This window comes from Thamnophis sirtalis, unplaced genomic scaffold, assembly GCF_051295495.1.
Source record: "Thamnophis sirtalis isolate CommonGarterSnake01/CBP01778 unplaced genomic scaffold, rThaSir2_p1.2 scaffold_3, whole genome shotgun sequence".
Lineage (NCBI taxonomy): Eukaryota > Metazoa > Chordata > Lepidosauria > Squamata > Natricidae > Thamnophis > Thamnophis sirtalis.
Window position 1 is genome coordinate 142,529,017 of NW_028261383.1, and position 114,099 is coordinate 142,643,115.

The following is a 114,099-nucleotide window of genomic DNA, read 5'->3' on the forward strand; positions in this document are numbered from 1 at the left end:
AGCAATAATAAAGCAGTCTTTAAAAAAATAAGTCTAATAATTTTAACATTTATAGGCATTTATAGTTATTGACTTACCTCCTTGTAGCAAACAGCATGTTTCAGTTTAGCCTGATTAGAAGAAGAAAAAAATCTGCCTCTGCCTCCCAGCAATTTGCCTCATTGCAGCAAACAGCAAGTTTCACTTTCAATTTCAGTTTCAGCTGTTTCAAGCTGCAGGGATTGCCATAACCTCTGCCATTTTCTCAGTTTGCTGCAAGGAGGCAGAGGCCAAAGTGTGGGGGCCGGTGGATGAGTCGGTGTGCAGGGCTACATTTGGTGTATAAGTTGCACCAAATTTTCACCCTCTTTTAGGGGGAAAAGGTGCGTCTTATACTCCAAAAAATACAGTATATAAAGTTTGGTACATAATGTATCTGAAATAAAAGAATATGAATGTTACTGAAATCATAAGAGCTGGAAGGAGATTCTTAAGTGTAAAATTCTCATAGCAATTAACACCGGTCAATATGTGGGCTACTGTATTTTGAACCAGTTTCTTTTTTAAAATATATACTGTTATTTTTAGTTTCATGAAATTCAAAGGAAAAAGAAAGTCTACATTAGTGTCAGTAGAATAAAACAAACAATAGATTTTTTAAAAAATGTTTTAACTGGCTGAGCTTTATACTTTTAAGTGATTTTATGTGATTTTTCATTAAGAGCTGCCCAGAATTGGTTACAAGATGGGCTTCTGTATAAATGGTTTAAAAAGATGATGATGATGATGATGATGATGATGATGATGATGATGATGATGATGATGATGATATAGATAGAAGAGAGAGGGGGGGGGGAGAGAGAGAATGGAAAATTTTCTAATGACTTATTCTCCCCTTCCATTTGTTTTGCCAACAACTGATGGCATCTAGATAATTATTCTTTATGATGAACCATAAATTTGGGGATATTGCAACAGTCATCAGTGTTAAAAGCAGTCAGAGGTCACTTTTCTCAGGGATGTTGTAACTTCAAATGGTCATTAAATGAACTGTTGTAAGTCGAGGGCTACCTAGAACATGTTTATATTAGTATAACAACCAATTTCATTGTATTTAAGTACAATGACAGTAAAGATTATACTTATACTTTTTGCAATGCTTAATATTCTTTATTATTGGTTATGTTATCCGATGGTGTTGGGTTGTTAATAAAAAAAAATCATACCTGCAAATAATGCAGTACTTTACACTGATTTTGAATATGTTTCTTGTCACTCTCCCTACAGTGGCAAGCTTCAGCAGCCACTAGGATTTACATGTCATTTCCCATGTCACTCATATTTTGTTCCCTCATCAAACAGATTGGTGTATGCTGTGTAGTACTACAGGTACTATCCATGCTGAGTCTTTGGTTGGACTGCAGGCAGCTGGCCTCCCAAGGACAATGGGAATTCATCCAACTCAGCTTGTGTCCAAAACTGGGCTATATTTAGCCACGAAACACCTCCACAGACACACTGACAAACACACAGCACAGACATAGTGATCCGAAAGATCACTACCTAATGTTGGGTCACAGCCTCTGGCCTTCAAATTCTTATGTGGTTGTACCAGGCCCAGATGACTCAGCCACAGTCAGTCTCAAGAGTTTGATTAAGAAATTTTGATCCGATGGATATGCATCTGAGTGGTTTTAGAATTGGTGGGGGGGGAGTTAAGCCTGGTGGTAGTACTTAATAAAGTAAATGCATTTCCTGGAAGACAGCAATGGCAATTTACTTGTGTGTTGACAAGAAAACCTAGAGAAATGTGTCCTTCAGGGAGCAGCTAAACTTTTGCTTTATTTTATATGGCTGTTCCTATTAGCAGGGTTTAAGGTTTAAGGTTTAAGGTTTATTATTTATAGGCCGCCCTTTTCCCTGAGGGGACTCAGGGCGGCTTACAATTTATAGGGAGGAGAATACAAAACAATAAGACATAAACAATACATAAATTAAAATAGAACACAACATTCATTCATCATTCGGGTGGGGACGGATTACAATCTTTATCCCCAGGCCTGACGGGATAGCCAGGTCTTGAGGGCTGTGCGAAAGGTCTGGATGGTGGTGAGGGTACGAATCTCCACGGGGAGATCGTTCCAAAGGGTCGGAGCTACTACTGAAAAGGCTCTCCTCCGCGTAGTTGCCAGTCGACACTGACTGGCGGATGGAACTCGGAGGAGGCCTAATCTGTGTGATCTAATAGGTCGTGAGGAGGTAATTGGCAGGAGGCGGTCTCTCAAGTACTCAGATCCACTACCATGGAGGGCTTTATAGGTGGTAAGTAGCACCTTGGGTTGTCATTACAAAGTTGGACTCTCTAAATATTATTTATTATTCTGGGTTTATGACCAGAATAGAGTCTGCAATTGCAGTCATAAGTTGTGGTAGTTGTTAAGTGGGTCATTGCACCCAGTTTTACAACATTTGTTTTGTGGCAGTCATTCAGAGAATGCTGTGGTTGTTACCAGTAACAAACCCATTGTTCATTATGGGTGTTCTTTGCATGGAAAGTGGAAGAAAGTGCCAGTTTCCAGCAAAAACATTGTAAATTGCAGTCACACGACTGCAGGGCACTGCAAATGGCTGTAAATGCAGGCTGGTTGCCAAGTGCCCAAAATGCAGTCATCTAGGTTGTAACTTTTTCATGGTCCAATGGTCCATCATAACTTCAAATGGTCATTGAGTGACTAGTTGGACATCCAGGACTACTTGTACTTTAGCCCTATTCTGTTCAGTGAGACTGACTTCTTGATTTAATGGATCAGATTAAGGTAACAACAATTTAAGCCATGTAGTCACAAGCAACAAGAAACAAATTTGACTTAACAAGTTCCCTCAAAATGGTCCTCAGTATTTTACAGATATGAAAAATTAGAACCACCTAAAAATTATGTCTGAACAAGCCAGTTTATGAGAACTTAAAACTGGTCAAAGAGATCCCCATAGGATTCTTGACTGAGCTCTAGTCGCATCTTGGCCCACAAAAGTATTGTGTTCCAGAAAGTTTATCTGTTGTGCATAAGTCTGGATTGCTATTCAAGTTTCACAATATAGAATTACAGCATACAGATAGTCCTTGACTTAGAACCATTCACATAGAGACCAACAGCATTGAAAAAAGTGACTTATGACTGTTTTTCACACTTACAACCATTGCAGCATTTCCATGGTCACATAATCAAAATTCTGATGCTTGGCAACTGGTTTCCTATTTATGACCGTTGCGGTATCCCGGGATCTAAGCAAAGTTAGTGGGAAGCCAGTCCACTTAATAACTGTGTTACTGATTTAACAACTGCAATGATTCACTTAGCAGCTGTGGCAAGAAAGTTCGTAAAATGGGACAAAACTCACTTAACCACTGCCTTGCTTAGCAACAGAAGTTTTGCGCTCAATTATTGTGGTTGCAAATCAAGGACTATCTGTATGTGTTTATATCATTGAAGCAGCAATGGATGTTATTTGGGGAGAGAGAGAGTCAATTTTTTCAGCTCACACCTACATATAATGAGTTTCCTTATACTATCCTAAGCAACAAATCTTAAAAATAGGCACCAGCAAATCTCCGACAGTATATTGGACATGGTTCTGAAGATTCAAGAAAAATGTTTTCCACCTTCTGAGAATATCCCAGTGTCTGAGCAAGCCGATTTCAGGTTTGCATATTCAACAATAACCCAGTGTATAATTCTACACCATTTAGTAGAGAAATGCTGTACAGTAGCATACCTAGCATATTTGACACCCAGAATGGGATCATTTTTAACACCCTCTCCTATGGTGTTGCTGTGCCACAGCGCCAACTGTCAAACAGCTGATCAACATGCTGGCAGAAGCGGCCCATCTCCATCCGCACCATCAATCCTCCAGATAGTCTCCTTGTAATCCCTAAGTTGCAGACAATACAGCCCCTTGTTGCCTGCACCTGGGGTGAACCACCTCCCACTGCCCATCCTTGCTCTGCCACCAATAATCTCCCAATTTATATCCTTTATAGCCCTTTATATCACCTTGCTAGAACTCAAGGTGGCATTTGATTCCATATCCCCAGAGAAACTCATGACAAAATGAACAGCCTCAACAATTGGATCGCCATCTACTTGCATTGATTATACAATTCCACAAAGACCATAAAGCACCATAAAGCTCAATGGTAATACCAATGGGGATCTGACAGAACCTACTGTTACCTGTCAAAAGGCCAAGCAAGGATGCAATCTTGCAGTCTTCCTCTTCAATCTTTATATGAACATTGTTGAGGCTTGTTTTTGACAACCCAAGCTTTACTCCTCCTCTTACCCCATGGCTACATACTGATGATGATGCCATTCTCTATATATCAAAAGTGGGGCTGCGTATGCGTCATAGAGCCTTAACCACCTATTGCAATGGGGGAGAGTCAAAGGGAGGGAAGGAAGGGGCACTTTCAGACTTGCAAGATTCTCTTAATGTAACCTTGCAATAAAGACAGAAGTACCGTATTTTTCAGAGTATAAGCCGTACCTTTTTCTCTCTCAAAAAAAAAGGGTGAAAAACTGGGTGCATCTTATACACTGAATACCGCATTTTTGGCCTCCTGAAAACCTGCCCCTTCACCAAAATGGCTGTGTATAACCTTTAGGAGTCTTGCAGAGTGCTCCTGTGGGCTGGGGAAGGCAAAAATGAGCAGAAAATGGGCTATTTTTTTCCTCGTTTTTGTCTCCCCAGCACCCAGGAGCACACTATAAGCCTCCTAAGAGCTATGCGTGGCCTTTTTTTTTTTTTTTACAAAAAAATGGCCCATTTTCACGAAAGACGGCTTGTTTTTGGGAGGTCTGCAGAGTGCAAAAACTTTTTTTTAATTTGCCTCTTCAAAATCTTGGTGGGACTTATACTCCGAAAAATACGGTAGTAGTCCTGAATATGCATCTTATCTGGACTACCTCACAAGATTGACAGGTAGGGACAGAGTCTCCCATCTCTATTATAAAATTGCTCTTTCATCCTGGGCTGTTCCTTGCTATATATATATATTTTTTAAAGATGATGCATGCTCCTCATAGGAGCCTTTTTCTGTGGCCTGAATTGATAGATTATCCATCTGGGCTATAACTGGAAAGCGTTTTAAACCTCTGTTATATCTGTTCAAAAATGGAGGTTGAACCAGCATCCCTTGTCCGGTTAAAATGTCCACTCTATATACACTATCAATTAAAACGTTTAACTTCAGTTAATTCAATATTTAATTCCTTCTCATGATGAGCAGGTCACTGCTTTCCTTTTAAGTGACCAATTTTTAAATGTATCAAGGGCAATAGCAATTTATTTTTATCCGAAGCTGTAGCTTACAAAAAGCAGTTGATACCTTCCTCACAGCTTTGTCGCTTTTCTGTAATTTATACTATATGACCTTTTAAAACGATTATATGTTTTAGTGTTTACTGGTTTGGTCTTGGCCCATAACATAAGTAATGGCCAGGGGAGCAGTTAATGCAACTTCTACAACAGAAATCTTGTGTATGTATTTATAAACACACCCAAACACATACACGGAGCTTTTTGTTGTATAACCCCATTGATCTAAGCTTTTACTAAAATCTTTTGGGTTTTTTTTTTGTTTTGTTTTTTGCTTTGTTGTTTTATCTGAAGATGCTGTTTGTATTTTGTGGCTGGATTATTTGTTTTATTGGTGTTTTCTATTTATTATTTGCCATTGTGCTGTGTTTGGAAGCCATTTTACCTTTAAAGCGGTCTTTGAAGTATTTTGAATAAATACATCAAAGTCTAAAACCATACATTGATTCCTACTAAAAGAGAGCTTCCATAAGAACAACAAGAATTTGATTGTATTTCTGTCTCTTAAGATTCATGCTGCTGATGGTTGAGTTAAATAGTCCAATTTGCATTAATATCACGGCTGTAATCTTCTCCTTGCTGGGTGAGTTCCAAGGCCCGTCGTGAGAACTGTTGGTTTGGAAGTCCATAGGGTGTAACTTACCTGGGCTACTGGGTGTAATTTGCTAACTCTAAGGAAGTTGAGCAGGAAGGCCAGTGTATTAAAAGGAGACACATTTCTGCTGCTCAAAACGTACATGCAGAAAGGACATCCATGGAACTATTCTGCTCAATAGGTCAACAGACAAACAGTAGGATTAGCAAATGGGATGAGTTTCCTCGGCCCTCTCAGTGGAAAAAGATTAGCAAGCCCCACATCTGCTGTTCTCCCAGATCTCCTGTTTAAATATTAATACATGGATTATTTCAAGATCCAAACACCACTAAGCACCTCTGGCCCAGAGCTTTTTCAGAAAGGACGAGGCTGATTTAGGCAGTTGAATTCTGGAACCAAAACTAATCAGAAATCTGTCTTGCAACAGCAGCAAATAATTGCTAAATTGTATAGGTCTTTTTTTTTTAATGCAGGGAGCAACTAGGAATAGGGGGGAAAAGATTTTTTAATGGGGCAGATGTTTAGAGTATCAAAAAGGCCATAACTGCTCCTGATACCTATTTGCTATGAAATAATCAACTATATTTGACAGCTTATCCACTGCAGATAAGCATAGTATGCACGTCTCTGTCACAGTACCCTAATGTGGGTCTTGCAAATTTGATTGCATTTGTTGATCTGATGAGACAGAGGCTTTAGCTAGAAAATGAAATGAGCATGTCTTTCAATGCTGCTTTCACATGGCCTTTCCAACTCAAATCATCCTAATAAATGACTTACCCAACACAGAAGAAGCAAATGATTAGAAAAGTCCAAAGTTGCCCTAGTTATAATGAACAGACATTTCGGCTGTCTAATTGTAGAACGTGTGTGTGTGTGAGAGAGAGAGAGAGAGAGAGACAGACAGAGAACGACACAGAGACAGAGAGAGAGACATAGACAGACAGAGACAAGGAGACAGAGAGGGGGAGAGAGAGAGAGAGGTCTTTTTTTCTATATCTGTTTTACCCTTTTCCCACTACATCAATGGAGAGATGAGAGAAGGGGGGAAAACTACAGGTAATCCTCAACTTACGACAGTTCACTTAGTGACTGCTCAGCTACAACAGCACCGAAAAAAGTGACTTATGACTATTTTTCACGACCATAGCAGCATCCTCATGGTTACGTGACCACCCTTTGCGACTTTCTGAAAAGCGAAGTCAAAGGGGAAGCCAGATTCACTTAACAACCATTTTACTAATTTAATAACTGCAGTGATTCACTTAACACATGCGGCAACAAAATGAGAAAACTCATTTAACAATTTTCTCACTTAGTAAAATAAATTCTGGGCTCAGTTGTCATGAATCAGTGACTAGCTGTATGAGGCAGAAACCTCCAAAACCTTTAAGTGCCTAGAATTTTGGTACTATTCTGGATTTGCATGTGAGCAAAGTTAAAGAAAGTAAACATGGCTAGTTTGGGTTAAATTGGAAGCTGACCCTGTCTAGACCTGGCATGCATGTGGAAGTGCTATTGTGCTTATTTTATTACTTCTATAACAATGTGTTGCTTAAACTCATCAGTTTCCAGTCAGTAAGGTTAATTTACTAGATTGAAAGGATCAGATTAAAGAAAGCGGAACTAGGTTTATATCTGAAGTGATGGTCATTTATTCAAGACGAACACACAGTTTCCACAGGACTGATTTGCAAGTGCCTGAAAAGGCTACAGGTCTGTCAAAACCTGAAAGAATTTAGCTTGTAAGAATAGATTTCAGAGTAAGATGAAAGAAAGTCAGTCTTCCTCAATCTGATTCCCCCACCCCCATTCCCAAATGATCGGACTTTATTAAACTCAACGAAGGTGAACACCTTGTATGGGAAGACTAAGACTAAACTGAATTTTTAGACACTAGAGGGCACTGTGTAACTTTCAGATGTGAAACCTCTGCCTAAATCTGTTTTAAGACAAGCTTTCTCCTTAGAAGGGGAATCTTTCTTCATTGGTTGCCAAAAGACCAAATTCCCTTGCAGTTTTTGCTTGGGATTAGCAGCTTTCTAGATCGAATTGATACTTGACTAGTATTAAGGTAAAGGTTCCCCTCGCACATATGTGCTAGTTGTTTCCGACTCTAGGGGGCGGTGCTCATCTCCCATTTCAAAGCCGAAGAGCCAACGCTGTCCAAAGATGTCTCTGTGGTTATGTGGCTGGAATGACTAAACGCCAAAGGAGCACAGAACGCTGTTACCTTCCCACCAAAGGTGGTTCCTATTTTTCTACTTGCATTTTTATGTGCTTTTGAACTGCTGGGTTGGCAGAAGCTGGGACAAGTAATGGGACCTCACTCCGCTACACACCGCTAGAGATTCAAACTGCCGACCTTTCTGATCAACAAGCTCAGCATCTTAGCCACTGAGCCACCGTGTCCCTGACTAGTGTTAGAATACCATAAATCTGAAGGTTTTTTTTAAATAAAAAAAATGAAGTCATAAAAAAGGCTGTGATGTGCATAATTAGAGATTATGTACAACTTTTTATTCTGCAGAGAAAAGGCAACATATTGCTCTCCAGATATTTTGGAGTGAATGTCTCTTTTGCTGTCGATGCCAATAGCCTATACCTGGAGATAATGGAAGCTAAATGCTCAAACCCCTGGACAGGGTGATATTTTTCTCCATGACTATCAGCAAGCACTTCTTATAAAGCATATTTGGGCCGAGATGCAGATTACACCAGTTAGAAAAGTATTTCTGGAACATCTATATTATAGGGCAACAATATACCATTTCCATTGGATCAAGTGCACATCAGGTTTTGTGCAGTGTGGTAAGGCTTATACTCCAAATATGGGGAGGGCTAAAAGCCTGGGAGATTATTGCTAAGAAATGTATTTGAAGTTGTTAAGTATATCTAATGCTATTTAATTGCCTACTGAAGATAGAATGCAGTGGCTATTCAAATAGTCAGGAAAGCACTTATTTACTGAGGAATGTCATGATCTGAAAACAGCCCGTTTTTACAAATCCAGGAGAAAGGAATTTGGTTTTACTTCGGTGAAATCCAAATGTAATTTTTAATCCCCAATGATTTAAAAAAAACCACAACACCTTCTCACGTTTCTTGTTTTATTTACAGGATACAACAATACAGCAGAGCAACAAATACTGATGTGGAGCAAGATACCACGGATCATTTCAATGTGAAAATCATGAGAAGCATAATTTGACTGCAAAAACTTGTAGAAGCAAAAAAAAAAAAAAGTACCCTTGTTGGACACCTATAAAGCTTCACATCAGAAGTTTGGCTTCCACACTGTATTCAACCAAATGTTATTTGGTTTTGGCTCAATCTGTTCCTTTTCATGGCACCTTTCCAGTAATGAAAACTTCCACATTCTTGTTCCATTTTAGTATTAACATGTTAATAGTCAAAATTATAAGATGGGAGGAAATGAAGCTACTTCATCTGTTCCCTTGGTTGCCAGTTGGTTGCCTATCAGCAAACAGGGAGTACTTTAGAACCCATGTCTGCACAGTAGACATATAGGTTTACCATAAAATGAAAACCTGAAACTATTAAGAAGTCGGTTCCAATGTTTAATGTTATATATATGTACCCCAAAACAAAAATGTTTGGATGTACCTATTTATAACACACAGGTTGTCCTCACTTAACAGCCTTTCAAAGTTATGATTGTAGTGAACAAATGGTGTTTATGATTGTTCTCAAAGTTATGGCTGTTGCAGTGCCCCAAGGGTCACATGATCAAATTCTGGGTGATTCACCCACCCTTGCAACTGCAGTGAAAATTTTTAAGAATGGTTTCAAATAATGGGGGTTCATGGCTCTCTGTTTGTTTCCGGAAGCACTTAATTTTACATTCCCAAGTATAAAGTTTGCAGACTTGTCCTCTAAAAAGCTGTACACTTGTTGCCAACAGATCAGTCCCCTATCCTTGCAAAAGAATATTAGTACAATAAAAGTATTTGTCTATTATGGAAAGCAGAGTGGATTCTAAGCAAACAACGAGGCTGGCCAGAATGATAGAAGAGCATCACGGTTCCAGGAAGTAAAGGTCCAGTAGAGTTAGTAGACTGAAGTAATTTCTCCATTTGCAAACACAGGTTTGATATTGAAAACTCCCATACAAGGAAAGTATCCTCCAGCCCTTAATGACAGAGAAAGGTACATGACATGCCTTGCTCTGTCTTGTATCATCCCAAAGCCCCCTTTCCCTACTTTACTATGGCTGCTATCTCTCTAGAACAGGGGTGTCAAACTCGCAGCCCAGATGCGTCACGCGCTGGCCACGCCCACCCCCATTTTAGCAAAGGGGGAAAGTCATGATATGTCACGTGATCACGTGAGTTTGACAACCCTGCTCTAGAATGAAACAATCCCTATTTTGCATCCCTGTGCCCTAAGCTCTAGTTCTTGGCATGATGGTAGACCACCGTAGCCCTTGAGAAATATCCAATTCCAAACAGGGCAAGACCTGGGGACCTCCAGATGCTAAAGTACAACTCCCAGCAGGGCCAATGGAGAGGAATGCTGGCAATTATAATTCAGCCATCTGGAGGGTTACCAGTTGCCGTCTCTTGACCCAGAAGAATAGCTGTCAGCATTGGTGGTCTGATTTATGGGAGAGCGCAAGCCACCCCCTGACTTAGCACGGAGTGGAGCAAGCGTAGCCTAATGCATAAGGAAGATGTCAGGGAAAGAGGGGGGAGCTCACCATCCCTGAAATGAATGGCTGTAATCAACTCTCCCATAGCTCTTTAGGTCAGATGTGAGAAAGAGGAAGCAATAAAGGTCGGTTCAGGCTGGTTCCCAGGGAATTCTTTAAGACTGTTGATGCTACCTCAAAGCAAGTCAAAACCAGGATAGCAGTGGCTCAATACTAATAATGTAATTGATGCAATTGGCACCAAATTAGTTTTATCCTTGGCAACAGGAAAAAGCATAGCAAGTACCAAAGATGCCTGGAATCCAAAGCTACTTCAATTTTGAGTGCTCAGCAAGGCAGATCATTGCCAAGTTCCCAACACAGCTGGTAAAAAGGTAGAGGTGCATTTGTGTTTGCGTTTTCCACTAGACATAGGCCTGGTGTGCTATGGCTAAAATACGGCAGGCAGTCATTGATCATATAGGTCAGGGGTATCCAAACTTGGCAACTTTAAAGACTTGTGGACTTCAGCTCCCAGGATGGCTGAGGAATTCTGGGTGGGAGCTGAAGTCCATAGGTCTTAAAAGTTGCCAAGTCTGGATACCTCTATATGGGCCATGCTCATATTAACCATGAGATTAACCATCAAAACAAGACATTTAGCTGGACCTCCACAGAAATCATCAAGCTCAAGTTGCTTCTTCCAGTTCTCACGATGGTAAAGGAAACCTCCTTTGCAATGTCCAACAAATTCAGGTAGCATCAATGACCTGGCCCACATACTGTGCTAGCCCCATAGTGTGTGTCTCTTGTTAAATTGTGGGGCTTGTTAAACCCATAAAACCTTATGGTGAGTCTTAAAACCTGGTTACATGCACATGTTACACATATATAATGTGCAAATTTAATTCTTGCAACCTTAAACCGTTTTGAAAGTCTTTCCTCCTCCTTTTATATACATAAATCAGAATGTACAGGCAGCCTTAATTAGGAGGCTGAAGTCATAAGGGAAAACAAGAGTTTAATTACAGAAACAAAGCAAAACATGGAAACTCCCTCCCAGTCCTTGTTCTATTGTCTACTGCCATCCCAACCCACCACCCACCCAAATCATATTCTTGATTTCAATACAGAAATCTCATTTAAAATCTTGATTTGTTTTAATAGAATATTTACACTGAAAGTGGGACAAGGTAAAATGGAAAGCTGAGACGGTGTAAAGCAAGACACAAACTCTGGTATCATCTTTATTTCCAGAATGTTTCTTACAATGCAACCGAAGCCTCCTAATGATTTGCAAAACAAAATTATAGACCCACCTTTACAGAAAGAGATGCTACACCACATCCTACCATAACACCAATTGGGCCAGGGAATTGAGCGGGCCTGTATGACAAGCCCTTTGAAGAGGCAAGATCTATCTTACCAGTCATAAGAATACCTACAAGACCGCCCTTCACAGACACCAAACAGACTAGATTCAAAATGAAACACATGGATTTATCAAATTCAATCTTATTAATCACGAGTATCCAGGGCATGGCAGTAAGAGAGATATAGATACCCATGTGACACAGCCTTTCCCAACTGTGTAGTCTCTGTAATGCTGCAATTCACAGCTAGCATTAACAGTTATTTCATAGGAAGCATGCTCTACATTTTCATCATTAAAACAGCCCCAAGGGAACTGGCATTCAAAAGGAAGACAGCTTTGTAACACTAGTTTCTAGGGCAGATAAAGAGGCTGAAGTTCACCCCATTCGGGGCTTCCTCCAAAGAATGCAAGCAACCATGTAACTTGTGTAACAGAGTACAGCTCTTCGAACGGCAAGGGGAACACTCCACAACTAAGTGAGCTTATAGAGGCAGCCTGCACTATTTTAAACATCTCCTCTGGCTCCCGGACTAGACTTTCCAAGCAGGTGATATTGCTGGAAAGAAGCCCTCAGCATCCAAATCCTTGAGAGAGATGCTGGCCAGCAAAGCCAGCCAACATTCTGAATGGCAGAACCTGGATTTGCTAACACCCCTGGATTTCCCCCCTCCCACCCTGCTTATTGCTTACCTCCCATCCCTCTCCTTAACTGACCCACGGTTTGAAAGCAAGGCGTCATGGATGCAAGGACAATTAAGTTCAAAACTCCTGGAAAGCCTCATTTGGAAAGTTCACTTTTAATTAGAAATCCTAAATCTGGCCAAGAAAATGCCATCTATCCGCTTCCATGAAGAGAATTTGCCAATTTATTTTAGTTTATTGCAATGCAATTTGAGATATTTTGGCATGGAAAGCCACGACTCTCTTCCTACTTAAACTGACAGCCAGATTGCAAGCTGCTACTTTTCTATCCAATAATATGTATAATACAACAATACAGGGGTTTGTTGAGATACTACATCACCATCTGGTTTAATGGGGGAAACGCTGCAGGATCCAGAGAATAGGACAAGTGAGATATTTCAGCCCTGGCTGTAGTCTATCGAAAAAGAATCAGATGACAAAAGATGTGGATCAAGGTATACACGTTTCCCTCTAAGCTAGCAATAATAGTCACATTTATTCCTAACGGGAAGGGAAGAAATCTGGAGTGAAGGTTTTTAGAGTTCAAAACAAGATCTGGGGAAAATAGTCAGCACTCTAAGAAATGGAGCAACAACACAAAGAAACAGGAATTCCTGGAAGTCCCAATAAAATACAAAAGAAATTCCTTATGAAATGGCCAAGTACAGGGATCAGGTGGACTCATTCTGAGAGCCATAAATCTATTGGCTCAAAACACTCATTAAAAAAAAGCAATTTTTTACAACTGAAGATAATGTACAAGGAGACTATTCCTCCCAAACCAGGATTTTCAACAATAATCTTGTATCCATCCATTCCTTTCCTTATCCATGCATCCAATTTCATATATTCTGAATACATAAAAGCATTCCTAATGGGCTTGCAAAAAGCATTCTGGGAACATATTTAAAAGAAAGAAGATTTTCCAAAAAAATACCATCACTGAAACGAACATATGCACTGGCACAACAAATCCAAAAGAAAAATATTTCATCTGGAAAATAGTTTTGTAGGGACTGCAGAAAAAGGTGAGGATGGGCCCAAGGTTCAGGTCCCCTCAGCACAGAGTGCCAGCTTTTGCCAGGAAGAACTATGAAAATAAAGGATGTGCTTTTGATCAGTCTATGGCTGCTGAGATGCACATAACGTTCCGCAACATCAAAGCAATTCTCTCCCCACTTTTTCTAGATTAAAGTTTATTGTGCTTCACTGGAGAACTCATTTCCAAAGGCTCACTACCCTGCAGTCCACAAAGCTTAGGCACCCTCATTCCCTTCAGTGTTCAGAGCTCAGTTTCAGCCTGGAATCCCATTCCCAGCATTCAATGCAATGCTTGTGTGTGCCCAGTCAAGTCAACCAAAGACGCCAAAGGAAAATCACAGGGATGCTGTTTAGGCTCAGACTAAGCATGTGATCAACAGAGAGACTGGCCATTCCCTAGACCAGGGACCTCCAACCTTGGCAACTTTGCTGGCTGGGGAATTCTGAGAGTTGAAGTCCGCCAGGCTTAAAGTCGCCAAGGTTGGAGACCCCTGTGCTAGACACGTCCTAGACAACAAGAAACCATTTTAAAAAGCTTCATTTTTTTCATTTTTATATATATACATCTATCTACACAAACACAGGCACCTGTGTATGTATGTCACACTATTAAGCTAACATGCCTAATTCAAGGCAAAAGGCAGCTTCGTAAAAGGGAAGTCGAAAGCTGTAAGTTTCAGCTCAAATTGCTCCTTCTTAGCTTTGCTTATGCACCTTAGCATGGTCATGCAGCGTTTCACAGGATTTTATAGAAAAATATTCACAAAAGCTACCTCCCTTTCCAGTTTTCCCCACCATCAAAGAACAATGAAATATATAATTTTATCCTGTCACCCAGCGTTTCTCAAACATGCCAATTTTAAGATTTGTTTGATTTCAACTGCAAAACTACCCAATGGGGAATTCTGGGAGTTGGAATCCACACAACATAATGTTGCCAAGTTTTGAGAAACACTGCAGCCACTTTTACAGTCCCTTTTACAGCTACCGCCTTACAAACTCCTTTGCAGCATTTCAAAAAGCCTCCAAAAAGAGGCCACAATCATAGGCAAGACATGGAAACATTTGTTAAGCTTGGGTGCATCCATTTTATCTTGCTTTTTTTTAAAAATATACTATTAAGCCAAGCTAGATAGCTGCTATACAAAGAGGCTCAATGCAATTAGGACAGAGTTTAACGCACTGAAATGTAATGAAAGGTTCTCTCCTCCTCCACAAAAAATATCATTCTTAAAAGAAGTTTATATTTATTTGCATATAACCAAAGAAAAGTTGACTAAGCATCGCTAAGACCTCAACCACATTGATTTCTATCAAAGAAAAAAATGACTTTGGATCCAGGCTGCAGCATGAAATTTCACCCTGATAAAAAAAATAAGGCCACGTGTTGCAAGAGCTACAAACTGAAAACTGACTTACGCATCTGGGTCCAAGGCTCAGCTATCACCAAAACAAAACTATCAAAACAAAAGTACTGGTCTTTAGCGGATCCCACTCAGGAAACATTACATTCAGTTGCCTCTGTTATGTTGAGTTGTGAACAGTTCCTTTTGTAAACGGGTAAGCTGATTGTAATTTTTGTTATAAATACACAGATGAGTCCCTATATGACAAATCATAACTAGATCCTATTGTGGCTCCCACTTCTGTAAACATTTGGCAATACGTTACACATACACACATACATACATATATGTACAGGAAATACATACATGGATTGCTTCCAGCAAACTAATGTGCAAAATATGGCTGCCTCCCATGGAGGACCAGTGATGAGGTATGATTGTATCTTTGTGTGAGTTACCCGTAAGTTGGTTCAGGCCTGTTGATCAGGATTCTAGGTAGCCACACCTGCCCTGATTTGGCCTGGGTCTGTGCTTTACCCCCATCCACCCGCTGGCCGAGCAGCATCAGATGGGGGAAAGCAACATCACATTATGGTGCAATTGCGCTGTTCGCCATAGGAATTGTCCACACGATCAATTTCTTCAATGACCTTTGTGAAGATACCTTGAGTCATCTGCAGGGAAGAAAGATGGCGTCAGAGTCACTCCAAGAGAAAAGTTTACAACTGTGTTTAAGAAGCAACAGAGAACTTTTTATTTATTTGTATCCTGTTGTTGTTTTTATCCATAACTTAAGATGGCTAACATATCCAGCATACCTCCCTCCTCCTGTCTGTGGAGATTCTCAGTCATCCAGGTCATGGTTGTCCCGAAGGTGCTTTTTTCAAGAGGCAACTGGATTTTCTAGTTTTTCTTTGAAGACCTTTCGCTTCTCATCCAAAAAGCTTCTTCAGTTCTGAATGGGTGGTGGGGAATGCAAGGATTTATACTGCTTGCAGACAGCTGGTCATTTGCATTCTTTTAGAGAGTCTTTGAGGCTATCTGTGTCCTCATCTGAGTAATGCAAATGGGTGTGAAGGTGTGGCGCCTTCTTGGAACTGTTGAAAGGACTGTGTTGTAGACTGGAGATAGATGATGTTGTATCCCTCCCTCTCTGTTGAGAAAGGGCTGTTCAATTTTGACCCCTCTTTCAAACCAGCAGTCCTCTCTGTTCAAAATGTGGACTTTGTTGTCTTCAAAAGTATGGCCTTTGTCCTTTAAATGCAGATGGACTGCTGAATCTAGTTCTGATGGGTTTGTTCTCCTATGTTGTGCCATGCATTTATCAAGTGGTCCAATCCAAACAAGGAAGTCCCATTGCCTCTTGAAAAAAGCACTTTTGGGACTCCCTCCTCCTGTTTTCCCCACAACAACAACTTTGTGAGGTAAGTTGGGTTGAGAGAGTGTGACCGGCCCAAAGTCACCCAACTGGCTTTCATAGCTAAGGCAGGATTAGAACTCCCCATCTCCCAGTTTCTAGCTTGGTGCCTTAACCCACAATATTCCTAACATTACTGACCCCTTGTCACATTGGCTGGTACTCTATTGCTATACTATTTTGGTGGTTTCCCTCCTATTTTGAGGCGACAAGTGAAGAGCAACCTCACTCCTTTCTCCATTAGAGGGCCTTGGATTGGTGAAATAATTACTAAGAAATATAACAAAAGAACACAATTATCTGCTTATAGTTAGACATTGGGGAAAAGACTCTTAGCTACATTTTTCTTCAAGGCGGAATTCAACCCATGCACTCATTCAGTTCAAAATTAAACTTGTGAAAAAATCCTTAGTTTGTTGCAGAAAGCACAATGGATTTAAGTGGGCATTTGAAGTGGTATTTTTATGGCTTTTAGATATTATTCCCCACCCCACCCCCTTTAATTTAGGTGAAATCAGAGTAATACCTGGTTTTCTTTTGCTGAGGATTCCAAAAACACAGCACCCCATGAATCAGCAAGTTTCCGGCCTTCATCCGTCTTTACCTGACGACTAAAAATAAATAAATTTAAATAAAACAAAACCTCATCAACACTGTCATATTGCAATCAACTTCGGGAATGGGTGGGTGTTCTATTTATTTATCAAACTTGTATGATGCCCATCTCAGACAAGTCTATAACTTTTATGGACGCAAATATTATAACCTCAACAGCAGTAGGCTATAATCTGAAATACTGATTCACACATGTGCCCGATTTCGGCATGTGAAGAGAAAAAGGTTAGCCATCACTGGTATATAGGAAAGATTTCTTTTGTATTTTCTGTATTTTTTCTTGCTTGTTTTCTTCTCTATATGTATCCTGGATTTATGTTAATATCCGTGCCCCTAGGTGTACTGTCATGTCGGCAACCTGATCATGGAAGTGTCTTCAGACAATGCTGGCTCCCTCGGCTAAGAAACGGAGATGAGCGCAAACACCTAAAGTCGGCCATGACTGGGCAGAGGAAACCTTTACTTTTAATTACCTAATTTTCTTTGTTAAAATTTAATTAAAAAAGAATCACGGCATAAAGATCATAACAGATCAACACTATAGCAGGACTTCCCTACACTATTTTCCACTCCGCATAAGGGAGTTTGTAAACACCCAAATCCTATTCTTTCACTCAATGCTAATTTTCAAAAACCTTACATCCATAAGAATTGAGTTAAAAGCAATGCAGAGATAACGATTGTGGTGATTTATGGTAGATAAGAAGCCACTGAGAGTTAAATGCAATAATAGATTGTTAACAGAGGGCTTTGAAGTTTAACTTTGCTGTTGGTTCACTTGTTAAACAGTTTGCTTTTATACATAGCAGATAGATGACAGGTCAAATTGGTTGCAAACAAATGTAGAGGTTTATACATTTTGGGCCTGCTTCCCAAGGGATGGGGGGAACTAATATCGTTGGAATATATTTATCAGTATTCTACTAGAGTGGATAATATACATATGTGTGTGTTTCTGCCTTTTGCCTTTTTAATGCATATTTTCCTTTTTAATATTTTGATTATTTTTGTTTTTGTAAAATTTATTTTCTTTTTTTTTAAAGTTTGTACTTTATCTTAACTCTCTGAATTAAAAAAAAAACCAATGTACCTATTTTTCTCTCTCTAAAGATTTGATGTAGATAAACATTTCAGAAACACACTGCCCTATCCCTAGAGTTTATTATTATTTACAAAAGGGGCCAATTAAGATAAAATTCTCTTCTTTGGAATGGCAGGAATGTGGATGCAGCCATTGGTGCATACAGTGTGCTATTCATAAAAGCAGAGAGAAAAAGTGGCTGCCCAGGAATGTCAGTGGAAAGAAAGTATGTGAAAACTAATTTGAGAAAAGTTTTTCAGGATTATAGGGAAATCAAAGCACACCCTGAGAGAAGGCAGTGACAACCTTTGTTCTAAGCTTGCTTTAAAAAAAATGCCAGGAGAGATTAGAACTTATGGTGAGAGAATGTAAGAAGGAAGCCCGTTTAGGAATAAGTAACTAAAACTAAACCACCACCAGCCCCATTCCTGTACATTGCAATTATTCTGCAAACATGCTCCAAAACTTCCAAAATTCTTCCAGCCAGACAGGCTGTCTGCTCTGATTCTATAGTTCAGACTCCTTTATAGAAAGGAAAATGACTCAGTTTACAGCCAATCTTCTAAAGAGACTGAAGCTATTTCTATTCTTATTCCCCGGCTATCATTTCTTAAACAATAGAGAAAAGTTCTTACCTTTCTAATGACAGATCAGCTTTATTGCCAACAAGCACTACAGGCATCCTGCCAAACAAAGGAGGAACATTTCTAAAAGTTGCTTCTTGTAATGCTAAACAGAAAAGTCATCCCGCTTCACTCACAACTTCCATAGTCCTATCTAAGGGGGTCACTTGCTTGTAACTTAACGCAACAATTCTGCCTATGGCTGGGATAGTTCTGAATTTCTGGTCACAGGTGCACCTGCCCTTGCATGGAGCTGCAATTGAAGGTATAGGTAGTCCTGGGCTTACAATCACAATTGGGGCTCAAATTTCTGTTGTTAACCAAGGCTGTTGTTAACTGAGTTGTATCAGATTTTGCGATCTTTTTTTTTGCCACAGTGGTTAAATGAATTACTCCAATTGTTAATCACACGGTCATTTAGCAAATCTGGTTCCCCCCAAATCCCCTATGATTATCAGAAGCAGATTGAGAAAGTCGCAAATGGGGATTGAATGAACCCAGGACATTGCAACCATCTTAAAATATATATATGCAGGCTGCCAAGCGCTCAAATTCTGATCATGTGGGGATGCTACAACAGGTGTGAGAACAGACTGTAAGTCCCTGGTTCCAGTCCTGTTGTAACATCAAAGTGTCACTAAATGAATGATTATCCCAAAGGTGCTTTTTTCAAGAGGCTACTGGACTTTTTGGTTTTTCTTTGAAGATGTTTTGCTTCTCATTCAAGAAGCTTCTTCAGCTCTTAGATGAGAAGCGAAATGTCTTCAAAGAAAACCAGAAAGTCCAGTTGCCTCTTGAAAAAAAGCACCTTTGGCACAACCATGACCTGGAGGACTGAGGATCTCCTTAGACATTTAAAGGAATGATTGTAAATTGAGGACAATCTGCATTTCCCAATAAATCCTTTCCTATGCCTTAAATGAAAATACTTTTAAAAATACACCTGTCATTTTACATGTTCTAAGCTTACTCCCTGGTTTAATGTTTCACAACCTCTGCATGTTTTAAGGCATGCAGATTTTAGCTCCCAGAATTCCCCAGCTAGCAGGCTGGCTGGCTAATTTTGGAAGTTGAAGTTCACGCATCTGCAATTTGAAGAGGTTCCGAAACACTAGAGAGGGAAATGCTGTTTAAACATGCTCAGAGGAATCCAGTTCTCTATTGGTATCACTACATTCTAGGCAAAACTTTTGGGGTTTTTTTGTAAACCTAAAAAGTGTCATCATTTAGAGGTGGCTTATTGTACTAATGTTGTTCAGTCTGAAATCTATTTCTGGGAGAGAATTTGTAGTTAACATTTCCCAATGTTTACACAGATTTGGGAAGCCACTGAACCTTTCTCTACCCCATCCTTTCAGACAAGGGTTCCCTAGTAATATGCTTGAATGTCTTGCCTTAAGAGTTGCATTCTTTCCTGACCTGCCATGTTAATGTTTACCTTGTCTTCCCTCTACTTTCGTGTAACTTGCTGTGCAGAGACTTCACCACCTGAAAACTGGGAAAGGCAAGAAAGAAGATTAGAAGAGCTTTTTATATCTTTAGTATGAGCCAAGGATTGCTAGAAAGCATTTTAAAACATTATCCCCAAAATGCCCCTTATAGATAGGAAGCCATTAACCAGGAAAATATAGTGTGTATCTGAACGTTTGATTAGAAGATAACAAAACAAAATGCTAAACAAGCATTTCAAGGTGACTGAAAAACAAGGCAGGACGGTATATGAAGGCAGCATTCCAGTTAGACAAACCTGGGCTTAGAGAGACTAATTCCAAGCCTTTAATATCTTTCGCAAACCCATTTCTGTGGTCTTGCAAATATAGATAGTCTTCAACTTACGACAACTGGGCCCAAAATTCCTGTTGCGAAGTAAGATAGTTGTTAAATGAGTTATTCCCCATTTTACAACTTCTTGCCAGAGTTGTTAAGTTAGTAACATGGTTGTTGAATGATTTTGGCTTCCCTCATCAAGTTTGTTTGTCAGAAAGTTGCAAAGGCTGATCGCATGACCGTGGAACACTGCAACCATCCTAAATACATGCTAGTTGCCAAGAGCCCTAATTTTGATCATCTGATTATGGGGATGGTGCAAAGGTCATAAGTGTAAAACATGGTCATAAGTCACTTTTTTCAGTGTCCTTATAATTTTGAACGATTACTAAGTCAATGGTTATAAGTCAAGGACTATCTGTATTAAGGGAAGGACCAGCAGTGAAATCTTCTGCCGTGTGCTACCGATTTTGTGAGTCTGCTACCAAGCGCACTCTGCATGTGCATGTGTGCTTTGTGCACATGTGTGTTTTAGCGCACAGCGCTAAAAAAGGAACATTTTGAAGCCATCCAGGTAAGTAGAACAGCGGGGGGGGGGGAATCTGCCGTGCTGCGCAATTTTAAGACTAGCAAGAAAGCAGGAAATCTGACAATTCTAGCTAATATAAATCATGCATCACAGCTGATCACTGGAAATACTGGTTTGCCCGAAGCAGTAGCATTTTTTTTTTACTACCAGTTCAGACGAACCGGTCCAAATCAGTAGCATTTCATCCCTGGGAAGGACTTCTTTGTTTCAAGACCCTTACAGAATTCAGACAATTCCCTTGTTTTCATCAGGACCTTATTGTCCAACTGCCTTGTAATCACGCTCTATCTGTGCCCTCTTACCTTCTGAGAGATGTGACCGAATAGACCAGCACATAGCCATGGATGCCAATGATAAACGAGTGTGGCAAGATAGTGTATTCATCCTGGACAAAAAAAAACAGAAGAAAAGTCTGTATCACTCTATGACAGGGCCCTCAATCCCTGTTAGGAACTGGGGCGCACAGCTATAAGTGAACAGCAGGCAAGTAAGCAAAAGCAAAACCACCCCCTCCCCCCAGTGCATGGAAAAATTATCTTCCACCAAACCAGTCTCTGATGGCAAAAAAGTTGGGTACTGCTGCTGTATGCCAACTAGGGGGAATTTTTAATTCAGGAACATATCATTTCTAATGCCAAGTGCATATATGCTTTTCTGAATAATTAATTCGTGAAAGCTGAGTTTTAAGTCAGCGGATATCGAAGCTCTGAGGTGATTGTTTGACCCTCAAGGGACATTAGCAAAATTCAGATTAATGAATCTTAAAGAGACATCATCCACCACCCCAACTGCAACTCCAAAGCCAGCACATTAAGATGCAAGCCATTTGTGTCTTATTACAGGTGATGAGCAGGGAAGGCCACACTCCCATTTGTACCTGAAATGATGGGGGGGGGGAATTACCTGTCCCGCAGTGTCCACAAGCTGCAAGTGGAATTCATCTTTTCCCACCATCAACATTTTGTTGTAAGCTTAAAACAAAAGAGAAAGAAGAAAGTATTTGGAATAGAAGAGTATATAAGATTATATGAGTTAGAGTTAAGGAAAATGGATATAAAGTGATATGGAGGTGGTACCTAACACCACGTAAATTAAATCATATAGCTGGTACATATACATATATTTGTTGGAGGTGCAAGAAAGAGGTTGGAACATATAAAGATATGTGGTGGGATTGTGATAGTGCACAAAAATATGGGACATGGTGTTTAGAGAAATTAGAGTACTGTTGAATGTAAATCTAGACATGTCATCAAGGATTGCATTACTGTTGCTGGTGGAAAAACTGGATATAAATGAAACAAAAAAGGAATTGATTGTAAATTTGATAATGGCAGCTAGATTAGTGATGGCTAAATATTGGGGACGAAATTGGGATATTCAAATAAATGAGTGGTATAATGAAATTTGGAGTATGGCAAAAAATGATAAATTAACAGAAATTAAACTTTAAAAAGAGATGATTAAAGTAAATAATTATAATGAAATATGGGGGGATTTTATAAAATCAGTGTTGGTGGAAGGCAAAGGGAATAAACCTACTCAAGAATATGTGTCGTTTTGGAGGGGATAAGGACACAATTGGAATATATTGCATATCTAAGAAATATAAGGGGGGGAAGGGTCTCCGGGAAGTGGGGGTGCACTGTAATATGTGTTTTTCCCCTTTTTTGTCTTTTTTTGTATTTAGATGTATATGTACTGTTTGTATTATTTGTGCTTTAAAAAAAGTTTAAAAATTAAAAAAGAAAGTAGATGATACAGGTGTGACTTGAGCCTCTCAGATCCCTTCCAAAAATCCAGCAACATCCTGAGTTTCTCTGCACTTGAGTCATTTTGATTATGTTGTCTCTGTTTTTCCTTCGCTCAGAGACAGCCTTGTCCTCGAACTACAGGTAGTCCTTGACTTATGAGCAATTGTTTAGCAATCTGTGGGGTCCTTGGTACTCTCCGAGCTTGGTGGTTTTCTCACATATGTTTCAAACTAGCTAACATCATCAGTGCTAGAAGGGAGTGGTGTTGCTTCTTATTTTTGTATACTAGCGGTTTTCCCTATCAAAGTTGGTGGGAGTGTTCTTGGTGGTTCCTTGATTGTTTAACATTTGTTTTTGAAGTTATGATGGTCTCAGGAGGGGTGCTTTATAGCCTGTAAAGGCACTTCTATCATAAAATGTTATACTTATCCTACTTATGGTCACGTGACTACATTTCAAGCACTTGGTAACCTGTTCGCACTTATGGCCGGTTGCCATCCATAATCATCTGATCATCATTTACAATATTCTTTGCCGGCTTCCCCAAAAAGTCAATGGAGAAGCCAGTTGAGAAGGTTGCAAACTGCTGCCACCTGCTGAGAGAACTCCTTCTTGGGATTAGATGCAAGAATTGCCAGACAAAGGGAGCTGACATCCTTAAATCGTGGAGATCGCAGTTACGTTTCTCCACCTGGAAGAAGGGGTTCACTTCCGTTCATGAAGGGAAGTTGAACTCCTCCTTTAGGGTGCAATGGGACTTAAGATCACACTCTCCACTCAAGTACAATTGGAATGCTTTGTACAGTTACAGGTCCAAGCAACCTGTGTAAATTGGAAGAGCTTTCCAAATAATTGCAAGAATGGCGCCAGTTGCGGAATAGCATGAGATGACTTTCGGAGGAGGGTTGTGCCCAGGATCGGCTGGGTCTGTGTATCAACAGCTAGAGAACAACACAAATGTAAGTGGAGAAATTTATGCACATTGCTGGGCCCTAAAGCCAGCCAAGGCTCCCTGGTCTGTTACACCTTTGCACATACCAGTACATCCTGTACCAGCCAAGGTCTCCCAGCCCATGGAAACTTATGTACACAGTGAGGCTGTAACCAGTGGAAGTTTCTGCTGCTTCATAGCAGTTTTGCCCAACTTGATGAGTCTTGTAGCTGGCTGACTCTTGCAGGGCCTTATGGGCCAAAGAACAGGTTGGAGTCATCAGGGCCTCCTCCAGTCCTTGAAACAATCCTGTGCTGCACTTTACAACCACAACTGGGAGAGCTATGGAATGGTCACATTGATGTCTCACTTAATGACCACTTCACTCAGCAATTGAGATTCCAGGCCCAATTTTGGTCATAGGTCAAAGACTACCTGTAGGCCTGACAGCTTTTTCCTTCCCCAAGGTCTGAGCTCATTCTGTTTTCTATAACCAATATCATACTGGGGGAAGCTAACAGCACTTTCTTCCAATGAGGCCCATTGGAAGGAAATCTCTCATCCAAAAGACAGCAAGCAAGCAAATAAATAACCAAACAAATAGCAATTAAAGAGTGTTTTGTTAATACCTCTTGCTGCTTCACCCGCCAAAGCAATTGTATTGCGGTTATTGTTTGCAAAGCATGGTAGAAATCAGCAACGTTTAGTTGTAGCCGATGTTTCCGAAGTTGGCAAAGCAATTGCAATAAATCTTCAGCAGAAACTGACCTGACAACTTATCAGCTGTAAGAATTTATATCGGGAAGGAAGAAGGCCCACACATCCTGGTGGCAAAATGAAATGATGGGGCAATTGTCTAGCATCTCCAGAGGGTGTCCTATTTAATTAAAATTAAGGGTGCTTGAGTGACATATTCCAGGGTTTAGAGGAGCTACTGTAATGCAACAGGTATGGTAAAACCTAGGTAAACATACTGTTTATAAGAAGCAGAGGAACAAAATTGCAATCTGGTGCTCTATTCATTGGAGAGACAACTAATGGGACTGAAGAATGCTTTTACTACATCCCTGATGACTTGTATAAATAATGTTCAATTTATGAGAAATTATTGGGCAAATGTATACACGCATTGACTCTTTTAACAATTTATTGTTAAAATAGCTGGGCTCCAGTAAATGCTTTCATTAGTTAAACCTTCCTCTCTGCACATGTGAGCCTTAAGCCTCAAGAAACTAAATTAACTATTTCAGTGGAGAGAACAACAGATTTATAAGCAAACCTGCTTTCCAACCACCTAAATTTGTTCTTTGAATAAAATGGGCGGGAAGGGTAACCCCCTACAAAAACAGGAAAGGACTGGTGTTCAGGGGAAAAGGTTTGTGGCAAAGCAGGAAATGAGTGCAGAGGTACTACTGAATCTTTGTTCGTCGAAAGAAAACAAATACTCTGAGATGTTTTAACTCTGCCCCAAAGACTTTTTTTCTGATTTTAGTCAAATTTGAGAAATAGCAGATATGTTCTATCTATACCAATATATTATATATGTGGTTGTGCTACAATCCGATGTACTTATAACCAGCGTCATACCTTTCTAGTCTCAGCAATCAAATTAGTTCATACCCAGAACTGTGCTTACGTCAACATGTCTGTAATTTTCTGTTTGACTCTGTTCAAAATTGTTTTGATCAGGCAGGAAGAGAGAAGGTTCTTCTTTCTTATTGTACTGGACTCTAAGAACGTAAACATCTGGAAGATGTAGGGGACTTGCCAGAAGAATAAAAGTACAGGACATGTGCTATTTCTCAGTGATGAGTACCAGATTGTCCCCAACAGATTAGGAGAATGCATTTTGATCTCTCTTTTGAGCTAGTTTTGATCTCTCTTTTGAGGACATCTTACTTGAGCATACATCGGCTAGGCCACTGGGTTCACTCTGCTTCCTTCCAAGTTAATGGATACAGGCCCAGACAGTAATTCCTGCTCAATGAAATAATGTCTGAATGACTAAACAAAAGCTGCCCTCCCTTTACACATCCCATCACTGTCTTCCCCAAGTCTCCCTTCCATAGTTCCAGCCAACTGGAAATCTGGGATCTATACCCCCAACACATCTAGAAGGCATCCAGTTATGGAAAGTTACTTTAATAGTATTAATAACAATTTCTAATTGTAATAGGAAGAGTCATGGAATATGTATATGTATGGAATAGCCTAGGTGGCGCAGTGGTTAAATGCAGCACTGCAGGCTACTGCTAGATCAGCAGGTCAGCGGTTCAAATCTCACCGGCTCAGGGTTGACTCAGCCTTCCATCCTTCCGAGGTGGGTAAAATGAGGACCCAGATTGTTGGGGGCAATATGCTGACTCTCTGTAAACCGCTTAGAGAGGCCTGAAAGGCCTATGAAGCGGTATATAAGTCTACTGCTATTGCTATGTTGCCAACAGTTGCCATTACAGTATTAGGAGATGGTTGGGTATTCTTAAGGGAGATTAGAAAGACCAAAAAAAATGCATCCCCATCATTCTTAAACGCTCTAAATGTCTTCTTTGCTTTAACCACATCAAACATCATGAACTCATCATCTGCAGAACCTGCAGCTCTGGAAACCTCTATCCTGTGAATTACAAGGCAGAGCAGGAAAATTTCCTGCAATCAATAGAAGGAAGATGTGGTATGAATGGGTAGAGGTGTAAGTGGCTACAGGACTCTGGTGCTGAAATGCCTGGATATATGTAGTGTATATAGTTTGAATATAAAACCTTGGAAGGGGTTTCATTGTGAATTTTGTGTAAGATGTAAACAGAACTTTTCTTGTTTTTTTTCTTTTCTCTTGTTCACTACCACTGGTTTTCCTTTCATCTCCACCCATATGCATTTTCCCGCTTCCCTTTGCCAAACTACTATATCCCTTCTCTTATCCCATCATTTCGCTTATGGTCTCAGCTGGAAGGAGATCCCACAATCAACTTTATAATTGGGACATCTTATTTTACAAATAGTTACAGAATTAATTATTAATTCACTATATCTATACTTGTTTTGAATCCCGGCTTTCATTTATGGAGAATGGATGCTGGCAGATACAGATATACACCTGCCAATTAATAGGTAAGTGTGCTGGAACCATTTACTGGGAGAAGGAATCTTGAAGATTGGATTTAGCTGGAGATGGCAATAGTAGGGCAAGAAGAAAGGGAAGTAGGGCATATAGAGGACATGTGTATTTCTCCGTTTATTAACTCTTTGGGGATCAGGGTCATCTTCCTTTTCAGCAAACACAACTCTAACATGAATATCTTTTCTTTACACGTGCCAATACAGCTTTCCTTGGCATGGAATCGAAGTTACATAAGCCAACTTTATTATTGATCAAGCCCTACACCTCTCTCTAACATATTTTCTTCCCAGTAAGGAAGGGGAGAGACACACATCTAATAAAAGCACAGCAATAGCACACTTACTGCTTTCCACAGTGGGGTCATAGCATTCCAGAAATTCCCCATCAACGAACTGGTGAGCAAGAGATGTCTTACCTGAAGAGAAAAGGTAGCAAAAGAAATTATTGCTGTGGAGATTTATTGGTGATGAAGAATATAATTTAGAACAATAGAAAACATTTGTATCACCCTGATCACAGCAATGCAATTATTAAGATTAACATACCCAAAAGGGAGAATTAAATAAAAAATTGTTTACATTCCATACCAGATTTGAGGGCCTGCCACAAACAGGTTTTTTTTTTAAAAAAATCTCTACTAGAAGCCTGTTCACTTTGCACCCTACAGCTTTTGAATTTCATGATTTTCTGATCCCATTGTTTAAAATCAGAAGTATGCAGGAGTGCGGACAGGAATAAACCCAATTTTACTTATTAAATGATACAAACTGCATGCATCTGATAAAATGGGCTCCAAGATGGTTGAACTGGTGACCGATCTGGAATTACTGGGATTGTCTGAGTGACAGCAGACTTCTGATTACCATTCTTTAAGCATTCTACTATTCTGTAATAGTCGTTCTGTAGCCAAATCTCAGGGTTTTTCTCATTTCTGATACTCTAAATAAATTTAAATCTTATTAAACATGCATGCCACACATCTCCCAATGACTCAGGTTGGGTCCCAACAATCAAGCAAAAAAAAAATTACAGTAAACTTAATCAAAGATACAGCTGTGTTCTATAATTCTACTGTATCAACCCAACGAAGATAAGGCATTTATTTTTCCAACTCAGCCCCCCGTTCAATTCTGGAGCTGACCAGAAGTCTGGTTCCCCCACCACAGAGTCTCCTCCTAGCGTAGCCTTCTTTTTCAACTACCTGTCCTAACCAAAAGCACTATCAATTGTGGAGCCAACTGGCGACAGGGAGCCACAGCAGAGGGATGAAAGAGCCACATGTGGCCCCAGAGCTGTGGGTTGCTGACCCCTGCACTAAGGGAATGTTTCCAGGAAAGAACAGTGGAGGCTTTTCTACTCTCATTCATTCCAATGCCCCTCTTCTCAATCAAATCAGGAGCTCCCCATACTCCTCTAACAGCTGATCACAGTTTTGCTATCCATCACTGTAATTTAGCCAACAGTTTCCAGCTGTAGATACCAAGAAATCATCAGGAGAAGACAAGTATATTTTCAAAGCTTAGTCACACTTAGCCAAGGAACTGTTTAGCAAGATTCACAACAGCTGAATTTAGAATGTTGTTCTTGGCAACCTGTTCCTCTACCATATTAAGCTACTTGGCTCAGATGCACATCTTAGTGTGGCGCATATACAAAATACAAAGAAATCACAGTATTCAATTCAATAGCTAACCCTACCAAACTTAGTATTTATATTATAAGCTTCCTTTTAGGATATCAGTGCATTATTTTAAATCTCTACACTCTACAGCAAGCTAGGATGCTGAGCTGTTGCATTTTTTTCAGTTGCAATGAAGATTAATGAGGTGCCCAAAATTTGAGAATAAGTATAGTAATGTTATTATGTTAGAAAGAACTGAGATTGTTTTCTTAGGTATGAACTTCATTGAATTATTGTCTTCCAGACTGACCTTATTTTACAAAACTATTTTAGGGGTGGGATCATGGGGGCTACCCTGGGCTCTCCTGTACGAAACATGACATAGACATACATGTCATGTACTATTCTATCAATCTCTGCTTATACACATAACTAGCAAAAACATGACAGCGTCCTCAGAAAGATAAGGCCCAATGTACAATGAAATAAGTTTGTAATTCAAATTCTTAGTCCAAATGTGAAGGCTTTTCTTTTGCAATTTCTCACAACAGCAGTTCTGATATATCTCAATCCACCTTCTGATCTGTTCAATGAAGGCACAGATGGTTGATTAATCAACCAAGTGTATACATTACAGCTCAATATACACATCACTTTTCAGCAGGGTCCATAAGTTAGGCATCCATTAGGGCAGGAGGGGCAAAAATCTCCATTCTTTTCAAACACCTTTTCATACTAGAGGTACCCAGATGAGTCTTTCACATAATCACTTTTAAAAAGGGGGGGAGAGAAAGCTGTTGCAAATTTAATCCAAGGAAACAAATGATTTCACTATCCAGACACCCATGAATAACCTTTGCCCTCTGCTGACTGCCTCCCACTGCACATAGATTAATAGAAAACATAGCCTGGGTGACTCCTTGCATTTCTCTTCAGGGGAAGAGGAGATCAGATGGGTTGGGAATTGGGTAGGCACAAATAGCTCCCCGAGGACAAACTAGTAAAGGTCAGGAAATAGCTGCCCACTACTTGAAAGTTTTGCCTACTCATGTGCTACTAATGCTAAACCTTGGCCCGAAGAGCAGAAAATCTATCTCCAGAGACTGTTTAAAAATAAGTTGTTCATTAATAAGAAGAGCAGCACTGGATTCAAGCATGTGCATTGTTCAGTCACATTCCTCCCAATTAATTCCACACACACACACACACCAAAAGACTGCATCTAAAGGTTTCTCCAAAAACGCAAAGCAGGGCAGCCTGTGTGCTTCTCAGGAATCTTTTAAACCTCTCCCCTACTTTTTCATCAGGCAAATTTCCACCTTTTTAACAAGAGATCCACGGCAGAGATATAAATGAATACGAAGTTTAAGCTCAGAGACAGGAAATCCACAAAGCAAGGGAGCATAGCCTATAATATATATACCTAAACCTATACCTAAAGTCAAAGGCTACCATTTCATCAAAGGGATCTATTGTCTATTTGACCGGATCTTTCCACCAGTTTTCATTCTGGCCAATTTAGAAGAGTAATCAAGTAATCAGGGTTTATCCAATCTAGGCTTCAAAACCCTCCGAATCACCTCTTTTGAAATCAAAAGAGCACGCCCTATTGTGGCCGCCAAAATATGGATGCTCGAATAGCGACGTACTCTTTTATTACTCTCCTTGCAACCAGACCCCCTACCCCACCCTACCCGTTCTCAGCCCAACACTACAACAATAAGAGCGCTCCAAAGTAGCTGCATCCGGATCCACTCTCAATATTTTTTTAATTTGATTTGCCAATCGTTTACAAGATAATAGGTATAAAAATAAAAATGAGTATGTATGAAATGGGTACGAATAAATGGGGACAGTAGGGCAGGTACGGTTGGCACGACGGTGCGCTTATGCAAGCCTCCGGCTTAGCATCTTCCGCGACTTCACACGCGCAACCCGTTGCTCTTCGCGCCGCCGCCGCCCAGCAACCGGGGCGACCAAAGGTGGGGATCTCCCCGGCGTTCTTGGCACTCGCCCGCCTCCCATCCATCCATCCATCCATCCCCCTCGCCTGCAAACTCCCGCCCCGTTCCAGCCTCTCCGCCGGGCGACCCCCGGCAGCCCCAGACTTGCTGCGCTCAAGGAACGGCACAAACCCGCCGCCCTTTTCCCCTCGCTCCCCACACCACCCTTTTTTCCTCCCAGCCATCGATTCGGCTTGTGCTCAAAGCCCGGCGCCCGCCCGGCTCCCTTTTCCACAGCGCTCACTTTGTTCCCCGCCGAACTTCCACCAACTATCCCCCCCCCCACCGCTTCCAGGTCCAGGTCCACGCCCGCGTCCTCCTCTCGGCCCTGCGCCCGGCTCCCCGGGAGCCCGCTCGGCAAGAGAGCAGCCGCCCCGGCACCTCCTGCCACGTGGTGCCCGCCCAGCGGACAACCACCACCACCACCCCTCCACTCCGGCCGGGCAGAGCGCCACTCACCGACCGAGCGATATCCCAGGATCACCACCTTTCGGTAGCGCACGAACGGCATTGCCCGACAAGCGGCTCCCAGGCCAACCGAGCGCGCGGGGGGACCGGGGGAGGCGGAAGGGTTAGTAGTAGTAATAGTAGTAGCGGAGGGGCGGGGGAGAAAGAAGAGGAAAGGGTGGGTACCGCAAGGCGGGCGGGCCAAGCGATAAAAAGAGCCCGCCCGACTAGAGCCGCAACTACAAACGCCCCACGTGACCAAAACACTGGCCTTAGAGCCGCCGCTTCTGATTGGCCCGCGGCAGGAGGCGCGTGCGCCTTGAGGGCTTCTCGCTTTCCATTCATGAAAAGCGCGAGCGGCTAGAATGGAGAGAGAGCGAGAGAGCCGCGTGGGTTCCAAACACAACTGAGCGTAAGCGCGCGCCACGGGCGGCCCGCGCGCCCGCGCACCCGCCCATGTTTTGGCTTCTCCCGGGGAGGAAGAAAAGGCGCGCGGGGGGAGGGGTGTTCTTTGCGCTGAACTTAAGCACTGGCTGGCTCCCTTGCGTTGGCTTCGCTCGCGGTACCGCACGGCACGTGTCCCACTTTGGGCGTGGAGGCCGAGGAACGTACGTGGGAATTTAAATGCCGAATAAAAAATGCGCAGCGTGTTTCTCTCGGCCATGTGCTCGGATCTCCCCCGATTGTCTTTTTCCTTTTGTGGCTTGGCACGCCGACTTGCTCTCCCCCCCCCCCGGCTCTTCGAACCACTTAATTGCGGATCGAATCTATAATAAATAAACCCATCGAAGCCAAAAGAGTTAATTCTAAAATCCTAAAGATGTGAAGGGGAGAGGGTTCTCCCTTTGGGTTCACATGCCTTAAAACTCGGACAGTTCTGAAGGTAGCAACACCCTTCCCTGTGTTGTCGAGAAGTCGGGAAAATGCGGGGACCCGCTTTTAGCCAGCTTGCCGGGGTTGTTTTTTAAGAGGGCTCGTAGCTTCTTTTCGCCGACAGTATCCTAAAAATGCGGCCCGCTTCTAAACCTTCCGTGCTTCGCAGGGGGGGAAACTGCCATCCATTAGTTAGAGCATTGGCTGCGTTTTAACGATGCATTAAACCGTGATGGGGTTTCTTTGTTTTTTGGCATGGTGCGATGATGTGTGAAGCAGGTCATTATGGCAACTTCAACAAGCCATTTTTAAAAAAAATTCTGGTATAGCAAAAGGAAAAAAAAAGGTTCCAAGTCTAGAGAAGATTCTACTGTGGGCATTTTGACGCAAAGTTGATTTTCCTCCATTCAGCTGTGATCCCTCTATAAACCTACCGTGTCTGCGTGTTCTCCCCGTTTCAACTCCAAATCTTTACGATGCTATCTGAACAAAGTGTCTTTTTTTCTTCATCTTGGAGGTCAGCATTATTTTCTTTCCAATAAATACGCCAGAGTAGACTGACCATGTATATTGTATGTGACGGTAGGAGCAAATGTATACATACATCCCTATAGTATTAAATGTTTTTGTTCACAACATTTGTAAGTAGCAAATACTGTAAAATATGAATGTGCAACAAAGACAACCCCCAATTTTTACCCCATGTTTTTAAAGACTTTCAGGAGAATTTGCTTTGCTTGGTGTAAGAATTTTAGATAGTATTGAAGAGAAATGCTTTTAAATACATATATGCTGTTAATAGTAATTTAAGCTGATTTACATTGTTAGGAGGTGTATGAAGTTATCACATTTCTTCCAACAGAGGAATGACTTGAGTTACTGGAAACCTATTTAGAGTTTTGTAATCGAATATTTTGCTAAATATGTTGAATTGTGAAAAAGTTTATAGTCACAAGTTAATATCTATAAAATCCTCTATCTTCCTCTTTGTTGTTCTGAGTAAGAACATCTGCATGCTTAAAAAGGGAACAAAGACTGGAGGAAAAATTAGGTTATATTTTAGTTTTCCAAATGTCTGTAATCAGCTTTCAGTAAAATTTGAGATGGTAATTTCTTAATATTAGGAGTGGTGCGACCCTGCTAAGTATTCAAATGCTAACAAATTTGTACCCATTAAACATATTAACTTCTAATTAGGTTATCTTAATTGAAAGGCATCAAAACATTGTTTCAAAGATGCTAATGCTTTTTTAAAATTATTTGGTTTCCCTAAATCTAGATTTTTAATGTATAAAAGTTTCCTTTTATTCTATGAAACCTAGTGGTAGAAAACAGAATAGATTTGAAAGGAAACTAACATTTTAGGAAGAACAGCCCTTTTAAACGTAGCTATTCGAAGCAACACTAATGAAAGATGTAGCTGTTGACCTGTGTGCTTTTTGGTTGTTTAAACCATCAAGTACATACATATATACATATTACCCTATATTTTCTTTTTTCTATCTGAGTCAAATAATTCTGGGGGTGTAACTAGCCATACAAATGAAAATGTACACATTGTGCAATGAAAGACACCATGGTAGATTAAAAATAATGATCCCCTCCACCAAGGAAGGGCAAAAAAACACAAACCCAGATTCCCCCAAATACTCCAGCCTTTCAACCTTAGAAAACAACCAGTTTTTTAAAGATTTTCTGAAAAGTCAGCAGACTCAGGCCCCTGCAAATTTTGGAGGTGGGGGACCTGGGTGTGGTTTCACAACATCTCCAAGTAATAAATCCACTCATGTTTGCAAAATGATAGTCCTGTCCACTCAGGAGCACTTGACTTATTCTTATGAAGATGTATGGCAGTCTTGGTTTATTATGTAATCTAATTTCCAGACTCTGAGCATCTCTCAGTGCAAAACAAACAGAAATAGGACAAGATAAAACAAAGCTTGTAACAAAGAAAACAAGCTAACGAAATAGTTAGACAGAGGAGGTGCCAATAAAGATTATCTCAATTTAGTGAGTAATCAAGATCTTTATGCACCTCAGAGTGAAATGCAAACGAAACAGCTCTAATGCTATTAAAATGTAATCAAGGTAATACCTTCTATTGGTATGCAAAAGCTTGCTTTTCCTCTATTTAAAGATAGAGGGCCTTATTGATAAGCTGTGAGATAGCTTAATGCTAGGTTTTTCCATATGGCTAAAAAGAAAACTCGGTTATCCTTTTGGCAATACCTGCCTTAAAGCAAATTAAGTCACAATGTTTCCTCCAAGTAAGGAAGAAGAAAATAGCACTACAATCAAATACTGTGGGGTTTTTATTCAGCCTGGATCCCTCTGTATACTTGGAATTTCAATTTGCATAATCTATCAGTCCTCTGAAGAATGTTGGGTTCAAGGAAACTGGCTGTATATAATTTTCTTGTCCTGTGAAATACTGCGCTTAATGCATCTGATGAAGTGAGCTGCAATCCACCAAAGTTTAGTCAGTGTTTTAAAGTGTTTTAAAGTGGCTGCCCAACTTAGCATATCTTTTGTTGTTTTTGTAAAAGTTTTTTTTATTTTTTTCCCTTTTAAAGCAAACATTTCATCATTAATCAGTGTGTCGTCTGAGTACAATTTTTTTTGTCATAATAGTTATAGCTTACCACCGAATTATTTATATACATCTATTCTTATTTTAACATTACAACTTAACATGTCTCCTGTTATAACATTTCTCTTCCTAAATTATTTAATTTTATAATTTTTATGCATATTCATTTTCTAACCAATGATAAAATAACCTCCATATATTATAATAATCAGATTCTTCCTTTCATAGCATCTCTTGGATGCTGTCCTTTCCCTCATGCCAAACACGGCTTCTCAAAGTTTAACACAAGAGCTTCATTTGTTGATATTAGTGTGAAATATTGGCATATTGTTTCCTTTGCATTCTGAAGTAGGTTATAGTAACGTTCAGAATGATTAAACTCAAATGTATGACAGCACATACATTTAAAACATTATAATTCTATATTCCAGATAGAAAGAACCATAAAGCAGAACAAAAGCAGCAGTAGGAAAGCCAAAAAAAAAAAAAGCCCAGCATTGTATTAAATAATGAAATAATTATCAAAAGGTTCTGGAGAAAAAAACATAGGCGGGGAGGGGAAGAATCCCAAGGTCAGGGGGAGGAAGGAGGCTGCCAGCAAACATTCTACAGGCATATCTACACTCATTGAACTGCTGGAGGGTTGACTCAGACATTCATGAAACACTTGCTATTTAAAAAGTCCCTCATGGATGGCCTTGCCCTGGTTTTATGTAACAACAACAAAGGCAACAGATGGCAGAAGGAGAGGTTGTGTCATTGGAAGCACAATGACAATCACAGCAGAGGTGGTAACTGGAAAGAAACTATATTACAACTTCTGGAGCAGTGTCTGCTGGCTCACTTTGAAGAAACAGCCTTCCTATCTATCTATATTTATTTATTTAGTCAGGATTATAATTCTGCTGTGCATGATGTTGGGAATATCCTTTGCATATGCAACGATATTTGCAATGACATTTGCAATGATGTAAACATATCATTAATATTTTTTTAAACAATAACTAACACAAGTCAGTTGTGGGATCTTTGTGCTCTCTGAGCGGGGAGGTTTTATTGCCGATGCTACATAACATCAGTGCTCTGATGAGCACATAAGTACTGATGGATGTTATCTAATTTGGGTAATGAAATGTCTGCAGGAAAGCAACCAAGCCCACAGAGCATCAAGGCCTCCACACTTCAATCCTGAGCTACAAATGTTCTCCCAAGTTTCTCCAAATTGAACACAACTGATTCGCTCTCTTATTGTGCTAGAGCACCAGAGGGCAGCAAAAGACACACAATCAAAAATGGTCCCATTTTACTGGAATTCTCATCACCAGGAAGAGGAGAGTCACACAGTAGACCTGCAAGGCTCCAAGAGTCCCAATGTCCACTTTTGGTGGATGTTAAATTAATTGGAGAAGAAGTCTTCTTTAAACTTAAATGGAATAGCTGTTAAGCATATTAGAGACCCTAATGTTTTGAGTAGAAGAGAACACCTGCTTTACTGTTTCATTTAAATCAGTGGGGTTTAATATAATTTAGTATTAGATCCAACATGTGTTTTTATGGGTTTTCACCTCTGCACTTTGACCTCCTTAGATCAATATTTTACCATGCATGTAATTCTGGACCTTTTATTTGATGTTTTTACTCATAGTTAACTCAGTCCAATTTACCCAAGGCAGGTTGGGTTTTCACAATCTCTTAAATTATGTTGTGGGCACACTTGACATTTAATTGTATGTCATGAACACAAATTACAGTGCCCTTCCCCTTTGCATCTGGCAGAAACATGCTTTGCAACATTTTTTATCTCAATTGTCTCTTTTTCATTTCCTGAAAGTAGACCAGGAAATAGATTTTATTTTATTTTTTTAACTAGGATAAATGGGTAAATCTGGAAGTGTTTAGGATACCCCTTATTCTGGCTATCTCCAGTTTTCAGTTTGTTTGTTTTTTGGCAGATCTCTTATTCATGCCACCCTGAAGCAGATGTCATGTGAATGTGCCATAGAGGAGAGAATTCTTACCTTCCAGTCAGTGTATCTTCTTTAAGGTATTTATATTAATTGCAGCCTACAGCTTACTTGCTGTGATGTAGCTGGGAATTCATTTAGCTTTTGTCAGTATCTTCTTTTTTTTTTTTAACTAACTGTAAGCAGCACACCACTGTCCTCAGTTTGAGATATACAAGGATTGGATTACATGAAGTCTATCTGAAGTTTGAGATATACTCGTGAACTACATGAAGTCCATCTGAAACTAGGGGGGTGCAGTTCTTATCAAAAGGAAGACGGTGGCTCAGTGGCTAAGACGCTGAGCTTGTCAATCAGAAAGGTCGGCAGTTCAAATCCCTAGTGTTGCATAATGGAGTGAGCTCCTGTTACTTGTCCCAGCTTCTGCCAATCTAGCAGTTCGAAAGCATGTAACATGCAAGTAGAAAAATAGAAACCACCTTTGGTGGGAATCTAACAGCATTCTATGCGCCTTGGGCATTTAGCCATGCCTGCCATATGACCACAGAGACGTCTTTGTATAGTGCTGGCTCTTCATCTTGATGAGCACCACCCCCTAGAATCAGGAACAACTAGCACATATGTGCGAGGCGAAACTTTACCTAATTCTTATCAGCCCTATCTAACCTGCATGACCAAGTCAGGAATTGCAGTTTAAGAACATCTGGATCACAGTTGTACTCACCTGCAATATTTAATGGTTCAAATGATGTTTCAGCTTGGGCTTTTCCCCCATTGATTTATTACATCAATATAGCATCTTGGCAGAAGTTACAACTGCCTGTTACTGTTTTCCTAGAATGAGAAACCTCTTGAATTCCAACTACCAGCAGCCACAGTCACTACAACAAATGGCCATTGGTTCCAAAAGTTGTGGTTTCAGCTATACCCAGGAACTGGTTTTTCCATCCCTGCTGTGTTTGGTGAATCATGGAATTGACCTCCTCCGGAATTTGACTGGTGAACAGAGACATAGCCCTTGCTACAGAGTGCATCTACTGTAGATAGAAGATAAAAAATGAAGCACTTCTGATAAGAATATGGTGCATTACAGGGTACACAGTAAAACTTGGATGTCCTGAAGCTTTAATCCACTTCCATTGCAGTCAATATTTGCTTGAGGGGGAATTCTGTCTCCTATTCATCATCTGCGTTTAACGCCTGGCTAAATTGATCTATAATCAGCCAATGATTTTGCTATAAAAACCTGGGTCCTGATCCAGTCTGGTGATGACTATAGCCGGGGAACGGGCTGTTACAGGCAAGCCAGTCCTGGGAGATTAAAGGAGCAGGTGGAGCACCATTGTTAGGCCGCCACATTATTTCCATCTTTCTAATCTCATGTGCTATGGATAGGCGGCTCCCTAAAGCTCTCAAGGCAACACAAAGAGAATGGAGCCAGCTGCATCCTAACATCATCCCACCCTCTGCTGCAAATGAGAGTGGGGGAATCAATAAAGCCCTCTCCCTCCTCTCGTATAGACAAGGGTATGGGTGCCATATTCCCAATTTAATACTTCTTTCAGGACTCTGGATTCCTGGCACCACTAAACATTTCACATCCTTCTGTCTTGCAAGAACATGGATTTGAACCTTGTGCGGCTTAATTCCATTGCCGGAGAATTGCTTTTCGTTTTAGTGTAGCATGCAACTTATTGGCAGAGTAACACACATATCTGGGAACTCATTTAGCTTTGAATTGCTCAAAACAGTCAGGGAAATCTGATAAAAAGAGTAGACTCTCACTGCTATCAGAATTTTTCCTCCTCCTCTTCTCCCCTTGCAAAAAATTATCTGCCTATTTATGCAATCTCAATGTTTATGTAAAAATGAGAGCTTTTCATTTCATGTATTAATCCAGTCAGTGAGGACTACATAAACATATCCACCTCCTACCACCACCCCCAGGCACAAATAATTAGCTTGCGTTCTAAGGATATAAATTTGAGGTCTGGTTATAATTTCCCAGGCATGATTAACAGCAGAGATCTCAATTAAAATTAAGTAATGAAGCTGGATTTCTTTTTCTTTCTTTTTTTTTTTGTTAAAGCAGTGCAGAAAATATGACAAGCTGCATTTACGTTGTGAATTCACCAGTAGCAGTCTTATTTACTATTAATTGTCCTCCACCGTCTTACCAAAAAGAATACATGCTGGGGAATTGTGCTTTTTAATGAACATTTCCTACAAGGAAAATTTGCTCTGATTTCAAAATTGACACAGTGTCCAGGTTATTATTATTTTAAATGTATTATAGCTGCCCATTTCCAAAGCAGCTTTGAGCAGTTTTGTGTCTGTCACCATCAACACCTGTTAAGAAGGCCCCCAATTGCTCCCTTGCCAGAAACCCACACTAGGGTGAAGTGTGCAATTCAAGAAGAGTGGGAAGTGGGGCTAGACAGACATAGGGAGGAGATAGAACCAGCCAGACCTCACGCCCACACACCCCAGTGTAAACAGTTGCCTCTGTCAGCTCCCAGCTCTCTCTTGACCTTCATTATACAAATGTCAGCAGTAGGAATGTGAACCAGGATCAGAAGCGTATGAAATGGTGGCACAAAGTCAAACATCCCAGCAGGAGGCAACTGGGTGCCCTCCCAGGCGTGACTAGCTCTGCCAGCAAGCAAGTCGTGGCCCTGCAGGAAGATACAGGCCTGGGAGTTAATTGGTGGCAATCTTTCTAGCCAGATGTGCTCCTCTGTGGGCCTGATGTGAGTCTTAGCTTCATCATTATAACTTTTTGCACAAGCAGCAACGAGGGAAGGACCCACAAATCTGTAAATGCATCAGCGCTAAGTCACATTGGCACTGAATCAGGAGATGCAGAAATGTGGAAGATGCCATTGAAAAATTAACTGGCCCAAGAGCATTCTGGAAAGGCTATATGTGACCAAGAAGCAGAAAGTCCAAAGCTCTCCTGATCCACAAACCTGTGTGAATGCAAGACTGCTTAATTGTCTTTCTTAGAGCAATGGATCTACAGTATCTATCATGCATCTATCTATCTATCTATCTATCTCTCTATCTCTCTATCTATCTATCTATCTATCTATCATCTATCTATCTATCTATCTATCTATCTAATATCTATATCTATCATCTATCTCTCTATCTTCTATCTCTCTATCTTCTATCTCTCTAGCACATAATAGACCCTTGAGGACAAGAAGTCTCTATGTCTGTCTATGTAGTTTAAAACTCCTATCACGCCAGAACATTAAAAGAACGAGGCAAGCATGGTAAATAAAATATTGCTCTATATCCCAGGTGCAAACCTCTGGCATAGACGCATGTATAAAATAGAATGTTTTGCCCTAATGAACTAAAAGGTAACGGGATTGCTTGCCAATGATGATTGTATTTTTAATATTGTATTTTTCATCTCCCCCCCCAATCCTTAAATAGCATATTGAAACAGATCCTTCAAGAAACACATCAGGACACCAGAGTCAAAGTAATTCTCTTTAGTTGAAGACACACAAAAATATATTGCAAAAAAAAAAGGAAGACTTAAACAGCCTGCAGAAATAACAGCTTGCTCCCTCCATTCATTTCCCTGTCAAAAACATCCAATTAGTATCTCTTACAGTACAAGACAAGAGGTGGCAGACCACATTTAATTTACTACTTACATAAATATAAAAATAAAAACTCTGGAGTGCCAGTTAAATGTTAATCTCATTAATGTACTGCAGACTTAAAGGAGTAGCATGGATTTTAATCTTCGTAAGGAAGTATTAATTTCCTGTTCACCTCTTGCCCATAGTGGCAAGAGGAAAATGCAGGTGGATCTTGCTTAAGATCCGAGAGTGTCAGAAAAGAGATGAGGCAGCAAGTCCCATGGCTATGTAGCATACAGATCAGTGTTTTTCAACCTTGGCAACTTGAAGATGTCCGGACTTCAACTCTCAGAATTCCCCAGCCAGCATTCGCATTCGCTGGCTGGGGAATTCTGGGAGTTGAAGTCCAGACATCTTCAAGTTGCCAAGGTTGAAAAACACTGATACAGATAGTCCTCAACGTATGACCACAGTTAAGCCCAAAATTTCCATAGCTAAGCAAAACAATTGTTAAGTGAATTTTGCTCCATTTTACGACCTTCCTTGCTGCAGTTGTTACATGAATCACTGCACTTGTTAAGTTAGTTACATGGTTGCTAAGTGAATCTGGTTTGCGCATTGACTTTGCTTGTCAGGAGGTCACCAAAAGGGACCACATCAGCAGAACTGTCATAAATACATGCTAGTTGCCAAGCGTCTGAATTTTGATCACATGACCACAGGTGTACTGCAACACTCATGTGAAAAACGGGCCTGTCACTTTTTCCCAATGCCGTTTTAACTCCACAAATGGCCATGAAACATATGGTTGTAAGTTGAGGATGACCTGTACCACCATTCAATCATCATTCCAGCATGGATGGTTAGGAGATCTCGCCTTGAAAAAGATTGGATTTGCCTCTTTTGCTTCTTTCTTGAATCCAGTGCTGAAACTCAGTAAGGAAAGGGATGTCAAGCTATACAGACGCTACCCACGTTCTGCTATAAGCCATTCTTATTTCATATTTGACCTTCTTGGAAAAGCCCCATTGGCCCTGAGTTAGACAGGCCTTGCAGGTTTCCATATCACCTGCCCAAATTGAAGGGTCAAGCCAACCTGTGTGTTACCTTTCTTCTAATGCAGGTCACAGAAATGCTCAGATACATTTCTGAAGCTAGAGGAAGTTGAAATATCTTCTGGTCATCTAGAAATGACCAGCACTTGTTTCTACTGTACAGTACCTCGCTCTTTCCTGACTTATCCCGTTAAGGCAGCTGCAGGGGGATTTTTTTTTTTAAAGGCACGGCTGACCTTATGCTGGTTTTATAAGCCCAGTCGATCAAGTCACCTATGGGAAATCCATTTCACCTGCTAAAAATTAAGACAGTGGGCTTATTGACTTTGTGCTAAATTTAGGAGAACACAGCATGCCTCAGATATTTTTAAGCTCCCCAAACACATCTGTAGGAAGTCCAGCGCCTGTGATATGCAACCTACGGCAGGAGTACTGGTATCAGTTGACCTAATCCCTCAATCCAACTCCCACGTGGCCACAGGCTAGTTTCTCTGTTGCAAAGGTTGATGCTTTAAAGGGACCTCAGCTCTAGAATCATTAGCCGGCCAGGAGGGCAAGGAGATATGGAGCCAAGCAAATGCTCAGGGGTCTCCCTTTGTCTAAAGACTTGATGAGCTTAACTTTGTCTGGCAAACAAGCAGCTCAGCCAGCCTCTTAGGGGCGAAGTGCATCCTGGCCCAGCAAGTCCCACGCCAGATGATACAGAACCTGTGAATACCAGTGCACGCCTGTTTCTTGAGCACTGCAGTTTCTGGAGTCCCCCTTCAGGGACAGCAGTGAGAAGATACCATAGACAAAGCGCAACGGGGCAAAGGCATAGTGAGCCCAATGGTGACTTTCAAGGACTGCGTAGCAGGAGGCCAACACCTCATTGACCAGGATCGTGCCATGAGTGGTCAAGGGGGCATAGACACCAGTGCCCTCTTGCTGCCAAACACGGACAACTCGGGCAGGATGCAAGGGAAGGTTGCTCCCCTGGTATGTCAAAACGGAGTCCCCCACACACACTCTGCTGGCAAACACAGGAGAGAAGTCTGTTGTGCTGTTGACCGGGTCCCGTGAAACGAAGATGAGATGAGAGGATGTAAGTAGCAGCCGGCGAACAGGTTCTTCTGTCTCGATGGCCACGAAGAGGGTCTGCTGGTGTGGCTCCCGGTGGAGGAAGAGCAGAACCTCACTAAGGGTCACTTGTCCGTTCTGATCTACGCTGAATACATAGTCTCCGTGGCGCAGCTTGGAGAGGCTCCTCTTCTCGCCGCTCCGCAGCGTCACGGTCGCATCGCCAGGGAAGCAGCCGCCTGCACGAATAGCCATGGAGTTATCTAGGGAATTTAACAGGCAACATCATGAGCTGGGCTGCGTTTGGGTTCTGGTCCCCTGGGTTCAAAGTCGAGAGCCTCCTGTCTTTGACTGCATTTGGGAGCCTCCTAGAACAGGGGTGTGAAATGTGCAGCCCACGGGCCGGATGTGTCACACACTGGCAATCCCATCCCCATTTTAGCGAAGGGAGAAAATTTGCAACATGTCACATGACATGTCATCACGAGTTTGACACCCCTGTCCTAGAACATCTAATTTCCCTGCCAGGTGTTGTTGCAGAGATGGTATTCAGCAGGTTCTGACCAGTACTGGAGAACCAGTATCAGAAATTTTGAGTAGTTTGGAGAACTGTTAAATACCTCCTCTGCCTGGCCCTGCCCCCATCTATCCTCTGCCTCCCGAGTCCCAGCTGATCAGGAAGGAATGGGGATTTTGCAATAACATTGCCCTGACACGCCCACCAAGCTATGCCACACCCACCAAGCCACACCCACAGAACCGGTAGTAAAAAAAATGAATCCCACGACTGTGTTGATGCCAAGGCCATTGGAGTCTATGGGCAGTGGAAAGAGAGCTGGACCTCAACCCAAGGATGACCCTTGCTGTAGGGAGAAGAAAAAGGAAGACTCTAAGTACCAAGGTCATTGCTGGCCTGGATGTTGTGGTTTAACATGTACGAAGGGGAAACATCCTTTTAAAAACTGTATTTTAATCATGGTATTATTCCCTTGCCAACATTTGTCTTTTAATAGGAATAATAATGGTCTCCTTCTGATTTTTGCTCTGGCTTTATTCTGATTTTACACTTATTTTAAGACTGGCTTCGGGATTCTTGGGGATAAAAAAATAGAAATACTTACTCTAAATAAAGAGATTTAACTCTATTTACGGCCTGGATTAGGAATCAACCTAGTTTAACATACAGTGTTTATTTAAAATATTTATATAGCCGTTCATCTTATATCGAAGGACATAAGAAGACAGAATCATTACAAGTATTAATATGTTGCCTAATTTGGAAAAGTGCTAAGTCTGATGCTGACCCCAACCCATTCATAAAAACTATTCTCTGGCTCTTTTCTCTGTCCAGGCAGGTAATGGAGCCTAGGAATTCTGCTCTTCAAATGGATTCATGCAAATCCCACCGGCAAATCCACCATCCCCCTTTTTATACTTTGGGGGCAAAGTCCTCTCTGTACCTGCTTTCACAGAAACATGGATGTGCGCCTTGGATTCATAGTACACCCAGTCGAAGCCAGCCTCCACAGCTAAGCGGGCCAATATGCCGTATTTCTCCCTGTCACGGTCAGAGGTGGTGATGTCCAGTGCCCGGCCCTCATAGTGTAGAGAGTCAGGCAGGTGGTGTCCGTCTTCATCCCAGCCCTCTGTCACTCGCAGTCTTACGCCCGGCCACATATTCATGACGGCGATGGCCAAGGCATTCACTCGGTCTTTGCAACGCTACAGGAAGCAAAGATGGCATTAAGATCCAAGCTGCATTGAAACAGAGACTTAAAGGAGGGTTGGGAGATGGAGGAGAAGAAGGACCATCCGGAGGCAATTGAACCAGCTCCGGTCCAGAGCCATTTTCAAGCTCTTGGGTTCAACTTTCTCACTAGTTCACTTTTCCCTTTTTTAATTCTTAGTGCCCCACAAAGCGACTGGAAAGTAGCACCTTGGTCGTGATCATTATCTATTTTTCCTAGAACTGTGATGGCGATCCTATGGCATGCGTGCCACAAGTGGCAGGCGGAGCAATATCTGCCAGCACATGAGCCATCCACTCCAGCGCAGATGAGCATGCCAGCCAGCTGATTTTTGGCTTCCAGAGGGCCAAGAGAGGCCATTTTTGTCCACCCCAGGCTCCTTAGGAAAGCCCCCGGAGCCTGGGGAGGGCAAAAAATGGGCCCAACAGGCCTACCAGAAGCCAGAAATGGATCATTTCCGAACTTCTGGTAGGCCTGTTGGGCTCATTTTTCACCCTACCCAGGCTCCGGGGGCTTTCCTGGTGTCTGGAGAGGGCGAAAACGGCCTCCCCCAGCCCCCTAGAGGAAATACCAAGCTCGGCTTCGAGGCAAGTAGTGCAGCGCGTGGGGGGGGAATGTGTGTGTGGGTGTTGTGCATGCATGTGCATGTGGGGGCACACTTTGCATTATGGATGCTGGCACACACTATCTCGCGTGCACGCATGCATTTTTGGCACCCAACAACAAAAAGGTTAGCCCTTGCTATCCTAGAATGCAGGTAGTCCTCGACTTACAACTGCAATTGAGCCCAACATTTCTGTCGCTAAATGAGACAGTTGTTAAGTGCGATCCACCCGAGCTCCATTTCTGCTGGCAGAGACACTGTGGTGTCGATCCTTTGTTGTTTCCAGAGTGGCCCCACAGCCAGATCTAAGCAGCCTTGAGTTTGACACCCAGCTGTAGATGAACAGCAAAATGTTGGAATAAGTCGAGAAGCTCTCAGATTCACACTCTTATTTGCTGCCAGTGGTTGAGTTTAATATATGTAATAGAACTCAATTAAACCCCCAATAAAACAAAACATCCTTTAAACATCATTAATCATGTCTTTCTTATGAATTGGAATGGAGCTATCTGCCAAAGGCATTTCCAATTGGAAACCCGGAGAATTAAAAAAAGCCTTTAATAGTCTATAATAGCTTTTTTCTTTTTATTTAGTTCCTATGTTTGTTAAATTAAATGAACAAAAAGATCACATAATCAGACAAGAAGAAAGCAAATAATTAGCTAAGCATGAAGGCAAGAATAAAAGATAAAAAATGCAGCATGTCTGCAAAAGCGAAAACCTATTCTGCATGAATGTGTGTGTGTACATGTATAAATATTCAGCTTTTGAAGTACTTTTTCAGAAAAAAAACCTTGGAATTTTTCAATAGTCTTATGCTGTCCCCCCACCCCCATTTTCTGCACTGTTTATTAAGAACTAGGGGAAAGGGTGACTTTTAAAGTGGGAGGATCGGTGGGCTTGATCTTGGCCATTGACAATTAACCATTAATTCTTTGAAATTAGGCCATCTCTCGCCTGAAGCAGTCAGGTGGAAAAAAACACCAACTCAACCACCCTGAGAAAAATACATTCCAATTCATTACCTGGTTTTTAATTAACCTGAATTAAGAACAGGCAGATTGGGGTAGGCAGATGAAAGATTCCTTGACTGAATAACATCCTGTTAAATGTTCTCTCAAAATAAGTGGGAGGGGTTTTTGTCCTGTTCCAGGGGTGGGTTCCTGCCAGTTCTAACCTCTTCTATAGAAGAGGTTCCACAAATCTACAGTGCTGTTTAGAACCGGTTCCATCTCCCCCCCCCCCCAGCACATCATCAAGATGAAGAGCGAGAGGAGGAATTCTGGGAGTTGACGTCCACAAGTCTTAAAGCTGTCAAGTTTGAACACCCCTGGGGGTTTTTTTCCTAAAGGGTTAGGGGTGCAAGGTCTTGTAACTTGACAGCTTTAAGACTTGCGTGCTTCAAATGCCAGTTTCTGAGCCAACATTTTGGTTGCTAAATAAGAGCATTGATAAGTGAGTTTCACCAGATTTTACAAGTTGCCCATGCCCACCCAGTCACATGACTGCCAAGCCACTCCCACTCAGTCACGTAGCTGGCAAGCCACTCACCATCACATGGCCAACAAGCCACTCCCACAAAGCAGGCCACACCTATAGAAAAAGTTCTAAAAAAATTTGAAACCCACCACTGTCCTGTTCCCTAGAGTGCGCCCTGGTGAAATCAGCTTTTCTTCAAGGGCTATTCCTACCTCATCCTGAATCCTTCCCCATTCTCTTGCCTCTACTTTCTTCCATTGATTTTTAGAGTTATCTCTTTATTATGAACCGTATATCTCATAATCCTTACAAGGAATCAGTCAAATATTCATGGCTTCAACATCTCTTTGCCCCCCCAAAAGACACCTTCTGTGGCTTACAGGAGAGGAATTATAGTTTAAATATACAGACTGCATCAAAAGTAATCCAGAGGGAAGGAGGGAGGGTGGGAGGGAGGGAGGGAGGGAAGGAAGGAAGGAAGGAAGTGATATAGTCTAGCAGATGATCTAAAGGAAATCTGCAAACATAAGAGAAAATATTCCATACTTAGGAATATTTGAAAGATTGTGTGTCAAACAATAAAGAAATGTTTAAAAGAAAATGGCAATGAATTCAAATATCTGAGGTAATTTATTCAATATATTCAATTCTATGAGACTTGTTTTGATACACCCTGTATACAAACATTGAATAAATTATGCAGGTCGCTAAATTGCTTTAATGGAACAAAATATTCCAAAATGCAATGATTTGTTACTTAAATCTTTCCTTAACATATGGTACTTTTTTAAAAAACACAATTCCTTTTATTTTTCTAAGTACCCAGCATGCTGAATACTGCATTTATGTACAATGAATTACATCACTGAATACACTTTAGGAATTTGTATGTAGGATCTACATATGAAAATATTTGCAAAATGTGTCTTCGAGTAAATACATACATTAGGCTGCTGAAATTATATATAGATTCCTGTTTCCCGTGGAATCACTCATTTTGCTGCTTCATGAAACCTGCCTGCGTGATTTTGGACCAGTCCTTCTCTCTTTCTGCCCAACCCACCTCACAGGGCTGTTCTTGTAGGAAAGTAGGAGGAGGGAGGAGGATTAGGTACATTTGCTGCCTTGGATTATTTATGAAATAATAAAGGTGGAGAAAATAAATACATTGTATATATTTATATTTATTTAATATTTTAATGTATATTATCTATTAAAATACATTTATACATTTAACAGTACCTTGGTATTCACCTGCTTTGAAACTCATTCAATTTGGTAATCATTTTGATGCAAAAATTTTGTCCCGGTACTCATTGTTTGTTTGGTACTCAACGCACAAACTAGAACTTGTCGGTGTTCAGCTGCCTTGTGACTCGCTACATTACTTCTCATGGGAAACCATTTGTTTGATACTCATCATTTTTGATACTCATCGCACCACCCGGAACCAATTAATGATGGCTACAAAGGTACCAGTGTATAGCTAATACCCCTGCCTCCTATTTTGTCTTTAACAATTTACATTATCTTAGGACTTAGAAATTCTTAGATGAAGAAACAATTATAGGTTGTCTCTAACCTGTGGGCACAATTGAGCCCAAAATGTTTGTTACTAAGCAAGACACACTTAATGCTTTGCCCCATTTTACGACCTTTCTTAATAATAATTCTTTATTGTCAGTGCACAACGTATGTACAATGAGATTGGTTGAGCTCCCACAGTGCACCCCTCACAAACACAATACAACTCACAGTGAAGGCAAAGAAAAAAGAAAAAAATCCCTAACCCAATAAATCATATTAACAAACACCCAGTCCCTTACACCAGTGTGAATATGTTACACGTTGTGATGGCCCTGCAAGTCCATCGTACTATGTAGTTATGATGTTATTTCACATTTAGGAGGCTGACAGCCCACGGATAAAAACTGCCACCATTGTTAAGTGAATCACTGGAGTTGTAAAGTTAATAAGTGAATCAGGCTTCCCTATTGACTTTAGAATAGAATAGAATTACAGAGCTGGAAGGGACTTTGGAGGTCTTCTAGTCCCACCCCCTGCCTAGCAGGAAACCCTACACCACTTCAGACAAATGGTTATCCAACATCTTCTTAAAACTTCCAGTGTTGGAGCATTCACAAATTCTGAAGGCAATTGTTCCACTGATTCATTGTTCTTACTGTCAGGAAATTTCTCCTCAGTTCTAAGTTGCTTCTCTCCTTGATTATTTTCCACCCATTGCTTCTTGTCCTGCCCTCAGTTGCTTTGGAGAATAGCTTGACTCCCTCTTCTTTGTGGCAGCCCCTGAGTTATTGGAGCACTGCTATCATGTCTCCCCTAGTCCTTCTTTTCATTAAACTAGACATACCCAGTTCCTGCAACCGTTCTTCATATCTTTTAGTCTCCAGTCCCCTAATCCTCTTTGTTGCTCTTCTCTGCACTCTTTCTAGAGTCTCCACATCTTTTCTACATTTTGATGACCAAAACTGAATGCGGTATTCCAATTGTGGCCTTACCAAGGCATTATAAAGTGGTATTAACATGTGAACTTTGCTTGTCCAAAAGTCACAAAAGATGATCACAAGACCCCAGGATACTGCAATTATCATAAATACATGCCAGTTGCCAAGCATTTGAATTTTGATTATGTGACCATGGAGATGCTGCAACCGTCATGAAACGGTCCTGTCACTTTTGTCAGTGCTGTTGTAACTTCAAACAAGTCATTAAATGAATGGCTGTAAATTGAGGACTAACTCTACTGTCCTCCCAAGCCAGAGATTGCTCCCCGCCTCGTTCCCAGATGATGTTGGACCCTCAAACTAAAGAACTGATTCTCTCATGTAAATCAATCCAGTTATGACATGAAGCTACATGGCTCTCTAAGACCCAGGTATGGGCAACCGGAACACCTGGCTGAATAAAGCGACCGGAAAGAGGAAAGAGGTGGTGAAAGGGTGGGGGAACAGGAAGTGAGTGGGAGAAAAGGGCATTTCATTTTTTTTTTAAAAACAGCCTTGTCTATAGTGAAAAGAGCAAGCTAGAAGCCCAAAGAGGAATGCGAGAGGCTTCCCATGGGCTCCTGGGCCTGAACACAATAGCTGTTTTCCAGGCCCAGAATTACTTAACTCGGCGAGAATTCAAACTCCTCGGGTAATAACAGCAAAATCATCAACTTTGCCACAAAGGACTCTTTCAGTCACTCCACAGGCCCGGGACTGGTGTCAACGCAGGGGGAAAAAGGGCACCGTAGGACGTGTCATAGATGGGACCTCATTGGGTGCCAGCCTTCCCCCCCTTGTGACTCCCACTGGAGGTCTCTCAGCACCCAGCAGGCTTCAGACCGAACAGCTGCTTTCTTGCAGTGGACTTTGAGTGGCAGGGAAGTAGGAAACTCCTGAGCTCCTGTTGGAAGATGGGGAACTTAGAAGTTGCCCATCTGGAGTTAGAAGCTTCCCACTGAGGCAGGAGGCAGATGACTCTTACAATGACCCCTTTGGGCTAGAAGGAGATTGTGAAGCTGGTGGAGGAACTATATACCTCCTGGCATTGCTCCTCATAATTCACACTGGTTGGGGCTACTGGGAGATGTTCAAAAATCGCTACAAGGAAGGACAGAAGTCTATCATCCCCTGCTTTACTCCAGCAGCAACATTCCTAGCCACTTGATAGCTAAAAGCTATCACAACCTTTCCCCTCAAAATATATAATGCAATTTTGCATCGCAAGGGTCTGTTTTTATGATGTACTTGAAAGGAGTACGCATTATGATGAGTCGTTAAATTTATTTAGTCAAGCTGCACTTGGACTTTTCATATGCTGAAAGGGGGAATTTACCAACTTCATTCTTAAGCCTGCAATCCACAGGATTTGAGGTGGCAAGTCTTAAATAAACTAAGGAAACATCATAAATTAGTGTCAATTTTAACAACAATCAGCTTAAAATCTTATGTCTTGCTCCCAATGTCCTTTGCCCTTGCTGGACAAAATAGCAAGAAGGAGGGATACGTTTGCTGTTTTTTTTTACTCTCCACCTTTAAAGTAAAAGGACTGGAAACTTAATACACATGCAAGGAAAAAATACAGATTCAGAAAAATTTAATTGAATATTCATAGGAGAGTCACGTAAGTTTACCTAACCACCCCCCAAAAAATAATAAGTTTCCTACTACAGGTTTTGTATCAGTGAATACTTGGTGGAAAAAAAATTACAGAAGACAGAACAACAGAGCTGGAAGGGACCTTGGAGGTCTTCTAGTCCAACCAGTGGTGGGATTCAGCCAGCTCGCACCTACTTGGGAGAACCGGTTGTTAACTTTCTAAGCAGTTCGGAGAACCGGTTGTTGGAAGAAATCTTATTTTGTCTTTTTCCACTTTACAGGGCTAATCCTGTAAGGAAGGCAGGAAGAAAACATTCTGGTGTTGTTTCTAGCCTAATCTTTATTGCCCTGCTTACAGAAGATGCCTCTCCGGTTAACCCTTATTCCATTGTAACAGCTAAGGCGAAGCGCCCATCGACTTGAGGAACGTTGAGTTGGCCACGCCCACACAGTCACATGACCACCGAACCCCCTTCTACCCAGTTGGTCATTGGGGCAGAGAACCGGTTATTAAATTATTTGAATCCCATCACTGAGTCGAACCCCCTGCTCAAGCAGGAACTTAACATTTCAGACAAATGAATGTTCTCTTCTTCAAAACCTCCAGTGTTCAAGCACCCACAACTTCTGAAGGCAAGCCTTTCCACTGATTAATTTGTACCCAACCTGTTGAAAAGGCTCTGCCTCATCTCTTGGCAAAGATAATTGCATTTTTTTCTTGAATGTCCCTTAATGAGCATAGAGTGGAATAGGACAGGAGAGGAAAGTTTTAAAAAGCTTCAGTTAATACATTTTTTTGCCTTGGCAAGGCAATGTGAGTGCGGGAATATTCACTGCACGTTTTTAGGCTGAAAGAGAAGCTTGTTTTGCTTTGTATAAACATGTAAGTAGCAGTTTCAAAGAAACCTTGAAGTTATTCTCATATCAGAAGAGCAAAGTTGATAAAAGAGAACTTGGTTCAGCAGGGATTATTATTATCTCTCTCACACACAGAGAAGAGGGTAGGATTTTTACAAACTGAAATAAAAAGTAAAAAGTTAAAACGGGGGGGGGGGGGAAGCAAGGAAGGTTATTACAAAAGGCGTATAGTCTCTGTTAAGGCCCATCTTTTTGTTTTTCTTCAAATCTAAGCTGCAATTTTGGACAATTTACCAGCCTTATAGTGTGCACTTACTTCTGCACAAACATATTATGTAGCATTTTAGTCCTGATACAGAATGAATTTGAGAGTAATTGGGGCTCTTGGTCTCAGGTGGAATATAAAGACAATTTAAGGACAGCAATCTAGGATGAAATGTATAATAAAAAGAAGAGGAAATGGGAAGAACAGAAGATGGAGCCAAGTGGATTTTATTTTTGGCAACTGAGATCATTTGTTATCACAAACCTCAACATATTGGAAATTATTTTCCTAGCTTCTTTGCCCTCCCCCAAAGCAGGCAATTTTTTTGACAGGGGCACATTTGGAATTTTGAGGACATAACTAGGGACACTTCCATGCGCATGCCACAATTTCACAAAATTAACCACTGCATGTAACATAACCATCCTCTGCTACCAAATGTGATGTTCCCGTGGGTCGTCCATGAGGCCAATGTGGAGAAAAGACAGGACAAGATCTTTCTCGGGATGGAGCGACCCCGATTGGGGGTCTGAGAGCCCCTTTTATTGAGATAGGACAAAGGCAGGAGGAGCAATAGCATGTGGTTAAAAACAGCCTGTAAAAGTACAATTTCTAATCTACTGCTCAGTCTATATATGGTCAAATCCTGGACGTCAATGGTAGGGCACATCTCAGAATGTTATGTTATGCACTATCAGGATGTTATGGCGTTTTAGGGGTTTGTTTTCTCCTGTGTGGTTCAGCATGACTCTGCATGCCCTGGTATGAACTGGGCCATGGGTGACCGCTACGCCTACACAAGGAACTATATTACAACAACTGCATGTAGTTGTGGTTTAGGTATTTAGTTACAGGTGATCTTCAACTTATGATGACAATGGAGCCCAAACTTTCCATTGCTTTAGCAAGACAGTTGTTAAGTGCGCCCCCATTTTATGACCTTTTTGCCACCGTTGTTAAGTGAATCACTCTAGTTGTTAAGTGAATCATGCTTCCCCCAGTGACCTTGTTGGAAGCCGGCTGGGAAGGTTACAAATGATGATCACATGACCCCATGACAGTGCAACTGTTCTACATTTGTGGAAATTTTCAAGCACCCAAATGTTGATCTCATGACCATGGGGATGATGCAATTGGTGAAAACTGGTCATGGTTCACTTTTTAAAGTGCCATTATAACTTTAAACAGTCATTAAATGAATAGTTGAATAGTTGTAAGTTGAGGACTATCTGTAGTTTCTAGGTCAGTGATGGCAAAACATGGAAAACATCACGTGGAAACATCGTGTGTGTGCACTCATTGGGGCCACGCTCCAGAAAAGCCAAACTTCTGGGTTCTACTGCACATGCACACCCAACGATCAGCTGACCGGCACGCATGCACAGGCGGGTTTTTGCGCGGGTGAAGAGATCACACCCCAGAGAAGCTGAACTTCCTGGTTCTGGCGCGCATGGGCACCCGGCAATCAGCTGGCCAGCGTGGCATGCACACACTGGTTTTCAGCACTGCCGTGTGCAAGGACAGCTGATCATCGCATGCCCGCCAGAAACCTGGAAGACAAACAGGCAAGGCCACGCGTGCCTGGCAGCATGGCTTCACGTGCCACTTTGGGCACGTGTGCCATAGGTTCATCATCATGGCTTGGCCTGGCTCTATCCTCTATCTGGGTAGCATACGGCCTAAGACAATTAAAAATAGAATAATACAAAGATTCTACAAAAGACACCGAAAAGATCCCAGCACCACCCAAACAAAGTTGCTGTACAACAGTGGTCTCCAACCTTGGCAACTGAGGAACTCTGGGAGTTGAAGTCCACAAGTCTTAAAGTTGCCAAGGTTGGAGACCACTGCCGTACAGGATCCATCAGCAGCCTCTCTAGTCCCAGGCCTGAGGGGAAGAACCAGGTTTGCAGGGAGTGTTGAGAAAGAGTTGGAGGCAGCGGGGATACAAGTCTCCACAAAATCCTTTCTTGGTCATCAGCGAGCTTGCTTTCTGTCCTCAACTTATTTTGGTGGCAGGCATGAACAAGGCACGAGGGGCAGTCACTTGCCATCATTGCTAACAAAGAGTGCCTCTGGGTCTCTCTGAGAAAGGTCCAGAGGCCTTTTTGCAAGTGGGGGCGATGACAGAGGTTCATGCTTTGTTTTGCAGTTGTGAATTCCCAATCAATTTAAACATTCTCCCCAGGTAAACCCAACTACCCCCAATTATGAAGGTGGTTATGTCCACGCAGGTGGGGCAAGGAGCCTCCTTAGCCTGAGTGGAAGTATCTTTAGGCAGCCTAGTTATTGGCATCCATTTTCCTCCTTCTCCGGTGTATTTAAGACAGAGAAAGCACTCCTCCCTTCGGCTGCAAAACTTTAATGGACAGGTGAGCAATGTTATTAGTCAGCTCCTGTGCATGAACAAAATGCATTCCTGAAGTCATTCTAAGGAATATTTATAATTGTGGTGTTTAAGCCCACATCACCCAGCTTCCTGTCTCCCCTTAAAGCAGCCTCTAATGCCCCAGGGGAGCCATTAAACCTTCCTGTCATTCTTCTCTTTGTTCTCTGCACACCCCCTTAGCTATTCAGAGTTGAATGACTGCTGCCAGCCCACCCTGCCTTCAGATGGCATGCTATGACTCAGCAGCAGGAAACTGGAAGGAACTCAGCTTTCTACCCACCAAAGGCAAAATGTCATTGTCCCCCAGATAAAAGTACCAGCTCTCCTCACCCACCTTCCATGCCCTTCTTTCCCTCACCACCATGTTTTCTACCATCCAAAGGCTTCAGACAGACCTGAAGGAACATTTTCTGGGTTTTCAAGTAAAGGAATAAGCAACTCCTGTCCAAACTCAGTGCACAAAACGGGATGGACTGTATTGAATGCCTGTAGGATATAGGCACAAAGCCATCCGTCTGGTAGGCTATCTCTGCTGGTATCATGCTACTATTCATCTTTGGTGGCACTCCTTGGTTCAGGAAGAAACTGGAAAGTTTGGTACAAAATTCACCTCCCCTCCCAAATTTTATAAACTACATCCATGTAGCAAATGTTCCTGCCAAATGAAACAAGGTGTGATAAAAATGGCATTAAAGATCTGTAAATATTAGCAGTTGGTAGTGTTTTCTCTCTTCCTGCCCAGGTGAATGCAATATTTTCTTTTCACACCCTTTTGGATCCATTTATCCACTATTTGTTAAATGCATTTCAGTTCTTCTGCCATCCATTTCTATTGTTCCTTTGAATATTTGTTCTTATTTCAAGGGCATATACCATAGCAACTTTTCAAGCAATTAGATCCTCATACTTGCCGTATTTGATAAGCAAGCTGGAATATTGTGGTTCATCCATCATGTCTGAGTTTGAAATTACGATGGTAGATTCATCCATGCTAAACCAAATGGCATTTCAACATCAGATACCACAACTAATTTCCACTGTCAGAATAGCCTTCACGTATCTAAGTTCTTTTGAAGGCATCTTAATTGCTGGCCATCACTGTGTTGTCTGACAATAAATCCTATATGTTCATTGTTGCATGATATGAACAAAAGGTCTAGTTGACAATTTAGATCAGGGCTGTCAAACTCCCGTCGTCACAGTAGCATCACATGATCTATCGGGACTTCCCCCCCCTTTGCTAAACCGTCCATGGGCGTGGCCAGTGCGTGATACATCTGGCTTGTGGGCCAGGAATTTGACAGCCCTGATTTAGATGCATTAGTTACTCTGAGTAGAGAGGCAGAATATAAACCAAATAAATGAATTTTATCTGACAATTCTGGTGGCACTAAGCACTTTCTTAATCAAGACAATATTGAAAGAGATTAATATTGTGTCTGTTTTAAAAAAAAATGAGAGCACTTCAGAATGCTCCATCTGTAACAGATCAATGTATCTAAGAGTAAATGGGAATTTCCCATCCACCCACCCAAATCCCAGCCTCAATCAATTTTTCCATTAGAATTAATAATCTTAATCCACCTACAGTAGGCTATTTCTAAATATTTCTAGTAATGAGTGGAAGCTCATCACAAGAAAATCCAACAAGTGAGAGTAATTAATCTATGGACAGCTTGCCACCCAGAGTTGTAGGTGTTCCATTACTGGAAGTTCAAGATGGCATAAAGATTTCTGCCTTGGGCAGGCATTGGATGAGAAGACCTCCAAGATCCTTTCCAGCCCTATGATTCTATGATTTCTGGCTTAGAAGTCCTCCACCTCTTCCTGGGTCCCCTGATAAAGCCTTAATCCTTTCTTGGGAAACAACCTGGGCCATGAGGTTGTTTAGCAACGCTCATCAAACAGCAGCCATTTCGTCAGACTAGATGATGTGGATAAGATGGGAAGCAGGGCCTTTCATCAGCCTCCAGAAGGACCATCCCAGAATTATATCAAATATTCCAGGTCATGATTAAAGCACTCCTTTTTTTAACGCTGTACTATATATCTGAGCTTGCTATTTTTCCTCTTCCCTCCCATAACTTTTCTCTTTTGTATATTAACCCTGGGGACAGACTCCTTTTTAAAATTGTATATACTGAGTCCAGGTGGTCCTTGAGTTATGACCATAATGGAATCTGCCCATCATAGTCATTAAATGGTTACACTCATTAAGGGAGACACTCACATGATTGCCTCCAGGGATGGGCTTCAAAAATGTCAGCAACGGGTTCTCTTCCCGGGTGCTGGGTGGGCCTGACCATAGTGGCCATGGCCTAGTTGGCCTCCTGCACCACCGGGGGGAGCATTTTCACCTTCCCCAGGCTCCGGAGGCTTTCCTCAAGCCTCTGGGAGGGCGAAAACTGCCTCCACTGGGCTCCGAAGGCCTTCCGGGAGGCCCATTTTTCCCCCTCCCCGAGCCTCCACCCAGCTCTGCACTCACCTCACATCCAAAACTGGCCACGTGGAGACTCCTGGGAGGGGAGGGGTAGGCAGGGCCAGCCAGGGATGGGACTTGGAGGTTCTCCACACCAGCCATAACGTTAGTTATGGGTTTGCCTGAACCTGGACAAACCCATAGCAGGTCACCCGATTGCCTCGGTCAATGATCGCTGTCCCAGCCCTCTCATGTGTGGCCACTAAGCGATTGCACAGGTTGTTAAAGGAACGGAGCAAAGGAACTGCCTTCCGAAAGAAAGCAGCCAGTTCCCCTCAGTGCACAGAACCAACGTGGTGGGTCACAGCTTCCTTCTTCCAGCCCTGCGCATCGGCTCCCCTTCCACCGTCCACTAGAACATTAGTCCTTCTCTCTAGCTGCCCTGCCTTCCCTACACTGGAGAGAAGCATACGGCAGAGTGTGGAGCGATCTTCCCTGTTGACTTTCTGAGCAAACCGTCAGGGAAGATTGCAAATGACATGATCGTGGAGGGCTTGTCAATCTGTCCTAAGTCTGAGTGGGTTGACAACAGCCCAGATCACAATCGCATGGCCACAGAAGTGCTGTAATAGCCATAACTTTGAGTACTACCGTGTTTCCCTGAAAATAAGACAGGGTTCTATTTTATTTTGACTCCCGAAATAAGCCCTTGGCCATATTTTCAAGGAGGTCATTATTTTTGAGATGCAGGAGGCAGCGAGCATGGTCATCTCATAGCTGCTGCTGTGTTGCAATATTTTTGGGGAGGGATTATTTTAGCGCATATGCTCAAAAGCTCGATTGGGCTTATTATCCGGGGAGATCTTATTGTCGGGGAAACAGGGTAACCGTAAATCCCTTCTTTCAGCATCGTAATTTTGAACGGTTGCTGAACGAAAGGTCATAAATCAAGGACCAGAATAAAATCTGCTTTACCCCAATAAACAAAGCCAATATTGCTGTGATAGCACACATGCATCTCTATGAAGTGGATCTCCAACCACGCCTTGACTACAGTTAACGGGAAACACTGACCAGAATCCTTCCCAGCTCAACATAAAAGGATGGATTATAATCAAAGGATCCCAGGGATCAGATTTGCTGGGGAGAAGCCAGCTTCATTTGCCAATAGATTCTTCTCTTTCTCTGCGTAATGACACCCCCAACATCAAGATTCTTCCTACCCATCAATGGATAATCTGCCTTTGGTTCTGAGAATTAGCACTTATTTTTCACTATTGGTTTTGGCCTTGCAGTCACTTCAAATAATGCCTTTGAAGTGGGGGCAGAAGGATTTTTTTTTTCCAGTAGGGCTCCAACTACTGAACTACAAAGTAGCTAACCACATTTGCTCCTAGCAGGCTGCACAAATCCTCCCCATGTTTTAATGTATGGGTTCAATGTATCAGATGAACAGCAAAAATTGTGGGGGGGAGGGGAACCAAGAATACGTGATTCATCCATTAGCCAGTCATTATGGCCATTGTATAATAGCTTCTGATGACCTTCTGGTAATCTGAATCTTTTAGATTAAGAAATGGAGATGGTTTTGAAGTCACTTAAGTTCCTATTGCACAGGATGGAGCAGAAAGGACATTCAGAGGCCAAAGAGAGAAAGAGCAAGAAAAAACCAAATTTAAAAAAGCCATATTTAGCAAAGGGGAAAACTGAGAGAGTCTATTGCATAAACAGTGTCATGAGCCAGGTTATTCCCAAAGAAAGGATGAGGGCTTTATTAGGGGACCCAGGAAGAGGTGGAGGATTTCTAAGCCAGTGGGGAAATTCAATTTTTTTTACTACCGGTTCTGTGGGCGTGGCTTGGTGGGTATAGCAGAGGGAGGATACTGCAAACTCTCCAATCCCACCCCACTCCTGGGGCCAACCAGAGGTGGTATTTGCCAGTTCTCTGAACTACTCAAAATTTCCACTATTGGTTCTTCAGAACCTGTCAGAACCTGCTGAATTTCACCTCTGTTCTAAGCCAAAAATCATATAATCATAGGGCTGGATCTCTTGGAGATCTTCTTGTCCAACACCCTGCCCAAGGCAGGAATTCTTACACCATCCTGAACTTCTAGCAATGGATCACCTACAACTCTGGGAGGCAAGCGGTCTATAGATTAATTGCTCTCACTGCCAGGAAATTCCATCTCAGTTCCAAGATAGATCTCCTTGTGAGGGGCTTCCACACATTGCTAGAAATATTTAGAAATGTTTAGAAATAATCTACTGCAGGAGGATTAAAATTACTCATTATTTCCTTTACAGTAGAGACCAATCCTTCAGCCACCTATGGCTAAAATTGAATTCCTTATAATTTGTGTTTTGTCTTAGATTTGGAGGCTGGCAAAACCAATCACCTTCCTAAACCTGCATTATGAGTTAATTGATCATACTATACAGTGATTGTGATCTCCATTCAGATCTTCAAAAATGTTCATTTCAAGCTTGGAATGACTTTCAATAGCACTTAGACTTATATACCGCTTCACGGTGCTTTGCAGCCCTTTCTAAGCAGTTTGCAGAGTCTTTGTTAATGTGTTGCTCCTTTTTCTGGTGCTTTTGAGATCCTGGAGGTATTCCTAATTATTTGTTTCTAAACATACCAGCCTTAGCTTTTTTTAAATTACTTTTGGCCTAACATATCACTTGATGTACATTAACCAACTTAATGTTTGGCTCACATTGTAACTGCTAATTGCATTTGGGTAGTTCTGAAGCAATTCCTTTTATTTCCCTTCTCCTTCTCCCTCTCCCCCACAACACACAATGTGTGTATATAATCCTTGCACAGTTTTATTTTCTGAACATTTCCCAAAGTGGGTTGTGATCCAAGAAAGCTGGTTAAGATAATAAATGTAACTCTTCCATAAGGTTCCTCCTCTTTTTGCAGAATTAATAAGGGCTGTTTTTTTTCTCCCTAAAGAACACTAAAGCAACATTGTTTCCCTCACGCAGATTAATTAGATATATATACTGTTTTCCCATTTTTTTCCATTTAAAATATTCAAGACAACACAACATGCCACTGCAAATCACACTAATAATTCAACTAAAGAATTAAGAATTGCAACGATGCAATACTCCTCAGAAAAGTTTTATGTGCGCTTGAGTAACAAATTAAAATTCAACGGACAATGGTTTGGTCCACTTCAGGGCAAGCATTTTTCTACCCAAGCAAGCACTTGGCCATTTTCCAACAAAATACTGAAGTACCTTTGAGTTTCTGTGATACTCTGAAGCCCAAGTAGATGTTGTAACTGCAGAGCACAACACAGGAGACATTTTAAAAAGAAATGCCAATGCCAGTGTTTTATAGGTGCATACACAAGATTGGCCATTGTAGTGACATATTTTGCTTTGGTATCAACATGTCTTAAAAGACGGTCTCTCTTAATGACTTGAGAAAACAGAAAAAAACAGACAGGCTATTTGCAGTATGAAGGGGCTGATGGAGTCCTGCAGCACTTTCTCTGATATGGGAAATGTTAGCTAGGCACTATAATAAAATTTGGTAGGGACATTTCTCCTGGGAGTAGCTTAGAAATTTGCTACTGGCGCTTGCTTGACAATCCTGTTCTGCCCCCCCCCCCAGCCATAAAGACCAAGGCAACCTCCCCCCGCCCAGAAAATTAAGTCCACAGCATCTCAGAACAATGTCTCTGAATGGAAAAATCCTTCTGGAATTAGCCATAGCTCTCTGAGATGGCTCTGTCTAGATTTAGACTCATCTTGTAAGGGGCTATTCCCAAATCAAAGCCTAAAGATAACATTTTATCATTTAAGGCCAGCAGCCTGACAGAGGGGAAGCCTAGCGACTAGTGTGTATAAAGAGAAGTACTTGGGGCTCAAGCTTGCAGACCTGTTAAATCCTCTCATCTGTTGGGTGCACTTGCTCAGGTTACTCAAGAGTTAAAAGGAGAGGCTGTCATCCTATGCTCAGAGTCACAGTCTGCTTTGTTGCTGCCTCACACGTGCCGGGGCTGAACAGGGCGCCCCAAGCTTGCGGGGCCTCTGGGCAGCCGGGGAGGACCACCCTTGCCCCCGAGGAGCACCCACCTCTGTCATCAACCGGTCAGCACCTGTATTCTCTTCATCCTTAAAGATGATGTCAGGGTTGTAGTTGGGCACCAGGATCTTGAAGCGCTCCGAGTGGCGGCTGATTTTGCCCTCGGCTTTGCCACTGGCCCCCAGGGTCTGTTCCGCCACGTTGGGCACAAACTGCTTGTATTGCAGCGGGGCCAGGCTTCTGCGGCTGGACTGCTTCCGTCCTACCGGCCCCCTGCCCGGGCCACAGCCCTTAGCAGGGCACAGAAGGCAGCTGGTCAAGCAAAGCCCAAGCAGGTTGACCAGGGTAAGCCTGCGCCAAGCCATCTCAGCCAGATGCCAGCTTAGCTGGCCCTCTCCTCAGACGCGAAAGTCTCTGCTGGTCTCCAGGAGCGCAGTCAGCTGGGGTGGGCATCACCCTGACCAGGCTGCTGGGAAGCCAAGGGGATTCCTGCGCACTCCCATCCCTTCAGGAGCCTGCTGCTGGCAGGAAGGTCTCTCTGTGCCCTGCGTCTCCTCCCGCAGTGCCACTGCCTGGCCCCCATACGCGATGCTGGCCCCTCCCCGTGCCAAGACACAGTGGCCCTTTCAAAGCCGCCACCCCAGCTCCCAGCGCTTTCCAGAGACCAGACCGGCTCTTCCTGCCCCCTGGCGTCTCTCCCTGACCAAAGCCATCGGGGAGCCTCGTTCCCCAATGGCTGGCTAGCGGGCGACAGGAGCCCCAGACGCGGAGGCGAGCGATGCCACCCTTCTGGTTGCGGACGCGAGGGAAAGGTGGCTCCCGCTGCCCGGATCCGCCTTGAAGTCCGGCCCCCCAGAGTTGCTGTGCCGGCCACATCCTTCCCCCCGGGGCCGCCTCTCTCTCTCTCTCTCTCTCCCTTAAGCGGCAGGGGCCGATTCCCGGAGAGAGGGAGGCGCACCCTAAGGATACCAACCTAGCGCGCAATTGCCGCGGCGGGGACTCAGCCGACACCTCCCTGCCCAACCTCAGAAACAGGCAGCCGCCTCTTCGCTGTGCCAGCCTGCATCCTGGCGCCCCCTACTGGGCAGGCCGGGGATCCCGCGATTTACCTTGCACGGGGAAAGAAGGGGGGGGTCGTGCGGCTAATGAAATGGTGTTTTCGGAGTGAGATTTTCACTTTCTGAGTCCTTTTCTCTCTCCCCCCCCCGCTTCGGTTCCAGCATTCTTCAGCTACCCTGCGCGGCAGCGCACCTCTGGCTCTTTGCGTGAAGATTGTGTTCTCCCCACCCCCCACCCCCGCCGACCTGGCTTTCTTCAGGGGAAATATAGGTCTGTAGGTCACTAGGCTGAAAGACATCAATAAGAGCCGCTCGTGTTTCCTGCACTTGCAGCCTCGTTTCCTGCGTTCCAGGATATGAGAAAATAAATAACTAGAAGGCAGAATATCCTTGCCTGAAGCTGCTTTCTTCTTCTTCTGAACAGAGAGCAACGAGCTTGAGTCTTTCCTGGCCCTAGAGCAGGGCTGGCTGGGGAATTCTGGGAGTTGAAGTCCACAAGTCTTGAAAGTTCCCAAGTTTGGACATCCCTGCCCTAGAGAGATGACAAAAGAGAAGAAAACTCTTTCCCGCTTTCTTGGACGATCTGCTGAAATTGGACCTCAGGTGTCAAAACGATTGTTTTAAAAGTTGCTTCTTCAGCAGCATGTTCCTTTCCCTGGTTTTGCTTCCCGTGGTAGGTTGACTCAACCATTCAAACAAAAAACCCGGATCGTTTCCAGAACTTATTTTTCCTCAGCTACAAGACTCAAGGGGGGGGGGGGGGGAGGCAGAGGAAGGAAGGATTTTTATTGCCAAGGCCTCACCCTCAATTATGTATGTCCCTGCAGAGAAAGGAGGGAGGTCGACCTTTGGTACCTCCTCACCGATCCACTGCTGCAAGGCATTCATAACAAGAGCCTCAATAATGATTGCTTCCTTCCCTTTCTGAGGTGATGAAGCAGAATGGAATTAAGGGGGCCTGGTGTCAAGGCTGATGCCTGCAATAATTTCCCCTGTACTTGGTACCGTCCAGGACTCAGCTTGAATATACCGTATTTTTCAGAGTATAAGATGCATCAAGATTTTGAAGAGGCAATTTAAAAAAAAAAGTTTTTGTACTCTACAGACCACCTAAAAAACCTGTGTTTTTCGCAAAAATGCCCCCCTTTTTTTAAAAAAAAAAGGGCATGTATAGCCTTTAGGAGGCTTGTAGAGTACTCCTGGAGGGGGAGGCGTAAAAGTGAGCAAAAATCAGCCCATTTTTTGCTCATTTCTTCTCTCCCTAGCACCCAGGAGCTCTTTGAAAGCTTCCTAGAGGCTCTGCACCTCTATTTTGGTGAAGGGGGTGGGGTTTCAGGAGGCAAAAAATGCTGTATTCAGTGTATAAGATGCACCCAGATTTTCAGCCTCTTTTTTGAGGGAAAAAGGTGCATCTTATACTCCAAAAAATACGGTAGGTAGTACTCAACTTATGAAAAGTGGGAGCAGGATTTCCACTGCTAAGCAAGATGGTTAAGTGAGTTGCACCCAATTTTTTTTTGCCACAGGTCAGCAAACAACTAGAGTTAAGAGAACCAAACAGTTGTTAAGCAAATCTGGCTTCCCCCATTGACTTTGCTTGTGAAACACAGTTGACAAATCATATTAGCTAAAATGTTATCACTCCATTATGGCCAAGCATGATGCAGGAGTGTAGTTGGTCCAAAAACAACTACAGCCAACAAGGAAGATTGCAAACAGCAACCACAAGGCTCTGGTTGCTAAACAAATGGTTATAAGCTTCAGGGGTGGGGTCGGTTCCTGCCAGTTCTAACCTCTTCTATAGAAGATGTTCCACAAATCTACACTGCCATTTAGAACCGGTTCCAACTCCCTCCCACCACTCGTCCACACATTATCAAGATGAAGAGCGAGAGGAGGAATTCTGGAAGTGAAGTCCACAAGTCTTAAAAGTTGTCAAGTTTGAACACCCCTGGGTTTTTTTTTCAAAAGGGTTAGGGGTGCAAGGGTCTTGTAACTTGACAGCTTTAAGATTTGCCAGAGTTCCTGAGCCAACATGACTGGAGGAGGAATTCTGGGAGTCCACAAGTCTTAAAGCTGTCAAGTTTGAACACCCCTGGGGGGGGGTGTTTCTAAAGGGTTAGGGGTGCAAGGGTCTTGTACCTTGACAGCTTAAAGAGTTGTGTGCTTCAAATGCCGGTTTCTGAGCCAACATTTTAGTTGCTAAGCAAGAGCGTTAAGTGAGTTTCACATTTTATAAGTTGGCCACGCCCACCATCACATGACTACCAAGCCACTCCCACTGTCACATTGCTGGCAAGCCACTCCCACACAGTCACATGGCTGGCAAGCCACTACCACAAAGCAGGCCACACCTACAGAAGAGGTTCTAAAAAAATTTGAAACCCACCATTGCCCCAAGCGTATGTAAAATTGCTCTGCACTGGTGATGGCGAACCTTTTCATCACCGAGTGCCCAAACTGGAAAGATATAAACATAAGATAAAGGTTCCCCTTGCACATATGTGCTAGTTGTTCCCAACTCTAGGGCGTGGTACTCATCTCCGTTTCAAAGCCGAAGAGCCAGCGCTGTCCGAAGACGTCTCTGTGGTCATGTGGCTGGCATGACTAAATCTTGAAGGTGCACAGAACACTGCTACGTTCCCACCAAAGGCGGTTCCTATTTATTCTACTTGCATTTTTACATGCTTTTGAATTGCTAGGTTGGCAGAAGCTAGGACAAGTAATGGGGGCTCACTCAAGTTACGTGGTGCTAGGGATTCAAACCGGCGAACTGCCAAACTTTCTGATAGATAAGCTCAGCATCTTAGCCACTGAGCCACTACGTACATGCATACAAAATGTGAGCTTAAATCCTGGGTTCTGTCTTCCTGTCTTTTCCATCACAAAAGGCCGTCATCCACTCTCCTGAAGCTTCTTAAGAAAGGCCACCTAATTAGCATTCTCCTAACGTATTTTTTTAGTCTTACCTCCTCCCTTCTTTCTAATTTCAAATTTGATAGGCTGTGGATGTGTTATTTGGAGCCTAGAGAAAAATTCGATCTGTACTGGAAGAGTAGGCCTGGAATTATAGCTGTAATTCTGATTCAACTACTTAGGACCACCAGGTTGGGCTTTTCCTTTCAAGTCCTTTCATTAACCCAGTTTTCTTTTTTGACATGATTCAATTCATATATTGCACCAAATTGATTGCATAAATCTCCACGGTGAGCTGGTTCCTAACACTAGATTGTGAAACACAGTTGACAAATCATATGCGCTAAAACATTGTCATCCCATTATGGCCAAGCATGATTGAAACAAGCATAGTTGTTTCAAAAACAAAATGTTTCCTCCATTCCCAAAATATTAAAATTCCCATTTTGCAACACACACAAAAGTCCAGATTTGCATTATGTAGCTCAATTGAAAACAGCTTTGACTTAATTTGATTGGCAGAGCAACCAAGTACAGAAATGTTTCACATCTACGTATATCAAACCATGTAAAAGTTTGGAGTAGCTGAAACAGTGATTTACAAACCTAGCCATGATTTATTATGAGCCTAGCTAATAATGGTTGAAACAAAAAATCATAGCCAGAGCAAAATATGACCTCTATCCCTAGGTTTTTTCATTTACAAAGTTCAGCAGATATATAGAAACCTATTATTTGTATTACCTACTGAGGTAGCAGAATATTATCTTTCTCCAACTTCCACAATATAAAGGAAACATCTAGAGAATTTTGTAAAAAAAAAAAAAAAACAATTTATTGCTTACACAGCTAGGTGTACCATATAATAAGACCAGACATTCACTACATAACAAGACAGTTGGTCTTGTCTGAGCTGAAGTTTAACATTATAGTATAATAGTATTTTCCTGCAACAGATAGTTTAACGCAGTTTTTTCCTATCCAAATTTAGGCCACCTTTAATTCAACCGGGGATCCTCTGGCTGATTGTGACTGCAGGTCCTGGAATTTATAGCCTGCAGAGCTTTTGAATATGTGGATTGAAAATTCTGGGATATGCAGTACCCCCTATCTGAAGGTACTGTATCTCTTTGAGCAAGGTTAAAGGTGGATCTGTGGAGAATGCAGAATTTGAAGCAGTGAACTTTTTTCAGCTCCAGCTTTAACATCTATGGAGACAAGTGGCTCATTGTCATCACAATGTAATCTTCAGCCCTCTCAGTTATGCACAAAGGGATATGCTGCAACGATAGACAAGGCAGCTGTGATGCTTGCTAACCCCTACCTATCTACAACAGGAGCTTTGATGCTGGGAAAAAAGTATGCTTGCAACTCAGATAGCCCACATGATGATAAATGACCCTTCTGTGTTCAATGCTGGCCCATCTGATGGCCGCCTTCCCATTTGTAGCCAACCTGCTTACAGTTTTTCGCCACAAAAGGATTAAGCTTTATTTTATTTCAATGAAAGCTTATATCTGGTCCAGCATTCAAGGCCTGAGAGACTTCCAGTGGAAGCATTCACAGTAGATACAGGCATGAGGCTAGAATGCCAATCACACACACACAAAAGCCAAAAATTTCTGGAGCAGGGGTGGCTTTCCATGGCCCCAACATTAATAATAAAAAAAGACCTTAAACAATTATGAATAGTTGGGGGAGGAAAAAATATAGTTTTCTCTACCATATTGCATAAATAACCATATATGCCTAAAGCATCCAATATTTACCAATAATGGGAATTAATTGGCCTGTTAGGAAACTGGACAATACTTCTGGGAGGCCCTTCCAAAAATCTGAGTGGGAAAATTAGGCAAAGTGTTTATGAAGTCCATCCAGTGAGGCATTTACTACTCCAAAGCAGACATGAATGAGAAGAAGACAGACAGGCTGTATGAATATTCTTGAAGTTTGAGCTTCGGATTCAGAAGATTGGCTGCCCCATACTGGTATAGCCATGGTTCTTTCCTGGCTGGGCTAAACTGAAAAAAAATTCATCAAGGAAAAACTGATTGGATCCTATGTGGAAACCTATTGCTATGAAAGAGCAAAGCATAACGCATTACAGTAGTCATTCTGAATGACACACACGCTCAAAACTCAAACAATCCTCCTTCACACGCATTCACGCAAACATACAAAGTTGGCTGCTGAATGGAATACGTGGTCCAATAGTGCCAACTCATATTGCACTTGAGTGAGGTACGAAACTGAGTTTAAAAAAAAAATGACTCAGAACCTGGCCTCTTTGGACCACCGGATTTTGTGAGAGAAAGGAGGCCAGGGTAGGTATGGATTTTAAGACACATGTAAACAAAAGGGAAGGGCAAAAGCCCCCAATAACAGAGAACGGCAACATCTCTTAACATGATGAGGGACACAAGCTCCATCTCCAGCAGGCTGAAACTTCACCTTGCCCCCTAGAAATTAGTCCAGCAGCTCATTTTATTTATTGGTCTCAGTCCTTTGTCCTCTTCATAACCTACTTCTGATGCCTTTGATTGTTTTTTCTTTTTAACGAACTGCACGTTCTCTTGCTCTTGCCAGAAAAGCACCTTAATAAAAGTCTCAAAGGCCTTTTTTTGTATTGAAACCTGTCCTTTCTCAGGCTTCCGTGAGGCAGGAACAAGAGGCCATGCGACTGAAGGACGCGGCTTCTTCATTTCACAGTCCTGTCAGGATGTCAGTCAAAACAAGGATCAGAACAAGGAAGTTCCTGACCTCCTCACCCTTCACTGATTGGCTCAGAACACGAGCACAAAGTCAGAAAGGTCTATCCACAGTCAATGCCAAGCTCAATCCAGGCACAACTCGTATTTTAGCTGAGCTTGTTCGGTTGGTAAGACCGGGTCACAGGCAGAGGCAGCTTGTGGAGGCCTAGAGAAGAGAAAAGAAAAGTAGTTGATCAAGTCAAGCCTGCAGTCTCGTCCTTGGCTATTTAGGCAAGAAGAAAGCCAGCGCGACACAACAATTTTGTTATTTGTTGCAAGCCACTTGCCAAAAGTGGTATAAGAGAGGCCAACAAGTTTAGCACAACAAAAAAACACAAATTAAAAAAAAAAAAAACCAAGCCAGCATGCAATCAAGGCAGAAAGCTCTTCTTAATGGAAAGCAGGCCAACTTAACAGAAGTTCCAAGCCTTTCCCAAACTCAAAAGCTTGGCACGCTCATATGTATACACCTATATACTAAGCCCAACTGGCTTAGCCCTAGCTTTCTGAATAAATAACAATTGACAGGGATCACACAAGACACTAAGTTTTTAAAAAAAGATATCATAATTCAACGCCATGTGTGAACAAGCTACTGGCCATCCGAAAAGAAGAGGCTTCCAGTCCTAGGCTACGCAAGAGACATTCCTTTCCAGGTTGATCAGGCCCCCAGTTGTCTTCCCCTCCTCATTCTCAGAAGACACCCAGACATACTTACCAACTGCCCTGATGAGTTCTGCCTGCACAGCCCAGGTGAACTTCTTCACCAAGCAAAGAGTTGTGAGTCCGGCAAAGAGCATATTATAGAGGAAAACAATGTAGAAGTTTCCCAGCCAGTTAAATCTCCCGAAGTCTCCTAGCAAGTCAAATCTTGTAATCCCTGAAACAAAGAGGAGAAGGAAAGAGGCTGACAACCAGGGACCAGAAATATACCTGTCTTCCAATCCCAATCTTGGCTCTTGTAGGAGGATCAGATCAACTACCATGACATTTCAAATCTGGGGCAGAATTGAGCACCTTCACAAGTTTTGCTTCCATTAAAGAGTGTGTGTGTGGTGTGTGTGTATGTGTGTGTGTATGTACATACACACATATGTATATGTATCTATATATCCCATTTGGCGCCAAAAATTTAAAAAAGCTTTCGAAGGGAATTTTAGTGCTCTACCATTTCTTGTACCTTTTCGGAAGATCTACTGGCAGAAACAGGATAATTAGATTAACCTTTTTTTTATTTACCACATTATTTAGGTTTCATCTGGGCAAGTCTTTTCATCATTACTATAGCTCCAGTTTTTACAATGAGGCTACACATTTATTTGACTGATCAACCTGATAGGTAGATCCAGGAAGCTACAGAATAGATAACTGTGCAGATAAGAAAGAACAAGACTCACCCAACGTACGAGACAACACAGGGAGTGCAGAACTCAACACTAAGAGGGAGACGCAGTTCCCAATGATCTGCCAGGAAATACAATTGAAAACAATGATGTGCATACTTGCCACTGGCTACCTTCATCTCACACATTCAATCATACACAAGAATTTACTTATTTACTTATGTATCCCACTTTTATTTTTTAACAAGTAACTCACATCAGCAAACATACCTAATACCCCTTCCTCCTCCTCTTTTCTACATTACAATAATCCTGTAAGGTGACTTTGACTGAGAAAGAGTGGCAGGCCGAGTTTTCATGTCAAAGGTGGAACTAGAACTTGTTGTGGCCCACCAGTGGCCAGCAGAGCTGGCAGCGGAGTTGGATAGTGAGGTGGTTGGGGAGGAACATGGGACAATCCTGGGGCCTGAGGAAAGCTCAGACGAGGGGTCTGAGTTGGAGGCAGAGCTAGACAGCAGTGAGGCAGAGGAACAGCTGAAACCTGTTCCCAGTGTGCGCATGTGCAGAGCTGCCAGAAGACAATAACAACTAAAAAAACAGCGTCAACTTAGGAGTAAAACCACAACTTGGAGGTGATTGGCCCCTCCCAGAGGAAACAAAAGAGGAGCGAACGGGGAGTGGGCTTTTGCAGGAAACAATTTGTTCATTCGGTCGTTGCCAGAGTGGAAAGTTCTGTTTGTGACTATAAGAGACTCTATGCCAAGTTTTGTGCTTGAAATCTACTTATTTGGCATCTCGCCAAATGAGATAAGGTTCGTGTTGATAAACATTCCTCTGAAAGACTGTTTGCTAAGCCTTGTGGACTGTGAATGAAAGGAATTCACAGTTGTGTAAATAAAAGGGAACCGAGACTCTGCTTCTTGCTTTTTAAGGAAGCCTGAGTCAGAATAGAACTCGCCATCTTCCACTTTCTAGTCTGATGCATTAACCACTAGACCAAACCAGCTCTAATTGTTCCTTTATCCATAATTATCTTTACCAGGTTCAGTTTGTTCCCTCCAAAGGACAGAAGAGACTGCAACTGATCTCTCCACAATTGGAGAGTCTTCAGCATCTTACACATCCTTCACCTTGCATGAGGAGATCCAGAGACCAAGTCTTTGGCAAAGAGCATCTCTCTATATTACTTCTGCTCCAAAAGGCAGGCAGGCCCATTTGACTGCTGAACACTAGCAATATCTGGTCTGTCAAATAGCTACATGTGATGCATGGAGATTTCCTCCTAATCCAAAACTGGGGCAAACCAGAGCCAGTTCCCTGGGAGATTGTGCTGCCAGATTCAGTGACAAATTTCCTCCCAAAGGCTGTTTTTCAGGCTTGGTTTTGGAATTCTTTGGAGATTTAAAAACTCAGAAGGGGAGCAGGAAATCTCTGGAAGGCAAATCACTCATATCTGTTACCCTGTGACAATATTCCCAAATTGGGATTTGGGTACATTTAAAAGAGTTGGGGAAGACTGTAAGAGGGAGGCTCAACTCTTTGTCTCCAGTTTCTCTTCTCACCCTTAGAATTACGAAGATGGGGGAAGGGGGCTGATACCCCCTATTTCAGTCAATCTCAGTATTTCTAAAGCACAGCTAGCAGACCCATGGAAAGTCAGGAAACTGTCTTTCAAACAATGCGGATGCATAACTGGCTTTTGAACAGAGATTATTATAAGGCAATAAACACAAGGTTTCCTCTCTCAAACTAGAAGCCCTTTCTCTGTCTTTGCTAAAATTCACTCATCCCATTTCTCAACTAGGTCTCTTTGCAACTCCACATGCCATTCTCTACCAGAGATTGTCCCACCACCTTGCTTCAAAATTCAAAGCTCTCTAACTATTACAATTCTGTAAACCAGCATTTCTGGAACCATCTATTCCATCTGTCCAACCTTGGCAATTTTAAGACTTGTGGACTTCCCTTTTCTTTCTTTTCCCTACACTTTTCTTTCTCCTTTTCCCTTCCCTATTTTTTCCTACTGTTTTACTTTGTATTTTATATGATTAATTAAAAAATAAAAGACCCGTGGACTTCAACTTCAGCATGGCTGGTTGGGGAATTCTGGGGGTTGAAATCCACAGGTCTTAAAAGTTGCCAAGGGTGACACCCCTGATCTATTCAAATATTGTAACTGCTAAAAAGATTGTTCCTTTTTGCTGTGTTTCTAGCATTCCATGGACAACATTTCAACTAATGGTTTGGAGGTTTTACTAGTGAAAGTATGTAATAATAAAATGTTATAGGACAAAGGCCTACCTTAGTCATGGCTGTGTTGTGTTGTTCAGGCAGCAGTTTAATGAAAAATGGGGAGCTATAGAATCCCACAACAGAGGAGATCATTAAATAACTGAGAAACGTTAAGGAAGAACAGAACAATCTTCAGCTTATGTAAATCAATCAATTATTCACTAAGTCTGCATTACTATTACTATTCTTCTTCTCATCGTTCCTATCACTCATCTTCTCCCACTTATGACTGCAGGACTGTAATTTTGTTGCTTGTATCCTTACGATTTATATGGATATTGTTTCCTGATTGCTTATTTGTACCCTATGACTATCATAAAGTGTGGTACCTTATGATTCTTGACGAACGTACATTGTCTTTTTATGTACACTAAGAGCATATGCATCAAAGACAAATCCCTTGTGTGTCCAATCACACTTGGACAATAAAAATTTCTCTTCTCTTCTATTAAATTTTATGTTAGGGATCTTTTGAGAAAAAAAAGAACACAACTACCCATATTATACACAGATTATGCAACATTATAGTAAAATGGAAGCTGGAAGGAAGGAAAATTCAGGAGAGTAAAAAAGGAAAAAAATCTTTGCAAATGACAGTGGTGGGTTCATGGAGATGCCCCCTTGGATGGCGTCAGAAAGGTAGCAGACTATGGAAGAGAAGCCTCTCAGTAGTTACAATAACAGAGACAGGATGAAAGAAAACCAGAACAGGTTATTAATCACGAGAGGATCCAACAAAGGGGGGAAAAATGTGAAACAGACCAATAGAAAAAACTGAGTGTTTTCTTACTAAACATGAACAGCATTAACTACACCAAGAGCAACAAAGGAGATTCCAGTAAGGATACAATATCAGAATGACCTGCATGGCTGCTCCAAAAGAGCCAAAGACAGAGAAAGAAACTTTTCCAAGTGGTGCATCCTGCAGAACGAGAAAAGGAATTAGGTTACGTTGGGGAGGGAAACACGACAAAAATCTATGCTTTTCTGCACATCAAAAGCTCAGTGCTGCAGCCCAAACCAAATTCTTGCTGGGGGAATCCTTTTCTATAAATGCCCTGCTATTCCTTACTGTCATAAAAGTTGGGTTTTAAAGTTGGTTGACGAGCTTAAAGTCCCTGCTTAGCTCTTTGCATTTTCCCATCATCAGAAGAAACAGAATATATGGCTCGCCTCCCAGTAGCCTCTCCCATGGGAAGGAGAAGCTTCTTTCAAATGGACAAAGGGAAGTCAATGACCATCTCCCCCTGGAGTTCTCTATAGAAACTCTCTGCCTCTGTTCTGGAGGATTGGGGAGCTCTAAAACAAAATAAGGAGATGCAGAAAGGAAAGGAGGTAAAAGGCATAGGCAGCTGAGTTTCATTCTCAAGGAAACCTGCCTACTCCATGCACTATGTATAATAGTAGAATATAACTTTTGTTCTCTGGGGCAAACTACACTCCTGGGACAAAAGCTTATAGCAGACTAGAGCAGGGGTCTCCAACCTTGGCAACTTTAAGACTTATGGACTTCAACTCCCAGAGTTCCTCTTAAAGTTGCCAAGGTTGGAGACCCCTGGACTAGAGCATTTAATGGTCCCTGGGCCATATCTGGCCCTTTGGCTGTCCAGCTTGCAGCGATTGCTTTGATTTTGAAGGCAACTGCTATTTTTTTTCAATTTACATGTGTCTCTATGCATACTTATGCACCTTCACAGCCTATTGCTTTGGCCCTCCACAAGAATCCCAGTATCTTATATGGTTCCTTAGGAAACGTAATTGCCCATCCGTGGCTTATAGGATACCAGCTCTCCCCTAGGGAAAGGAGGATAGACGCTGGATTCCTGAAATAGGGACTTTGCCCCAACTTAAAGCAATTGTGTACCATCTGAATGATCCATAAGGACATCTGATAGAGTCATTCATCAAACTGCCAAAGAAAACCAGGCACAAGAAAAGTAGAAAAGCACCAAGGAGGTATCATCAGGTACCTTTTGCCGCCCTCACCTGGATTCCTCGAGGCATTGCAGCATCATCCAACAGCAGCTCGAGAACATGGAAGCAAACAACCAGAACAGAGATGCCCTAGAAAATACCATGTAAACACCTGAGTATTAGATGAAAGGTAAGAGATAAGAGGTTTCCATGCTGTATCCTGAGCTTCACCTTAAAGAGCTGTACAGTAGAAGCTGTTTTGCGGCAGTACATTAGAAGCCATTTGAAGGCACAACAGGCCGTATCGCAACAGAACACAACCCCCAAGGGGTGTTAGGGCTGTCTTAGCCTCACAGTATTTGTTTCCAGAGAGTAAGTAGCCATCTGTGTACCAAGTTTGGTTGAAATTGCTCGAGGCGTTCCAGAGTTATGCTGGAACATACGCATGCGCGCACACGCACACAGAGAGCCATTTTTATATATAAAGAAAACAATTCTAAAGTCTTCAATAACTTTCTCTGGAGAAACTCTTTGCTGCCCCCTAGTGGCTACTCCATTCAGGCCGGGATTACCTATAATACTGCATAACTTGTTCTATTACAGCAATTACTTAACCTCAGCAAATTTAAGACCCATGGATTTCAACTCCCAGAATGCCTCAGTTAGAAGGCATTCTGGGAGCTGAAGTCCACATGTCTTAAAAGTTGCTGAGGTTGAGAAACAACTGTATTAAGCTACATATACATGTATCTCTTTTTGCTACTTCACAGTTTAACAATACACTGTGTTCTTCGGCATATAGAATAGATGTAAATAAAGTTCAAAGTATATATTTAAAAACAAACTTTTAGGGATCATTTTCAGACCATTTTCCTGACTTCAGGAGGTTGATATGGCAAATCTAAAGGCTGGAAATGGGGAAGTGAAATTCCCAAAAACGGGAATGCAGAAAAGTTGGAGAGGCCGATCTGTATGAGGGACAGGGTACGTGGCCCTTCTGATGAACAATAGGAATTACTGTCAAGTGTTATTTGGATGGCCGCATGCTGTTGATAAAATACTGCTAAAGACTGATATAGACCAAAATAGAAATTTACAATTAATTTCAGCCCCAGAATTTACCGTCAATGACAGCAGAGACAGCATAGCCAATGGATAGCCCAGGTTCCTTTGCCAACCGGAAGCTTTGCGGCGGGTTTCTGCCAAAAAAGGAGGGGGGAAATGCACAGTTATAATACACAGAAGTTATATTGGACTAGCCGATAACTTGGCGTTGCTCAGGAATTTATTTATAGGGGGGAAATGTCCGGACCAAACATAATTTCTAATGTTGGATTTTTCCCATTACAAGAGAGAGCCCCTTGTGGAGTACTGTGAAGCCATTACCATGACAACTTCACTGTAGAAGCCATTTTATGGCAGTACAGTAGAATCCATTTGAAGGCACAACAGGCTCTATCTTAACAAAACATCACCCCGAGGGGTTTTCGGGGTGCCTTACCCCACAGTGTTTATTTTTCAGAGACTAAGTCATCTGTGTACCAGGTTTCGTTGAAATTGCTCGAGGCATTCCAGAGTTATGCTGGTACACACACACACTCACGCGTTTTTATATATATAGATGAAGGATGACAATTTTCCATGGTCTCTTGAGGCAATTCTCATTTCCAAGATAACTTCATTTAAGCTCTCTTCCCTCCTAAGGAGAACAACCTCACTGCAATAGAGCGAGGTCCATTGACCTCCAGTAAGATGTTTGCCTCCAATAAAATCAAACTTAATAAAGAAAAGGAGCCAATACTAACATGGGTTTTACTCATCCCCCCCAATCTCTTGTGGATCACGGGGAGAGAAGCCTGAAAGGCCCAGAAGGAAGTGATCAAAAGCTAAAACACTGTTCAAAATTATAGGCCTCAATCCCAGGCACTGCATATTCAATTTTGTTGTGGTTCTCTCAAGTATTTCTCCAAAAGATAAGGACTCGGCATCTTTGTGGTGTTAGTTCTTAGGTTGGAGCCATCTTGTCTCCTGTGGCTCCATCTCAAGTTTAGAAGATGAAGACAAGTTCCCCTGTTCCCCTCCATAATTTTAATACAGATCCCAACAGATTGTAGATTACCAAGGTTATGGCCTAAGCACCTGGAAGGCATCCATTTCCTGCTCTAGTTCTAAATGAAGCATAAGCAGATTTAGAATAGCTATCAAGAGTGAAGCAGCTTCCCTGCTGTGCCATCATAAATTCTTAAACCCAAGTCCTGGCAGGTTTCTGAAAAAGCATGGAAAGGCATCAGGGGTGGGTTGCTGCCAGTTCGGTGCGCGCAATTTTGCATGCATGCACTCACTTTGCTCATGCACACGCCAGACGTGTGCTACACGCACGTGCAGTTGCCCATAAATTGGTCCACACATGCGCAGAACATTTGAAAATGGAAAAAAAACATGCCGCACCAACTGGGGAACTGGTTCGCAGGCATGGCAGGCCTGGGTCACTGCCGCTGCCGGTTCTGGCGACCCAGGCCAGCAAACCACTATCGGTTCAGCCGAACCAGTCCGAACCAACCTCTGAAAGGCATACGTAATAGAGAATGTGAATGCATCTGGGAAAATCTTAGTATGCCATTTATATGGCAGGAGGGGAATTAATCTGAGTACTCCCAGGCTAGCATTGCATAAATGTTCGATCTATCCATAATTTAAAAAAAAAAGTGCTTGGTGCAATACCAGACAGAACACAAGGGATAGGAAATAGGACTGTTTTGATAAACAGAGGGGCAACAGAGTTATCTCCACGGACGAAAGAGCAGGAGCAACCAGCTTCCTTCCACTGTACATTTTATTCTTACCCAGTGTTATCCTGTGTGCATGAATGGCTAGGTATTGTTGTCTCAACATTTCCATATCAAAATTGAGCCAGCAGGAGGTTTTCCCTGAACAACAACAACAAAAAGAGAGTAAAAAGATAGAACCTGGATCAGCCTCAATGCCCACATGCAGCAAACTCCTTGTCGTGACACCAGGGTACAGTCCTCTATATAGGTAACCCTTATTGAATGACTCCTCGCTCGTTATCTGTTCGAAGTTACATTGGAGGTGAATGTGGCGGGTGTACAATGGGTCCTCGTCATTGCAGCTGTCACATGGTCATAATTTGGATGCATGGCAATCCCTCACAATTACAACAGTCACAGCATCCTTCAGTCATGTGATTGCCACTTGCAACCTTCCAGGTGGCCTCTGACAAGCAAAGGCAATGGGGAACCCATCAGGAGATGGCAAATAGCAATCATGTGACTACAGAATGCTGCAGCCATACGGGAGTCATCCAGCAATAGCAAGTGGGACCGCTGCAACATCCACCATAAGTTGGCATGGTCACGCGATACGATGCTTTACGACTGCATTGCTTATTATTAAGTGAGAATTACCTATAATTGTCCTTTCAAAACATGTTAAAAATGGATCTCCTCTGGAGATCCCTTGTAGACTGCTGTATGTAGGCAGCCATGATGATTGCTGTATGTCAGCTCTGTCATTTCTGAATGGATTTTATATAGAACTAATATTTGTTGTAGAGGTCTTTATAATTTAGTTGGTCTGTGGTGCTGTACACCACTGAGAGTCCAATACAGATTGCAATGGGATAGAAAATAGATGAACGGATTGTCATTTCAGCTGTCTGCTAAATCCAAGCACAAGAATTCCCAAGCCTCAGCTCTATCCAGCCTTAAATGGGCACCTACCAGAGTTGATCTTGCGAGAAATGGCAGCTTCCTCAAATCCCGTGCAGCTCAGTTGCTCATCTAAATCCTCCAGGAGCTGAAAAGGCAGGAAAAATATACTCAGCTCCCTACTGGGAATAAAGCTGTTTGCTTTGACCATTCCAGAAAAAAATGTATTTCTACAGCTGATGCCTTTTCTCTTTCCCAATCAACTAAGTAAAGATGCAGAGTAGGTGATTAAGAACTGGTTTAACATATAGACCTGTGGGATTGGCAATAATGGCAGGGATTTTTAATCTGCCAAGTGTTTTAACATCAGCAACAATAGCATGTTGCTTAAAGCAGTTTAGGAGGAGGAACAACAACAGGAGGAATAATTGCAATGGATTTTTCAGGTGGAAGAATGGTGCCTTTATTTCATTCTACCAGTCAAAACAGTTTTGGGCAACAAGTTATGTAATGCAAATCATAATACCCAATGAACTAGATTTGAGAGAAAGAGGGAGGGAGGGAAGGAAGGAAGAAACGAAGGAATTGATTTTGCAGTCCTGATGTGTTTCCACCTCTCCTTGAATCTCTTACCTCTGGCCCTGGTTGTTTCACTTTCTTCCCGAATAACGGTTTGATCATAGTTAGCTAGAAAGGAGACCATCCCTACTGCTTGATTTGGTATCATAAATGATGATAATTAGCCCTAGCCCTTTTTTTGGAACTGACGCTAGAAAGGCTGAAGCTAACTCACCCTGGGCTTGACCAACAGTGTCCCTGTGACAGTGAACATCCGTGACAGACCGAAGGGTGTACACACTGTAAAGAATTGGAGAGAGAAAAATTGCGATTAGCCCCAGCAAATAACTCCCTGATGATCATCTCTTGCCAGAAGGTGGCACTGTTCTCCACAATCTAGGAAAGTGGATAGGTTCTGCCAGGAAAACAGACCTCTCTGCTTGCTTTGCTGTTTTATCATGCCAAATGCCATCATTTGTCCAGCACAGAGCAGTTGTGGAAAACAGTTGCCATTCTAGGAATCCAGCAGGTTAAAAATAAAAAAACGAACCCAAGTCACCTCTTTCTACAGGGCAACAGATTACTTGAGTTTGGGCTCTTCCAAGTTATTACCTTCACATCCCCATTATCTACCATTTCCCTATTGCATTATTCAAAGAGGCACTTTTTCTTTCAAATGGTTAGATGATGGGAGCCACATTCCCCAAGTCTTTCCAAATGCTTTAGAACTGCAACCCTCAGAATTCTGAGCTAACATGGATGAATGTTGGGGTTCTGACCTATCAGGTAATGACTCTGCTGGCTAGGAATTCTGGGAGTTGTAGTCCCTAAGAAGTTAGAAAATGTTGCTGTGCTGGGTCTCAACTGATCAGCTCTAGGAAACCGTAATACTTCTGTAACAGACCATATCTACAACAGACACTGTCTATTACCAGTATTAACAATTCAAATAACAAGGCAGCAGGTGATAAGAACACTCCTTCTGGGTCCCAAACACTGAAGCAGCAGACAGAAGTGAAAACTTACACAGGAGCAGGAGGACACCAAACAAGGAGATGCAGGAGTAGAGGTAGGGAAGGTAGTATTCCCAGAGATCTGTGGGAGAAAAAAAACAATAGTCAGGTTACAGCCCAGGAGAAAAGAAACATGGACCTCTAGGTCTATCTAGGAAATATCAAGGATGTTGCTGAACTTCAAACCCCAACATTCCCCAATCATCAGAGCCAAGAACAAGGGGAAGCTGGGAACTGAATTCAGCCATCTCTGACGGCTCCTAGATTGCCCAGGACTGAGCTGCAGATCCTACTGAATACAAAATAAGAGACTATCAGAAAGCAGGAACCAAACTACTGAACAAGGGCCATCTGATCACATTTGCCCCAAGTTATTACTTCTAAGATCTAGATTTTACTCAGGAGCTGAAGGTAGCACATAGCAATAGCAATAGACTTATATACCGCTTCGCAGTGCTTTACACCTCTCTGTAAGTGGTTTACAGAGTCAGCCTATTGCCCCCAATAATCTGGGTCTTCATTTTACCCACCTCGGAAGGATGGAAGGCTCAGTCAACCTTGAGCCTGGTGAGAATCGAACTGCTGGAGTGAACAGTGAGTTAGCCTGTGATACTGCATTCTAACCACTGCACCACCACGGCTCTGGGCTTTCCCTCCTCCTATTTCCCCCCACAACAATCCTGTGAGGTAGATTGGGCTGAGAAAGAATGACAGGCCCAAAGTAACTCATCCACTGAGTCTTTGTGGCCGAGGGGGGACTAGAATCTTGGCTCCCTCGAGTTCTACCAAAACTCCTTAAACCCACTACACCACGCTGGTTCTTGCTCTCAAAGCATTTCTGAATTGAGCAAAGACAGAAAAAGGTCCTTTTCTGTCAATCCAGAAATTATTTCCAATGCACCAAAAATCATACAAAGGGTTGTTCTCATCTCAAACATCACTGCTAGCCAGAACTCGTTCTTCTGAATCTGCAGCTGACCGAGCTTCCAGTCATGTGTTTCATTTCCTGCTTGGTTTCCATGAGACATGACCAAGGGACACTAGGCTATTAGAAGCTTATTGCTTATTCGCTGGAGAGGTTTGTCTTTCATGGAGAACCTTTGGGTTGGAAGCACCCAATTTGTTTGTTGGTTTCATTTGACTTGTATGCTGCCTTCGTTATTGTTTATAAATAATCCAAGGCAGCAAACATACCCAATAGTCCTTCCTATTTTCACAACAACAACAGCCCTGTGAGGTGGATTGGACTGAGAGAGTGTTACTGATCCAAAGTCACCCAGCCGATTTTCGATGCTTAAGACAGAGCTAAAACTAGACCAGTGATAGCAAACTTTTTTGGCACCAAGTGCCAAAAAGGGAGGGTGCACGCTTATCTGTCTGCAACCGGGAAGAGGAGCTGCACAGAGCGGACAGGCCCCCCTGAAAATGAACTTCCGGTTTCCAGTGCGCACATGCACGCCAGCCAGCTAGTCTTCCGGGTTTCTGGGGCACATGCATGTGGGACAGTCAGCTGGCCTGTGCGTATGCTCGCCCCAGAAGACCAGCTCTTCCAGTTTCCAGCACTGCCGCATGCACGAAGGCCAGCTGAACATCGCAGGTGCATGCACGCCAGAAACCCAGAACAGGCGATGCTGCACATACAGCACCACTTCGGGCACGCGTGCGCCATAGATTCGCCATCACTGTGCTAGACCAAACTGGCCTAACAAACTGACCAAACCAACAAAAATTGGACCAAACAATTCCTTCACAACTCAGCTCCACCGATGAGCGGCTGAGGGATAAGATGATTTATGCTTGCTGGCTAAAGTTTGGGCAACCTAGAGACTAGTGCTGTACCTGCCAATGTAGATTCAAGGGTATCACTCTTCAACTGCCCTCTTCACAGCTCCTTGCTACCCGGGGCTCAAATCTCCCCTTGCAATGGAAGGTATATCCCTGTACGGGGCAAAAAGTCTCCCCACACCATAATAACTCACCATAGAGGCTTTCCCTGCTCGCCCCATCCTGGTCCAAAATAGCAGAGGCGACCCAGACCATTCCCAGCACCAACAGGGTTAGCAACAGCAGGACTACAAAGGTCTCATATACCCGAGCCATGATCCCCTGGACAGAAGCAGAAAAGGGGGACAGTTATTTCCACTCCGGAACTGGGAATAGGATATGAAGTCTTCAAGAGGCAGCTGGCACTATTTTGCTTCTAGGTGGAACCTAGAAACTGGACTTTATTGCTTGAAACTGAAACAGTGATTTTTTAATTTGGGGATTTGACGATTCAAACTGTTTATGATTATAGAAATACTATTAAACACTATTAAATTTTAGAGCAAAAGGTTGGTTTTTTTGTATTTGTAACTGCATTGAAGAAAGTTGGAAGTCACTTTTATTCTATTATTATTTTTTCTTTTATTCCTTGCCCTTTTCATACCCCACTTAAATTTTATTTTGTCTAGGAATTCAAGTGCGTGTATATGTGTTTGTTTGTGTGAGTGTGTAAATAAAGTAAATAAAAAAAGGCAGTTGGTACCTTCTTTGATCCAGCAAAGCCTTCGGACTCCGTGAAGAAGTAGGCAAAGGGCATGAGGAAGACGAGGGAGAGGTTGGAGAAGAGGAAGACAAGATTCCAGAGTCCTAGGAACAGAAAAGAGGGAGAGAAATTCCCTTACGCCTCTGCTCCAGCTCCTCAAAGGCCTATCCCTGCTGCCTCTCCTGCTGTTGGGACTCCTGCTAGCCTCCTTGATTTGGGCCATTCCTGGGATAATCCACAGGGGCCCAACTCTGGTGGGACACCCTTTTCCTTTCCAAGCTGGACCTGACAGCCCCCTCAAAGCTGAAAATCCCAGTCACCTTTACAGAAAGGTACACATACTTGGTACCAATGTTCTTTCCCGAAGCAGTCCCTGCTCTGAAGTGGCTTCCTTCAGACTGAAGCAATCCCAGACAATGAGAGGACTCATCCTAGAGCAGGGAAGGCTAACCTTTTATGTCACCAGGTGCCGACCTGAGTACCGGAAATGGCACGCAAAACCATCCCGCGAGAAATGTGCGGCCTCGCTGTCCTTCCCACTTTTGGGAGTGTCAAAACCCAGAAAAGCAGTGTTTCATCGCACATGCATGCACTGGCACCCAAACCTCTTGTTTCTGGCACATGTGTGCGCTCGACAAACAGCTGGCCATCACACATGCGCATGCTGGAAACCCGGAAGTTTGGATGCCCGCACACATGCCCGATGGAATGCTGCTCTTCCGGGGTTTGGCGCTCCTACACACGCGAAGGCCAGCTGGCTGACGCGTGTGCGGCTACAGGAACGCAGAAGAGAAGTCATGAGGCCGCGCCTCCCAAGCGGTCTGGCCCCGTGTGTCGCTTGCAGCATGCATTCCATAGGTACGCCAACACGGTCCTAAAGGGTCTTGATTCTACAACACAAATGTTGGTGATTGTGGGATTTTCAAAAGAGAGAAGCTAGGATTTGGGAGACACAGAGAACTCTGAAGAGGGAAAGCAGATTTTGGTGCTAATTTTGCTTTTTTTTTTAAGGGGAATGACTCCCTTGAATTTAAACTGCCTTCTCAGGACTGCGTCTGGCAGTATTACACAAGAGGTTTTCCATCCTTATGTCTCCAAACGCTTTTCTGATGTCCCAATCCAGCTTACCATCCTTAGTCTCCCATCCAGGTACCAACTAGATTTGACCATCTGATCAACCAAGGTCAATTTGGTGCTATCATCTGCTAAGAGTTGGTTTTACAACTTGCCTAAGAATTCTAATCACTCTTGTTAGTCAGGTTTTCTCCATTATGGAGAAAGAAGGGGGCGTGGCCTTAGCACTTAGCCTTATATACCACTTCACAGTGCTTTACAGCCCTCCCTAAGAGGTTTACAGGGTCAGCCTATTGCCCCCAACAGTCTGGGTCCTCATTTTACCAAGCACAGAAGGATGGAAGCCTGAGTCAGCCTTGAGCCTGGTGGGATTTGATCTGCCAAACTGCACGCAGCTGGTGATCACCAGAAGCAGCACTCTAACCACTGCTCCACCACGGCTCATTCCTTCTGCTTCCCCACAGAGACAGATGCCCCTCCTCCCTGCCCACAGAGGAAGCATTGCAGGGAGCTCACCATGGATGAGGGAGCCGTTCAACCACTGGATGTAGTAATTTTGAGGGAAGGAAAGCAAGACTTCATTGCCGATGATGGAGAAGGGCAGTAGAAGGACTGCCCCCAGGGACACAGCCAGAGTGAAGGTGCACAGCCACAGCCTGAGCAAAAGGACACAAAAGAAAGGATAAGATGCTTGTCCACGTCCATCTGACACTGCTCACTGCACAGCGAAGCCCCAGACTACGCCTCATATTTACGACTTTCTTCCCCAAAATAGAAATACATTATCTCCTTGGTCCGCCATGTTCAAAGGATGGGAAGGTTAAGACTCTTGAGCATGACAAGGAAAGAGCAGCTTTGTTCACCACACACAGGAAGCAAAGAAGTTGGTTTGATGAGGGTTTCCCACCCTCTCTTCCCCCCTCCCCCCCCTCTCTGTCTCTCACACACACCCCTATTGGATCAATTCTTTCACTTGAGTCTCATCAAAATTTAGAGCAGTTCCAGTTAAGGGAAGCCTGAAGTCATAAATAAGGCTTTCAAATTTTAATTTATCCCAAGTGAGAGTCCTTTCAGGCTTGGTGGGCAGCTGAAACCTAACTTTCTGGATGAGAAGCAACCTCTAACGGGGAGGTAAGATAATGCGGTATGCTTAACATGCCACGTGGATGCCTTATGAATGTGAATCTGAATAAGCATGCGTGGACTTGCAGGGCCAGCGCGATGTGCAATAAGTTCACATGGTGCAACAAGCCTGGGTGTTTGTTAGCAGGATAGCGATTTTTTTATCTTTCACTGTGAGTTGTACTGTGTTGTGGGTGTGGGTGTGTACAAAAGGAGGCTCAGCCAATCTCATTGTACACATGTTGTTCTCTGACAATAAAGGTTTGAATTGAATTGATGCTTTATTTTTATACACACATATGCAAAAGAATGCTTTTTCTAATTTTTTAAAAAAATTATTAAATGTATATGCTGCCCATCTTTCTATCAAACGACTGAAGAATAATGTCTGAAGAGGACAGGGATTCTTGAAAGCCTGAAGGGCTGCCTATAATACATTCTCTACCATTAATGCCCAGATGTTAAGAGAAATGCAAAATTCCTCCTCATATTCGTTTACCTGGGCCATATTCCAAAAATACCTTTGAATGGCGTCCCAAATTACACAAAGAGAGGGATAGGGAAATCCACATTAGATGCATTTTTTTATTGGACATTTCATTTTTTTTTAAAAAAAAAATAGCCCTAAAAAGATAAAAAGGAAAACATGGAAATGGGAAAAAGGGGAAAGGGAAGTTATGAATATCTTAAGAGGGGAAAAAGAGGGAACTTACGCAATCCGATTGACTGCAGCATCTTCATCAACTAAGAATAGGAAAAAACAATAATTATTATTACTGTTACTAAACTAAGTGCTCAAACTACTTTTCTGCCAAAGAAACCAAAGTAACATCTATAGTTCATTTTGCCAGTCTACTGAAGTAGACTAGTCAGCACTCTAAGCTTCCCCTATGACGGCCCATTACCATGGGGGAGTAGAGATCTGAATTTGTGTCATCCAGTGACAAACCTTTAATTGCAACATACAAGAGATATTCCTAACAGGAAGTGTAAAGATGGCATTTAGTCTATTCCATGTTGGTGATACATTTTGTATTAGACCTGGTGGTGGCATGCGGAGACATTTGTCCGGGCACACGAGGCGTTGCCCTGTCAGCTGACTTCAGTCTTCTTTTGAAGCCATTTTTCGCCCTCCGGAAGCTTCAGGAGCTTCCCTGAAGCCTCTGGAATGTGAAAAACGCCCCTACGGGCAAACCGGAAGTTTGGGAACGTACTTCTGATTTGCTCATAGGGCCAGTTTTAGCTCTTCAGGAGGCTTCCCTGAAGGCTCCAGAGGGCAAAAAACGACCCTACGAGCAAACCGGAAGTCACTTCCGGGTTGCTCATAGAATTGTTTTTTGCCCTCCGGAGCCTTCAGGGAAGCCTCTAGAAGGCTCCTGAAGGCTCTAGAGGACGAAAAATGGCCCTACACACAAACTAGAAGTCACTTCCAGTTTGCTCGTGGAGTCGTTTTTTGCCCTCCGGAAGCCTCCTGAAGGCTCCAAAGGACTAAAACTGACCCTACAAGCAAACCGAAAGTCCATTCCCAAACTTCTGGTTTGCCCATAGGGCCGGTTTTCCGCACTCCTAAGGCTTCAGGGAAGTTGCTGAAGCCTCCAGAGGGCCTTGGGCGGGGGGGGGGAGGCTGTTCTTGCCCTCCCCAGGCTCCTATAAAGCCTTTGGAGCATGGGGAGGGCAGAAAAAGCACACAAAAAATGGGGGGGGGCTGGTCGTGCGCATAGCATTATGGATGTGGCATGCCCACACACAACCCCCCTGCGCTCCCCCCGCTTTTGGTACGCGAGTCACAAAAGGTCCACCATCACTGCCCTAGCTCATTGCAAAACCATGACTTTATGGAAGGGCAAAATGGGGTCCCCAACCTTTCAGACCTCAGGGACCACTAAATTCATAAGTTAAAATCCTGCAGGCCACTAATATGATCTGCCTAATGACTGGGTGGGTGGGCGTGGCTAGGTGGTCATCTGACTGGATGGGTGTGGCCAATTCAATGTCACTCACATCGAGGGATGCCTCAACAGCTTCTATTCGCCCCTCTTCTGCCAGCCACTCCTCGCCTACCCGCCCGGGCTCCTTAGAGCCCCAACAGGAAGCAGTTGTTGGAGCTAAGCAGCCACTGTGAGAAAGAGTTGGCAAAACAGCTCAGTTCAATTTGGATCTGACTGAGAAGAAGGCAGAGCAGAAGCACCTCACTGAGGACTACAAGCATAGGCTTTCCAAGCAGAGGGAAGACTTGTGGGAGTACCGGCTCCTGGAGGTTTAGCAGGCTGAGATGGTCAGCCAGTTCCAGGCCATGATGCAGTCCCATTGGAACGAGGCCCTCTGGCTCTTCAGCACCACCAGCACTTCCCTCCAGCCTTCACCCAAAGCCCCACAACAGGAGGCTGAAGCAGACCCCAAGTCAGAATTTCTGCCCCCCTCCGACCCGCACAAAAAAGACCCCAAAGGGGGAGATTCTCTGCAGCAACACAAATGTTACACGTATCAGGCCCAAGGACCGTAGTTTGAAGACCCCTGAATTAGTGCAATACAAAAAATACAAATAATTTTCTGCGGACCACCAAAGTTTTCTCACGGACCACCAGTGGTCCATGGTCCACAAGTTGGTGACCGCTGATCTACAGTATAAATACAGTGGAAACACAGAAGAAAGTTGGCTAGGTGAGGAATTCTCCAGGATTAGTAGAGGTTACTTCTTGTCCACCATAATCAATTATAAAATATGCAGCCTAAGACAAAAACTCATCCAATCAATCTGAACAGGCTGGTTGACCAGGGATGACAGAATCTACTGTTCAATTCAATTAGGGGAAAAACTCTTATTTATAGAGAAGTTTTTGGTACTCTTGTCTTCACTATCACAAAGAGATGGATACAGCTTTTCTGCTCCTCCCACATCTGCAGATAAATTCAACCCTCCTCAGAGAAGGTGGTTTCCTTGAAATTCAGAATACAAAGTAGAATATACAGGAGTTGTATTCTGTATACTGTATCCTAAGGGAACAGTGGTAAATGGTGCCTCTCTCCAGCCATAGGACAACAGACTGGGTGGTTAGAACTGCACACATAAAAATTTCCTTATGAATCTGATGTCCAATTGTGTAGGGTTAGAGTAGCACAAGGAAGGTTTTGTGGGAATCCCTATGCTGTAGGCATCTCTCTAGGATACATGTTTTGTACAGTAAAACCAGATTGTCTCTGCAAACTGATCTTAAAAGTAGCCAGGTCCCACCGTTTCCTCATATTCCCTATTTGTCCAATAAGTGTCAGCATCAAATTACAAGCCCAGCAGTTGGAAAATTGCTAAGCTGGAAAAAGAGCTAAATTCCCTAGGCCAACGGCTGTCAAGGCAACTAAACTAGCAGCAGCATAAACAAACTTTAATTTAAAAGTAAAAAAGCCCTTCTACAGGGACTGGGTGTAGAGACCTCAGCGCTGTTGCAAAGCAGGCAAACTCTGGGGAAGAAATCTTTCCATTTGGGGCAGAGAGGGTGTATTGTCTCCACAAGCTTCATTTGCAGGCATTCTGCATAGAAGTTATGCAAGAGTTGAAGCTGGAGGGAGCTAACCAAAGGGAGCCCACAGAGTACACCCACCCACTGCTTTGTGAACAATTTACAGACCTCAAGTGGTTGCAAAAGGGACATTTGCCAATCCTGCTAAAATCAGCTGGCTTAGTTGCAAGTTTGACATAAGATGCTCTGAGGCTCATACAAAGCAGTTGAAAAAAGTTATGGAAGATCATCAAGTTTCACCCTGGCTGACAGAGATGTTAATGATCAAGCAAATATGTTGTTCTCTGCTTATTAATTGGGCTGTTACAGAAGCATCCAAGACTTATGACAGTACAACCTTCCTCAATCGGATGCCCTTCTGGATCTATCAGAATTACAGCTATGATAGTGCTGACCTGGGACTGGTTTGCCTTCTGGGAATTGTAGAATTAATAATCCAGCCAACGATTTTCTGGCATTCATCGAGTTGAGAGAGGTTTGCCTGGAAAGGTCAAACCTTTGCTGATGCAAACGTTGTTGCAGCACAGATGTTGCTTTGTTGCAGCAGAGATGTTCACTTTGAACACATGCATACCTGAAGGCTGGATTTCCACAATGCGCTAAGTCATCAAGCAATTTGCCTCATTTGGACATAATGCAGGGCTGAAATCCAGCATGTTCTAACAGGTTCTGGAGAGACCGCCTACTGCCAATTACCTCCACTCGACCAATTAGATCCCACAGATTAGGCCTCCTCCGAGTCCCATCAGCCAGTCAATGTCGACTGGCAACCACGCGGAGGAGAGCCTTCTCTGTGGCAGCTCCGACCCTGTGGAATGAACTCCCCGTGGAGATTCGTACCCTCACCACCCTCCAGACCTTCCGCATAGCCCTTAAAACCTGGCTGTCCCGACAGGCCTGGGGCTAAGGACCTTTACCCTACCCGAATAGTATGAATGTTGTGCTTTTAACGATGTATTGTCCTATATGTAACTTGGTTTGTCTTCCCTTCCCCTTGAACTGTGAGCCGCCCTGAGTCCCCCCAGGGAAAAGGGCGGCATACAAATATTAATAAATACCAAATACCACTAGCGGAAATTTTGAGTAGTTTGGAGAACCGGCAAAATGCCTGACCCCAGAATGGGGTGGGAATGGAGATTTTACAGTATCCTTCCCCTGTCACGCCCACCAAGCCATGCCCACCAAACCACACCACACCTACCAAGCCACGCCACATAACCGGTAGTAAAAGAAATTGAATTTCACCACTGACATAATGTAATACCGCATGTGAACTCAGCCACTGTAGTATTTCGATCCTGGTGAGTTTAAGTTGTGGGCTGTTCAGCAAACCCAGGATTAAACAAGAGCATTTTGTGCAATGTGAACTCTGCTGATTTGTCATAATTGAGCAGGACACATATTTTGGAAATCTTAAAATCAAGGGAAACTGCTAGTTTCATTCTCCTCCTAAACTCTAAAAAGCCATATCCTGCATGGCTTTGACAACTTCAGTGGTGGTATAGTATAGTGGTTCAAGGCTGGAAAGAACAAAGGGGAGACTCAGGTTCCTGTCTATCTTCAACTCCCTGGGTGATTTTGGGCCAGTCCCTCTCTCTCAACCCAGCCCACATCATAGGTTTGTTGCTCTTGGGAAAAACGAGAAAAACTTACACTCCTGAAGAAAAGGCATCTGACAAACAAAATTGGGAATCTAACAAATGAATAATTATGTCTTTTGAAACCATGTACCTAGAACAGCTTTCCCAAACCTAGATACCTCCTAGACGGATGAGTTTCAGCTCCCCACTAGGTTGGCCTTTGCTGAGAATTCTTGGCACTGAATTGGCAGAAACGACCTTAATTTGCCTGCCTACCCAGTTACCTGTAGTGAAGTCTGTGTGTCTTTTGAAGTAGGTTAAGATGAAGTAGCACAGGATGTAGAGACTGCCAAAAAGAAGGGTGCAGATCTGTGGGAGGAGAAAGAAAAACTGGTTACGAGATGCTGGTCATGAGTCATCCTCACCTCTTCCCAGTGACTCTTGAGGATATGCAACCCACTTCATCCACGGCAAATGGAACACAATTTGGAAAACTGAAGGATCCTCTTCTCTATCCTATTACTGAGCAAAACCCTTCTATTACCATCACTATATTCAATGCTTTCCTTTATCAACATTTCTTTGTGAAATTTCTTCAGACTACTCTGTTTCCCTGAAAATAAGACCTCCACGGATAATAAGCCCAATTGGGCTTTTGAGCACGTGTGCTAAAATAAGCCCTCCCCCAAAATATTTAAATGCATGCGCAGCCAGTCCCCTCCATTTAATGGGAGAAAAGGGGGGAACATGTCCAACGTGCCCGACATGCACCTGCCATCCATGTGGAACGGCCTCACAGAGGCCCCTACCGCAAACCCCAGCTACGCCGCCCCTTCTCTTAGTGGCGGTCACAAAAAGAGCAGCAGGCCCAGGGACGCTAGGGCTGGCAAGAGTGTGCCAGAAACAGAGACAGAACTTCTGCCCCTCTCTGGATCAGCTAATCCACGGGCCGAAGTTAAGGGGCCTCCTGCACCTCAAAAATAATAAACCTCCCCGAAAATAAGGCCAAGTGCTTATTTCGGGAGTCAAAAGAAAATAAGACCCTGTCTTATTTTCGGGGAAACACAGTACAAGCAGCCAGCAGGTTTGAGAAAAGCCACATTTCTTCCTCTAATTTTATCTGGGTTCCCTAACATACGTTTTAACAATACCTGAGAAGGGGCGGTGAGAGCAAAACAAAGAGAGGAAACATTAAAGCAGGAAATTGCAGCCTGCGTGCTTACATACCAGATCTAGACTGGGTTCAAAGATGGCGGTACAGTAGGCAGCAATAATGGGATAAGTTTGAAGAGCACCAAAACTGGAAAACCCAGGAAACCACATTTATGACTGAGGGAATGATACCAGGCGCGTGACGAGAATAATTGCAACAGAGAAACTGTTTCAGGGAAGTGTTGAAAACGCCAGTTACTAAAGGAGGCTTTGAAATAATCCCATCTCCCCAAGTCAAGCTTACAACTGAAAGAGGGAGTGAACAGAAAAGTGAAGTGGGAAGAAGAGTGGATCAGCAAGTTTCATCCTTTCTTCATCTAGTCGGACTCCTATACCTCTGATTCTTTATTCTACATCTTAGCTACTCCATTGCCAGCTCATCCTAAAATACTCGGAATATCATAACTATGGGAAGAAAGCAAAGCAGTACTTTTTAAAAATAAAAGCACCTCTGATTAAAAGATTTGAGAGTGAAAAATTTGCATTTTCCCTGTTCAGACATTATTTCAGTTGAAGCCACGTTGTTTCCTCTAGTAACTTCACATAAAATGGAAGACATACCCTCCCAAATAAGCGCATTTCTGAGAACAAGATTCAGAAGTTAAAACAACAAAACTAAGCTTGAAAAGAAGATCCCATCAGTGAAGCTATGTAAACAAAACAAACCTAAATCTGAAAATTGAATGGTCAGAGCGCTAGGCAAATAAACATTGCAAAATAATCCTCCTGCTATTTTTGGTGGAATGAGCATTAAATTGCTCTCCAGCCCCAACAAGTACTAGTTATATAAAAAATAAACATGGATGTTTCATCTGCCACATGACAGGTTTACTGGGCTGCCCAAGGACATTCAGGTGGTGCTCCTGAAAACATACCAGGTTTAATTTAAAGGGTCATTTTTTGCATTCTTACGTTCCAAAGTTTTGTTCTTCAAGAAAGAAAGCAACCTTCTGTGATCAGGATGATTAAATGCCACAGGCTCTTAGCCCACCTTATACTACAAACCTATTTTAAAACGTGACAAAGGTTGCACGCTATCCTTTTTCAATCTGGTGCTATCCAGAAATGATGGATTTCCAAAATCCCTCCACCGTAATAGCCAATAGAGCTGGATTTTCTCACAGAATCTATGCTAGAATATTTGCCGATCCCTGATTAACCATATCAAAGAATTGAAGTTATAAAAAAGAGACCACTACCAAATGGTAACCAATCTCTTTCCATGAATTTCAACAGTAAGAAAGATGACCACAAATATGTGGTATCTTAGCTTTACATCAGAAACAAGGATCCAGTCTTTAGAAATATCAAAGTATACTGCAAATGATGAAGCTTGCAAAAAAGGCCAAACTAATTTCCTTGGTTAGGTAGGGAAAAGACAATATCTACGTTTATTGCTCATCGGAAACCCCTTATAGACTTTTTGCATGAAACAGAAAAAAAATACTCAAGGTTTATAGCTTTGATGATTAGGACAAAAATGTCATTTTTTTGTAAAAATTTTGTTATATTTATAAGAGAATATTTGTAGCTCAGGGTTGAACTGTGATATCCTTAGTGCTCTCTGACCTTGATTGTTTTTTGCAGATATTTCATTATCCAAACTAGGTAATATCATCAGTGTAAAATCATGATAATGATGATACTGTTACCTAGTTTGGGTAATGAAATGACTGCAAAAATCAATCAAACTGAGACAGCGCCAAGGACCCCATTGGAGTTATATTTCCTGCAAAAAAAATGGAAGCTGCTTCTACTTCTTTTCATTTTATGTTTTCATTTTTTTTCCTTTAAAGGTAAAGGTTTCCCCTGCACATAAGTGCTAGTCGTTCCCGATTCTGGGGGGCGGTGCTCATCTCCCATTTCAAAGCCGAAGAGCCAACGCTGTCCAAAGACGTCTCTGTGGCCATGTGGCTGGAATGACTAAATGCCAAAGTTTAAGTTTAAGTTTAAGTTTAAGTTTAAGTTTATTGGAATTTGTAGGCCGCCCTTTTCCCTGAGGGGACTCAGGGCGGCTCACATAAACTAGGAAGGGGGGGGGATACAGACAACAAAATAGAGACAAATACTAAAATGGTAAGCAACATACATTCATCATTCGGGAGGGGTCACTATCCTTATCCCCAGGCCTGGCGGGCGAGCCAGTTCTTCAGGGCTGTGCGGAAGGCTTGGACGGTGGAGAGGGTGCGGATCTCTACAGGGAGCTCGTTCCAAAGGGCCGGGGCTACTGCTGAGAAGGCCCTCCTCCTTGTAGTTGCCAGCCGACACTGGCTGGCCGATGGAATACGGAGGAGGCCTAACCTATGAGATCTTATTGGTCGCAGGGATGTAATTGGCAGAAGGCGGTCTCTCAAGTATCCAGATCCACTGCCATGAAGGGCTTTATGAGTGATTAATAGCACCTTGAAGCGCATCCGGAGATCAACAGGTAGCCAGCGCAGCTCGCGGAGGATAGGTGTTATGCGGGTGAATCGAGGAGCACCCGCAATCACTCGCGCGGCTGCGTTCTGCACTAGCTGAAGTCGCCGGATGCTCTTCAAGGGCAGCCCCATGTAGAGCACATTGCAGTATTCCAGCCTAGAGATCACTAGGGCCCGAGTGACTGTTGTGAGAGCCTCCCGATTCAGGAAGGGTCGCAACTGGCGCACCAGGCGAACCTGGGCGAATGCCCCCCTGGTCACAGCCGTTAGGTGGTGGTCAAATGACAGCTGCGGATCCAGGAGGACTCCCAAGTTGCGAACCCTCTCTGAGGGGTATAGAATTTGACCCCCCAGCCTGAGTGATGGTATATTAGTCAAATCTTTGGGAGGAAAACACAACAGCCACTCGGTCTTTTCCGGGTTGAGCACAAGCTTGTTAACCCTCATCCAGTCCATAACGGCCTCAAGACCCCGGCTCACCACATCCACCGCTTCATTGAGTTGGCACGGGGCGGACAGATACAATTGAGTATCGTCCGCATATTGATGGTATCTGATCCCGTGCCTGCGGATGATCTCTCCCAGCGGTTTCATGTAGATGTTGAATAGTAGGGGGGATAAGACCGACCCCTGAGGCACCCCATAATTTAGGGGCCTAGGGGACGATCTCTGCCCCCCCACTAACACCGACTGCGACCTGTCCGAGAGGTAGGAGGAGAACCACCGTAACACGGTGCCTCCCACTCCCACCTCCCGCAGTCGTCGCAGAAGGATACCATGGTCGACGGTATCGAAAGCCGCTGAGAGGTCAAGGAGGACCAGGATGGAGGGATGTCCTTCATCTCTGGCTCTCCAAAGATCATCCATCAATGCGACCAAAGCGGTTTCTGTGCTGTAGCCGGGTCTGAAGCCTGACTGGAAGGGGTCTAGGTAGTTTGCTTCCTCCAAGGACCGTTGGAGCTGAAAGGCCACCACCTTCTCGACAACCTTTCCCAGAAAGGGAAGGTTGGAGACAGGGCGATAACTATTAAGGACAGCCGGATCCAAGGATGGTTTCTTCAGGAGGGGTCTCACCACCGCCGCTTTCAGTGCGGCGGGGAAGTTCCCCTCCCGAAGGGAGGTGGTCACAACCGCCTGGATCCAGCCTCGTGTCACCTCACTGCAGTCCCTGACCAGCCATGAGGGACACGGATCCAAAGCACAGGTGGAGGTACTTACAGCTCTCATGGCCTTGTCCACATCCCCGGGGGTAACATCCTGAAACTCAACCCAGAGCTGTTCTACTTGGTCCCCCAGTGTCTCGGCTGGAGCTGCAGGAATGGAGTCCAAGTCCGACCGAAACCGAGCAATTTTGTCCGCTAGAAATTGGGCATATTCTTCGGCTCTGCCCTGCAAGGGTTCCCCCGCCTCCCTTTTGTTCAGTAGGGAGCGGGTTACCCTAAACAGGGCGGCCGGACGGGACTCAGCGGATGCAACCAGGGTGGCTATGTGTGATCTTTTTGCTGCCCTGAGTGCCCTGGTGTATTCCCTGGTGCAGGTGGTTACCATTGCTCGGTTCGATTCGGACTTGTCGGACCTCCAACGGTGCTCTAGGCATCTCCTCCGGCGCTTCATCTCCCGGAGCTCCTCGGTAAACCAAGGGGGTCTCCGGGATCCGCTGTCTCGGAGGGGCCGCAGTGGCGCAATCCGGTCGAGGGCCTCCGACGCTGCCGAGTGCCACGCAGCAGTCAGAGTCTCCACCGGACTGTGGGCGAGAGTGTCAGGAATAACCCCAAGCTCTGTCTGGAACCTTAGCGGCTCCATAAGACGCCTGGGGCGGAACCACCTGGTCGGTTCCTCCTCCCTACAGTGGGGGTTTGGCCTCCGGAAGTCGAGCCTCAGTAGGCAGTGGTCTGACCACGACAGGGGTATGATGTCACTCCCCCTCAGACCAAGATCACAAATCCACTGCTCCGAGAGAAATACGAGGTCAAGCATGTGTCCCGCTGAATGGGTTGGGCCTCGAATTACTTGGGTCAAGCCCATGGCTGTCATGGAAGCCATGAACTCCTGCGCCCCATCAGAGCTTTCACCGAGCGACGGCAAATTGAAGTCCCCCAGGACCATCAGCCTAGGGAACTCAATTGCCAGCTCGGCTACCGACTCGAGGAGCGAGGGGAGGGCTGCTGCAACGCTGTTGGGAGGCAGGTACGTTAGCAGCAGACCCACTTGACCCTTGAGGTCCAACTTTAACAGCAAAGACTCACACCCGACAATCTCCGGAGCAGGGACCCTACGAGGAACTAACGACTCCCGGATAACGGCGGCCACACCTCCACCCCTTCCCTGGGCTCTAGGCTGATGCAGCACCTGAAATCCTTCTGGGCACAGTTCTACAAGGGGGACTCCTCCCTCTGGGCCCAGCCAGGTCTCAGTAATACATGCCAGGTCTGCCCTCTCGTCTAAAATTAAGTCCCGGACGAGAGGAGCTTTATGGACAACAGACCTGGCATTTAGCGACAACAGCCTGAGACCAGGGTCCTGACTACTCACGCCATCTGGTCTTGGAGTGGGACTCCTAGGGCCGGAAGGAGGGATCTCTGTAATGTAGCGAACCCTCCTTCCCCGGTAATGGCCTGCCCTAAAGTCCCCGCCGTATCTGCCCCTCCCTGTTACGACCGCAATACCCCGACCCTCTCCTGTGTCGCTGGTCCCCTCAACCACCCCCATCGCCCCCGCCACTCCCGGCAGGCCCTCCGAATCATACATACTCAAACACTCTCCCAAACAATTCCCACGTAAGTTAAAAACATAAAAATACAACAATAATGGCAATAAAAAGTGGGATCATTCATTCAATTACATACATACCACTAACATATCCCATACAAAGTAAGAAAAGAAGAGGTAGAGAAAAGAAAGAAAAAGTGGATTGCGCAGTTGATTAGGGTGCGAGTCCAGGCAGAGCCAATTGGCTCTCAATAATAATTAGCGTCCAGTTCTGGTCCAGAGAGGGTATACAGGGGCGTAACTCACGTCCCCCTTTTTTACAGGTCTGAATAGGTCCAAAGAGTCCGGAACAATTGGGGAAAACAGGGGGTCTTCTTCCACAAGCGATGCCCCAGATATAGTCCCAGAGATGGTAACAGGTGGTCGTGTTAATAATGTTTAAAGCCAGATGGAACTGAGCTAGCGAGGCTGAAAATCCAAAGTCTGTGACCAAAGGTGGGCAAGGGTTAAAATGCCACAGTAGGGGGGCGTCAGATGGTAGGTGGAAGACGCAGGGAAAGGCCTCACCGCAACCAGGGAGGGCAAAGAGTAAAATGCGTCCAGAGGGCCACTTGACCGAGCAGGGGCAAGGGAGGGAGGAGGCGATGCTGGAAGGAAAGTGAGGCTGGATAGTAAGGGCAGCTGTCCGGAGGGGCCGATGCAACATCAAAAGAGAAAATCGCCCATTCAATCTGCTCAGACCCCACATTAGTTCAATTCGTCCTCTCTCCCTCCAGAGCAATAATGGTCTTACAAAGCCCCAGTGAGGCAGCTCAATAGGCACGATGAAATCGCCTAGATCGCCGAAAAACGCTGCCGTTGTAGCAAACGTGGCGCCGCCCCCCCCACCGAGTAATACAAGCAGCTCACGGCTTTCAGGCCACCAAAATTGTGCAGTCCGGGGTCGCCCAGAAGCAGCGACCCCCGCAAAGGTCTGGGCTGGTTCAGCTGGTTCAGTCTGAGCTGGTTCTCTCTCCCTTTCAGGCCCGATGAAATCGGTTAGGGCGCTGGGAGACGCCGACATAACGCCGCCGCCCCCCACCGCCGAATAACGCAGGCCGCTCCCAGCAGACAAAACAGCAGGTAAAACAGACCTCCGAAGTTGTGCAGTCCGGGGTCGCCCAAAAACGGCGACCCCCGCCAAGGTCTGGGCTCCTCGGGTCCCTCGAATTCCGGACATCCCCAGGACCCTCCTGGAGAGTCGAAGTTGTTTGATATTTAGGCTTTTTTCAGCGTTTGCTCACCTCGTCAGATCGGAGCAAAACGCCTGGGCGCCATCTTCCGGTCTCGCACATGCGCAGATCGCAAAGGAGCACAGAACGTTGCTACCTTCCCACCAAAGGTGGTCCCCATTTTTCTACTAGCATTTTTACATGCTTTTGAACTGCTAGGTTGGCAGAAGTTGGGACAAGTAATGGGTGCTCACTCCATTATGCGGCACTAGGGATTCAAACCACCAAACTGCCGACCTTTCTGATCAACAAGCTCGGCGTCTTAGCTACTGAGCCACCGCGTCCCGGCATTTTTTTCCTTTCTTTACCTTATATTAGTTCTTTTTTTAACCTTCTTTTCAAAACTCTTTAATAAAAAAATACAGAAATGCAAACATTTGAAAGCAGGGGAAGAACCAAGGCTGGGAGAAAACAAAGAAGAGGCAGGCAAGCATTTATTTATTCTTTTTGAAAGCAGAAAGCCGTGACTTTGATTTTATACCACTCCCATTCCCATTGCCCTGTTCTGTGTGGAAAGAGGGAGGAGGAAGAGCTTGTGGTGTTAACAGCCTCTTCTCACCCTAAAGGGAAGCAGAAGAGCAAAACAAAATTGTTCCAAGCCAGCTGGCATCCTGTAAGTATGATGTGCTTTGGCGTTGCTGCCTGAGAGATGACCTAGCAGAGTGCTATGCAGCCAGGCAGGAAGGAGTGGTTTTTTTTCTCCCATCTCCTCTACGATGCCCCAAAATTAACCTTCAAACAGAAAAGGAGCATCCTAGGGCTCCAAACCAAGCGACTTGGGCAGCTTTTTATTTCATTTCTTCATTACTAGATTAAAGTAGCCCTTAGCCAAGGAGACCAGGCAGCCTTTCTTAAAAGGCTTCCCTTTTGGGCTACTTTAATGTAAACACAGCAGGGACACAGGGACTTAGGGGCTAAGACGCTGAGTTTGTCAGTCAGAAAGGTCGGCAGTTTGATGGTTCAAATCCCTAGTGCCGCGTAACAGAGTGAGCTCCCGTTACTTGTCCCAGCTTCTGCCAACCTAATAGTTTGAAAGCACATTAAAAAATGCAAGTAGAAAAATAGGAACCACCTTTGGTGGGAAGGCAGCAGTGTTCCGTGCACCTTCGGCGTTTAGTCATGCCGGCCACATGACCACGGAGACATCTTCGGACAGTGCTGGCTCTTTGGCTTTGAAACAGAGATGAGCACTGCCCCCTAGAGTCAGGAACGACTAGCACATATGTACGAGGGGAACCTTTACCTTGAATGTAAACACATATGGTTCTTCCCATCTTCCGGGCTTTATTAAGAGAGGAAGCTGAGTGCTGCATAGGCCATTCATCAAGAAACTTGGAGGGCTTCAAACCCCTGGAAGAGAGACAGACTCCAAAAGCTGGAGACCATGACAGCCATGTCTAACTAATTGCTTCACTAATCCTTGTAATCAGCATTATGATCCCTAAATCATAGGCTGGCTCACACGCTATGCTATCCCTACTGTGTGAAGTAATCTTCAATGGGAGCATTAAGTATTGTGCCTTTCAGAATTTCTTCGACTGGTTCGGAATCTGATTTATCTCACAGTGTACAAATAGCCCTCAAATTACAACCCCTTTGTTTAGTGACTGTTTGAAGTTAAACTGAAACTTATGGCGGCTTTTCACTCTTGCGACCGTAGTCATGTGACCAAAATTCAGATGCTTGGCAAGTGACTCATATTTATGATGCGTCTCAAGGTCATGTGATCACCTTTTACGACCTTTTGACAAGCAAAGTCAATCGGGGAAGCCAGATTCATTTAACCACCATGTTACTAACTTAACAACTGTAGTGATTCACTTAACAACTGTGGCAAGAAAGGTCATAAAATGGAACAATTGTTTCGCTTAGCAATAGAAATTTTGGGCTCAATTGTGGTCGTAAGTCAAGGACTGCCTGTAATGACTGATTCTGCTCCAGTATATTGCTGGTGATTTTTTTTTTAAAAAAAGAAATGAATCACCCTGGACCTGTGATGTTCCCATTGATGGGAGCACTTCTTTCACTCCATTTTATGGGTCCTGCGTTCAAAGCAATCATTATCTACTGTATTCTTGTCATAAATTTTAAAAGTTTACTGCCTGGATGTGTCTCCTCCTGCACATATTGGTTCAAGTGCAAACCATACATCTGCTGTCTGCCATTGCCTGACAGCAATACACCAACATGGATACCTGCTTAGTAAAAGGCCTACAGTAATTACAAAATTTCATTTCCACAACTACAGGGCAACATGTTCAGAAAAACTTCCAATGCATCCTTTGTATAATTTCCCTAACGTGTGTGCGTGTGCGTGTGTGTGTGCAAGCCTCCTTGAAAATATATATACTAAATCAGAGGTCCCCAAGCCCCAGGCCGCAGCTCACTACTGGGCGGTGAGCAGTTCTGTACTGGGCTGTGGAAGTGGTGGGAGACTGTGTGCGTATCCCCGCTTCTGTGTTGTGCGTGAATCTATTTGTGTGAGCGGTGGTCGCACTTGCCTGCCACTCATGTGAATGAATCTACGTGCACACATGCTTGCTGGCCACTCGTGCAAAACGATACCACCACCACCACCCCGCCAGTCCACAAAGCCGGAAAAGGTTGAAGAATTCTGTACTAAATTATGGAGGAGGTGCTAGACATTTATTTTATTTCCTTTTATGTACCACAATATATTTTTTTACATTGTTCAGCTGGGGTATCTCAGAAGTATACATCTCTCCCAGCCAGCTGGAGGCCAACATTTTTGGCTCACAGTCCTCTTTTTGTTCCACAGGCAATAGAAAGGAAAATAACTATGACTCAGGATCAAATCATTTAATTTTACATCACTGATGCCTTTGAGTATGTGATACAAATAAAGTTTAAAAAAATTCTGAGAGCTTATTTATGATTTTTTAAAATAAACCTATGTCCAAAGTACAATGTGTACTGTATTTTTCGAAGTTTAAGACGCACCTTTTTCCTCCCAAAAAAAAAAAAAAGGCTGAAAATCTGGGTGCATCCTATACACCGAATAAAGCATTTTTTGTTTTCTGAAGCCCCGCCCCCTTCACCAAAATGGCCTTACATACCCTTGTGGAGGCTTTCACAGAGCTCATGGGAGCTGGGGAGGGCAGAAATGAGCAAAAAACGGGCCACTTTCTCCCCCCCCCAGCCCCCAGCAGCACTCTATGAGCCTCCATAGGCTATGCATGCAATTTGTTTGACAAAAAATGGGCCTGTTTTCCTGAAAAACAGGCTGTTTTTTGCTCCTTTTTACCCCCCCCCCCAAGCACTGTGCAAGGCCTCTCCCCCCCCCCCCCGGGCTATTCATGCCTTTTGGGGAGGGGGAAAAAACCGGGCCCGTTTTCGTGAAAAACCGGTCATTTTTGGGAGGTTTGTAGAGTGCAAAAACTCCCCCCCCCTTTGGAAAGCTCTTTAACTGATTGATGAGAATTACATTGATCAAGTGGTGTGCCAGCAGAAATACTTATCTACTGTATTTCTCTCTATTTCTATTTCTCTCTCTCTATCCCTCAACCTACCTCCTACCTACCTACACACACTCTCCCTACCTACTGTATTTCTCTCTCTCTCTCTCTTTCTCTCTCTCTATCCTTTTATTTACCTACCTAGCTACCTACTCTCTCTCTCCCTACCTACCGTATTTCTCTATCTATCTCTATTTTCTCTCTCTCCCTCCCTACCTACTGTATTTCTCTCTCTTTCTCTCCCTGTCTATCCCTCTATCTACCTACCTACTTTAAAAATAATTGCCTCTTCAAAACTTTGGTGCGTCTTCTACTCCAGTGCATCTTATACTCCAAAAATATGGTAATTTGTAAGCTATGATTTGCGGCTTTGCATACTGCTTGCATTTACATAATATGGTGTATATACTCATGGATAAGCCAAGAATTTTAGGTGCCAAAATGCTCCCAAAAAAACAGGTTTGGTTTATGTGAGGATGGGCTAATCCATAGGAATGTATGGGAATTCTTTGCCAGAGCATCCATATCTCCATATATAAGCTCATTCATGAATAAGGAGACACTTTAATGCATGTTGATTTACCCACAGATGGTGCATTTTTTGTGGCATTTTTGTGAGCATTTGAGAGTTGGCCTATGTGCAAATAGGCTTACATGTGAGTATATATAAATACATAAACTGAACGTATTCGGAATGGATGGTTAATCAAGGACAACCTATGTGATGTGTGAACAGAGACAGGGCTCACACCATACTCTATACTTCAGGCTGCTAAACCAACTGGCCAGTTCTTTCAAAGGAGGGGGCATTACCTGTAGCCTATGATAACCGAGGGCCCAGGAGAAGATGGCAATGCCAGCCTCTTCCCAAACTGACTCCACTAGAATCCTGCAGCCGCAGGAGCCTCATCCTTGTGCCAGGCGTGCCTAGCAACCCTGCTCTCCGGTTTCCAGTTCTCCTTACAAAAACGACCAGAGGTTATCATGGCAGGTACAAATGTTACGCAAGCAGCAGCAAAGAACCAGACATGGAAAGTCCAGAGTTAGTGCTCCACGTTGTCTTTTGCTGAGGCAAGGCGTTTCTTCTGGGAATTGGGCCAATTTGGATTGGGGAGGAAGCAGATAACAACTGCCTCATGCTTTCAGCGGAGAGAAACCAGAGTCCTGCAACCAATTTGTCTCAGTGCTCCCTTGAGTGAACCCTAGTTCCAAGTTTCCACTTAAACAGAACTTGGACCTTTAGTGATATTTGCTCAGAAGAGAATATAGGATTATTTGCCCAGAGAAGGAACACACACAAAAGAGGGGGAGCGAGAAGCACTTTGAAGGTTGAGAAAAACATTCTGAGTGCAGAGTGCAGGCACTGGATCAGGAGCAAAGTTTTCCATAGACAAAAACATTTTGGAAAATTCAAGTGGATTTGAATGCTGTGAATGTAGCTCTCTTCTGAGACACGCTTCAAGGCTCACATGAAGGGACTGAGTTTTGCAAAAATAATGCAAACAAAGTACCTTTCGATATCTCTTTTCATGCTGCTCTAACATATGAATTGAGCAGCAAAATGACTATCCTCAATCCTTACCAAGAGCACATAATTCAAGTGTTCAAAACTGTGATGGAATGTGCAGCTGGAGAAGGAGGGAGGGTAGAATCCTGGGATGAGCACTAAGGCTTCCCAAGGCAGAGGCAAGGCAACACATTCCATACAAAAGCCCAGTTTAAGAGATTGCACAATCCCAAACTGGATGGGGAAAGAAGGAAGAGGTTTAGGGTAGCCACACCGTATAGAATCTCTCAAGATATGTCTAGTAAGTAAGTAAGGTTATAGCTTTATTTAGTCTGGCAAGATTTTGTCCATTAAGGTAAAGGTTCCCCTCGCACATATGTGCTAGTCGTTCCCGACTCTAGGGGGCAGTGCTCATCTCCATTTCAAAGCAGAAGAGCTAGCGCTGTCCGAAGACATCTCCACCGTCATGTGGCCGGCATGACTAAATGCTGAAGGCACATGGAACACTGTTACCTTCCCACTAAAGGTGGTTCCTATTTTTCTACTTGCAATTTTACATGCTTTCAAACTGCTAGGTTGGCAGAAGCAGGGACAAATAATGGGAGCTCACTCCGTTACGCAGCTCTAGGGATATGTACTGCCGAAATGCCGACCTTTCTGATCAACACGCTCAATGTCTTAGCCACTGAGCCACCATGTCCCTTCTATTCATTACGTGTGAGCAAATCAATTGGACTTGTTTGGATTTCACTGTGATGTCTTTGGGCTTGGACCTAAACAAAGACAGCTATACTCATAAAGCTTCAAGTGTTTTATATCATCGCTGGATGGCAAGAATATCCCCCCAATTCTGCAGCAGGTACATCAATTTGCAAATCGGTTTCTCCACCACCAATTCCAATTTGCAAAGGCATTTACAGAATTATAGCTCCATTGTTTAGATCAGGTTTCCTCTTGCAAATCCCCATCTGTTAGGATTGATCTTGGCCTCATTCTTTTGTGCTATGAAATTAGAACTATCTGGCATGAGAAAGTAGGCCTGTTGCCCTGAAATCTAGGCCAAGCAAGGCCCAGCTGAATAAAGCCTCCCAGCATGGCACTTCTAATTAACTGAAAATTAGAACATGGAAGGATGGAGAATATAACTAGACAATAAACAAAGCATCATGGAATCTCCCTGGCATGGAAAAGACGATAACAAAGTTCTTCCCTCTCTTTCAGAGATAAGATTTTGGTTTTCAAAACACTTGTTGGCAAGTGCGTTTAACTGGTGATACGTTTTTTCTACATGTTTCTGGTTTTTTCAAAGACTTCCAATATAAGCAACTGTTCATATACACAGCATCAATCGGTCCCTAGACCACAAAGAAAGCTGTATCCAAAATTATTCTAACATACAAACTCCACAGATATTATTCCTTGGAAACAACAACAGCAAGAGCTTTTATTTACCGTATTTTTCAGAGTATAAGACGCACCTTTTCCCCTCAAAAAAGAGGGTGAAAATCTGGGTACGTCATATACACTGAATACAGCATTTTTGGCCTCCCGAAACCCCGTCCCCTTCACCAAAATGGCCGTGCATAGCCTTTAGAGAGCTCCTGGGGCTGGGGAAGGCAGAAATGAACGGAAAATGAGCCGTTTGTTGCTCATTTTTGCCCTCCCCCCAGCCCCCAGGAGTACTCTATAAGCCTCCTAAAGGCTACGCATGCCCTTTTTTGACAAAAAACGGGCCCGTTTTTGTGAAAAACAGGCCATTTCTTGATCATTTCCCCCCCGAGGACTCTACAAGCGCATGCCCTTTTTTTGACCAAAAAAGGGGCATGCATATCCTTCAGGAGGGTCATTTTTGGGAGGTCTGCAGAGTGCAAAAACTTTTTTTAAAATTTGCCTCTTCAAAATCTTGGTGCGCTTTATACTCCAAAATTACTTACATTTATTAGATGTTTATTTCATCTTTATTTTTATAAATAACTCAAGGCCGGTGAAGATACAGAAAACTCCTTCCTCCTCCTACTTCCCCACCACAACAATCCTGTGAGGGGGTTTGATTGAGAAAGCATGACTGGCCCAAAGTTACCCAGCCTGCTTTCATGCCTAAGGCAGGACTAGAACTCACATTCTCGTGGTTCCCAAGCCAGCACTTTAACTCCTAGAACAAAGTAGACCAAAAATATTTTAATTCTGTTCCACTATTAAATAATAATGAGATGCTTTGCTTTGGCTTAATAAGTTGTCTAAATCCAACCAACATGGTTTATTCAATGATAAAACAACTGTCTACCATGATAGTAAACACATTCAATCTCTTTTGAATGTTAGTATACTGGGACTATACCAGGAGTCAGCAACCCGTGGCTCTGGAGCCACATGTGGCTCTTTTATCCCTCTGCTGTGGCTCCCTGTCGCCAATCGGTGCCACAATTTTGAGAGGAGCTTCCAGTATGGGTGGGGGAGAAGCACAGTGCTCTAGGAGAAGACTCAGTGGCAAAGGGTGGGTTTTCCAGTCAGCTCCACAATTGATAGGGCTTTCGGGTACGGCAGGTAGAGGAAAAAGGACGCCGCACTAGCAGGAAACACTATGGTGGGGGAGCCAACTTCCGGTCAGCTCCAGAATTGAACAGGGGGCTTACGGTTATTTGTGGCATATGGTGTTTTCTTTTTGTGGGAAACAGGTCCAAATGGCTCTTTGAGAGTTTAAGGTTGCCGACCCCTGGATTATACTAACACTATAGGTCACTTGAGTGTCAGAACAGCCTTCAAATACTTGGAACTGCAGGGCTACACAATGAATTTCAGAACATTTATAGGGTCAAAGCCCATCTCAGATTGAGAGGAGGATTCTCCAATGGTGATGCTCCTTCAGATACATTAGACTATTATTTTTCTTAATTCCTACCTCATCACTTAAGAGCAAAGCTCAAAGATGACGGGTAGTCTAACACAGCTGGAGGACTTTGAGAAAGAAGTTGTGATATGGACAGAGCCAATAGCTATGCTGCAGACTTTAAATTCACTTTCACATGGTTTTATTCAATCAGATTAAATATTATGCCTGTGGGCAGGATGGAGGGAGATGAACCTAGCAACGTATGCTTTCACAGTCTAAATTAATTACAATACTGGACTTTTGACTTCCGAGCTTAACTCTGCATTCTTTCAAATCAGACGGATATCTTTTGCAATTCAGTTACCAGGCTTTCTTTGAAATGAATGAATCAATCAATCAGCATAACTGTCACAGTGAACTTTAGTACCAAATCTGATATAATAAGAACTCTTACTCAGCAGACTGCAGAGTTATCATGGTTGAACAATACTTTGTAATAATCAGCACGAATAAAATAGTATACATCAACTATGTGCAAATCTCAAATAATGTTATATCTATTGGTTTGTATTTCTCAGCAAAGAGGGAGAATAAAAAAACGGAACATAAAGTTTACAAATTAGAACATATTTGAAATTCAAATGATTGTAACAACTTAATCTACCAAGCTTCAGGTGATGCTAGCTAAAAAATTTCTCTATTGCCAGTTAATGTCTGTTTTAAAGAATTAAATTTAATAATATATGAATATATTTTGTTATGGGCATGGTCTGCAATTCCCGTACACTGTAGATTATTTTAATCATTTTTGTAAAAGATGCTATCTGCCATGGATCAGCCTCCAAAAAGAATAGGAGTCTTAATAAAGGTAATGTGTTTAGGTTAGCAGAACTGAATGTTTCTTGATTAAAATAAGAAGTTCCTATCTAGCAATAGCCAGACTATAGAAAGTAGAAAAGTTGCTAGCCACAGTATTCAGTTCTAGATGCTCAATTTCACCAAAATCATCTAGAAATTGGGACATTTTCTCCTATTGCAAAAAGCATACATCTCTGCAGATTTCTTCAGTTTATATGACAAAGATGGCAAGATGCACACATCCAAATAAGCCATTTGTTTGTGGGTTATGTGGTTTTTGGTCTTAGTAGAGTGTCTTAAGTTTAGTCCCTTCAGTTTATAAACCTTACTCTTTTGCTTAATGTGCCTTTTCAAACTAATTATAACTATCCCTTTAAAACAAGCTATAAATTAAAAAAAAATCATAATTTAGCACAGTGTATCCACCTAGCCAATAAAAAAGTTACATGATGGATTATTTCTAAAAGTTTCTCTTTTCTTTCCAAAACAAATTATCTCAGGACCAGCGAAGTCAGCTGGCAGATAACTCAAAAGTATGCCTTTATATAATGCATTATTAATGGAATTAAATTCCACAAGCCAAACAATGGCTACGAAAGAACATGATTTTCAGAAGCTAGATTAGGCATGGAGTTTACTCTATGAATTTCATTAGTCAGGATAGTAAAGAGTTCCAGGATCAGAAGGGGTACTACTGAGTATCATTGCTGGGTGAACTGGCAACAACAGGGGAAGTGATAGACACCAAAGAATTATATGTGATTCTCAGAATCATTTACGGTACTTGATCTTGAAAAAAAAGATACTGGACCAGGTGGGACTTGATTAAGAAGGGGCTTTCTCTTCTTAACTTCTCAGTGCTCCCTTGTCATATGTGCCAGTGATTTAATATTTCTCCGAGGTTAACATAATACCCAGAAAACTCATTATGCATGCCAACTGGGCACCGAGGACTAAATGCTTGACTTGCATAACTCCAAGTACTATATATATATTGCCTGCTAGGCAGATACATAGACGTTACACAACTGCTAATGCCTACTAAGTGTTGACTACAGAGATGGAACTCTGGACTCACCTTTGGCACACAAAGCCACGCTGGGAAAGCTAATTCCCCCCTTCCCCTTCTCCCAATCAAAGTTGCTAAGGTTCTCACAACCTGTTTAGATTATGCTGAGCTTTGAGAATGGTTGTTCTAGACAGAAAAAGACCTTCAAATAAAGATGCAATGGACCTCTCTCTGAAATCTAACTTAACTGCTTGGATGTTTGATATCAAAATAGAGTTCTCTGCATGTACCAGTGAATGCTCTTGTCCATAAACATGACATTTGATCAAGAAGGAAGAAATAACAGTAAACTGAATAAATTGCTTAACAAACCACAATTGGCTGGGTTCTCACAACACCCTAAGTCAAAATTCTACACTCAAGCTTTCATGGAAATTAAACACAGGATGGTGTATGAAACCATAATGTGCTTTGTAGGTAAGTGAGTAGTAGAGGAGGAAGTATCTCATAATTGGGAAAGACAGGCAAGAAAAAACTTGCCTTTGTTCAGCTCGTCATTATTTTAACAGAATAGCAATAATCCCCAGTAAGTAGCCCAGAAACTCTGCTTTAGCAGGCACAAAGATGAAGCTGCTGTTTTTTCTAGAAAGCCACATACCATGCAGTCTGTGTAAAATCAACATAGTGTGAAATGAAACAATGGATGACTTTAATAAGTCACATTAATATACATACAAGCCAGAATTTTTCTGCTTTTGAGAACTATCTGACAACAGGTATTTAAACATTTGAATGTATTTTCATTCAAAACTTTATAATTACTTATTTCAACCCTATGGGCATTACCAATTTCTTAATTTCGAATGACATTTATGAAGCAAGCAGAATTAAACTGAAATTGCTTATGAAGAGCTAGGACTTTCAAAGTATTATGTACAGTTTGTCACATCTAACAGATTTGCAAATATAAAGCAAGACAATGATCTCCCCAAGGCTCACTAGACTTGTATACATTTTAATGAAGCATCTCATGCACTTGGATGACACAAAAAATTGCATTTACTTTTAAAAATCTAAAGCTCAAAAGTCCTAGCCCCCAAATTTTCTCAACTTTCAAGGCTTCCATACCTGCGTCCAATCACTATTAATTTCCTTAAAATATCTGCTACTTCATATACTTCATTGCTATCATACTGCTGATAAAAATTATTTCACTAAATTGCCACTGAAGAGTGGGAGGAATGGAGGAGTTGCTTCCCCCCTAGAATTTCCTATTTCCAGATTCTAAGCAAGGTTTCTCTCTTTCCCAGCTGTATCGTTCCCTCAACCCCTCTCCATCTTATTTTCCTCTCTTCTTTTTAAAAAGCTTCTGCCAGAAAGAAAGAGGTGGATACGTCCTGCTCTCTCATTCCTAAGAACTGGACTGGTTCTGCCATTTTGGAAAAGCTCTGCTAGTTGTCTGGAAGTTAATCTGTGGAACCAAATAGGGTTTGTGGCATTTTGGATATGGCTCAAACCTGAAACAAGCCTGTTTAGCTCAGGAATCCAAACTACGTTTATTCCAGAGAATTCATTTCTAAAAACTGCCAGACCACCTCCTTCCTGTAAGAGCCAAAGTTATGTGGCCCATAGGAGGGATGGAACATTCCAGAGTCATTTCATTCCCAGGTGCACATAACTCAAGGGTGGAGAACATTTCCAACACAGCTTCCTATTTTCCCCACAACAACCCTGTGAGGTGAATTGGGCTGTGTGTGTGTGTGTGTGTGACTGGCCCAAAGTTACCCAGCCAGTTTTCATGCCTAAAGTGGGACTAGAACTCAGGCCTGGTTCTTTGCCACTAGCCTGTATCTTCATCACTAGACCAAACTGGCGCTAGTTGCCTTCCTTCCAACTGAAAACAGTACGAAATAGGGAAAAAACAATAATTTAAAGAGACAAAAGTTTGTGCAATACGAGCTTAAAGAAGCCACATAATTATATATTTTAATTACTCTTTTCATTATTAGCAACTGAACTTATTGCCAAGTCCTTGAAGAAAGGCTGAACAGACATTTAAAAAAAAGTTTTCCCCAAATTGGCATCTAGTAAGAAACATTAAACCAAGATTAATATTCACACTACAAGCTTAGCCAAAAAAAAGCATAATGATGCAACACAATGACTTAATAAGTTATATGGCCTTTTGGTTTTGGCAACCATGATTTAATGCATAAACACAGCCAATGTGTGCAGTCTAAAATAACTATCTGGAGGGCACCAAGTTGTAAACACACAGATTGGCTTTTGTCTTTGGCAACAAGCAACTCCAGTTCATTTTCAGCTATAGCTTGCTTTTTTCCTAATTCCTCTTCAATTACCTTGGATAAAAGACAACAGAAGAATGCAAATTTTACCATTCAAGAGGGCTGATGACATTCACTGCTCTTCAGCTCTAAATTCCGGGTCTCTTTTTCCCCCCTTAATGCTTCCACTCTCCTTGACAAAACCATCATCCCCGTAGCTAACCTAGTCTATTTGTTTTTGTCTTTATTAACCGAGGAGGGGGGGGGGTAAATACAAAACCTTCCCCTTTTTCAAAGGTGTTGGATTACAATAACGACTGGGAATAACGAGGCTAAAATTCTAATTACATGGAAAAAACCAGGGGAGGGGGACACCTCAATTCGCGTTATCGTTATCAACAAAGCGTACTCACAATACACTCGCGGACCCTCTCGTGGAATAACTGCTCCCGCGCAGACAGCAGGTCGTGATCCCCTAAATTCATCCTTTGGTCAGCATGGCTGAAAGTTTGCTGGGCTGGCAGAGGGGGAAGCAGGGGACGGGGCTCTCACAACCCCAGCGTAGCCGCCACCACGAACCAAACACTCCTCCTCCTGTTCAGATTGTAGAATCTAGAACGTTGCAACACTCAACCCGCGTCACAATACAGGTCCACCCGGCCCGGAGGAAGCTCCGCGTTGCATCGTTAAAGGCACCGAAGCATCGCCTGACTCAACGAACCTCCGGTGTTGCAGTGATGAGCTTAATGACGATGGAAAGGAAAAGGTAGAGCTTATACTTCCCACATCCCCTCCGGAGGGAAAGAGCCGATTGGCTAGATAAGGGCTTAACCTGCGGCGTTTCATTGGCTGTCTCGGGAAACCAAAGCTGAGTTCATAGGCTGAGCTGGACGTTCATTATTGTTTCCGCCCAGTGTTGTCCGCGGTGGAGTAGCATCCTCTAGTGGTTGGCCCCGCCTTCTTTGTACTGTACTGCAGGGTTTTAATTATTTTGGGAAGTTTCGGTTATATCAAGGAAGGTTATATCAAGGAAGATTTACTTATACCGGTAGTCCTTGACTTACGGCCACAATTGAGGCCAACATTTATGTTGCTAAGCAAGACAGTTGTGAGTTTTGCCCCATTTTAAGACCTTTCTTGACATAGTTTTTAATTAATTAAGTGTTCCCTTAATAACTTAATTAAATGGAACGCAGTGGCTCAGTGGCTAAGACGCCGAGCTTGTCGATGAGAAAGTTGAAAAATAGGGACCATCTTTGGTGGGAAGGTAACAGCATTCCGTGCACTTTTGGTGTTTAGCCATGCCGGCTATATGACCACGGAGGCGTCTGACAGTGCTGGCTCTTCAGCTTTGAAACGGAGATGAGCACTGTCCCCTAGAGTTGGGAACAACTAGCACATATGTGAGTGGAACCTTTACCTTTACCTTTAATTAATTATAGGAAAAAAGGATTCTTCCTTCCTCTTCCATATTTCTACTCTACCACAACTTAAATCTTCCATTATAAGTGATAGAGCCACTCCATATTATTTCATGAAGTGAACTGTAGCTCACAAAAGCATATGCCTTTTAATAAAATTAGTTAGGCAGAAAAGGGGATACCAGTCTCCTTCTGATAAATTACAGATAAGGAGTTTTCTACTGCATAAAGATGGTGCTTTGTTGTGAAATAAAACCAACCTCCAAAATACCAGTTGTAAACTACTAAAATTTAACACCACTAAAATGGCAGAAAATTTTATTTATTAAATTTATATGCCATTCATCTTATTGTCAAATGATTCTGGTTGGCTTACAAACATAAAAACTAAGATGCAAAATATTAAAGTATTAAATATTAAATTTTGTTTTGTTATTTTTACCTTGTTGCTGCCATCAATAATAGTTCACCAAGGTAGATTTTCCTGCCACAATTAATAGTCAATAGAATTCCAAACCTTTCATCTCCTAGAGAAGCATCTACATATAAAAGTCGCCATCTAGAGGCCTTGCAAAGTTTAGAAACAGATTTCTTGCTGAGAAGTCAACATGCTAATAAAAAAATCTGGGACATAAATACATAGACCTATTGGGCAAAAATTGGTTTTATAGCATGTCTATCTTAAAGTTTTAAAAAAACAGCTTCTTTTAATTTCTCCAGAGAAATCTTTAGCATCATCAGTGGAATCATGCGATACCTCATTTTCCTGTTTCCCCCACACATACTTTAGTTCAATCTCTTTATCAAAATATTGGGAGGAAGGTCCATGTTCAAGAACAATATAAAAATAGAATTTATGGATTAAACTTATTTGCAGCTGATATGATTATTTCAGATCCTACCAATTATATAATTCAATTATAAAGGTAAAGGTTCCCCTTGCCATATGTGCTAGTCATCCCCAACTCTAGGAGACAATGCTAATCTCCGTTTCAAAGCTGAAGAGCCAGCACTGTCCGAAGACATCTCCATGGTCATGTGGCCGGCATGACTAAATGCCAAAGGTGCACAGAACGCTGTTACCTTCCCACCAAAGTGGTGCCTATTTTTCTACTTGCATTTTTCATGCTTTCTAACTGCTAGGTTGGCAGTAGCTGGGATGAGTAATGGGAGCTCACTCTGCTATGTGACGCTAGGGATTTGAACTGCCAAACTGCCAACCTTTCTGATCAACAAGCTCAGTGTCTTAGCCACTGAGCCATGGCATCCCTTAATTTAATTATAATTATAATTTGAACTAACTACTTCTACATCAGCAAGCTGGCACCCTCTGTTTACTTAATCCACATCAAAGTGTTACTGCTTGTATAAAACAGAGTTCCATGTGAAATTGCTTTGAGCCCCTGGAGTGGAGAAATGATATAGATCAGGGGTATCAAACTCGTCATCATGTGACATATTGTGACTTTTTCCCCTTCGCTAAAGCGGGGTGGGCATGACCAGCACGTGATGCATCCAGCCCTGATATAGACCTAACAAATAAACAATCAGGAAAATACAGGTAGTCCTCAACTTACGACCACAATTGAGCCCCAAATTTATGTTGCTAAGTGAATAATTGAGTTTTGTGAGTTTTGCCCCATTTTACAACTTTTCTTGCCATATTTGTTAACTGAATCACTGCAGTTGTTAAATTAATAATAGGGTTTGTAAGTGAACCTGGCTTTCCCATTGACTTTGCTTGTCAGAAGGTTGTAAAAGGGAATCACATGACCCCAGGACACTGCAACCATCATAAATGTGAGTCAGTTGTCAAGCATCCGAATGTAAATTGCCTGACTATGGGGATGCTGCAATGGTCATAAGTGTGAAAAATGGTCATCAATACCTTTTTGCAGTGCTATTGTAACTTCATATGGTCACTAAGTGAACTGTTGTTAACTCAAGGACTACCTTTAAATAAATAAATATTAAAATAGTAATTTTAATAATTTATTGTTTGAATCAGTGTTGATAAATTGCTCCAAACCAGGTTTAAGAAGCTACTATACTACTGGTATATATATTTATCTAGGTGGATTGAGATATTATTGAGCAATTATCACAAAAGATTGGCATCAGTTAAAGAAAATTATGATTGGAAGATTTAAAAAATATGTCATAGAAACAGTCTTCTTTTTATTATTATTTGGAAAGATATCCTACATGTGTAAGTATCACTTCTTCCTAAAATTCTATGACTTTTCTATTCCTTGCTTTTACTCATGGCAAAATAGTTCCTTTTATTTAATTAATGTATAATTTTACTTAAAAATCAGGCCAGGCCAAATCCTATGCTATCAACAAAAGCATTTCAGTGTCTTACATATATTAAATCTAAAATACTGCTTTGATCCTTTAAAATGAAAAGTATTTCTATTGTCCAAAACTCAACATATGTTTGGAGCATTGCGCCGACCATGGTATGGGCACATTTCACGAGCAGTACTCCACACTGTTGTTTGCGTTGCATACCTTTTTAACATTGATGGCAAATACTTATATGGAAGAGCAAAGCAAAAGTAGCAGGACACGAAGATGATCCCATTGGACGGGTTTGCTGCATTTGGTCACATGCAATGTTGTTCATTAATCTAAAAAGCAGACCCTACGCTTGCAGGAAAACGCTTGGTCAGTGATGGGTAACCTTTTCGTTGTTGGGTGGCAAAAATGTGAGCGTATGTGTGCAATAGCACGTTTGTGTGCCAGCACCCATAATGAAAACTGCACCCCCACATTTGCATGCACGGACAACCCCCCCCCATGCTTCCCCCCCCCCACGTGCACCACACTGCTCGCTTCCAAACTGAGCTTGATATTTCATCTGGGGGGGCCGGGGGAGGCTGTTTTTGCCCTCCGCAGCCTGGGGAGGAGGGCAAAAAACGGGCCCAACAAGCCTACTGGAAGTTCGGAAATGATCCATTTCCGGCTTCCGGAGGGCCTCCAGGGGGCTGAGGGAGGCCGTTTTTGCCCTCCCCAGGCTCCGAAGGTTTTCCTGAAACCTGGGGAGGAAAAAGCGGCCTCCCTCTGGCCTTCTGGAAGGCCGAAAATCAGCTGGCTGGAGCTGACAGCTCGTGTGCTGGCAGATACTGTATGGCTCCGCATGCCACCTGTGGCATAGGTTCGCCATCATGGCGCTAGGTTGAAGAAAATTAGACTTTAGATCAATTTGAACTGCACTATTCTACCTAAATATTTTAAAAATCAGATCTACAATTACAGCATTCATATTTAAATATCTAATAAGGGTAATAATATTTAATTTAATATTTGAAAAAACAGGAAATTTATGAGGAAAATTCTTTCCTTTTCTCCCATTCTTTCACCTCAGATTTTAAACATGTTATAGATAAATATGATCTGTGTGCATAATGGGAAGACAACAGATTGTATAGCATTTAAGATTTGACTATTGATGGGAAAACTTTTTTCTTGTCCATAATGTGTAAAAGGATATCAAATGAAACTATGAGTTTCATTAGAAACTTAATGAGATCTTAAACCTAAAACATAACAATATTCATACTATTTAAAGTCAAAGGTGTTTCAACATTTTATGTAACAGATTCTCCTGAAACTCTTTTTAAAAGGTATGAGCAAAGGGTTTGGACTGTGTGCATTATGGTTAAAAAAAACCTTTCAAAACAATATTATGGAAAATCCTTCCAAGATGGTCATGCTACCATCTATTGACTAAAAGTCATACTACTTTTCCTCAGAATCTGCTAAGAGCTTTTAATTGTTTTTTTGCATATTTTCTATTGGAAGTTCTTCTAAGATGCTGCTGGGAAATCTGAATAGTCTGTAATCCCTTTCTCTACCCTGTTTCCCTGAAAATAAGACCTCCCTGGATAATAAGCCCAATTGGGCTTTGAGCGCATGCGCTAAAATAAGCCCTCCCCTGAAAATAAACCCTCCCCGAAAATATTGCAACACAGCAGCAGCCATGAGGTGACCACGCTCACCACCTCCTGCACCTCAAAAATAATAAGACCTCTCTGAAAATAAGGCCAAGTGCTTATTTTTGGGGGGGGTGTCAAAAGAAAATAAGACCCTGTCTTATTTTTGGGGAAACATGGTAAAACAACTTAAGTTAAAAGCAGCTGTTTATTTCTCTTCCCCCACCCCCTTTTTTAAAATAAACTTTCATTCTGTCTCTTTTCTGGTGAGATTGATCATTCTCCTGACAAAGGAGGATGAGAATTGATTTCCCTAGGGACATGACATAAAGCTGCTGCTGAATCAGAAGATATCAAGTGTATGGGAACCCTATTTCTGGGATAGGATGCCAAGTACAATAAAGGCATTCCATTGGAACATAGGCAGCCACAGTGTAAATTACCAAGCAGGTACACCAGAACAGGAAGCATAACTAGGGTACATACAGAGGCTTTCTGAGACAGGCAATTTGAGACCTCTAGAGCTTCATCCGACTATTGTTAAGTCAGCTTTGCTCCATTTCTTGCCACAGTTGTTAAGTGAACTCTGTAGTTGATATGTTAGTAAGCCGGCTGTTAAGTGAATTTGGCTTTCTCATTGACTTTGCTTGTCAGATGTTTGCAAAAGGGCATCACATGACCATTGGGATACAGCAAGTCATAAATATGAATCAGTTGCCAAGCATCAGAATTTTGATGTGAACATGGGTGATGCTGTAAAGGTCGTAACTGTGAAAAATGGTCATAAATCATATTTTTCAGTGCAGTTGTAACTTTGAACGGTCACTAAATAAACTGTTGTAAGTCAGACTGCCTGTAGTTTATTAGGTCTTAGTGTAGCAAAATGAGATTGGGGTGCTGGTTTTTTTTTTTTTAATCAGTGGTATTTAGAAGTGGAAAAGCGCAAGGTTGAAAAATTAATAACATTCTTTAATTATGGTTTTATTGTTCATTTTCAGTGATATACATAAATTGCTCTCTAAAAAGCTTTCTTTCTGTAGAAATATTGCATTTTTTTAAAGCTGCATCTTGCTTTAACATTAAAAAGGTTTTTGAATTCTCAGAATTTTTCCTTAACGTGGGCTTCCCTCTTTCGATTATACTTTTTTCATTGTTTTATGTACTGCTTAAATAAAAAAATCACTTCCCCAACTATTCATTTTTTAAGGTTTCAGCATTGGTGCCAATTAATTTTCTTTCTTAATTTGATGGCTCTTATGTAATGGGACTTGTAAAAAGGAATTATTGTGATATACAGCACAATATGTAAAGGCAAATAGAAATTTAGCTATATGATCATTTAGAAAAATCTTGAAACTTGATTTAGTTATCAAATTTCAGATTTTTTTATTTATATATCAAGTATGCTTCCAAGCTACAAAATCTTTTTGAGATTGCAATCCAATATATACTTAAAAGTAACATTCATAATATAAGACCGAAGTGTTATTTGGGATAGTATGAGGTTTTATAAAACAGAAGTATGTTGTAATTCATTGGACTAGAGCTATATTTTAAGATTAGTAAGCATTTCAACACTCTTAACTTTCTACAAATCTTAAGCATTGGAGCATTTGTAGTAAATTAAAATTGCCACCATTCCCACTTTAAATGCAGTTTTGGTTAGTTTGCTGTTTGAAGTGGAAAATACATGTCAGAATTGATGGGCTCTGTAGAGATTCCAGCAATCAAGATTATGGCTGACACCTGAGCAAAACACAGCCT

General features: G+C 42.7%; 3 protein-coding genes across 3 annotated transcripts; all 3 read right to left on the reverse strand.

Moving 5' to 3' along the window:
* Positions 1–15,467: 15,467 nt before the first annotated feature.
* RHEBL1 (RHEB like 1) lies at positions 15,468–31,080 on the reverse strand. Its single transcript, XM_014071079.2, has 8 exons — positions 31,029–31,080; positions 27,289–27,360; positions 22,046–22,113; positions 21,445–21,527; positions 20,225–20,281; positions 18,799–18,846; positions 16,994–17,078; positions 15,468–15,724 (listed from the first exon to the last, which is right to left on the reverse strand). Exons 1-8 carry the CDS (start codon positions 31,078–31,080, stop codon positions 15,635–15,637), a joined length of 555 nt encoding a protein of 184 aa, XP_013926554.1. The 3' UTR covers positions 15,468–15,634.
* An 8,851-nt stretch (positions 31,081–39,931) lies between these two features.
* Positions 39,932–60,554, reverse strand: DHH (desert hedgehog signaling molecule). Its single transcript, XM_087710288.1, has 4 exons — positions 60,120–60,554; positions 43,617–43,878; positions 40,504–42,419; positions 39,932–40,357 (listed from the first exon to the last, which is right to left on the reverse strand). The coding sequence occupies exons 1-3, from the start codon at positions 60,432–60,434 to the stop codon at positions 41,752–41,754; spliced, it is 1,245 nt and encodes a 414-aa protein (XP_087566414.1). The 5' UTR covers positions 60,435–60,554; the 3' UTR covers positions 39,932–40,357; positions 40,504–41,751.
* A 4,180-nt stretch (positions 60,555–64,734) lies between these two features.
* On the reverse strand, positions 64,735–107,733 carry LMBR1L (limb development membrane protein 1 like). The gene is made up of 17 exons (XM_014063511.2): positions 107,390–107,733; positions 87,684–87,768; positions 83,018–83,048; positions 81,699–81,838; positions 80,109–80,212; positions 79,561–79,687; positions 77,595–77,663; positions 76,804–76,868; positions 76,083–76,158; positions 75,186–75,269; positions 73,465–73,541; positions 72,415–72,492; positions 71,277–71,350; positions 70,438–70,528; positions 68,191–68,257; positions 67,512–67,673; positions 64,735–66,959 (listed from the first exon to the last, which is right to left on the reverse strand). Exons 1-17 carry the CDS (start codon positions 107,459–107,461, stop codon positions 66,901–66,903), a joined length of 1,461 nt encoding a protein of 486 aa, XP_013918986.2. The 5' UTR covers positions 107,462–107,733; the 3' UTR covers positions 64,735–66,900.
* Between the last annotated feature and the right edge of the window lie 6,366 nt (positions 107,734–114,099).

Coding starts and splice junctions, on each gene's coding strand:
- RHEBL1 (XM_014071079.2), bottom strand. CDS start 31,080: ATGCCGTTCGTGCGCTACCGAAAGGTGGTGATCCTGGGATATCGCTCG. Junction 27,361..31,028: donor CCTGGGATATCGCTCGGTCG/GTGAGTGGCGCT, acceptor TTTTCTCTTCAG/GTAAGACATCTCTTGCTCAC. Junction 18,847..20,224: donor GAAAGTAGAGGGAAGACAAG/GTAAACATTAAC, acceptor TTTGTTTGGCAG/GATGCCTGTAGTGCTTGTTG.
- DHH (XM_087710288.1), bottom strand. CDS start 60,434: ATGGCTTGGCGCAGGCTTACCCTGGTCAACCTGCTTGGGCTTTGCTTG. Junction 43,879..60,119: donor CTGACCGGTTGATGACAGAG/GTGGGTGCTCCT, acceptor TGCTTCCTGTAG/CGTTGCAAAGACCGAGTGAA. Junction 42,420..43,616: donor CCATGTTTCTGTGAAAGCAG/GTACAGAGAGGA, acceptor TAAATTCCCTAG/ATAACTCCATGGCTATTCGT.
- LMBR1L (XM_014063511.2), bottom strand. CDS start 107,461: ATGAATTTAGGGGATCACGACCTGCTGTCTGCGCGGGAGCAGTTATTC. Junction 80,213..81,698: donor GAACGGCTCCCTCATCCATG/GTGAGCTCCCTG, acceptor TTCTGTTCCTAG/GACTCTGGAATCTTGTCTTC. Junction 67,674..68,190: donor TGTGTTGTCTCGTACGTTGG/GTGAGTCTTGTT, acceptor TCTTTGTTTCAG/GGATTACAAGATTTGACTTG.